We start from the raw sequence: 144,179 nt of genomic DNA on the forward strand, positions 1-144,179 counted from the left end.
TTTAAAGAGCTTTCCCACGGGCGGCACAGAAATATCAGGAAAGGAGAAGGCCATTCAACCCATTTAGTGACCCCCAATCTAGTTCATGGCTGAACATACACAGGCCTCCTTCCTGATATCTGAGAGCTTGTGGGAACATTTAAAGAGCTTTCCCATGGGCGGTACAGAAATATCAGGAAAGGAGAAGGCCATTCAACCCATTTAGTGTCCCCCAATCTAGTTCATGGCTGAACATACACAGGCCTCCTTCCTGATATCTGAGAGCTTGTGGGAACATTGAAAGAGCTTTCCCACGGGCGGTACAGAAATATCAGGAAAGGAGAAGGCCATTCAACCCATTTAGTGTCCCCCAATCCACTTCATGGCTGAACATCTCTTCAATGCACTTCTCTCACATAGTGCACATAGCCCTTACAGTGATTAATCATTGGGGAAACAATATTAATTAGGAACTGTAGTAATTCCTTCGGTCGATTGATTTTCCTCCACCACTCAACATAATGACGCTGATACTCTTTCTCATACTTCTGTTCTCTGCCATTTAGTGTCTAGAAATCCATATTTATATTCAGTGCCTGGCTTCTACAGCCTTGTGTGGCAGAGTGTTCCCAAAGTTCACCAGTCTCTTTATGTAGACATTAATGCTTATCTTGTTGTACAGTGGCCTGCCTGTACCTAATACTGTGGCCCCTTATGTTAGACGTCCTAGCCAAGGGCATTATTCTCCCTGCTTCCAAACTGTCTCACTCTGAGAGAACTTAATGCATTACACTGAGATCTTCAGTCATTTCCCTAAACCTCATGGAATTTCGGCTGATTTGACTCGAACTCAGCTCAAACAATGAGCCTGTCATCCCATTGATCATAGAACATAGAACATAGAACAGTACAGCACAGAACAGGCCCTTCAGCCCACAATGTTGTGCCGACCATTGATCCTCATGTATGCACCCTCAAATTTCTGTGACCATATACATGTCCAGCAGTCTCTTAAATGACCCCAATGACCTTGCTTCCACAACTGCTGCTGGCAACGCATTCCATGCTCTCACAACTCTCTGCGTAAAGAACATGCCTCTAACATCCCCTCTATACTTTCCACCAACCAGCTTAAAACTATGACCCCTCGTGCTACCCATTTCTGCCCTGGGAAATAGTCTCTGGCTATCAACTCTATCTATGCCTCTCATTTTCTTGTATACCTCAATTAGGTCCCCTCTCCTCCTCCTTTTCTCCAATGAAAAGAGACCGAGCTCAGTCAACCTCTCCTCATAAGATAAGCCCTCCAGTCCAGGCAGCATCCTGGTAAACCTCCTCTGAACCCTCTCCAAAGCATCCACATCTTTCCTATAATAGGGTGCCCAGAACTGGACGCAGTATTCCAAGTGCGGTCTAACCAAAGTTTTATAGAGCTGCAACAAGATCTCACGACTCTTAAACTCAATCCCCCTGTTAATGAAAGCCAAAACACCATCAGTCTGGTCATCCTTCGCTGTGCTCCCTCAATATAAGGTTTATCCTTAATGAGGCAAGGAGACCAAAACTGCATACAATACTGCACAATGTTCAAGATATGGCTCATCAAGGACCTGGTCTCTAGTAATATAAATAGCCTTCTCACACCATCCCCTGACTCCTGCCATTAAGACAATTTTGAATGTGACTTGCCAAATTACCATTGATACCATTGCGTTTTACTTTCTTTATCAGTTTCCCATGTGGGGCTTTGTCAAAAGGCCTTGCTGAAAAACCATATAAGTGATCATCTTGAAAGAAATCAATGAAATTTGTTAGGCATGACTTCCCGCTAATAAAGTCGTCCTGACTATCCCTGATCAAACCTTGTCTCTCTAAATGCAGAACATTTTTTTTTTGCTTTCCTATTTTCTCCCACTGTTTCCCTAACACTGATCTGATACTCACTGGTCTATTATTGCCCAGTCTATCTCTGCACACCTTCCTGTAAAGAGGTACTACACTAACTGTTCTCCAATCCTCTGATGCCTCCCTGCGGCGATTCTTATAAATCTGGATCGGGGTTTCCCTCTCCTGTCTCCGACAGCTTCCTCTGTTGCAAATCAGCCAGGTTCGGGGATTTGTACAATTTTGTACCTGCCAAAACCATCAATCACTGCTTGCATCATATATCCATCTGCTAAAGGGCTTCACAGTTCATCTTCTTGAATTCTGTCCCCGAATCCTCCTTCTCCCAATTAAAACAGGCATGAAATACTCATCTATCATGGTTCTCCAGCTTCACACACACATTGTCCCTTTGTTTCTGGTGGGCCCTATTTGTTCCCTGATTATTCCATTCCACTTGATGTACATGTGGAATATTTTCGGATTCTCCCTCATCTCACCTGCTTGCTGTTCTCCATGTCCCTGTGTTAGTCAGTCCCGTCTGTGTGAATTTTCTCAGTTTCACTGTGATCACTCTCACTCTTTTAAACTTGGAGAACGCAGAATGAGTTTTCTGATCAGACAATTTTGCCATCTGTGGGAGTAATCTCGAGAATACCCACTGCATTTCCTCATTGTTCAGTATATTCTTTCTCAGCAAACTGGACACAATACTTCAAGTACCGTCTCACCGACATTCTATGGAACTGCTGCAAGACATCATTATTGCTGTATTCCAATACCCTGCAAATGAAGGGAAACCTAACTTTCACTTTTCAGTTTGCATATGTTCCTCCCTACACCCTTTGCTTCAATTTCCTAACTCACTGTGCGATCTCTTGGAAAATCCTTCTGAATATCCATATGTACCACATCCACTAGTTCTCCATTACCTATGCCTATCAGAGAAATATCTTCAAACAGTTTGAAATGGAAAGCTCATCAATTGTAATTTTCATTTCATAACTGTCTAATATTGCTGCCTGCGACTTCTTAGTGCTTGCATTAAATTTACAGCTGGAATTTTTGGCTTCCCATTCAAATTAGGTTTAAATGTATTTTTAAAGAACTGATCATATTGATTTTGAAAATTTCCTATTTCCAGTTTCCCCTCTCTTACAAACTGCAAGAGTTCCCCTCCTGTGATTACATCAATTCCGGCTTTGGAACATTGACAGGCAAAAAACAGTTTGAACTGCATTGCAACTTCGAAATGCAGGCATTAAACTAGCTCTGACATACGACCGTAGGTCAATTTCCAAGGATTAACTAGTTGCATTGTACACAAAGTCACTGAGAAACTTTACATTTTCACAAGTTCGTGATTAATCCCAAAGTGCACAATCCCTTCAAGTTTAAGATGATTTGTTTTATTGTTGTGCCTTTAGCTACTTACATTGTCGATCAGAAAGTGAAACCATGGTGGTAGTGTCCTTAATTCTGAGCCTGGAGTGCTGCTTTCAAACTCCACCTGCTCCAGAACTGTGTTATGATTTCCCTGAACATTTTAGTTAGGTTTATCAAGAAGTAAGTGGATATCAATATGGTGTCGGAAAAGGACTGAGGTTTGATTCCGGCCTCAGGTGACTGTGTGAAGTTTGCACATTCTTCTCCTGTCTGTGTGGGTTTCCTCTGGGTGCTCCAGTTTCCTCCAAAGATATGCAAGTTAGGTGGTGTGGACATGGGCAATGCAGGTGGTTCAGGGATCTTCAGAATGTCGGTGTACAGTCGATGGGCCGAATAGCCTACTTCCATACTGTATTGAGTTACCTGGTTCACTTGAAGCTTTCTCTGACCAGCCAACACTACAGACCATTAACTGTTTCATTCTGCCAAATTTTCATTGCAAGACTTTACCCGTACAATATTTTAATAGTCTGATGTCAATTTTTATGAGGTGGTGCCATTCCCAAAGGGATTGAAACAGGCTGGGGTTGTTGAACTGGAAAGTTGGAGAGTTGTGGCTTTCCTAGTGGCTGTAAGTGTGATTCCATTTGTATCAGCATCAAATAGGCAGAACACTGATCTTCTTAGGACTGGCTCTGGTATATGGCATCGAAAGGTTGCATAAAACCAACACAGATTTACTTACATCTGTCACAAAGAGCCACAGTGTAGTATATCCACACAGCCATTTGAAGTTGGATTACTTTTATATTAATGCTTCTAAGTGAAGTTGAGAAGGGAATCTGAATGGGATTTGGACAGTTTATGTGACTTGGTAAGGACACGGCAATTGGAATGTAATGTGAAATTTTCCACTTTAGAATGAGGGAAAATGAAAGACAGAGCCTTTCTTAAATAGTGAAAGGTTGAGAAGTGTTGCTGTCTGTAAGGACCTGGCTATCTTGAGCCTTCCAGTGAGCAGCAGGTACAGCAAGCTGTTGGGAAGATAAACCATTGGCCCTTATCACAATGGGATTTAAGCACAGGACTTGAGGCATCTTGCTGCAACTGTTTTGGGCATTGGTGAGACTGTACTGTGCACAGTTTTGGGCTCCTTCTCCAACAAAGGATAAGTAGAGACAGTGCAATGAAGGATCAGCAGACTAATTCTCGTGATGGTGTGTGTGTCTTATGAGGATAGATTGAGGAAGCTGACCTCCCTGGGGGAGGTGAAGGCCTAGTGGGTATTATTGCTGAACTATTAACCAACAGTCCCAGGTAATGTTCTGGGGAGCCCAGTTCAAATCCTACCATGCGCATGGCAGATGGTGGAACTTGATTTCGATAAAAATCTTGAATTGAGGATCTAATGATGTCTACGAATCCATTGTTAATTGTTGGGAAAATGATTCTGGCTCACTAATGTTCTTTGGGGAAGGAAACTGCCATCCTTACCTGGTCTGGCCTTCACGTGACTCCAGACCCACAGCAATGTGGTTGACTCTTTATTGTCCTCTGGGCAATTTGGGATGGGCAATAAATGCTGGTCTCACCAGCGATGCCCTCATCCCATGAATGACTCAAAATAAATATTCTCTCGTGTTTCGATGAATGCTTGGAGATCTTATTGAAACGAATACAAATCTCATGGAGATTGTCAGCATGCATGCAGATAAAATGTTTCTTCCAGCTGGCAAGGCTAAAGGCAGAGGATATAATCTCAGAATAAGAGATGGGCCATTTAAGACCAAGGTATGAAGAATTTCTTCACTCAAAGCTTGCTGAATTTTTAGAATTCTATACCACAGTGTGTTACGGAAGCTCAGACATTAAGCACACTCAAGACAAAAATGGAAAGATGTTTGTACACTGATGGCATCAAGGGATAATGGAGCTTTATTGTAGATGATGAAACATGTTCTAATTGAATGACAGAGCAGGCTGAGGGGTCTGACTAGCTCACTCGTGTTCCTACATTCTGTTAGAAACTGAAAAGATGTATTTTCCAGTTCTCAGTCTAGTTGACAGTACCACAATTCCCACAGGACCAATTTGGGATTCTAAAGGTAAACATCAGGAGGTCATCCAGGAAACTAAACTGTTTAGAACATGCTGCAGACTCCTGGACTATTAGTCTTTTTTTCCATGCAGTATATTTCAATAGCAACTAACTGTGGACAGGACAGAGACAAACATCGAGGGCCGAAGGGCCTGTACTGTGCTGTAATGTTCCATGTTCTATGTAAACCATGTGGAGCCTGACTTAGCTGCATTGAATCCTATTTACGTTTCAAGCCTTCATCAGAAAATATGTTGTTTGCTGCTCCAACTGTTTTAGCTATCTCTGCGGAAATGTACAATATGTGCTGCTACAATGCAATCCTCTTCCAAATTACTTTTGGTTTTCAATTCTTCATTCACTACACATAATCACTGTAGGGGCCAAACCAACCCTGTGTGAAGAACTGAATATTCTGCTTGTTGTGAATTGCATATTCCAACAGAAATTTAACAGGGATGAAGAATGGCTGTTTCAATAGTTAAGGGTCTGCTGTTGAAAGACTAATGTTTTCCAACCTGTTTGATCCTACTGGGACAGTATTTTTGTTAATATGTAACAGTTAATCATGTATTTCACAGGCTAACTCAACCTAAATGAAATTAAAGCAAAATACTACAGAAGCAGGAAATCAGAATGTGGGGAAATTGGGGAAAACAGAAAGTGCTGGAAATACTCAGGCAACATCTGTGAAGCGACAAAACTAACATTTCAGCAAACATTTCAGCTAACATTTCCTTCGCCCTGCTTTGGTCCTAGATGCATTTTCCGATAAAACAGCCTCACCACCTCAGAGCTCAGTCACTGCAAAAATAAACATGCAGCTTTCCTTTTTAGAAAAGGGAAAAAGCAATGAGCATCAAACAACATTTTGATAAAAATCTTGTGAGCAAAGCATCATGACCAGGGATTTAGCTAATGCTCTAAACAGAGGTCAGTATGCAGAAGTTATAAGATGCGGAATTCCACCACTAACCTTGAAGAATAATTTCCACTTTATATAAAATATTAAAGTTCTACGGACAGGGAGCCTTGCTGAGCAATTCAGTAATGAGCAGAAACTGGTTGAGTAGCATTATCAAACATATTGTGATCATCTGATTTGATAAATACCACAATTTACGTTAATGAAACTGCCATTTGTGTTCTGAAACTATGCTGATGACTGCCAAGCGTGATGCAGCTGAGATTATATAAATACCCTCATGTTGGAACTATTGAGAAAATCCCCCATATCAGCTGCCATGGGTCACCTTCACAACGTAAGCCATTACCTGGTTTCCCTGCAGAACAGGACACATCACATTTGCCACTGCAGTCAAGTTAAATCTTTTGGTGGGCATGTCTGAGCTCAGATTTTTGCAAACATCTACATCAGGCCATGGGAAACATACATTACTGAAAGCAAGTTTGCTTTTAATATTTTCACTTCAGGATTGCACGAAAATCTACTAGTTCCAATAATGAAACGTAGTAATATAAACATTCAACTTAGAGCATTTATTAGAGTCACAGAGTTATACAGCACAGAAATAGACCCTTCAGTCCAACTTGTCCGTGCCGACCAAGTTTCCCAAACTGTACTAACCTCATTTGCCTTTATCCCCCTCTGAAGCTTTCCTCTTTGGGTAACTGTCCAAATGTCTTATAAATGTAGAAGCAGAATTCAGCTGTAGTTGTCTGTACCACTTCCTCTGGCAGTTCATTCCACATGCAATCCACCCTCTGTGTGAAAATATTGCCCCTCAGGTCCCTGCTGCTTCCCTCATGCAAGTAATATGTTTAGACTTTCAGAAAGCATCAGTAAGATTTTATAAAAAGGATTAAATAGGTTAATACTCAAAATTAGACCTCCGGATTGGGGTTAAATATTGGCACATATTGGGAATTTATTAAAGGGCTTAAATTTGACAGCAGGATTAAACAGTTTTGTTAGTGGACAATACGAGGGACTTAAGGGGAGGAAAGAGAGGAGGGGGAATGGTGATTTTGGTTTGGGATAACATTATGGCTGTACTTAGCGAGTACTTAGGGAGGATTTCTGGGAGTTTGCCCAAGGAAATTATTTGGGTTGAACTATGAAATAAGAAAGGGGTGACCATCTTGTTGGGATTGTACAAAAGTCACCCCCAGTCGTCAACGGGAAATTGAGAAGAAAATATCGAAGGAATTCTCAGATATCTGTGAGAATAATAGGTTTCTAATGGTTGGGGATTTTAACTTTCCAAACATAGACTGGGCCTGGCACAGTGTTAAGAGGTGGGATGGGAAGGAATTTATTGCATGTGTGAAAGAAAACTTTCTTATTCAGTATGTGGATGTATGTACAAGAGAAGGAGAAAAACTTGACCTATTGGGAATAAGGCAGGTGAAATGATTGAGGTCACAGTAAGGGAGTACTTTGGGAAAGTGATCATAATTCTATAGTTTTAAAATAGTTCTGGAAAAGGACAGATTGATCAAAAAATTAAATTGGAAAAAGCCCTATCTTGATGGAATTAGGCAGGAACTTTCAAAAGTTATGAAAACAGAAATCGCTGGTAAAGTTCAGCAGGTGTTGCAGCATCTGTTGAGAGAAATCAGAGTTAACGTTTCAGGTCGAGTGACCCTTCCTAGATTCTGAAGGAGTGTCACTCGATCCGAAACGCAAACACTGATTTCTCTCCACAGATTCTGTCAGACTTTTCCAGCAATTTCAGCTTTTGTTTCCAATTTAAGCATCCGCAGTTTCTTCAGGGTTTTTACTTTCAAAATTTGACTGGGAGAGATTATTTGCAGGTAAAGATTGGGAATCAGGACTCCTTTAAAAAATAGTTAAGGAGAGTCCAGAGACAGTTTGTTGACGATAATGTGAAGGGTAGGGCTGGGAGGTGCCAGGAATGCCGGATGAATAGAGAAATTGAGGGTCCGGTTAAGAAAAATGAGCCATATATTGGGTTTGGACAGCTGGGATTGAGTGACTCCCTGAACAAGTATAGGGGCAATAAGTATATATTTAGGAGGGAAACCACGAGTGCAAAAAAGGGACATGGAATGGCTTTGGCAAGTGCAGTTAAAGAGCATCCAAAGAGATTCTATAACAATAATAAGGGCAAAACAGTAACAAGGGAGATAGTAGAGCCCTTTAAAGATCAAAAAGGCCGTCTGTGTGTGAAACCGCAGGAGGTGGGTGAGATACTAAATGAATATTTCACATCAGTATTTCCCCTGGAGAAGGACGTGGAAGCTAGGGAACCTGGGGAAATAAACAGTGATGTCCTGAAAACAGTCCATATTACAGAGGAAGTGCCGGAGGTTTTAAAATGTATAAAGGTGGATAAGTCCCTGGGACCTATCAAGTGTAACCCAGAGCATTGTGGGAAGCTCGGGTAAATTACTGGGCCCTTTGCTGAGGTATTCATATCATCAAAAACCATGTGCGAGTTGCCAGCAGACTGGAGGTTGGCTAACGCAGTGCCATTATTTCAGACAGGTGGTAAGAAAAAGCCAGGGAACTATAGACCGGTGAGCCTGACTCCAGTGGTGGAAGTGGGTACAATGACAGTTAAAAGGAATGCGGATGGGTATATAAATAGGAAGGGTTTGGAGGGATATGGGCCAAATGCTGACAAATCGGACTAGATCAGTTTAGGATATTTGGTTGGCAGGGACAATTGGACCAGACGGTCTGTTTCTGTGCTATAGAGCTCAATGACTCCATGAGTACCAGAGACTCTTAAGTCTCAGAACAAATTCCTCCTCGCCTCAGTCTTAGGCTGAGGAGTAGGACCTGTCAACTCTGGCCATTTCTTTTCTGTTTTGTTTTCCCTATTTTGGCTTCTTTCTTCTCGGTGATGCCCTGAATGTCCAGCCTCAGTGTAGGCCCAGCAAGGTGATCCATTGGCTGACATGCCTTAGCATGGACTTCTGGCCTTGAGGTGATTCCAGAGCAGTCTCCCGGCCTCGAGAGGCTCAAAGTGAAGCCTGGCATGGTCAGGAGTTTAGGCTCAGACTGGAGGCTCGGTGCCAGCGTGAACTGGGTTAAAAGGACTGACATTCTGAACTTCTTACTGATATTTTAAAATTTATTCCTGTGAACTATCACGGTGAATTTCTTGCTTATTGTTCTCCCTTATTACTCTGATCAATAATCCTGAAACTTTTCTTTCTTTATTTTTCTAATTGTCAATCTGACCAAGAATTTGTACTTAAGAATCTTAACCTGGGTACCTCTGTACCTGAAATGGCCCGATCTGTGACATTTGAGTATATGTGACAATAAAGCTACTTCTCAGATTCAATTCTAACGTGGCACCTTTTATTTGGGGACTATACCTTCTGGACATATAGTCTCCCATGAAGGAAACATCCTTTCCACATTTACCCTGTCAGGCCTCTTAAGAATCCTGTACGATTCACTGAAATCACATCCTCATTTTTTAAAAAGTTCCGGACAGTAGAGTCCCAATCTGATTAGCCTTTGCTCATAAGGTCATCCCAACACATTGGAGATCATCTAGTGAACCTTCTTTGAGCTGCCTCCAGTAAAATGATATCTTTTAAATAAGGGAGGAAAAACTGCTGACATAGTCCAAATGTATCCCACCAGCACAACTCCCTCATTTTAAGTGGTTGGAATGTAAGACAAGGGCCAATATTCGATTCGTCTTCGTGTTTATCTGCTGCATCTGTGTGCCAACTTCCTGTGTTTTGTGCACAAGGACCTCAACTGCCTTTATTGCAGATTTCTGCTTTTTTTTCTCCATTTGAATAAAACAACTCTTTTGTTCTTCCTTCCAAAATTAACAACTTTGCATTTTCCCACATTATACTGCATTTGCTTTTTGTCTATTCAGATATCAATATTTCAATGTGAAATGTGTGTACATCTCTCACAACCCACTTTTCTACTTTTTTTTTACATTTTCTGCAAATTCGGCCCAGGTACTTACACTTCATTACCCCAAGTTATTTATATTTGTTGTAAACAGTTGCCGTCCCAGTACTGATCCCTGTGAAACTCCACTGGTCGCAGGTCACCAAGTTGGAAAAGAACCTCTAATCCCTGCTCACTGCTTCCTGGCTGTTAGCCAATTCTCCATCCATGTCAACTTATCACCTCCAACACCATGGTTTTTACTGTAAGGCTTAACCTTTTGTGAGGTACCTTGATGAACGCCTGCTCGAATTCCAAATATAACACATGTACTGGTTCCCCCCTAACTGCTCTGGTTCAGCATTCTTCAAAAAACTAATAGTCAGACATGATTTCTCTTTCATGGAGTCATGATGACTCTGTTTAATTAGATTATTGCTTTCCAAATGCACTGTTATTATTTCCTTAATGATTGATCCCAACACCTTTTCAACATTAAATGTTTGGCCTAAAGTTACCTGCCTTTTGCCTCCCTCTCTTTTTGAATAGGGGTGTCACATTGGCAGTTTTCCAGATACTTCCCCAGAATCCAAAGATGAGGAAAACTACAACAGTACAGCCACTATTCCTGGAGCTAACTCTTTTATCTGTCCCACCAATGCTTGTGCCAGCACGAGTTGCCCCACAGCGCTGATGTGACAGTCACTGCAAACACCATTATTCAACAGTCTTGCACAGAAATTCTTTGAAAGTGCATCAAGACCAATGTGACCTTTGCACTGAGGCTTGCATTTTACAAATGGCATGGGGTCAGTGATGCAAGTGAGTAGACGGATGTCAGAGGCCATTTTTAATGGAGGCACCTTTCCCACGTATTGCAAACAAACTGTTCCAATCCTGGCAGAGCCATTATTTGTTCAACCAGTTTGTCCATCAGCTGCCCCCCCAATAGAGATTTCCTGTGTGATGCCAAGGTACCTGCCTTGCTCTCTAGGATTATGACTATCAATTGCCCCAGATACATGGTTCGTGGAGGTGAGCTCTCAACACAAATTGCTGATAGGAGGTTATATTTAGTGAAGCAGCACTAATTAGAGATGAAGTATACTCCCTCAGCCTAGAATTTGTCTTCTACTTCAAAAGAATGAAACAAAAGATTGCAATTTAAGTTTTTTAATTTAAAACAAATGTAAGAACATTGAAAACATTTACTGAACACTATTTTTAGAAACAAACTTAGACAAAGAACTCAGATGATTTTCTCTTCTACCTGTGGCTGGTATTGTTGGCATAGCCTCGATGGTGAACCATTTTAATTTTAAAGTGGTTATGTGTAAATGTCTAATTAGTGAATCCTATGTCGAGCACCAAGCGATTTACAGGAGGAGAAGGAAATAAAATACATATGACCTCTCAAAAATCAGGGCGGTGAGCTCTCTAAAGCCCTTCCTCACCAGAGCTCATTGATTCACATTGGGAAGGAGGCTCGAACATTGCCTGTGGAAGAAAGGAATGCCAGAAATGTTAAAGTGCTTGTTGTTCCTGGTGTTAATTTATACATCGTGCAAATGTGAATTTGACAGAGACTCAAATACTGTTAAAAATTCCTGATATTTTGCTACTTTGAATGGATTTTTGTTTTGGATCCATTTGAAAAGTGAATATACATAACCAACGCTGTCCTGCACGTGAGATGTGATTGCATGAAGATGAAAAGGTCAATGAATGAGTTTCAAATTGGCTGTTAACCAATGAGACCCACTTGAAACAATGACAGGTCTGAGTAATGGAACATGAGCAGATAAACTAGGAACAACAAGTGTCTTACAGTATTCATGTCTGAGGTGATCTGGTCCCCTGTACATCTTTTAAATACCTTTTATCCCCAAAATGGTTTGCACTTTACAAATATATATTCTCTTACACACGCACGCACATCTCACAATATAACCATTCAAAATAAATTCATTATAAAGCTGAGCATTAATTAAAGTCTCAAACAAGTGCAATACCACTGGCAATAATAAACAGTGCTGTTATTTCTTGCAGTTGCAGTGAGTTAAAAAACATCAATGGGTTTTTAATGCAGAATTAGTTAAAGCCTCTGGAAACAAAAGGTTGGCTGGAGACTTTAAAGGCCGAGCCAAACAAACCAGCTGAAGTACTCATCATCCCACCTAATGGTCTGGATAAATGGTTAGTTTGTTAGTTTTTTTTTCCCCTGAGATGGCTTGCACTTTACTCTCATATATCCTCTCATACACACACTCCCTCACTCTTACACTCTGACAGTTTCATTCGCAGTCTCACACTTACACACACAATTTCTCACTCAGCCTGTTATAGTCGCTCACACACACACTCAGTCAGTCTGACTCACACTTCACGCAGCCACACTCAGTTTCACTCACAAGTATGGACTCATTCACACACATGGACTGACTCCCTTCCCTCACACTCTCAAACAGTCTCATTCACACTCAGTCTCACACAGTATCACAAGCACAATCTCAAGGGTGGCATGGTGTCTCAGTGTTTAGCACTGCAGCCTCACAGCGCCAGGGACCCGGGTTCGATTCCAGCCTCCGGTGAGTGTCTGTGTGGAGTTTGTACATTCTTCCCGTGTCTGCGTGGGTTTCCTCTGGGTGCTCCGGTTTCCTCCCACAGTCCAAAGATGTGCAGGTGAGGTGGATCGGCCACGCTAAATTGCCCGTAGTGTTTGGGAGTGTGTGGGTTGTAGGGGGATGGGTCTGGGTGGGATGCTTCAAGGGGCAGTGTGGACTTGTGGGGTCAAAGGTCCTGTTTCCACACTGTAGGGAATCCAATCTAATCTCACACGCTCTCACTCATACAGTATCACGCTGACTTTGCAGCTTCAGTCACACGCATACACAGTCTCACTCTGACTTTTTCACTCACACACATGGTCTCAGTCTCACACATACAGTCTCATTCTCACTTCACACAGTCTCACACATGTAATTTGACTCCCTCCCACACAGACACTCACATTGTGTCACATGCACAAACTCAGGCTCAATAACACACATGCCCAATTTTGACTCTCACGCACCAACTCAGTCTCACTCACACAGGCTGTCTCTGACACTCTTAGCCAGTCTCATTTGAGTGCACAGTCTCACCCACACAGAGACTCACTCACACAGAGTCTCACCTGCGCACAGTCTCACTCGCACGCAGTCTCACCCGTACATAGTCTCACACACACAGTCTCACTCATAACGCTGTCTCACTCGCATGCAGTCTCACCCGTACATAGACTCACTCGCACACAGTCTCACCCTCACACGGTCTTACCTGGAGGTTCAAACACACAGTATCACTCTGACTTCCCACGATTTCACTCTCACACACCTTGCCTCTCACACTCACACAGTCTCACTCATACACAATCTCACTCTGAGTTCACAGTCTCAATCACACATGGTCTTGTTCAAACTCACTAAATTACACATGCTCTCTCACTCATACATTCTCACACAATCTTATTCAGTCTGACTAATATTCAGTCTCACACTCAATCATACATTCTCAATTAATCTCACTGTGTCACTCAAACTCTCACTCACAGTCACACTCACATCGGATCACTCGCAGTCTCACTAACACAGTCTCACTCACACACAGTCTCTCTCAGACTCTCTCACACACACATTCTTATTCACACACATGGCCTCACTCTCACAAATGCACGGTCTCATTCACATACAAATTCCTACTCTTTCTCTCTCAGTCTCACTCTGACTCACTCACACACGGGCCCACTCACACACGGGCCCACTCACACACGGGCCCACTCAGACTCTTTCACTCACACACATGTTCTTAGTCACACACATGTTTTCACTCTCACAAATGCATGGTCTCATTCACATACAAATTCCTACTCTCTCTCTCTCAGTCTCACTCTGACTCACTGACACACAGACTCACTCACTCACCCACAGACCCACTCACACACAGTCCCACTCAGACTCTCTCACTCACACATGTTCTTAGTCACACATATGGTCTCACTCTCACAAATGCACGGTTTCATTCACATACAAATCCCTAGTCTCTCTCTCTCTCTCTCAATCTAACTCTGACTCTCTCTCTCACAGTCTCACTCGCACACATGCTCTCACTCACAGTCTCACTCTGACTTCATACAGTCCCACTCTCTCACACCCACTCACACAGAAACTCTCAGTATCACTCACACAGTCTCACACTGACTGTCATTCAGTCTCACTCACACGTACAGTCTTACTCTAACTTCACAGTCTCACTCTTACACACACTCACAGTCTCACTCACACATCGCTTACTCTGACTCTCACTCACACAGTCTCACTCATATGTCCCACTATGACACAATAATTTTATGTTAAATTGTTGTAAAATTGAACATTAAGTAAAAACAGTTAAGGTCTCAAACAAGTGCAATATGACTGGCAGTAATAAACAACTCTATTATTTCTGGTAGTTACCCTTTGTTGAAGGCATGTCAATGGCATTCTGTCCAAATTAGTTTAAACCACTGGAGAAATAAAAATATTGAAGGCAGGAATGGAGTGCTGAAGAGTTTAAAGGCCAAACCAAACACTTCAGTTGAAGTATTCATCATCCTGCCATTGGCTGAACAAATGGCTGGTTTGCTTTTTAACCAAACAACCATTGAGGAACCCAAGCAAATTCAATCACAATTGGTCAACAAGATTGATACGTAAACGATTCTTTTTCTCATCCAACCAATTGATACATGACTGTGATGTTCATAGAAGACCGGTGGCAGGGTTCAATTCTCCAGCATTCCAGAAAAAATAGCTGATGTGCAAGATGTTTGAAAAGGACAAACAAGCACTGGACTCAAAAGTTAATGTTAAGCAATTGTCTGAAGTCAAGTCACTCTCTCCAAATTGTCCAATAATTTAAAGTAGAACACTGCCAAAGTAATTTATTCATATATTGCAGGGTTTTTGGTACTGAGCAGAGATTTTAGATCCAACAGAGTCCCATGAAACATTATGTTCCTTACAGCTAAAACTTGCATAGACATGAAGATCTTCTTTCAGTGAATCTCAGGATGAAGTCATGATTCACTTTCTTGTTCATTGCATAATACAGGATGGCATCGGCCGGAAGTATGAGCACTGAAAAAGCAGAGGGAAAGCACATTATTATTCACACGTGTTTTCATCATATTAATTGTGCACAGGTCCAACTGCTTCCTGGATACGGAAATATCAATGGCTGGGAGGAACAGAACAAATGTACTGCAAGGATTCAGAACGTATTACAAAACACAAGAGAAAATCTTGGAGTTATACCAAATTAGGTAAACTCAATAACTGAAAACCATTATATCTGAGACCCATTCTCAGGATGAGCATTGTTGGTCAAGACTAAAATCCATTTCAAACCTCTCACTGTCCGATGGCACATGCCTTCTTCATGACAGTTTGTACAATTGAGTGGCTTTATTAGGCCACATATGAGGCTGTGAAGAGTCAGCATACAGTAGCCCAGGTAAAGATGTCAGATTTTCCTTACTACAGAACAACGCAAAACCCCAATTGATTCACGAATGACCCAGCAGCTACATGGTCACTTCTGCTGATACCAGCATCAAACACAAAAAGGTGCAGTGTGATCAATGCGAAAACACTGAGAAAAGCTATCCTCTCCTTCAGCATTGTGTTGGAATCATGAAACTAACACCACTGAGGGCACCTAAATCAAACACGAGTTAGTGATCCAGTGAATGGCCATTTTCTGAGGGCTATGATGGATGCAGAATAAATTCCAGCTTTGTCAGTGAGACTTACGTCCAGGGAACTGATTTTTCTTTTCTGTGAAATCTGACAGGGATAGCATGCTGCAAAGGCATTGGGACCTTTCATTTTCATAAGGCATTCTGCTTAACACAGCCTGGATGGCAAGTTTTACACCACAGCAGAATTAAACCCATGAGACCTCGTTTCTACTTTTCACCAGGAAATGGTTGGGGGAGGGTTGCGACAGATTAGCAACTTGACAGCAGTGACCCCAACCATGTTTCTGGTCTCTCAGCCACGGGCCAAAAAGAGGGGAAGAACAGATTAATTTCAGCAACAGGAAACATTTATTTTGGAATAACCAGTTAAAATAAGAATGAACAAAGCAGAACAATGTGCTAACAATGCGAATAATTCAGGATTTAATGCCACACCCAAATCCCGATGTACATCCTTCACTCAATATGGCTTTAGGTAGTTTTACAAAAGGGCTACTGGACTCTAAACACTACCCCTGACTTCTCTCTACATGTGCTGCTACTGCTGCTGTTCTTTTCCAGCAGTTTCTGATTTCCAGCATTTGTGGTTCTTTGTTCTGATTTGGCTTTAGGGCAATCTGATGAAATAATTTGCTTTTATTAGGTGCAGGTATTAGTTGTTTATTGGCTTTACATTCCTCAGAGTTGAATCCTGCTGAACATGCTTGGGTATGTTCAATGATACAAATTTAGATATCTGCAGCTTTTTGGTGAAATCAAAAGAAAATATCAATTCCCTTGCAGTTGTTATGCTGTTCAGAAATAGATTTAACTTAAATTGAAGCAATTTCCACTGCTCACCTTTATTTGATTCAATGATCTGTGCTAGATCAAATTCCTGAGGACGCTCGGGTTCAAATTTGAGCGCGGTCATGGCTTTGTTGACAACTTCAGATACACGATCTTGATTAGTCACCTAATTAAAACAACATTCACTTTTCATTAATGCATTAGACACACACACCAAATGAAATATATAATGCCTCAATTTCCAAAGGGCTTATAAATATTGCTGCTTTCACCCAGAAAACTAATTGGGACATTACACTGTAAGCTGTAAAAGTTACATTAATGAAATAATATCTGGTAGGACAGTTATTGTAAAATCTGCATTCGATGCTCCATAACACAGTTACTGTGAACAGTAAAGGTTGGAATTTGAATGGAAACAGAGCCCAGTGATCAAGTTTACCTATACACACAGTTTGAAACAAGTAACTAATGACGAAATTCATAATTTAAATAATCCACTTCCATCCCCTCCCACCCAAAACCCCCATACCATTTGACATAATGGGAACTGCAGATGCTGGAGAGTCCAAGATAACAAAATGTGGAGCTGGATGAACACAGCAGGCCAAGCAGCATCTCAGGAGCACAAAAGCTGATGTTTCGGGCACAGATCCTTCAACAGAAAAGCTTTGTTTCAAGGCTGAAGAGATTACAAGAGAGTTGCAGTGGGAGAAAGATCCACTGAGGTTTTTCCGGAGAGAGGAGGGTAACTTCTTCAGGTTAGGTATCCCTGGAAGAGGCTTCACAATGAGGTTAAAATTGTATCAGAGATAATGGGAACTGCAGATGCTGGAGAATCCAAGATAACAAAGTGTGGAGCTGGATGAACACAGCAGGTCAAGAAGCATCTTTGGAGCACAAAAGCTGATGTTTCAGGCCTAGACCCTTCATCAGAAAAGGGTCTAGGCCTGAAAGGCCAGACTGTGTGCTCCTGAGATGCTCTGCTGCTTGGCCTGCTGTGTTCATCCAGCTTCCCACTTTGTTACCCCCATACAATTTGCCTGCTTTTAACATTTATTGTCATTACAGCAAATGGCTCAATGTTGTTTGTGAAGTCTGACATTTCCTAATGTTATGCTTATTCATATAAATTATTCATAAAATTGCTTTAACAGTTTGAAACAGTTAGCAATTTGTGATTTGAAGACAGTGCAAATATTTAATCATAATGTGACTGTACAGGAATAATATTTGATAGGCAGGATATTGAGAAGACCAGTTTTTTGGGCAATTGTCTGCTTTTGTTTAATTCTCTGTTATATTTGGAGAATGCTTTTCTCAGCTCAAGTTTGAGCAATGACCTGGAAGATGAAATGCACCAGTAAATTTTCTGTTTCTTCTGGAGAACTGCAATGTTTTCTGGTTGAGTAAACTCACACTTAATTCTACTTTAATTTTGCTATAGTTCATGGCTAAAAAAACTACTTTTGCCACCCAGTCAAAAGCAAAGATCATATTAAATATATTAATGGATAGCAAATCTGAAAAATCCAAAAAATGTAGTGGAATTAAATTCCTGAGCAAGTGGCAGATGTAGACACAATTACAATGTTTAAAAGACATTTGAATAAGTACATAAATAGGAAAGGTTTGGGGGGATATTTTGTTCGGTACGTCTCGACAATTCTATAAGTGGTAGAGTCAAATATTACACAACGAGAGATTAGATGAACTACATTATCTTTCTAAGGAAGGGTCTAGGCCCGAAACGTCAGCCTTCCTGCTCCTCTGATGCTGCTTGGCCTGCTCTGTTCATCCAGCTCGACACCTTGTTATTTTACATTAACTAACATCCCCAAAAGTGATCTTTTTTGAATAACCAATACCTTTTCCACTCTGTATGCTCAGACTTTAAATGATTAATCACTAATTTTAGTGATTCATTGGTGATAAATTGGATTTTCTAAATTATGTTCGAAGAAGTGCCACACAAGTGTGCAAGCAAAATTGAAGCCTGTGGAATGAAATGGGCAGTGGCGGTATAGACTCAAAATTGGGTAAGGATTAGAACATAGAATCATGAAGAACAGTCATTTGCTCAGGCTAACTAAAGTAAATGAGGGAAACTGTTTACTGGTCCTTCTGACACTATGTACCAAGGTCAAAATCTAAGGTCATTGGTGGGGAGAAAAAGCAAAAACAAAAAAGAATCCTGCTTTTTCCAAACCACAATATCCGAATAGGTGGTTAAAGCAGATTAAATAACTTTCTAAAGACAACTGAATAATTACATGGAGCAAAATTTGCAGGGCAGGGCTAAAAAGGGCAATGGTGGTTGTGGTGGGGGAGATGGGTGGCGAATTAGGCTACTTCTCACTGAGATTTAACACAGACACAATAAGTCAAGTTTTTGTTTTGCTTTGTGATAACATTCCACGATTTTCTAGTTGGCCTCTCATGACTGTATTAGTTGGCAACAATTTGTTGCACATTCAGCAGGAGACATTTTCGTCATTTTGGTTGAGAATTTTGTTTTCTGTGTTTCATAGATGTTCAATTTAAACAAGCTGTTTGCCATTTGCTTATCCAAATTCTGCCTCAGATCTTAGGCTGGTTCTGCCCCATCTCCAACTCACTGACAAGCTAACAAATGTTCTCTTCACCAGAGTAAAGAGGCGCTGTTTGTTAACAATATTTAAACACTAGAAGCAATTTCCACACATCACACTGACCTCTGTGGAGGCACAATCAGAGTACGACTGATCCTGTCAAGGAAAATGCATGATCAAACAAAACAACCTATGTGCCTTCTAATTTGGCCAATATTCCTTCGACTTCCCTGAACTAGCCAATAGGCAATTATTCTGTTTTGGATTGCACTCTTGCTATTGGAACGCTTTGCCTGCAACGGTAGTAGATTCACCAACTTTAGGTACATTTAAGTCGTCATTGGACAAGCATATGGACGTACATGGAATAGTGTAGGTTAGATTGGCTTCAGATTGGTATGACAGGTCGGCACAACATCGAAGGCCGAAGGGCCTGTACTGTGCTGTAATGTTCTATGTTCTTCTCCAACTCATTTTTGATGTGCTTTCTTCCATGCACCAGTCTTTTAAATTTCACATGAGCCAAAGCCAGGAAAGAAATATTCAATATCTCTGTTAGTATTACTCGATTGGCTTACAGATGGACCAAAGTGCCTGTGGTCAGCTAACTGAAGATCTGGTACCTCCTTGCTGATTTATTGTACAGTTAATGGTGCGTGTTAATTTGTGATATTTCCTCTTCAATAGTTATCAGCCAGTCCCCAAAATGGGGCAACAGAGCGCTGCACCTTGCCATGTACACTTAAAGGAGAAATGCAAGGAAAATGTGTTCAGGCCTAAAACCTAAACATTGCTACTGCATTACAAAACAGGATCAAAATGATGGTCAAAGCACTCTCATAGAGCAAAAAAGGCTTCAGCAATGTGGAAAATACACACTGAATATGACTGCATCGCAACAAATAATTGGGATAAAAATTCCTCTTGCGATACTGGCAGGGAGCAATGGCAATTATTTGGACCGAGCATGACGAGAGCAACCAGTCCAGGGACTTACCAAAATAGTTTTGAATTCTTGTGCTCTGTCCTCCTCTAATCTGACACGGATGAGGCAGCTTTTCTCATTCTGGCGGTTGTCCCTCCGACGTGTTGCACACCAGCAGCTGCCCAAACCTGCACGCCTACGAGACTTGGCTTTGTCATAATTTGATTTTGCTGATGCACCACTGTTGGATAAGCCTCCAGAGGAGGCAGTATCCACGGATCTTAATGGCTGTGGAATAATTATTTTGTTTAAGAAAACGTTTGTCAATTGTTGCATATTAGATACTTCCCCCTTTCCAGTTATATTTATTATTACACAAAATATGCTGTCCTGCTGCCCACAAAGGTGAAGGCATTGTGCACAGGACAGCTTAATTGTAAGAACATGAAGTTGCACATGAATTCTTGGTCGTTGCTGTCTTGTGAAATATTTAACTTGCAGTTCTTTCCTCTACCAGTAAAGATCACTTCTGAGGAATTATACTCCCGCTTGTGTTTACTAGCTGTTCAGTCAACATCAACAATTCAGTACTTAGCATGCCCATAAATTACTAATTAGTTTCCTTCAGCATAATAACATTGTGGTCATTTCACTTGACCATGTAAACTGGTGCTTCAATTCTAAGTTTGTCAGATAAACCTTTGGGGTTTCAGTTTGCACTCAGTATGTGAACATGCTTACATAAATATTTATTTGCCCACTTCACCCTGCTACGCACAGAAATCTTGAATACAACTATACTGTTTGAAGTTAAAACACATTTATGAATTGCAGGTGACTGCGAATGGGCCAACCAGTGCATTGTGCAGGTCAGAATGTGTGCAGCACAGCACCACTGGCAGAAAGAAAGACAGACAGCAGCAGCAAACCACATACAGCAGAGAACTAAAGAAACCAGAATGAAATCATCCAAGTCACTGCAGCTCTCAGTTTATGATTAACATACAGGGAGTCACAACACTAAACAGGAGAATCCATAAAAAGGAAGAGGGTATTTTGAAACAAAGAAATACCACTCCAAAACACCTAAATGTGACCTAATAATACTTAGCCCAATTCTTAGGGGAATACATTATGAAAATATCCCTGGGACAAGTCCTAGACATATTCTGTAAACAATAACCATAACACAACTTTGATAATCTCCCAAGATACAATGGTCTTCAGCACAGAACGCACTAATCAACAGCTCAAAGCCCAAATATTGAAGAAAAACAAAACGTGCAGTCACGAGGACTCCATGCAGAGAGCTGCATTACTTTGTTGCAATTGCTGGATCAAGACCTATCCAACATACTCTAAATACTGTTTTTGTGGGCAGTGCGCTTCAAGCTGCGACAGATGTACCCCATGCACTAAAATTTACTGTGTAGAAATTAAACATGCTGTGAATAATTAAAGATGAAATATTTTGGCTATTAGTATAAAATCATATAAAATATCTAAGCAAAACAAAGCCAACAGCACAACTCAAAAAAAACAAATTAAATCAGCTCTCACTTCGTGAGCGAATAACACCTTTTCTGGAATCAAATGCTTCAGTAACCAGCACAAAGGTTGAATTTGGCTGGGAATTGCACAGCTGTCTTGCCTTCGTTCTGAAAGCAAGTAACCCAACTTTGGCAAGTGGGACTTGGGACGGAAAATTGCTGGCAGCAGCCAGGTATGAAGATGCTTGGTGGAACGGCATTCACTTTAAGGATTTCAGTCTGGCTGAAACATCAAAATGGCTATTCGGCTAATAGCTCTTAAAAGAAAGGCGAAGGAGATTGGCTAGGCAGCCATCCAGCTCCAGTGGCTGGGACGGTATCACTGAGTACCCTTGTATCCTCTTGACTGCCAAAGTGTAGTCAGGATAATAAGACGGCAGGAAGGCAGAAGAAAGGAAGGAAAGAAAGAAGAAAAAAACTGTCTGGACATTATTAGACAAACCAGAGTCTCCAAGAACAACATATTTTACGTGATGAGTGCCTCACTGTCTCACCTTTTCCGGCGCTTTTTGCGAAGTGCTCGGCTCTTCCATTTCCAAGTGGCTGGAATCTGATAAAATGCTGGCTGCGGTAATGCTGTCGTCTGAATCCTCATTCTGAAGGGATGCTCGCTGCTCAGAGCTTTTAGTTTGAGTGTTGTGTATTTTAACACCTCTCTTTGAAAACAGGCTGCACAAGGGAAAGGGGACACAACAAACATGAAAATGTCATTGCATTCTAGAGAAACTGTTAAAAAAAATTAAACTAGAATGAAGGTATATTGATGATGAGAGTACCAGGAGTTTGATGCGCGCCACATTTGACCTGTGAGAAATTAATAGTGGCACACTCATACCAAGAGCTCGCATTACTAGTATTGAACACCGTTACATTGTCTAATAGTTAGGGAGTATATGAATAGGTTACAATGTTTGCATATTCCAATGGCACAAGAATCTGGGCTTTTTGCAGTGTTTGTTCAACCTGCTATCAACTTCAATCTCATGAAAGGCAAAATGTGGATTTGAATACCCACAGGGTGGAAAATTTCCCCCAACCTGGCCACATGCTAATGTGTATGTAATTTCATCCTGAAAGCTGCAGTTTATTAAAAGTAAAACGTAAAACAAAGTAACACCATTGATAATTGATAGAAAACTGTATACAACACTTTGTAAGGTAGGACAGTGAACTCTGAATTTGGCCTTCAGTATATTGGTACTGCAAACGTTAGGATTTCTATTCAGCAATTTGCATTTATATTGCATAATTAACATCGAAAATTTTCCAAAACTCCCAAAAGAAGTACAGCAGATGCAATGACAAAAAAATTCCTACACTGAAAATCCCGATTGTTGGTATATTAGGCATTAAATAGTGCAGGGAGCAAGAGCAGATGGCTGCTGAAATGTGAGATTGCACACTAATGCTGCAACGTTGATTGCCTGCACTTCGAGAATCACAATTAAGCCACGGAAGCCTAAATCACATCCATGTAACATCCACACTCATGTAAAGAGAAGATATCCTAGGAAGTGAATAAGTGTTTCCCTTCTCTTTCTTGGTTTCTATATAACAATAGTCACATGTCACAGTCCAGATCACTGCAAGGCACAACACAGCAACAAGGCATGGTTTTGCTTCTCTGAAACTCTACACGGGTAGGTGGTGGAAAATCTGACTTTGCTGAGTTCTGGTCAGTCCTTACCTATTGAACAGAAATATAAAATAATATCCCCAACTCAGGAAAATTATCAAAAACAATAACTTTGGAGTCTTTACACATGTATGCACAACAACACAAACACATACTTTCATGTCACCTACATGGAAAGAGATTTGAGTTTTATAGACAATAGACAATAGGTGCTGGAGTAGGCCATTCGGCCCTTCGAGCCAGCACCACCATTCATTATGATCATGGCTGATCATCCACAATCAGTATCCTGTTCCTGCCTTATCCCCATAACCCTTGATTCCACTATCTTTAACAGCTCTGTTTATCTCTTTCTTGAAAGCATCCAGAGAGTTGGCCTCCACTGCCTTCTGGGGAAGAGCATTCCATATATCCACCACTCTCTGGGTGAAGACATTTTTCCTCAACTCTGTTCTAAATGGCCTTCCCCTCATTTTTAAACTGTGTCGTCTGGTCCTGGACTCACCCATCAGCGGAAACATGCTTCCTGCCTCCACAGTGTCCAATCCCTTAATAATCTTATACGTCTCAATCAGATCCCCTCTCATCCTTCTAAACTCAAGTCTCCAAGTCCAGTCGCTCCAATCTTTCAACATCTGATAGTCCCGCCATTCTGGGAATTGACCTTGAGAACCTACGCTGCACTCCCTCAATAGCAAGGATGTCCTTCCTCAAATTGGGAGACCAAAACTGCACACAATACTCCAGATGCAGTCTCACCAGGACCCTGTACAGCTGCAGAAGGACCTCTTTGCTCCTATACTCAATTCCTCTTGTTATGAAGGCCAGCATGCTATTAGCTTTCTTCACTACCTGCTGTACCTGCACGCTTGCTTTCATTGACTGATGTACAAGAACGCCTAGATCTCGTGTGCTTCTCCTTGACCGAACTTGACTCCATTGAGACAGTAATTTTGAGGTGGAGCTTCAAATGTGAGAAGCATGTCTGATAATTTTTCAACAGAAGATATTTCTGCTGCCTGCTGACCCACAAAGTAGAACACAAATCTGATTTTTCACTCAAAATTGTTAAACATTGCTAGTTTTCATTATACAGGCCCACAAATATGCAAATTTAATTCACTGTAACACTTTTTTTGCTTACTTGTCTCTCATAAACAAATTTATTCCGGTGAAATTTAGCCATGGTGCAGAAACTTCTCTGGACAAATGAGAATCGCTAGGCAATACCAAGCTCATCACAGGTCCACATTCTACACTCATGGTCATAGCAAAGAATCTCTATCAATCAGTCTACACGAGACACATGCACGAGGTGAGAATAACAGCACCACTCCTTGCATCATCTCAAATTACTCGAACAGTTACTAAAAATCTCACTCCAATGAAGCAATAATGACCACACATCAAATGTCTCTATTTGTCAAGGAACAGATGTAATTACCTTTCTGTCCATTCATCCCAATAATAAAGGAAATAATGAGATATTTGCGGTGCTTAACATGGGATACTTACCAGCTGAGGCGTTTAAACACACTCTTTTTGGGCTTTGGCGGTTTCTCGAGTTCAGAGGAGCTGCAGGGTGGCAAATAAACATTTTCAGACAAGATTCATTTAAAAAGAATCAGATGCTTTTGTTCAATATTCTTATTATTTATGGCAAAATCAATCATTTACATAGATTTGAAATTGCAGAATGATAATTTTGTTTGCAAAAGGCACGTGTTTTCAGGCAGGAGAACACTGAACATTACTTTGAGTAATGAGCGACAAAAGTTCTCACTGTAGGCACATCGATCTTTTCTGCTTTATGAACAGCAGATCAAGACAATAAGAGTTCTGAAGAAATGTCACCAGACCCGAAGGATAACTCTGCTTTCTTTCCACAGATGCTGCCAGACCTGCTGAATGTTTTCAGCAATTTCTCTTTGTGTTTTTGATTCCCAGCATCTGCGGTTCCTTTGCTTAATTTTTTACCAAGACGATAACCCCCTCAGTCTTTTTGCAGAACACGTGGAATTGAACAAAATGCTCGAACTTCTACAGCAGGTACAGAAAAAATTAACAAGGACTGGGCTTGAAAAAAGTTAACTGGAAAACATGAGAATCAAACTTCCAGTGCCGAAGGTGATACAATAGGTTGTAAAGTTATACAGGAGTTTCTCTGGGCCTCATCCACACTGTCATGTGAATGTACAGACAATGTCAAGCAATGAAAGGTAGTCATGAATCAGTCACTTCAGGTGACTAAAACACCACATGCCACATCTCGGAGGTAGTAAAATGAGGAGTATATCTCTTGACCAGACTTTCTGTTGCTGATATTTTCAGACAAACCGTCCGAAAATCAACCAAACTATCCGAGAGGTCCAAAAGAACTTTAAATATAACTTATGATCCATGCAAAGTGAATTTCGGTAACATTTTGTAATTACTGTTATAAATAAATACCATGTTTGAAGTTGGCCCAATACTGACTGTGCCACTGATGGAACTGACGATAATGCCAGGTGCTTGCTGCACATGGTCATCCATAGCCTGAGGATGGGCTTAATAGTGAGCTTTGATTTTCAAAGCAGGAATGTAAATTGCTACATCAGGTACATTTTAAATAAGAACTTCTGCCCATCAATTTATGAAGAAGCAAACTGTTTTCAAACAATGTAATTATTACAAAGCCTGCTCTGTCAAAACTAAAAAATAGTTTCAGTGATCTATAATCTGGTTCCTTAATCAACTCTGGTCCAGGAATGGCAAAGTGTTTTGTTTTTCAGTTGGAGATTATTTTTGGTTGCATTATTAAAAATATACTGTGGCTATTTCGAGATGAGGGAATGATGTTTTTAGGCAACCATTGAAAGATACTTTAAAATGCTGACCAATTGTGTAGGGTTATTGTTAATTTTATGTTAGTAATAGGATTATGTGTTTGAAAAGAAATTGGAAGGAAAAGAAACATTTCTCAAAACTGGTACAATTTACATCTGGATTTGTAGGTGCACCCACAATAGGAGCTCTTGGACATGTTGCTAAAATTGGTCACTCATCAAGTTTTTTGCATTTTCCTGCAATCATTGGCTTAGTGATAGTATACTCTGCACTATTATATACCAATGAAACGCATTTTGATGCAACACAACAGAATTGATTCATTGAGCAACTGGCTTTATCCTCATCGGTCAGAATTCATTGTCAAAACTTTGAAACCAAGGAAAAGGAAGACAGTAAACAATCTGGCAGCTCACTAGCATTAAACAGCAATTATAACGAGAGAAGATTTCACACACAACCCTTAACTGTTTTACCTGCACACTCCTACAATACCAGTTACGTACTCGCTATCCTCACTTAAGTATTGTTGCATAAAGAACAAGTCTAGAAAATTCTCGTTTGGACGAAGGGTGTAAGATGAGCAAGCAAACTGCAGGGATTTGATACCCAAAATTATTTCATATTCCTGAAAGAACACAAATAAATAATGAGCTGTTAAGGCAAGTTTAAACTGCTATAATTGCTCCTGCTAAATCCTAGTCTGTGGTATTTTGAACAGCATCGATAACTTTATTCAAAGTGCACAGTACATCATGTCACAAAAATATTTCTGCTTTGGAAATAAATGACACAAATGTGACTTTTCAAGGATAAATTTCTGTACAGATTATCCAGGATGGTTTCAGGACACTAATTCCCAAAACAGTGCTTCAAAGATGGATTATTTTAAAAAATGATTCACTTAAGAACCATAAGCTGATTTAGGGTGAAGACAAGAAATGTTATGAAAGATCATTCATCCAAGCAAAAGGAAGTCTGCCAAGTACAAAATAAGTGGCTGATCTATAGTAACTGATACCAAGACAGACGGTGAAAATGTTGAGTTAATTTTTCAAGGTTGCACCACCATGAAATTGAATGGACCATGAGCAGCTCGAAGTTACTGGACTATTTTCTTTCAACCACAGTGGCTTCTTGGTTGAATCTTGTCACAATTTGACATGTAAAAAGGGGCAGACCTTTCTAAGTCAAACTCTGACAACATGTTACTGCCAAGTTGTAAAGTGCCAGCCAGTTTTCAACAGGTCAGTGAAAAGAAACACTTCACTACATCCACATCAGCCACGACAAATGGCGGGCCATTTGACAGATTACATTCCGAGCTGGTGAATTGGAGTCACATAGCGTTGGATGCCTATTTTGCCACCCAGCTGATTTTACATCACATGGCCCAGTTTGGCAAATTCAGCATCAGCTGCTTCTGATCGGAACCTATTCTATTCATAGGGACCTCAAGTTACAGCTCTGTAAGCAAGAATTCATTGTTTGCCATAAGGTCAAATTCCTCTCAAATTCATATTCTCAGGTTGCCTGCTGAATGTTGCAGTACAAGATGAAAATACAATCTGAGTGGGTTATCTCTGGGTACTCTGGTTTCCTCCCAAGGTCCAAAGATGTGCATGTTAGGTGGATTGCCCACGCTAAATTGCCCGTAGTGCCCAGGGATATTTAGCTTCAGTGAGTTAGACATGGGGAATGGGTCTGGGTGGGACCCTCTTCAGAGTGGCCCTATGAACTTGTTGGGCTGCATGGCCTGTTTCCACACTATAGGGATTTGATGATACCCTCAACAGTAGCCATGACAACAGGGATGTTTGAGAATTTGGTATTACCAAATTCAGAAATATGGAGTAAAACATACTGCCCAGTCAGTGAGAATCCAAACAGGTGCACTCCCTCAATTTCTGACATCCCATGACGAAATGATGTCTCTCATCTAAAGGAAAATACTAATATGGAGAGATTGTTTATCCAGTGTCTTCAATAATGAAATAGCTTCCATGACACTGAGATTAATTGAACAACATCTTCACTCACATAACGCCTAGCATATCCTGTGCGTGGCTGTGACTGTTCAAAGGTAAATTGTAGCACATTAGCAGCGCAAAAGCAGGCTATTTGACTGAACTGCTCCATGCTGATCTATACACCTCTCCCACCTTGCTTCAAACTCTAAATATGCCGCTGTGTCCTTTCTGACATCTAACTTTCTCTCAAATACATCTGTGCTCATCCTCTCAACGAGTCCTGGTAGCAGCAGCTTCTGCATTCTGGCTGCTCTGAGTAACAAAGCATCTCCTTAATTCTTTATTGGATTTATTAGTGACCATATACATTTAGGATGCTGTTGGGGACTCCCCCTACACCCCCATCAAGCAAATAAAGCAGCACAAGATTGAAAAGCATGCTTTTCCCCTTTCATACAATTCCAAACATTTTGTACAGTGCAATTTTCAGTACTAACTTTTTGTCTCTTGTCAAAGTTGATCAAGCCATTCTGTAAGAGATAGACAAGGACAAAGAAAATTAATTCAAATGTACAAAGGTCAAACAGTACAACAAGATCATGAAATTTAAAAGATCAGAAGTGAAATACAAGCTCTGTAAACTTGGTTCCATTTTAGTATATCGTCAAAGGCCAATCACAAATGATCTGTCATACCACCAGGTCATATCTTGGACACTACATAGAGCCCTTTGCTCCAGTCAAGTAGGTCAGTACCAAGCTGAAGACATTCTCAGCTGTTCAACTGCTCAATACGCAGTGACATCCAGGTAACCAATTTACCTGTACAGAATAAAAATGATGTGCAATTTATCCAACCTTTTGAAAAACTAAACCCATATTCAATTAACTGCAAAGTGATTTGCATGTTCCTTTGTTTACAAATTGTTTGATTCACTGCACAAAGCATCAAATTATTCTGATTGGGATTATTAATCAAACTCATTCATTTTTTTTATTGCTTTGATTCTCATCTACAAGCAGCTTGCAATGAAACCATAATAATAGCGCTCATCAGCAAATAAGGAATCCAAATCTTGTAAGAGAGACTTACTGAATGGTAATTCGGGAAAGCCGAATCCAGTGCTGAAAATTCTGTTAAGAAAGTTCCCAGGTACGGCACAATTCCCTGAACGATATCCTAGAAAAAGAGAGGTGAATTTGTTTAATCCATTGTGAACTCATTGTCCTATTTCTCAAAATTACTACTCCATGTCTTATTTATTCCCTTGATCATACAACTAAATCTATTTAGAATCAAAATTTAGGACTCAAAATTTTAGACAGTTATACAGTGGAATGCAACGTTAGATCTATAAAGGCCAGGCAAGTTCAACGTTTGATCCCTCATCTGTGAACTGGAAACCAAACTCAATATTTGTGTAACCTCATCATTTGGAGATTGGAAATTTTCTATGTAACGTGCAATTTCGCTTGAAGATAAAAACAATTTACCTCACCAGATCTCCAAAACTTTGTCTCAACAAGTTTAAACGTCATTTTTTTCTAAACTCAAGAATACAATTCTTCTCAAGGTCTTTTCATTAGACACCTCTCTTACCCGAAGAAATAATTTAATGGTCTCAGATGGTGGGTTGGTTCAGAACCTAAGAGCCTAGGAGATACATCGAATTGGCAAATTGGAGCCAAAATTGGGTTTGCGGCAGGAAGTAAATGTGATTTTTGAAGGGCTTTTCAGCAACTTGATGCTTTCATCCAGCAGCATACCACAGGGTACAGTAATAGTTCTTACTGTGCGTACATTAATGTTGAAGACACGAAAGCTCCAAGTATGAACAGCCGATTCACAGATGACACAAGAATTGGACGGTTGTGAACAGCAAAAAGCCTTAGTCTCTCGGGTTACGCATATGGGCTGGTTAGAAGGCCTGAACAGAGGCAAATAGAATTCAATCCAGAAAAGTGTGAGGTGAAGCATTTTGGGGGTCTAATAGGTCAGGAGAATATATGTTCAATGAGATAATAAGGTGTGGAGCTGGATGAACACAGCAGGCCAGGCAGCTTCAGAGGAGCAGGAAAGTTGATGTTTTGGGTCTGGATGACAGAGGATCAAAAGGACTTTGGTGTGTGCATAAACATATTCTTGAAGGCAGGAGGACCTGTGGATAAGTTGGTAAAATATTGGATACTTGCCTGAATATAACAGCAAAGGGGTAATGATGGAACTGTAAATAACATTAGTTGAGCCACAGCTGGAACAATGTGTGCCTCAAAACTAAGGCATTTTGCTACTGACTACCGCTCCAATTCTTGTGTCATCTGTGAACCTGCTGTTCACACTTGGAGCTTTTGTGTCTTGAACATTAATGTACACACAGCAAGAACTATTGCGGTGCCCTGCACCACTGCCAAAGCACATTTGTGTAAGATGCTGAAAGATTAGCAAACCATGCACTGTAATTCACTGCATAATCTGGGAGAAAGCTTTATGGAAGTTATACAACTGTCCAATCATGAACTCACATTTTCCCCTGTATACTTACAGAATTTTGCACCACAAAAACAATCATCATGCAGAGCACACATTTTTGATTATAAAAGCAAACCTACTTTTAGATTCAATCTAGATCAGAAAAATATGTTGAAATTCTGTACAGTGCACCAATCACAACACACAATAAACAAAGTGTGACAGCAGGGCAGTAGAAATTCTGGGGCAAACATCTGGAAAGCAATGTAAAAAGATAGTTCACTGCAACTAGAACATTGAGCAGTTTGAAAAATGGAGTGTCTGTCAAACTGACAACATGCTAGCATGATTACTGCATTTCTCCCTCTTCAAATACCAGCTTGAAAGTGTTTCAATTCCAACTAAGAATGATTTAGAGAATAAGAAAACGTTGACTATTTTCTGAGCTGGACAACTAGTTTGGTAAAGTGGCACCAAAATATTTATATCTGACCAATTATTCTGTTATTTTGTCAAATTCAGGAGCAAAATGAGTGGACAAAGAGCATGATAAAAGGAGTGAGGAGGAATGGCTAGAAACTTGTCAGTTTTCGTCCAAGCTAGTTGAAACTAGATAGTTGATGTCTGAAATACTGAACAAAGAGATATGAATATCTCTCCATTCCTACGCAGCAAATAGTTCTGACTGCAGAGAACAAGAAAAGGAAGACATGGTAATTGAGTAAAAACACTTATGAGAACCAGTTAAATCTCTTAATGTTTTGCCTTGGCTTTTATTAATTACAAGGCCCTTGAGGTGTACAAAGCAAAAGAAAAAGAAATTGGCACATATCGCACTTTAGACATTGCTTCAGTTCAAATTTCCAAGATAATGAACACTGAGAAAGATAATCTATGAAGGCTGCATCACTGCATCATAGACATTGCTTCAGTTCAAATTTCCAAGATCATGAACACTGAGAAAGGTAATCTATGAAGGCTGCATCACTGCATCATATACATTGCTTCAGTTCAAATTTCCAAGATAATGAACACTGAGAAAGATAATCTATGAAGGCTGCATTACTGCATCATAGACATTGCTTCAGTTCAAATTTCCAAGATAATGAACGCTGAGAAAGATAATCTATGAAGGCTGCATCACTGCAGTATAACCAAATTAGATGTCGATTAAAATGTTAACTGCAATATCATCAGCAATTATAAGAATCATGACAAAACAATCTTGGAAGACTTGAGCCAAGCCAGACCACCTGGACTGCAATACATATACTCCTGTTGCAGTATTGATTGACAGAATCTGTATGCATTCAGTCACCAACTGAGTTCATTGCAGATATTTTACTAGAAACTATTGATCATGCCCTGAATATAGTCACACTGGGCCAAGTGCAACACCTTACCTCCATTAGCAGCTCTCTACTTGCTACAAAGTTATCTTCTTCATTGTTTGAAAGGTCTTCAAATGTTATCTTACTGCTCCTAGTCAAGAGAATGAGACAAATTACTCTTGACAGAATAGAGTCAAGATAACAAACAGCTGATACGGAATCTGACAAATAAGCAAGTAATACAGAGAGTGAACGGCAGTGAAGCATTTTTACAATAAGTATAGTTATTTTAACCCAATTGTTCAGAAATGTTTTGGCAATCTCTGGGGCAGGTAGAACTTGAACCCTGATTGTTGAAACCCAGGGATGGGGATACTGCCATTGTGCTGCAAAAGCTCTTGAGTGCAGTCGTTTTGGTGAATCTCATTGCAGCAAGAGAGATTTCATTCCCAAGCTGCCTACAAAAACACAACCATGATCAAATGGTCTGAGGCACACGAACATAAACTACAGGTGTGCACTTCAAAGTGTTATAGAGTGCTTTCTTGGGAGATTAAAATAATTGTTGTCTTTGTATTTTAGCATCCCACACAAACCTCCGGCTTATATCACCCCATCACAGCATATCCACAGGAAACTGTGTTACGTTACATCCAACAGCAGATCAGTTTTGGAACACGATAGTTAAATATTTCAAGTTGCCAAACAGTTTTCTTTTTCCACTTAAACAAATTAACTCTTCGCTCCTTTGTGAAAGGATGAAAGATTCTGCCAATTAACCAATTGTTAGGATTGCACTGTAGTGCCTCTGGTAATCCTGTTAATGCACCGAGCGTGTGAAGATCACTTGTGCAAGTAAACCTGGAGGTCAAACCTGCAATTTCCTACCTCATACTTATTAAATAAAAATTACATGGCTCTTTCTGAACAATGACTTACTTTGACACGGCTGCCCAAGTCTTCTTCAAATTGAACACACTATTTGATTGCAATGCAGTGGTAATAGCATGCACTGACGAGAAATTCTGCAAAATCCTACATTCCTGTCAGAGAAAAAAAGCCGTGAGTTCTGTGGAAAAAGCAGTGACTCCCCATTACCCAACACCTCAGACTTTTTAAAAAGGTTCTATCAGAAAAATGTTAGCTGAGAAAATAACAGCATTAACAAACAAACTTTTTGAGGGAAAGAATTCCATGATTCTTGGCAACTCAAACCTTGATATTCGTTTTGTATCCCTCTGAGACAACCTCTTCAGTTCCCTTGCTGCCAGCCTGTGACTGGTTAGATATGATTACTGACACCAAAGGAGAGCTTAAAATGAGTAGGATTGAGACATGGACATCTGAGTGGTAGAAGTCGCGAAGGTAGGGGGTGGAGGCGGGGTAATCATCTTTGTTATATCCATCACATTTAGCTCATAAATGAATGATAGGTTGTATTATCTGACAGAATAGGAGGGCAGGACCAGTCACGTGAGATACTCATTCGAGGGAAAACAGACAAATCAGGAAATTGGGTCTACTTTTATGAATCACTACGTTATTGATACTGAGTTAACTAACCTTACCTAGATTAGCAGCTGAATGTCCTTCATCTGTTTCCACCACCCCCCCAACCTGTTGGAGGTAGGGAGAAAACTGGATCAAATCAAACCTCCCAAATGTGTACTTTGGGGTGTGGTGGAGATGAGGAGGAAGCCTGCGAGTGTTTGTTATCAGGTCTCAAAGCCACTTCTGCTTGGGGAGGGAGGCCAGGGAGGGGCAGGGTGATCACACCATTTGGGATTTCTTTAGAGGTGCGTCAATTGGCATAATCATAAGAGCCTTATCTGATTAAGGCCAGCAGGTAGGTTCTCCAGCCCATAGTCTTCCGGCTTCAGGGAAATAAAGCTGCTGCAGTAAAATGGAAGTAATGGAGGGCACTTCAACATGGAAGCCACTCCTTGTCAACTATTGTAAAAACTCAAAATCAGAACTAGAAAAGTCAGCCAAGTGATCAAAGTAAGGTGGTGATTCCTCTTCAGAATAGCCTTTGATAGCACCAGTGTATATGTCAGCAACTCCTTCATCCATGTCTACTACTGGGAGTCAGCCTACATTCGGTTGAACTGCTCCATGTTGTGAAACTGGAGACAGACTTTCAAATCCCCATCAAGGTCCCATTAATGCCTCAAGACTCTTAACGAGTCAAAACTGATGCAGGCAGTGTTGCCAAGACCCAAACCAGACTTCTCTAAATTAGCTGGCAACAGAATTATTGTGAACTTTCATTCCAAACCTTACGAATGAATGAATATTTTGTTGTCACGTGTATACGGGAAAATACATTGAAAGTACAGTTTTGTTGCAAAATCCAGTGCAATTTTGGATTATAAAATCAGTAAGAATCAATTACTTCCTTTACTTAATTAGTTAATTACTCGGTTCCTATCCTGATCCTTTCCAAATGTACGAGTGGGCATGCCACATGTTGGCGACAAGTACAAACCTGGTATCAGATCTGACAGCCCTTCCTCACTCTTTTCCCGATTGCTGACTAACATGCTGAGACAAATTCCTTTGGCAAACACATAGGAAACAGACAACCAGGCAAGTTACTGAAGTGCCGTCATGTAGGCATACAGAATGCAGAACATTGGGAATAAAATGTACACTGTTTCATAAACTGATTACGGCTTGAAAGGGAGGCAAATAACACTATGTAATGCCCAATAACTAACTTCATTTTTGAAGGGCCAGTAAAAATCTGAAATCAGTTTGCCTTTTTTATCCACATAAATATTTTTGATTAGAAAAAAATACATTAATATTTCAATGCAACTGTAAACTGAGGCAAGAGCTATTAGCAGCCAGCACTACAGAAATTATGAATGCTAGGATTTTCCATGAAGCATTCAACTCTTATTCAGAAAAGTATTCTGCTCACCAATTCAAGAGGCTTTCAAACCTTGGACATATCAACACATAGTGTTAATGGCTTGCTCTCTTCCACCATGGTTGTTTCATGCACTGTGGACTTTAACATGTCACAAAGGCTAAAAACCAATAAAGAATAGTGTACCTGGGCAACATCAATCCATTTCTCAATGATTTTAGCCGTCTGCCATGGTTTCAACTGTTGACGTCTTAATATGGTGCTGGTGACACATTTTGTAACATTATTGAACTGTGTCATGGTGGCCTGGACGGTTGATACCAGATGCTGTTTTTCTTCCTTCCCTCGTTGAGACCAGATGGACCCTAAACATTGGCTGGGCACAAGTTTCCGAAAAAGATCCTGATCAAAAATAAAAAGGAAACAAAGGTTAAAGGTGTCAGTCGTGCCATGTTTTAAGCAATGAACGACAAACAAGATTTGTCCATCCATGGGTACATTCGTCCTGCTAGTTTGCAATTGTACATTAAAACTGCATGCTATATTGTCAACGACTGGCTAGAAAATACTCACATTGATGCACAAGGGCACATTGGCTATTCAGACAGATCAAAACCCTCGAATTTTCAGTCATCTGCTTCCTATTTGTAGGTTAGATTTAAAATCACTGGTTATCTCCACCCAACTCCGACTGTTGGCTCCACGCACACCATCAATGCATGGCTCTGCTGGCAATAGTCACTGCTACAGATGCTCAGCCCTGGTGGCCCACAGGCTAGACAGGCTGGGCATCAGTATAGCGGCCCTGCATCATGTCTACTTCTCGCACCAAGGCAGGTTGACAGAACACAATGGCAGCCTGGCCCTCTGTTGGTTCAACAGGCCTCAATGTCAACACTTCACCACTGTTGGTTTCATGCTGAACACAAATATTGCCAAACGTCCAAGCTTGTCAACTGGTCATTCAGATTACATTGTGTCCTTCTGTCTCCCTCTTCAAGATGAGCAACTCCCATCAACAATTATGCTCCGACAGTGAAAGTTAACACAACCGGCAAATAGCTCCTTCGGATCCCCGTAAACTCATTCAGAATGGAGAAATTTGTCAGTCTCGTCACTTTCAAAGCCAGAGTTGGCTGTGACAGGCTGCAGTAGAAAGGAGTGCTCAGAAACCATCGAGTGGGAAACTGTTGCATGTTTATGCAAGCATGGTGGGCTCTCACTTTTAACAGTCTGATCACGTCACAATGATGTCAGCGATCATTTCCGGCAAGGAATAGCTTAGGCTAACCCTGCTGCCTCGACAGTAAACTACATAATAAAACTCCTGCTGTTTAACATTTCAGCCCCCTGGCTCTGCATGGTAAAGAAAAAAACTAGCGATGAGGATCAAAAAAACCGCTTTAATATTCACCAGGTCAAACCACTGATTTGACAAAGACTCACAACCCTCACTGCAGATCTCGATGGTTCAACAAAAGAAAAGCAGCTACATTCCTCAACAGACACCCAGCTAGGTTGCTTCCCACCAAAAATGGCTGTTGTCATCATTATGTCACATGATTAGACTCTAAGTGCCAGTCGGTATATACATACACATATGCAACAGAGACTGCAGTCAAAACAGACAGTTACCTTTGGAACTCTGTGCAGAAAAGCAGCTGCCCCTTAACAAACTGAGATAACAAAGTGTGGAGCTGGAGGAACACAGCAGGCCAAGCAGCATCTTCGGAGCAACTGTGCTCACCCAGCTCTGCACTTTGTTATCTCGGGTTCTTCTGCATCTGCAGTTCCCATTATCTCTTATCCCATAACCAAAACCTACTTTTGACAAACTGGTCACTTCCAGATGAGATTGCTGCACCCCTGTTCTGAACATGAACATATGCTTAGGATTTTTGAGACCTAGAGGACTACTTACATTCTAGAGTCACACCCAATGCTGTCATACAGACCACTGAACTTCCACTTCAAGCCTAAGCCTATGACCAGACTTTGACATAACTCAAATTTTGATTCAGCAACCACGAGTCTCATTTTGTAGAGGTAGGCATCAAGCCACCTTGGAGACTAGACTGGAATACCTCGTGGCTGATCCCACTCCAGAAGATTCTGGGAAAACAACAAAATTGCCATCCTGGATACTACAAACAAAATCAGTGGACTCTTGAAGAAACAGTGACTGTTATGATGAAACAATTAAACTTTTACCCTGAAATACTATTCATTTTGTAAAGTTTCAACACTAAGTTACAAAGGATTTTCAGTGCTCTCTCGGGTCACTTATTTCACATGGCGTTCATTCAAAACAAATGACAAGTGCTGAAGTTTTAGTTGGCAGGTATTTCAAGCGAGATACTGAAGTCACACGTCAAACAACACATTTTAACATCTTGGAAGACTGCATTTTGAAGGGAATTCAGTTATAATGACTGGTGGAGCAGTAATAGCATTAAACAATACAGAGAGATTCAGATGCCTACTGCTGACTGAAACATCTTATTCAGAATGACTGGCCGCCAGACTCCTGTTCACTCACAGCATCCATAAAAGTCAGCTGCTCTGCAATGAAGCGTGATGGGTAGGACAGGAGCTTTTCGTCAACTTGTTCGATGGTTTGGTCGTGTTCTTCTCCCACATAGAATCTGACTCTTCTACGGTAGCCTTCTGTGCAAGTGAAGAAAGACATGTATTTTGTGCCCAAAGTTCACATTGCTCTAAAATATCTCACGAACTTGTGACTAGAAATTGTGCATTGGTTTCCAATAGTTATCTAATATTCATACTTCTAAATCTAGATTTGGTGAAAGTAATATGATATTGCACTGAAATCCTCTTGTTGGGAGCATCTCAATTGCAAAAGAACTTGTATTTAATGACAGATTCCCATCCCAATTTCTGGCTTTAGGAAATATTCTGAATCACAATCTATTGTTTCACAATAACTTGCAAAATTATTACATCAGATTATAAAATAAAATGTCATTGATGAAAACATTTCAAAAGGAAATTGTCCAGAAAGTCGCATTACATGCTGCTGGGTCTTATCGGACCATATGAGAGTATCAATTCTATGCAGAATTTGGTCTTGTACATCATGCAATTAGTACAGGGGTAAGCACTCAGCAATAATTTTAATTAACTTCGTTTATCCAAAAATTTGGAAGTAATTTTGAAGCTTGTCAAAGGAAACCAAAATGAACTAAATCCTGAGACAGAGGGGCAAGCCGCACACAAACTTGTAGGGAGGCACCCTGAATTAAAACCACATTTTTGCAACATAATTGTAAATCTTACTGAACATCTCTTTCTCCGCTGTTTCCTCCGCCAAAAACCGACTCACGAGTTTCTGGGCCCGATGTTCAGCATCTGACCCTGGCACTGTTTGGTTCAAGTAGGAAAGTACCTTCCGGAGACAAGAGTAAGTTGGAACTTGACGAAAGTCTTCGGCAGATTCCTCCAGCCAGATTTCGAGAATTTCAGGAATAGCACTGGAAATAAAGTCAGAGTTAACAACTGTTCATCGGGGAAGCAAAACATGTGGGGAAAAAAAAGCTTCTAATTCTACAAATGTCAATGCAATAGATTAAAGTTGGAATATGGGGTCATCGTGCTCACACAGGAGATGAGCTGCCATCTTGAACTGCTGCAGTGCACATGGCAATGGTGATCCTGCTGTGCCATCAGAGGGGGGCTGTGTGGCACTTTGACCCAATGATGAAGAAATGACTGTCCAAGTTAGAATTACGCTGGCCATGGATGGAAACTGCAAGTTGGCCATGTTTCCAAGTTTTTTTCTTTGTAGATTGCACAGGTAAGCTTAAGGCTCACGTATAAAGTGATTTCACATGTGTCTGAGGTTACTTATTACACCAGCAGGACCTCTTCGTGTTTAGAGTTTACTAGTAAAGAGAAAGTGAGCTTTAACAAAAAATCTTCTTTATAAAAGTCAAATGGGACAAATCAGATGAACAAAGAAAAACACAAGGATAATGATGATTTGTTTGCGTTTGTTCTGGGAGTTGCATTGCCAGTACTTGGATACCTCGGTAACATGGATAAATTGGGTCTAGTTGCAGGTGAATAATGAAATACTCCAACATAGTCAGCTTTCAATTCACTTATTTTAACTGCCTGGCTAATACTGAGAGGCCACGTAGCATTATTTCACAGGTAAATCAATGGTTACTTTTTTGCAACAAGACATCAGCTGCACAGAGAAGTCATCACACCACTGAAATCGAACGCTTTGCACAGAAAAACTCCCCAGGGCACTTCACAGCAGATTAACCATTCAAAAACTGACAAAGGAGGAGATATTCAAACAGATGTCCAAACATTTGGTCACAGTGACTCTTCATGAGTTTCTTAAAGGCGAGAGATGGTGATGTCTCGAGGAAGGAACTACACATCTGCAGGAAGTAGCACTAACGGTGGTGGGCTGATGAAAAAAATCAAGTAGTACACACCACACTGGACGTGGCAGAACAGAAAAGTTCCAGGCAAAGTTTGGGACCTAAAATAATTCCAGACTAAAGCAAAATAAGAACATGAAAGGATGTGAACACAAGAATTGAAAGTTTTTTCGAAAAAAAATCTAAAGTTCAGACATTGGTCAACCAAGAGACAACGTGGGCCAGCAAACATCAGAATGATGAGTCTTGTTGTGAATTGGGAGATGGACTGAGTTGCAGCTATGGTCTATGATGCAGTAGGTCGGAGAAACCTTTGACTTTCCAAAGACTCCAAAAAGTAAACATTTGTTTGATTAGCATCGCCAATTTACATGGAACATTTTACGCTGAAAGTGCTGTTCTAGTTTTTAATTTGGAATTTCTTTATCTGCAGCCCTACACTGAAACCGATGATCACCTATTTGAGCCCGTTCATAATAGATCATGACAGCACAGAAATTACATGGTGTGAAACATTACACACAGACATTGGGGCTTGATTCAGACTTCATCAGCTCCATTCCTGTTAAACAGTGGTTGGTGTAGGAAGTGCTAGGCAGCCACAGTGCCATATGCAGCAATAGCCTCTTGTTGTTTGAGAAAGATATACGACTTAGAAATAGTTCACACTGGAGGGGCTATTTTGACTTCATCTGCTTTCAGATCAGTTGGCATAGGTTGTACTCTTTTGCAATGATTCAAAAACACAGCTGGCCCATACTGGTAAGGTGCTGTATGATATTAACTAGTGAACATGGCAAATTATGAAATGAAGTGACTCATTTTGGAAATGTCAAGAGATTGTTTTTCAGTGAGGTCAGAAGAATCATGAAAAGCTTGATAAAAGGTGAAGTTTTTAATCAGCTTTTTACAAAATGGAGAAAAGCATACTGTGCATTTCAGATTTTCGAGTCTCAACAGCTGAAACCATGGCTGGTAACAACAGGACAAACATAATCTGGGATAGGCAAAAAAGTGAAACTGGACAGGAAAAAAGAGAAACGTCCGAAGTGGACTCAAGGAAATTGCAGAGATGGAGGGACAAGGCTGTGGAAATGTTATTTGTTATGTTACCTCTCGGAAACAGTGACTAACTGAAACACACTGGAAACATGACCTAAGGAAGTTGCCTGGGCTCATTTGGTCCTGAATCATTCAGAAATGCCTAGGTCACATTACAAACACTCGAACAGTAACCCTCCAAAAATATATATAAAGAAAAATCAATTCAAAAGATCACAAAACCAAAAAATTCCATTTCCTACTGAAAGCCTTCATGGCTGGGAAATAAGTTGCTGAGCTAAAGAGCCTCTACCCTGCTGACAATATGGTAGAACTTAATTAGTACTGTGCTGAGTCCAAAATTTGACCCAAAACACTTTTCTGTCGTCCCACTAGAATTAAAGTCTCTGTTTCCAATAGATTCATTAACAAGTTACTACATCCCCACCGAGTAATCTGAAACCTTTAATCAGCTGCAGTGTACAACATCATTTCATTTAATTACTCATTATCATCCTTCCACCACCTAAAAGGATCATTTCCTAAAGCGAGCACAACATAATCTTAGATTGCAATGGCACTGGAGAGAAGCGTATTCTTAAAGTATTAGAGCGTTCCAGAATTGAAATAATTATGTACGGGTGCACTTTTGTCTTTCTTTTCAATTCTGGCCACTTGCGCATCTGAGATTAATTGTTTCACCGATGACAACTTCACTGGATAGATTCCTGCCTCTTCTGCCCTCACTCAAGCTGTTCCTTTAAAACCATGCTTTTACTCAACCCCTAAATATCTGTGTTTTCTTCAATGTCAAACTGACAGGTTGTAAGCTACTATTCTGTAGAAAAAGAACTCAACCCAAAAAACTTGAATTTAAAAGGAGATTAACATACCAAAACACATACCAAACGAGCACATTACTTTCATGAGGATTACACTGTCCTCAATCGGGAATCAGGATAATTTAGGTTCCTTTATACACTTCATCCCTATATGTCTCTTGAGACATTGGCACAGGAATATTGTGAAATTAATCAGGACCAATTTGGTATCCACAATTAGCTGTGTTCATCCAGACATGAATAGCTAGGTGTTGGAGAAAAATGTCCGGATAACCACCAAGCCCTATGGCTTAGATTTCTAAAACTTTGTTTCATTTACCCAAAAAGACAACTGGGGTGGGTTAGAGTGAATAGCAATGCACAAGGCATCCCAACTGTGTTCTGAGTTAATAGGTACTGCTGATGCTGCAGTCTGAGATAACAAGGTGTGGAGCTGGATGAACACAGCAGGCTAGCAGACTAGGGGCTCAGGAAAGCTGGCATTTCAGGTCTGGACCGATCTTCAGAAAATTTCTGGTGGAGGGCCCAGACCCGAAATATCAGTTTTTCTGCTCCTCTGATGCTGCCTGGCCAACTGTGTCCTATTTGTTTGATTAACAAGAGGGATTTTTCCTTTGCTGCATTTTTCATAAATTGTTTGAGCTTTATTTCGAACTTCAGTGCAGCCCAGTTGTGAACGCTTGCTATTGCATCTGAAGTAAAAATATTCCATGAAAATCCTCACTCCCTCAAATTGACCATTTTTCTCAATGCAATACTGCAAAAATTTGCCTTTGTATTTGCTCACAAGTAATTTTTCTGTGCTTGGCCCTTCAGGCATTGGCTTTCTTGATTGTAAAAACGACAAACAATATCAACTCAAGAAAACAAAATAAATGAGTAAGCAAACCATGTACAAAAGAAAATAAATCACTGTATATATAAAGGTAAGAATCTCAAACTTTAAAGTCCCCAAGTCCAGTCCAGCACTCAAATCTATTGGATAAATGTTCTTTTGTCTTAATCAAAAAGCACAGAGTTTAATCGAATGGCCAGACAAAGAAGAATAATCCCATCTTTAACCCCATGCAGCCAAAGTGTCATGCAGGGCAGCATGGTGGCTCAGCGGTTAGCACTGCCACCTCACAGCTCCAGGGTCCCGGGTTTGATTCCAGCCTTGGGTGACTGTCTGTGAGGAGTTTGCACATTCTCCCCATGTCTGAGTGAGTTTCCTCCAAGTGATCCAGTTTCCTCCCACAGTCCAAAGATGTGCAGGCTGGGCGGATCAGCCGTGTGCTAAATTGCCCTTCGTGTTCGGGGAATGGATCTGAGTGGGATGCTTCAAGGGACAGTGTGGACCTGTTGGGCCGAAGGGCCTGTTTACACACTGTAGGTAATCTAATCTTATTCAGAGCAGTAAAACAACCTCAGCAATCTGGTACAGCTCAAAAATAACTAGAATTCCAGCTAGAGATGCATTTGTGCGATGCTTTCTACAGTCAAATATCTTTGAAAGCACTTAGTTTACAAACTTCAAACATGAAAAATCATTTCACAAGATCATTTGGATTTCATAGATTCAGGAAGTATTAATTCAAGATCGATTATGTGCAAAATGTACAACAGCAGCACGGAGTGGGAGGGCTACCAAAGTCAGGACACCACAAACAAACCACTTGCCAAGTATCTGACTGCTCTAGATAGCGGTATCATTCGGTTTCAACTATTCACAGGAAGTTTGCAGGATAACTTCTAATAAAGTGGTGTGAAGAGGAAAACCATTCCTGCAATAATGCATCATTATCACAAACTAGACTAATGACAATCTGAGATAAACAACCCCAAAAGCGTGATCATGTAGGACAAACAATTCCAAAAGACAAAGAATTTTGGATGATTTACACTGAAAAATATAAACAAGCCAATCTCTAGGAATAATGCAATCATTGGACATGCAAGACAAGCAGCTTCTTTAATGCAAAAACAGAGTTAACATTTTGGGTCCAGCGACCCTCCCTCAGAACTGGAAGGGTCACCCGGACCTGAAACATTAACTCCATTCTTACCTTCACAGACGTTTCCAGAAATGCTGAGCTTTTCCAACAACTTTGTTTTTGTCCCTGAATTGCAGTGTCCGTGATTCTTTCAGTTATTATTTAGCTTCTTGAATGTGATTGTTATGGGTTGGAGTGCTGTTTGCCATCCTGTTTTGGGTGTCTTATATATTCATGACAAAGGCTCTACATTATTTTACAGGTCTTTCTGGCTCTCCAGCAATTCTTCTCACATTCTTAAATTTCACACTGAAAATACAATTTCACTACATGTCAAATCAAACTTACATTTTCATTAGTGTTTCCTTTTCTGCAGGACTGAAATTATATTCTCCTAGAAAGCTTGATCTGTTGAAGTCTATGCTTCTGCAATTGATCATAAACCACAAAAGAAAAAGCAAATTAAAATGGTGTTTGGGTCTACAATTGCTTGCCAGCCGTAAAATAAGAAATGAAGTCTCAAAATTCAGCATCCTAAGCCGTGATCAGCTAACTTTATGAAACAAGGTCACACTCTAAATGTAAAACTGCATAAAATAGTGAATACCTTCTTTAAATTTCCTCAGGAAGTTTACCAGAAATGCCCTTGAGGGCCAAAGCAGCTCACCAGCAGTGGTGGTGGCTGGTGGTAACAGGGGAAAGGAGCAGGTGCAAAGAGTGAAGCCACTTCTTCAATAGCTTACAATTGCTATTAGTCCAGAAATTTCAGTCTGAGATAAACTCAACACCTTCACACGCAACTGCTGCTTGTGCTTTGTATTGCTTGTTCCTCAGAATTAGGGAGAGAATATGCAAAGAACTCAGAAGCTGTTTCTTCATCAATGTGCCATGATCTGGAATGATATCCGTGTTTTTGTTTCTGTGGTATGTCTGACAGAGTCATACAGCATGGAAACATCTCTGCCTTCATGAAGAGATTTCTGATTATCCAACCTATGGCCACCAGATCTCCAGCCATTCCCTTTACACACTACTGTATTGCAAATGAAGCATAATATGGTCACATTTTGCATCAAACTCACTTCTTAACTGTCGCTCCCTTCTCCGGTGAACTTAAATTCTGAATTTCATCAGAATTCGGACAGTGTTTGGATTCAACACTTTCACAGCTGCAATTGAACATCAAGAACAATTTAAAACACCTCAAGCAAACCCTTTCATCTTCAGTTAAATCCATTAAAATACCCATGAAAATTGAAGATTCAGAATGACAAGCCTCCATCAGATGGTTTTATTAAACAGGTTACACACCAGATGGTGAAGATTTCTGAGTCAGCATAAAATGTTAGCCCATATGCTCCCCAAGTATTCTTGCTTGAGACTGGGATTACAGTTCCTGTGATGCTGTCCCGCCAATAAGATGAATCTAGTTGCTGGATTTATCCACACACTTTTGAACATAAACATAGTACATGTTGTAATCCTCCAGTCCTCTGATACCACCCCTGTATTCAAACAGGATGAGGTTGTTGTGCAAAGTGCCACTGCAGCCTCAAGCTATTTTTTTTCTTTCTCAGTATCCTCAGTTGTCTACAATTCACTTCCTTCTGAGTTACCAACACCAGGGACAACCAGCCGTTCTAATCAAAGCAGAAATTGCTGTAAAAGCTCAGTGGCTCAAATTACTCAAAAATATTAACTCTGCCTTCTCGCCACAGATGCTGCCAGGCCTGCTTAGCTTTTCCAGCAATTTCAATTTTCGTTTCAGTTTTCCAGCATCTGCAGTTGTTTAATGTTCACATTTCTAAAATGCTGTCCAACCTCAGCTCATCCTTGTCTCAACTATTTACTTTTCATCGTGAATTGGGCATCAACTTCTTCTGAATAGTATCGCAGCCAGGCCCTTACCTCTGTGAAGATTAAACAGTGATTTATGACCATTAGCCCCACTTTCGCTACCCTTTCACTGCTCACAATGGAGGATGACATTCGGATTCCCTTTTAACATTAGCTGCCAGCATCATTTAGTTCAACACTTCCCTTCTGAACTACTTATAATTAACTCGGTACACATTGGGGTCATCAATAATCCTCATCATTTGTACCATTTGCCACTCTCTCCTGCTTGTGGGAACATTCTGACACTGTCACTAAACAACCTCCTTCTGTAAGACAGACTGCTGTTTCATTGCAGTTTTCCCTGAACTTGTGTTCAACCTTACTTGCTGCAAACGCCTTCTTGCTCCTTTTGAAGTTGGACCTCCTCCAAATCAAAATTATTCTGGATTGTTCCTTCCTCTCTTCTGGAGCCAAAATAAATATCTTATGATATGGTGCTTCCTGAAATGATCCATGTCTGATATTTGATCGATAGTGTGTGTGTATGTGTGTGCACAATAATTATAGAAGTGGTAGTGCAGGTTGAAGATATCATCAGGATTCTGAACTTTAAAAATTGGAGCATTGTATGAAAAACAAATATGTTCTGACTAATCATGATTAAACAAAAACCTCCTGATTTCCCCTCAACTCTGGTATTTACCAACCACACTTCAGGAAGGGATTTGAGAGGGTGCACAAAACAGTCACAAAAAATATTACCAGAGATGACAAACTAGACAGCCCTGTGGAGAGGCTGAAGGAGCTTGGGCTGCTCTTGGAGAAGACTAAGAAGTGATTTTAAAAGTGTTCAAAATTATAAGGGATTTGGTTGGAATGGATAAGAACAATCGGTTCCTTGTGACAGAAGGCTTAAGAAGAAAAGGACACTGATTTAAGATGATCAGCAAAAAGAACCAATGGTGACAAGGATTTTGTTTTTAAATAGCATCATTAGAAACTGGAAAGCTCTGCCTCATTGTGTGGTGGATGCAGCTTCAATTGAGGTCTTCAAAAGTGAGCTACAATTTTCGAAAGGAGAGGTTTCGCAGTATTACACAGTAAAAGGACTTCGGAGTGAACGTAGGCAAGTCCCTCTTTGAGAGCTGGTACAAACATTATTAAATCATTGTCTCTGGGCTATTACCATTCGATGGCTATACAACATTGCACAAACTGCTAGCTCCCCAGCTATATCCTACCGCTTTGTCATATTCTGAATAATGATTCATTTTGTCATGCATGCAATTAAACTTACTCAGCAATTATTTCGCTGGATCCTGAAGAAACACAACTTCCACTTTCCTCACCATTTGCACTGTCAACATTTCCAGAACTGCAATTGATCAAAGAGGACAAATTAAGTCATTTAGAACAGGCAAACTCGTCCAGAATTAAATCCAACCCAATTCAACAACAAAAAATCACAGCCTTGAGAGATGGATTGTTTTGACTTCCACAGGATGCCCACAGGCCTTCATATTGAGGCACTGCTGGGGTGTGGGTTGGAAGAGACAGAGCAGGGCAATAAGGAGAGAAAACCAATTCTTCAGTATTTCACCCTTGTTGAAAGCCGTTTCTGGGCCATGCAAGAACTTGATACTGAAAGACAAGCAAAATTTAATCTACCATTGAAAAGCTTTGAAAGCTTTATGCTAATTCAACATTATTCCATCTCTCAAAATAAGCCAAACATTGCAGAAGCAGTGAAGCAGTTGCTTCATGTGATTGCTTTTGTCTGGATTGGTGCTCACTGCACTGCCAATTGGGGTATCTTCCTGAGGCAACCCTGACATAATCCTACAGCAAATCCCAACAGTTTCCTTTCACAGTATTAGATCCTAAATACCATACAACAGGTTTAATCTGTCGTCACATCAAATTTACTTGTCAATTACTCCTTCAGTTTCTGACAAACTTAGGTTTCCACCCACCACACAGTGTGACATGTCAATATTTTCACAGCTGCAACTGGTCACAAAACACCAAATAAATCATTTTACTTGTGCATATGATCACATTTTTAATTTCTGGCACTCTTATCAACATTGGGATTTGTGGCTGTGAGGGGGAGCCAGTGGGTAGATGAGGTGTAAAGATGTCAAATAAAGAACCTCTGCACTGGGACAGACAACAAACATCCCAAAAGAGAGGATTTAAGTTTAACTTCCTCATATCTGAAAAAGAAACTCAAGCTCTTCACAGACTATTGACAATTCAACCCTCACAAGCACAGCTTGTAACTCAAAGTTTGATTCAGAGCACTGATGTAGGAATTTGTCTTTGCTCAAATTCACTGAAGCTTAAGGTCAGATTAGTCACCATTGGCTGTTTTGCTGAAAAAAAAATCATTTTTCTATCCTGCTCCTTTCACAGTTCTGAGTTTCGTTAAAGATCTGGACAGAATAAGGTCAGGATTAAATCAAGGTCTCTGACTTGTGAAAGTGCCTGACTCCATGAATACACATGGCAAATGACCAAATTAGATAATTCAAAATGCAAATTATTCAATGGCAATATTGTATGGGAGAAATACCAAGGCTCGGACATGGGGAGCAGGTCACATTCTTAATTGAAGACATATTTCTTCAAATGTTACGGACATTTGGAGGACACTTCAATGAACTTGGAAGAAGTTTGTAGGGAGGGTGCAGCTGAGCTGGAAGGAGGAACACAGAGAAGTGCTGAGGTGGGGTAGAGGAGATTAACTCATTTCTTTAGCAATTTTACCAGAGCCACATTGTCCAGAAATATAACCTCAATATTGATCTGAGAACAATTTCCCATCTAAGTGTTTTGGATGCTTCAATGGTGATGCTATTATTTCAGACAACTGTCTCTGTTATAAATTTTCGAGGGAGGCAGCCCAGCAGACACTTTAATGTGACTGCTATAGTCTGGAGTGGCACTCATTACATTGCAACAAAAATTTTGAAGAAATCAATGGTTCTCCATCATTCCCTTTTCACACTGCTGCATTCCAAATGAAGCAGAATTAAAACATATCAAAATTATTTCCGATCAACCTTGCTTCCTCATGGTTACACAGATGCCTGGCAAACTTTGATTCCTACCCACCCGACAATCTATACGGCCAAAATATCTGCAGCTGTCAGTGCACATGAAGCACAAATTAAGAAAAGGATTTGCATCTACAACTGACTTGTAAACATTGAAAATAAATGCTGAATCCCAAAATGCTCAGTATTTCAAGTCCCCATTAGGTCAAAGTCCACATGAATGACTACACTAGATGGTTTGCTTTCCAAATTTTCAGAGAAAATATGTAGGACACTCCAGTTACATCGGCTGGTGCATTTGAGGGGAGGTGGGAGGTTTCGCAGTTTAGCATTGTTGCAAGTTAGACCACCAAGGTCTGGATGTTGAGGGCCAATCAAATTTTCACTGAACATTTTAAAATGTTTTCTATCGATCAAAGGCTGAAATGTGTCATTGATTTAATTACTGGCAATGGCCTCGGAGGGAATAAAGCTGTTTCTTTAATGTGATTTTTATCGTCTCGAATGGTGACATAATCTTTCAAGAGCTACTATATTCACAGCAATTTCTTTTCATGGTATGTATTATGAATGAAGCACAGAAGGATGAAACTTACTTTGAAATGTCTGCAGTCGCTTTTGGTGAACTTGGTTCTTCATCTTTCTCAGAGTTTGGGCTGTCAAAGGTTTTAGACCTGCAATTCATTAAGACCATAAGACCATAAGACAGAGGAGCAGAAATTAGGCCATTTGGCCCATTGAGTCAGTTCTGCCATTCAGTCAGGATGATAAGTTCCTCAATACCATTCTTCTGCTTTCTCCCCATAACCCTTAATCCCCTTGATAATCTGTCTCAGTTTTAAATGTACTCAATGACCTGGCCCCTACAGCCTTCTGTGGCAGTGAATTTCACAGATTCAACACTCTCTGGCTGAAGAAGTTTCTCCAAATCTCCAATTGAAAAGATCTCCTCTTTATTCTAAAAGTGGGCCCTCGGGTCCTAGTCTCTCCTACCAATGAAAGCATCTTCCCAACATCCACTCTGTCCAGGCCATTCAGTATTCTAAAAGTTTCAATTAGATCACCCCTCATCCATCTAATCTCCAATGAGTATAGTCTCAGAGTCCTCAAACGTTCCTCATATTTTAAGCTTTCCATTCCCTGGACCATTCTCATGAACCTCCTCTGAACCCGTTCCAGGGACAGTGCATACACAACCTCAGTGACAATCAGCATTAACAGTTGGGCTGAGAAGGATGCTGATCTGCCATCCCTTTCACTGGACCAGCAGCTGTCAAAACTGATCCAAACCGTCAACTGGTGAGTAACGCCGGCAGCAATCTCTGTATTGGTCACCGCTGGAATCGGCCAAGGCCTCCAGGTTTCAGATCCAGCAGAAGGCCTGCAGCATGAACCACAAACTTCCATCTAAAATTTCTTTTTACAACACTAAGAACAGAGCAAATATTAGAACAACAGCCAACTGTTTCTTTAATGTAAAAACAAACAAACTATGGACACCGGCAATCTGAAAGAAAGGCAGATGTTTCTGGAGAAACTCTACAGGTTTTGCAGCATCTGCAGACAGAAAACAGAGTTCAAGTGAAGCCAGGTGACACTTCTTCAGAGGTGTGAAGTTCTGAACAGGGGAACCTTAACTCAAAGCGCCCACTCTGCTTTCTCTCCACAGATGCTGCTAAGTTTCGGGAGATAGCCTCTATGTAATGCTCCTGAAAATGTCAGACCTCCAGCAGCTGCCCTTCATATTTTTGTATTCCGATTAAAGCATCATTTCCTCACATATTGGATCAATACTTACTTTCTGATCTCAGCAACTGTCTTTGGAGGAATTGGATTTTCAAGCTCCTCACAGCTCAGAATGTTATCATTGTTCCCGATGCTGAAATTAGTTGTGAAGAATGTCATTTTAAATAAATACTTGCACCCAGTAATTCTTAGCTCATCGGCAGTTTCCTTTGTATTCCTTGTACTCTGAATAAAGCAAAACCTTAACCACTTATTGTATTCAAACTTGCTCTTTCATGACAGATTTTAGAGTGCAAGGTTTCCCATCTACCTCGTAGTTTGCACTTTCAGGTGATCTGCAAATGGTCCTAAAAGTGTTGTCAAGTAAATTTGAGCAAACATCCACATCCACAAGAAAATTATCTCCATACACCTGAAAGACATTGAGTCGGCATTTTGTGCCATTGACAGCTAATTTTCTAACAACGGGTCAAGACGCAACTACAGAATATGGTCATTGGTCTCCCCGAAACCCCCAACGGTAGTTTGCAAGATAAGACCATGAGACTGGAGTGTGGAAGTAAAGAGAGAGAGAGAGAGAGGGAGAAGGATGCAACAAATCCATTTCTTCAACATTTTATATTTGTTGCAAAGTCTAAAAATATCTCAAACAAAGAGCTCCAGGCCCAAATATAGAAAGGCAACCAACTTTCCAGTGAAGAACTTCAGATAGCGTCTCTACATTCAGGGCTGAATGTCCCAAGTCAACTGGCCTTGGCCTGAGACATGAAATTCTTGGCAAAGTGGAGGGGAGTTCAGGAGGAAAGCTGAACTCTCTTCTGCACCATTATACTGTATTGTCAGAGGTGGGCAAAGTAGGTGGTTTAATGACTCACTGGGCATGAATCACGTCACCAGCTGACAGCCACTTGTGTCTGTCTGTCTCTCTGGTAAATATTAGAGTTCCTCAACTCCCGCAGTGGACATTGGCCTGCAAATCTCTTTTCTATAAGCTCGGCAATGACAATTGTAAAGATTGCAGCTCTGCCCCTATTTCGTCCTTTTGTCAACTGTTTTTATGAAAAAAGATCACCCTCCAGATTTAGTGTGTTCATGGACAGCAGCAGGTTTTTCTTCAAAACCTTCACAGGAGATTTGAAAGACACCACAGGCAGACTGAGGGTAGGGGATGAGGTAGGAACCTCAATTCTTCGACATGTGGTATCCTTAATTCAGAGCTCAGCTATCTAAATGTTTGGCGACAAATGAAGATCTGAATAGTGAATGGATGAGCAATTTTTTTCACTGAACACTTTTGGATCTTTTCTGTTATTACAGCTTTTCTTTTTAAACAAACAAAATCTGTGTAGATTTTTGATACAATCAAGCAACTTTGATAATGTGACTGCTGCTGTCTAGTGTTTGCTGCATTGCTGTGGGAGGAAGGCCCTCCACAGATCTTACAGGAAGTGCCAGCAGGTTTTTTAACATTGTTGTATTTTGGATGAAACTTAATTAAGTCACACATTAGACTAAAGCTTACTTTGTGTTCACTGAATCGATTACTGGAATCTCTTCTGCCTCTGAGGTGTCAAAGCTTCCATATCTGCAATTGGTCAGACTGCACAAACTAAGTGATTTTAAACAAGCTTGAATCTACAATTTGCATTCAGCCACTGAAAAACATCTGAAGGTTCGGGATTTCGGCATTTGAAGCCTTGATTACCGAGTTTGTTAAAACATTACACTGAAACTCCAATTTGGCATTTTACAGCATACCTGCCACATCCCATACAACAGAGAAGAGTAAAACATTCAATGTGGTTCTGTCTCATCTGATCGTAACTTCAAATCTACATTCCTGCCTATCTGAGTGACCTTTCACTCCCTTGCTCTCAACAAGTATCTATTTATCTTTCCATTTACAGTATTCCAGCGCTCTGCTTTTACCATCTTTTCAGGAAGAAAACTTAAAAGAATACCCACATTTTGAGATATTTAAAAAACCACTGTTTTAAGTTGACAACCACTGAATTTCAGACACTCGCCCTTCATTCTAGTCTCTTCTGTAAGAGGAAACACCGTCTGCATATCTACCCTGTACAAATGCTCAGGTTTTTTTCTTTCAATCACATTGCGCCTTCCGCCCTAAACACCGACTGATGCAAGCCTTGTCTGTACAAATTTTCCTTGTGAGGCAAGTCACTTAGGCTCGGTATTATTCTGGTAAACCTGTTCTGAACTGCCTCTCATATATTTAGTTCCATCCTTAAATAAGGCTGACCACCACAAAGAAAAACATTCAAGATATGGGCTCACCAGTGATCCCTAATTTTGTGTTTAAGTTCCTTCATGATAAAATGAAAACATTTATTTGCTTTCCTAATTACTTAATGTATCTGTACATAAGCAATTTGTGATTCATGCACGAGGATACCCAGAATCCACTGTATCTCAGAGCTATGCAATCTCCTTCAACAAAAAAAAACTGCTATGCTTCCTGCCAAAATGGACTTCAAATTTACCCATGTACAACTGTCTTTGTCAGATCTTTGACGACTTGCTCAACCTCTCTTTCTCTGCAGTATTCCAATGTCCTCTGAGGTTAATTTTTAATGCATTTTTGTCTCTTCAGCACATCTGTCAGCCATAAATTCATTCCTTCCTAAGTCATCGACTGTTCGTCAATACTTTGAAAACTTGGCCAGAAACAGATTATTAAAATTATATTGGAATTATGTGATCCGAACAATTTTGAGCTCCAGTTAATTCTCTGTCTCAAATAAACACCTAAGTAAATGAGAACACGCATGCAAAAAGGGATGAATTCCTTGGATCTAATTACAGAAGACCAAAATAACTGTAGCATCTAGTCAGCCTGTTTCTCCCTTTCACTATGGATATAGGAAAATCTTGAAATGTAGGATGTGTGTAAGGTGAATGGATACTATTAGCATCCATTGAATTATGATGATCTTTTAGCTGAATTCAAATGGTTGACTCAAACACGAATCTTAAACACAACATCTGTCCAATTAGTAAAATGGATTTGAACTTTCGAATGGCATGGAAGCCATTTTAGAACATAGAACATAGAACATAGAACAGTACAGCACAGAACAGGCCCTTCAGCCCACAATGTTGTGCCGACCATTGATCCTCATGGATGCACCCTCAAATTTCTGTGACCATATGCATGTCCAGCAGTCTCTTAAATGACCCCAATGACCTTGCTTCCACAACTGCTGCTGGCAACGCATTCCATGCTCTCACAACTCTCTGCGTAAAGAACCTGCCTCTGACATCCCCTCTATACTTTCCACCAACCAGCTTAAAACTATGACCCCTCGTGCTAGCCATTTCTGCCCTGGGAAATAGTCTCTGGCTATCGACTCTATCTATGCCTCTCATTATCTTGTATACCTCAATTAGGTCCCCTCTCCTCCTCCTTTTCTCCAATGAAAAGAGACCGAGCTCAGTCAACCTCTCTTCATAAGATAAGCCCTCCAGTCCAGGCAGCATCCTGGTAAACCTCCTCTGAACCCTCTCCAAAGCATCCACATCTTTCCTATAATAGGGCGCCCAGAACTGGACGCAGTATTCCAAGTGCGGCCTAACCAAAGTTTTATAGAGCTGCAACAAGATCTCACGACTCTTAAACTCAATCCCCCTGTTAATGAAAGCCAAAACACCATATGCTTTCTTAACAACCCTGTCCACTTGGGTGGCCATTTTAAGGGATCTATGTATCTGCACACCAAGATCCCTCTGTTCCTCCACGCTGCCAAGAATCCTATCCTTAATCCTGTACTCAGCTTTCAAATTCGACCTTCCAAAATGCATCACCTCGCATTTATCCAGGTTGAACTCCATCTGCCACCTCTCAGCCCATCTCTGCATCCTGTCAATGTCCCGCTGCAGCCTACAACAGCCCTCTACACTGTCAACGACACCTCCGACCTTTGTGTCGTCTGCAAACTTGCTGACCCATCCTTCAATTCCCTCGTCCAAGTCATTAATAAAAATTACAAACAGTAGAGGCCCAAGGCCCTGTGGAACCCCACTCACCACTGACTTCCAGGCAGAATATTTTCCTTCTACTACCACTCGCTGTCTTCTGTTGGCCAGCCAATTCTGTATCCAAGCAGCTAAGTTCCCCTGTATCCCATTCCTCCTGACCTTCTGAATGAGCCTTCCATGGGGAACCTTATCAAATGCCTTACTGAAGTCCATATACACCACATCCACAGCTTGACCCTCATCAACCTTACTAGTCACATCCTCAAAAAACTCGATAAGGTTTGTAAGGCATGACCTACCCCTCACAACTTTTTAAAACCTCGCAAGGATCTCCCTGCAAATGGAAACATTCACCAAAAGACAATAGACAAGTCAGTGATCTAAGCAGCCAATGTAATAAACAGTTACACTGTGAAAGGAGGAGATAGTAAATATAACAGATGATTGTCTTAACCAGAACGATCTCAGAGCTTAATGAGAACCAACATCCTCAAATTTCAACATCCACATTTTGCTGAGATTCCTTCGTTTTACAAATTTTTCGCTTGACCTTTAAAAGAATACCATCATCTAAGATGACTACAGGCACAATACAAAAGCAAATAAGAAAGTAATAACCTGCGAAGAATCTTTATGCACTATTGAACCTCTGAGAGATAATGTGAGACACATGAGTGAGCTGTCATGTTTAAAATTCGAGGGCAAGTATAGGTCATCTTTTTCTTTAAAACTCAAAAGCTTATTGCTGGAATTATTCTGCTGGAACATTTATTTACTTGGGCAAAGAAAGAGAATATTTTGGCCACAGGAAAAAAGAGAAACCCAAATTCCCTTTTGAAAGGACCAGCTGGATCATTTCTGCAATCCATTGGGTTCATGAAAGCCAGCTCATTAGCTTACTGCTTTGAAGAAAAATCTAATCACCTCTGGTTATTTGCTGATCTTCTCAAATTTTATAAGCATAGCACATTTGTGAAACTTTTCATCCCCGGGGTGTCCCTATAATGTCAGAGGCACATCAATTGAAGGTCAGCAGTGGTGAGAATCGCTTTGTCTCTGAACTGAGTTTTGATCAGTTACCCCAAAAAACCATTTGTGAATTGCATAAACTGTTAAATACTCACCGACATTCAGAAAACTAATGTATTAAAAAAAACTGAGGTGACAAGAGAAACCATCACTGATGTCATTTGAAAAATATGCAACCCATTATGGCAGAATTGCGGTACTCCTGCATATTTCAGTGGTAAACAGACATTCATTTGACCAACATTTCAGTTTTGCAAAAAGGCTCCTCATACTGCATTCAGCTTCCAAACTTTTATTGTTATGCCCAACACAGACTTACAGAAATTGATAGATTTTGTTCAATTAAAATAGCACTCTTCCATTCACTACATGCAGAAACTTAGACATCCCAAACATTGTTTCAGGAAGCTCCAAACTACATAAAAAGCATTGAAGGAAGTCAATGTTACATTTTATCCTTAATCTCAAGGTCTAGTCATTGTCCTAACACATTCACCGCACTTATTAAACTTTGTGTTGTACTGGGTCAAAATCACTTCATTATTGCGAAAAATTAATCAAAAATACTTTGCCACCTGTCTCTGTATTATGTTTTGTGAGTATGTTTTATTCACTTTTGTCCCAAACCACTAGCGGGGCGCTTAATCATGATTTGTGCCACCATTTGGGATCAAGGATATTGGAAGGGGATAGGGGCACAGAACAGGAGAACTGAAGGACTGCTTTGCCTTGTTGTAAACAAACAAGTTCATCACAGGATGTTGTCAAGGATTCCTGCAGGAAATAGGAGAGCCCAAAATAGTCACAAGTTCATCTTCGAGAAAAGAAAATCTAATGTAAATGTCGGGGAAGCAGAATGAACGTCACACACTGGATTTCCACATCTCTTTTCTTTTCATTTTGAAAATTAGAACATGTGTGTATTGCCCGTGAAATCATTCTGACTGCATTAATATGGCACAATATTTTGTGGGTCCTTTAAATCTCTTATGCATGCAAATCCACATTTAGCAAGAGATGACTGAATGCTGCAAGGCACCTGAAAATGTTTGCCAGTCTCCTTTCCTTCTACACTTCCCTTCTGAAGTACCTATATTTCACTCTGTACACATTGGGGTCATCAATAATCCTCATCATTTGTACCATTTGCCACTCTCTCCTGCTTGTGGGAACACTCTGAGATTGTCACGAAACAACCTCCTGCTGTAAGACAGACTGCTGTTTCATTGCAGTTTTGCCTAAACTTGTGTTGAAATTTACTTGCTGCAAACGCCTTCTTGCTCCTTTTGAAGTTGGACCTCCTCCAAATCAAAATTATTCTGGATTGTTCCTTCTTTTCTTCTGGAGCCAAAATAAATACCTTATGATATGGTGCTTCCTGAAATGATCCATGTCTGATATTCGATATATCGTGTGTGTGTATGTGTGTGCACAATAATTATAGAAGTGGTAGTGCAGGTTGAAGATATCATCAGGATTCTGAACTTTAAAAATTGGAGCATTGTATGAAAAACAAATATGTTCTGACTAATCATTATAAAAAAAAACTCCTGATATGCCCTCAACTCTGGTATTTACCAACCACACTTCAGGAAGGGATTTGACAGGGTGCACAAAACATTCCCAAAAAATATTACCAGAGATGACAAACTAGACAGCCCTGTGGAGAGCCTGAAGAAGCTCAGGCTGCTCTTGGAGAAAACTAAGAAGTGATTTTAAAAGTGTTCAAAATCATAAGGGATTTGTTTAGAATGGATAAGAACAATCGGTGCCTTGTGACAGAAGGCTTAAGGAGAAAAGGACACTGATTTGAGATGATCAGCAAAAAGAACCAATGGTGACAAGGAATTTTTTTTTTCAATAGCCTATTCAGGAACTGGAAAGCTCTGCCGAATAGTGTGGTGGATGCAGCTTCAATTGCGGTCTTCAAAAGTGAACTACAATTTTCGAAAGGAGAGGTTTCGCAGTATTACACAGTAAAAGGACTTAGGAGCGAACGTAGGCAAGTCCCTCTTTGAGAGCTGGTACAAACATCAAATCATTGTCTCTGGGCTATTACCATTTGATGGCTGTATAACATTGCACAAACTGCTAGCTCCCCAGCTATTTCCTACCGCTTTGTCATATTCTGAATAATGATTCACTTTGTCATGCATGCAATTAAACTGACTCAGCAATTATTTCGCTGGATCCTGAAGAAACACAACTTCCATTTTCCTCACCATTTGCACTGTCAACATTTCCAGAACTGCAATTGATCGAAGAGAACAAATTAAGTCATTTAGAACAGGCAAACACGTCCAGAATTAAATCCAACCCAATTCAACAACAAAAAATCACAGTGTTGAGAGAGGGGTCCTTTTGACTTCCACAGGATGCCCACAGGCCTTCATACTGAGGCAGTGCTGGGGTGTGGGTTGGAAGAGACAGAGCAGGGCAATAAGGAGAGAAAACCATTTCTTCAGTATTTCACCCTTGTTGAAAGCCGTTCCTGCGCTGTGCAAGAACTTGATACTGAAAGACAAGCAAATTTCAGTCTACCATTGAAAAGCTTTGAATGCTTTATGCTAATTCAACATTATTCCATCTCTTAAAATAAGCCAAACATTGCAGAAGCAGTGAAGCAGTTGCTTCATGTGATTGCTGTTGTCTGGATTGGTGCTCACTGCACTGCCAATTGGGGTATCTTCCTGAGGCAACCCTGACATAATCTTACAGCAAATCCCAACAGTTTCCTTTCACAGTATTAGATCCCAAATACCATACAACAGGTTTAATCTGTCGTCACATCAAATTTACTTGTCAATTACTCCTTCAGTTTCTGACAAACTTAGGTTTCCACCCACTACACAGTGTGACATGTCAACATTTTCACAGCTGCAACTGGTCACAAAACACCAAATAAATCATTTTACTTGTGCACATGATCACATTTTTAATTTCTGGCACTCTTATCTTATTTTGGCTGTGAGGGGGAGCCAGTGGGTAGATGAGGAGTAAAGAGGTCAAATAAAGAACCTCTACACTGGGACAGACAATAAACATCCCAAAAGAGAGGATTTAAGTTTAACTTCCTCATCTCTGGCAAAGAAACTCAAGCTCTTTACAGACTATTGACAATTCAACCCTCACAAGCACAGCTTGTAACTCAAAGTTTGATTCGGAGCACTGATGTAGGAATTTGTCATTGCTCAAATTCACTGAAGCTTAAGGTCAGATTAGTCACCAGTGGCTGTTTTGCTGAAAAAAAATCATTTTTCTTTCCTGCTCTTTTAACAGTTCTGAGTTTCCTTAAAGACCTGGACAGAATAAGCTCAGGATTAATTCCAGGTCTCTGCCTGACTCCATGGATACACATGGCAAATGGCCAATTTAGATAATTCAAAATGCAAATTATTCAATGGCAATATTGTATGGGAGAAATACCAAGGCTCGGACACGGGGAGCAGGTCACATTCTTAATTGATAACATATTTCTTCAAATGTCACAGACGTTTGGAGGACACTTCAATGAACTTGGAGGAAGTTTGTGGGGAGGGTGCAGCTGAAGTAGGAAGGAGGAACACAGAGAAGTGCTGAGGTGGGGTAGAGGAGATTAACCCATTGCTTTAGTATTTTTACCAGAGCCACATTGTCCAGAAATATAACCTCAATATTGATCTGAAAACAATTTCCCATCTCAGTGTTTTGGATGCTTCAATGGTGATGCTATCATTTAAGGTAAATATCTCTACCATGAATTTTCTAGGAAAGCAGTCCAGCAGACACTTTAATGTGACTGCCATAGTCTGGAGTGGCATTCATTACATTGCACAAAAAGTTTTGAAATCAATGATACTCCATCATTCCCTTTTCACACTGCTGCATTCCAAATTGCAGAATTAAAACACATCAAAAGTACTTCTGATCAAACTTGCTTCCTCATGGTTACACAGATGCCTGGCAAACTTTGATTCCCACCCACCCGACAATCTCTCCGGCCAAAATATCTGCAGCTGCAAGTGCTCATGAAGCACAAATTAAGGAAAGGATTTGCATCTACAAATGACTTGTAAACATTGAAAATAAATTTTGAATCCCAAAATGCTCTGTATTTCAAGTCCTCATTTGGTCAAAGTCCAGATGAATGACTACACTAGATGGTTTGCTTTCCAAATTTTCAGAGAAAATATGTAGGACACTCCAGTTACATCGGCTGGTGCATTTGAGGGGGGGTGGGAGGTTTCGCAGTTTAGCATTGTTGCAAGTTAGATCACAAGGTCTGGATGTTGAGGGCCAATCAAATTTTCACTGAACATTTTTGAATGTTTTCTATCGATCAAAGGCTGAAATGTGTCATTGATTTAATTACTGGCAATGGCCTCGGAGGGATTAAAGCTGTTTCTTTAATGTGATTTTTATTGTCTCGAATGGCGATATAATCTTTCAAGAGCTACTATATTCACAGCAATTTCTTTTCATGGTATGTATTATGAATGAAGCACAGAAGGATGAAACTTACTTTGAAATTGTTGCTGTCTCTTTTGGTGAACCTGGTTCTTCATCTTTCTCAGAGTTTGGGCTGTCAAAGGTTTTAGACCTGCAATTATTTAAGACCACAAAACCGTAAGACATAGGTGCAGAAATTAGGCTATTCGGCCCATTGAGTCTGTTCTGCCATTTAGTCATGGCTGATAAGTTCCTCAACCCCATTCTCCTGCTTTCTCCCCATAGCCCTTGATCCCCTTGATAATCAGGCACCTATCTGTCTCAGTTTTAAATTTCCTGGCCTCCACAGCATTCTGTGGCAGTGAATTTCACAGATTTAAAACTCTCTGGCTGAAGAAGTTTCTGCAAATCTCCAATTTAAAAGGTCTTGTCTTCATTCTAAGGCTGTGCCCTCGGGGCCTCGTCTCTCCTACCAATGGAAGCATCTTCCCAACAACCATTCTGTCGAGGCCATTCAGTGTTCTGAAAGTTTCAATTCGATCACCCCTCATCCTTCTAAACTCCAAATGAGTATAGTCTCAGAGTCATCAACCGTTCCTCATATTTTAAGGTTTCCATTCCCTGGACCATTCTCGTGAACCTCCTCTGAACATGTTCCAGGGACAGGACATCCTTCCTGAGATATGGGCCCAAGTCTGCACGCAGTACTCCAAGTACGGCCAGACCAGAGCCTTATAAAGCCTCAGAGGTACAGCCCTGTTTTTAGATTCATATCTTTTCACAATAAATGCCAACATTGCATTTGCCTTCCTGACTATATAAGGCAAAAATTAAAGACATTTCAAACAAGCACTTGCACCCAGAAGTGGCTTCATCACAAAAGGACCATTGAAATATTTAGTGTCAAATCCATAAGACCATAAGATATAGGGGCAGAATTAGCTCATTCGACCTCCTCAGTCTGCTTTGCCATTCAATTCTGGCTGTGATGTTTCTGAAGCCCAATCGCCAGCCTTCTTCTGAAACCCTTGATCCCCTTATTAATCAAGAACCCATTTCTCTCTCTATCTTAAATAGTCCGAATGACGTCGGCTTCCTGCAATGTTTTCCTCAGATTAACCACTCCCTGTCTGAAGAAATTCTTTCTTACCTTAGTTCTAAAGGTTGGCCTCTTCACTCCGCGACTGTGCCCGCATGTCCTAATCTCTCCTCCTAGTGGAAACATCTTCTCTGTTCCATGTACAATCCTTCCAGGCCTCTCAGTATTCTGTAAGTGCCAATAAAATTCCCTCCCATCCTTCTAAACTCCATCCTAAACTGAACCAAAACCCTCAACCACTCTTCAGATGACAAGCCCTCTCAAGTTTTCAAGTCCTATTCAACTGGATTTGTTAAACAGGCAACATTTCTGATGTATGTAACTACAATAGATCGAGATTTGTTTTTCCCTTCCAAGCTCTAACAGGTGGTTTGCAAGTGACAGGAGTTGAGTCTGGAAGAGGAGCTGGGGGAGTTGCAAGGAAGAAGGGATTTCAACTTTCACACAAGTTCTCAAAGCACAATGGTCTGGATTTTTTTGGGCGATGCGGGGAGGTGGGACATGCAATAACACTGCAAACAGAGTTAGAGAGTCAAGTTTTTCAATATATTTACCGGCAGTGCACAGTCCAATGTTTGGAAAAGAAATATTCCATTAAAGACTGTGTGTTAATGCATGGCCAATCATTCGCTGACAATTAAATTGGAGGTTGGAGTATTAGGAAAATGGCAGGGAGGGAGTTTACCACCTACACATTGCAAAGCTATGTGACATGGGCCAGTTCTCTTTTTCACCTGGGCTCTCCCTGACATCTAAGGACTGCCTCCCTCACTTTCCTGATGGCGCCCACTTACACAACCTCAGTGACAATCAGCATTAACAGTAGGGCTGAGAAAGGTGCTGATCTGCCATCCCTTTCACTGGACTAGCAGCTGTCAAAACTGAGCCAAACCGTCAACTGGTGAGTAACCCGGCAATGATCTCTTTGTTGGTCACCGCTGGAATCGGCCAAGGCCTCCAGGTTGCAGTTCCAGCAGGAGGCCTGCAGCATGAACCACAATCTTCCATCTAAAATTTCTTTTTACAACACTAAGAACAGAGCAAATATTAGAACAACAGCCAACTGTTTCTTTAATGTAAAAGAACAAACTACAGAAGCCGACAAGCTGAAAGAAAAGCAGACATTGCTGGAGAAACTCAACAGGTTTTGCAGCATCTACAGACAGAAAACAGAGTTCAAGTTGAGCCAAGCGACACGTCTTCAGAGATGCGAAGTTCTGAACATGGGAACCTCAACTCAAAATGCCCACTCTGCTTTCTCACCACAGATGCTGCTAAGTTTCAGGAGAAAGTCTCTAAATAATGTTCCTGAAAATGGCGGCCTCCAGAGTTTGCCCTTCACATAGTTGTATTCTGATTCAAGCATCATTTCCTCACGCATTGGATCAATACTTACTTTCTGATCTCAGCAACTGTCTCTAGAGGAATTGGATTTTCAAGCTCCTCACAGCTCGGAATGTTAGCATTGTTTCCGCTGCTGAAATTAGTTGTGAAGAATGTCATTTTAAACAAACACTTGTACCCAGTAATTCTTAGCTCATCGGTAGTTTCCTTTGTATTCCTTGTGCTCTGAATAAAGCAAACCTTAACCACATATTGTATTCAAATTTACTCTTTCATGACAGATTTTAGAGAGCATGGTTTCCCATCTACCTTGTAGTTTGCACCGTCAGGTGATCTGCAAATGGTCCTAAAAGTGTTATCAAGTAAATTTGAGGAAACATCCACATCCACAAGAAAATTATCTCCATACACCTGAAAGACATTGAGTCGGCATTTCATGCCATTGAGAGCTAATTTTCTAACAACGGGTCAAGACGCAACTACAGAATATGGTCATTGGTCTCCCCAAAACCCTGAACGATAGTTTACAGGATAAGACCGTGAGACTGGAGTGTGGTTGTAAAGACAGAGAGAGGGACAGAAGGATGTAACAGATTCATATCTTCAACATTTTATATTTGTTGTAAAGTCTAAAAATATCTCAAACAAAGAGCTCCTGGCCCAAATATAGAAGGGCAACCAACTTTCCAATGAAGAACTTCAGATACTGTCTGTACATACAGGGCTGAATGTCCCAAGTCAACTGGCCTTGGCCTGAGACATGACATTCCTGGTAAAGTGGAGGGGAGTTCAGGAGGAAAGCTGAACTCTCTTCTGCACCATTATACTGTATTGTCAGCGGTGGGCAAAGTAGCCGGCTTAACGACGCACTGGGCATGAATTAAGTCACCAGCTCAGAGCTGCACATGTCTGTCTCTCTGGCAAATATTGGAGCTCCTCAACTCCTACAGTGGACATTGGCCTGCAGATCTCTTTTGTCTCAGCTCAGCAATACCAACCGTAATGACAGCAAAGAAAAGATTGCAGCTCTGCCTCGATTTCATTCTTGGTCAACTGTTTTTATAAAATAGATCACCCTCCAGATGTACTGCGAGTAGGTTTTTCTTCAAAACCTTCACAGGAGATTTGAAAGACACCACAGGCAGACTGAGGGGAGGGGAGAAGGTAGGAACCTCAATTCTTCAACATGTTGTATCCTTAATTCAGAGCTCAGCTATCTAAATGTTTGGTGACAAATGGAGATCTGAATAGTGAATGGATGAGCAATTTTTCACTGAACACTTTTGGATCTTTTCTGTTGATACAACTTTTCTTTTTAAACAAACAAAATCTGTGTAGATTTTTGATACAATCAAGCAACTTTGTTAATGTGACTGCTGCTGTCCAGTGTTTGCTGCATTGCTGTGGGAGGAAGGCCCTCCATAGATCTTACAGGAAGTGCCAGCAGGTTTTTTAACATTGTTGTATTTTGGATGAAACTTAATTAAGTCACACATTAGACTGAAGCTTACTTTGTGCTCACTGAATCGATTACTGGAATCTCTTCTGCCTCTGAGGTGTCAAAGCTTCCATATCTGCAATTGGTCAGACAGCACAAACTAAGTGATTTTAAACAAGCTTGAATCTACAATTTGCATTCAGCCACTGAAAAACATCTGAAGGTTCAGGATTTCGGCATTTGAAGCCTTGATTACCGAGTTTGTTAATACTTTGCATTGAAACTCCAATTTGGCATTTTACAGCATACCTGCCACTTCCCATACAAGGAGGGAAGAGTAAAGCATTCAATGTGGTTCTGTCTCATCTGATCGTAACTTCAAATCTACATTCCTGCCTCTCCTAATGACCTTTCACCTCCTCTCCCTCAACAAGTATCTGTTTATCTTTGCATTTACAATATTCCAGAGCTCTGCTCTGCATTTAATTGCTTTCCAAATTACTTAACATGTCTGTACACGATCATTTTGTGATTCATGCACGAGGATACCCAGATTCCACTGTATCTCAGAGCAATGCAATCTCCCTCAATAAAAACAAAACTGCTATTCTTTCTGCCAAAATGGACTTCAAATTTACCATATACAACTCTATTTGTCAGATCATTGACGACTTGCTAAACCTATATTTCTCTGCAGTATTCTGAAGTCCTCTAAGGTTAATTTTTGAGCGCATCTTTGTCACGTCACCAAATCTGTCAGTCATAAATTCATTCCTTCAGAAGTCATGGACTGATCGTCAACACTTGGAAAACTTGGGCAGGAACAGATTTTTAAAATTATACTCATACTATACGATCCTAACCATTTTGAACTCAAGTTAATTCTCTGTCTCAAATAAAAACCTCAGTAAATGAGAACACTCAAGTAAAAAGAGATGAATTCCCTGGATCTAATTACAGAACACCAAAATAACTGTAGCATCTAGTCAGACGGTTTCTCCCTTTCACCACGGATAAAGGAAAATTTTGAAATGTAGGGTGCGTGTAAGGTGAACGGATGCTATAAACATCCGTTGAATTATGATGATCTTTTAGCCGAATTAAAATGGTTGGCTCAAACACTAATCTTAAACACAAAATCTGTCCAATTGGTAAAATGGGTTTGAACTTTTGAATGGCATGGAAGCCATTTTGTTGGTGACTTTTTAAAAACTCCAAGAATCTCCCTGCAGATGGAGACTTTCACCAAAAGACAATGGACAAGTTAGAGATCTAAGCAGCCAAAGTAATAAACAGCTACATTGTGAAAGGAGGAGACAGTAAATATAACAGATGATTGTCTTAACCATAGCTACCTTAGAGTTTAATGAGAACCAAACTCCTCAAATTTCAACAAACCACAGTTTGCTGAGATTCCTTGGTTTTACGAAATTTTCGCTTTACCTTTAAAAGAATACCATCATCTAAGATGACCACCAGCCTAACACAAAAGCAAATAAGAAAGTAATAACCTGCGAAGAATCGTTGTCCACTATCTCACCTCTGAGAGATAACATGAGACACATGAGTGAGCTGTGATGTTTCAAATTCTACGGCAAGTATGGGTCATCTTTTTTTAAAAACTCAGAAGCTTATTGCTGGAATTATTCTGCTGGAACATTTATTTAGTTGGGCAAAGAAAGAGAATATTTTGGCAACAGGCATAAAGAAAAACCCAAATTCACTTTTGAAAGGTCCAGCTGGATCGATTTCTGCAACCCATTGGGTTCATGAAAGCCAGCTCATCAGCTTACTGCTTTGAAGAAAAATCTAATCATCTCTGGTTATTTGCTGATTTTCTCAAATTTTATAACCATAGCACATTTGGGAAAATTTTCCTACCCAGGGATATCCCTCTAATGTCAGAGATACATCAATTGAAGGTCAGCAGTGGTGAGAATCGCTTTGTTCCCGAACTGAGTTTTGATAAATTACCCCAAAACATCATTTGTGAAGTACATAAACTGTTCAATCCTCACCCAACATGCAAAAAACTAATGTATAAAAACTGAGGTGACAAGAGAAACCATCACTGATGTCATTTGAAAAACATTTCACCCATTATTACAAAATTGTGGTATTCCTGCATATTTCAGTTGGAAGCAGACATTCATTTGACCAACATTTCAGTTTTGCAATGAAGGTTCCTCACCCTGAACTCAGCTTCCAAACTTTGATTGTTATGCCCAACACAGACTTACAGACAATTGATCAGAGATAATGGGAACTGCAGATGCTGGAGAATCGAATTAACAAAGTGTGGAGCTGGATGAACACAGCAGGCCAAGCAGCATCGTCAGAGCACAAAAGCTGGGTCTAGGCCTGACACGTCAGTGTGTGTGCTCCTAAGATGCTGCTTAGCCTGCTGTGTTCATCCAGCTCCACACTTTGTTACTACAGACAATTGATAGGCTTCTTTCAATTAAAATAACATTTTTCCATTCACTACATGCAGAAACTTAAACATTCCAAACATAGTTGTAGGAAGCTCCAAACTACATAAAAAGCATTGAAGGAAGTCAACGTCACTGTTTATCTTTAATACCAAGGTCTAGACATTGTCCTAATACATTCACCACACTTTTTAATCGTTGTATTGTACTGGTTCTCGATCGCTTCATTATTGCGAAAAAATAATCAAAAATACATTGCCACCTGTCTCAGCATTATGTTTTGTGAGTATGTTTTATTCACTTCTGTCCCAAATCACTAGCGGGTTGCTTAAACATGATTTGTGCCACCATTTGGGATCAGGGATATTGGAAAGCGATGGGGGCACAAAACAGGAGAGCTGAAGGACTGCTTTGCCTTGTTGCAAACAAACAAGCTCATCAGTCCCACTGCAGTCTCTCTTTATGAAGGACTTCAAGTCTAATTACTTTTAATCAAGTTATTCAAACTTATTATGACACATGACATAGGAGATAGAATTTGAATCTGGACCTTTTAGGCAGAAGGTGGAGGATAAAACCATCTGTGTGGAGGATAAAATCCTCCAGAATACTTTAAAAAATGTGGACTTTTCTGATGAAACTGGATGAAAGTTAAAGCCCAAATTTGCAGAGCTTAACGTCCAAGGGATTGGGGTGCAGGTAAGTTCGTGTCTTCAATGAACAAAAAATCGTCTCCCTTACTGAGGGTTGGATGGAGATTCTCAGTTTACTGAGAGTTTGTTTCCATCCGGCTAGTTTCAGCGATTCATTGCCAGAAGGATTAATAACAAAAATTACTCGACAGAACATCCTTTTCTATCATTACCATTAAACAAAGGAGATGCTCATAAGATTTATGCTCACTTGTCCAGGAGGATGTACAACACACTTTCAGCAGTGGTATATGCTTTGTATGTCGAAAAGAATGTGCGGATGTAGAAACGCTCCTTGTTCATGAGAGCGATTACAAAATTTTCGACGAGTCTTTTTGAGGTCTCAGAGTTAAGAATTTGAACGTTGGGGGTATCGACAGTGAGATGGGATGGAAGCTCATCTCCTGATGCCTACAGAGAATACAAATTTAAAAAGTAAATGTGATGCAGGAACAATGTTTATTTGTATAGATCTCTGACATGGTAGAAATATTTCAAAATGCTTCACATTTACATAATCATTTAAAAATCGCTCCAAGATTCATGAAGCTAAAACTAGGGCAGGTCACCAAAAGCTTGGTCAGAAAGATTGGTTTTGAGGACAAAGAGGAGATGTTTTGGAACAGTGTCCCAGAACTGGGTAGCTGAACACACCAATGACAGAATAAAGAAGATCAAGCATGCAGGCAAGATCAAAGTGGCCGGAATTAGAAGTGCAAAGATATGAGCATTGAAGGGTTGGAGGGGAATACCATTGATGAGGAGATACAATATGTTCAATCCAATGATAAAGCAGCTGGTCACTTCATGTATTGCTTGAACCATTCAAAAAAAACACAAAGTTAAAGTCAAAACATCACAGAAACATGGCCAGCTAGATTCATGCAAAACAGAAATTTGAGCCTTGGAGTTATTTTGTATCGATCTCAAGAATATTAAACCATCATTTTAAGTAAATAAACATTTAATATTAAATCCCTCCAGCTGACTACCCACTATTTCTCAATTTCTACTTTAATCCAGTCATCAGACGGGCCAGAAAGTTTCCACAACAGAGAAAATGTGGAATTATGTGCAGCAACTTCTGTCTACAGCTCGAGGCCACAGCAAGCAACAGGAAACATGACAGTCTGGCTTCAATCCTGTTTGAATTCTCTGCTAACAATATCACTGACTTCACATTTCTGAACAATATTGTTTTGAGGAATCTAATTACTCTTGAAAGCAAGCTTACATAACTGGAAGGAAAGCAGAGAGGCGTAAAATGTTTGCTGACTTGGCGGAAAATAGAAGGAGGGAGAAACTGAAGAAAAAGGAAACCTCTGTTTTTTTTTGTTCCACAACTCATGCCATGCAAGGTTTCTTCCAATGTGCTGCCTAAGGGTTATCATACTTGATGCTGTGGAGTGTGCAAAAGAAATTAAGAACTCTCACAAAGAACTTCATAGTTCAAATCACATCAAGCACCCCTATATCAAATTCAGTTTCCTTCATGTCAGCAGATGAATATACCTTTGGGATTGGGCAGGGGTCAGGGTGGAGCATGTCAGCAAAGGAGGGAATTGGAGCACTCTTGAAGAAGCCTGATTTGAAATTTGAAATCCAATGTGAACCTCTCAACTTTGCCAGAGTAGCTGGCCGGTTCTGTCAGAATTATGAATCGTCTGTATTCACAGGAAATGTATTTCCAAGACTTGTTCCAAGTCATAGAAAATTGTACAAAATGTGTTTCAATTAAATGAAGTTGCCGTTTTAAGAACTTTACCCCACACAAGTATAAAAATGCATGACTGCAGAAAAGCATAACCTTCAAACAAAGATAACAAAGTGTGGAGCTGGATGAACACAGCAGGCCAGGCAGCATCTTTGGAGCACAAAAGCCGACGTTTCGGGCCTAGACCCTCCATCAGAAAAGGGGGAGGGGGAGAGGGTTCTGAAATAAATGGGGAGAGAGGGGGAGGCGGATCGAAGATGGGTAGAGGAGAATATAGGTGGAGAGGAGACAGACAAGTTTCGAGGCAGGAATGGAGCCAGTAGAGGTGATTGTAGGTGGGGAGGTAGGGAGGGGATAGGTCAGGCTGGGGAGGTCGAATAGGTCAAGGGGGTGGGATGAGGTTAGACAGAAGAAAATGGGTGTGTTGCTTGGGGTGGGAGGAGGGGATAGGTGAGAGGAAGAACAGGTTAGGGAGGCGGGGACCAGGTGGGCTGGTATTGATATGCGGTAGGGGAGATTTTGAAGCTCAAATTGTTTATGTGTCATCATATTTTGATCCAGTTAGACAAATAACATTAAAAATAAATTGATGTTTTATGACCATGATGACAATCTCAGTAAGAGAAATTATGTAATGTCCATCTTTAAATATTAAAAGAGCAAAACTATTGAATGTTTGCAATACATTACTAAAATAAAGGCTACCAGCTGTCAATACATTGCCTTCAACATTTTTAATGGTGAAATTTCTGTTCCTTTCTCTCACCCGACTACTCATTCCTTCCATCTGTTCTGCTGTTGTGGTAAGAGGCTATCAGCTCCCCTACTCAAATTTACTTCATAATCATTCATCCCGCTCCTTTCCTTCCCATTCATTGCACGGTGTAACAGAAGAAAGGGCAGGATATCTATGGAAGGATGTGCCCTCCAGTGTTCTAAGTTTTCACAATGCCAGCAAAAAGGAAACAAAAATACTATCGAGCGCAGTAAATCACGGTCCCTCAACGCACAGTTTTTGCGGCGATAAATCAAAACTGGTGTGTTTTCTCAGTATATTGTACACATGCAGTCAGCAAGCAATCAACAGGCATGGAGGAAATCTCTCAAGCAGATATTAATATGTCAATAAAAGCAGGATGGAAGAGTTGAAGTTAATTATGCAGCGGAGAGAATCAACTGAAATGTGCACATTCAGGTTTCAAATATTAAGTGGAGTTCCACATGAACATTGTTTTATTTTCCTCTCGTAGTCAAAATGCCACAACACACTAGCTTGCCTGACAGATGACATGTTCTTTTCTTGTTTCGAATTCAGGAATTGGTTTGCAAATCTGGTTCAAATTTGGACTTTGTTCACTGAAGGTTGCCAGGCACAGCATGTGGCAGAGCAGTGGAAAGTGGCCAGTGATTGAAACACCATCTAATGCCCACTCTTAACCCCTATTAACACACTCCAGTTTGTGGCTTAAGTTAGTTCTAGTCATGATGATTGTCAAAAATTTATGAAAAACATGACAGTTATTTTCACCACCCCCACTACACTACATCAAGGGACACAATTCCTCTTCATGATTATATCGTTGCTCTATGTTCATCATGAATGTAAATTGGGTGACTATTCTATCTCAGTCTAAAATTGAAAAGAAGAATTTGCACATGTCGCTTACTTAATTAATGCCAATTAGAAAAGTTTGAACAGATCTCTATCCTAGTACATAGCGGACTTTTGTTACTCCATTTGTCTTACAGTTTGCTTGCTGAATATCTCAGAACTTAAACTATATTTTTTGAATTCATAGGAATAAGGTCTCTTGAGCTTGCTCCATTGTATCACATCATGATGTATTTCTCTCTTAACTCCATTTATCCATTTACTGTGAATACACTAGCATAACATAAATGGCAGTCTTGAAGTTCTGAATGAACCCAACAGACTCCAACTTCAGAACCTCCAATGGACAACATTTTTTGGAAAAACGTCTGTCGCCAGATTTCACACCCATCGGACGTAGCTCGGATTTGAAAAGTGCAGCAATAGATATTTCCTGACATAAACAGTCAGTGATTATCACAAAAAAACCCAGCTTGTCTGTTCCAAAGTGACCCACCTTCGAAAAAAAAGTCACCATTACCACACCACATCATTGGGCTGTGCTCACATGAGCAAGAGAGAGACAGACAGCTGGTGATTGTTTAACCAGCATGTCAGGCACGGGGAGAAGTTGATAAGGGCAAACCCTCATGGTGAACACAAATGTTTATTTACTCTTTCAATATCACCTTGCTCTTCCTTAGAACAACTGAAACTTTAAAAGGCCAAGTGAGCAGATGAGAGCATCAGCCTTCAAACATTTCAGCTCCCTCAAAATGAAACGGGACAAATCTGTGACCAAATATATAAAACATCTTGCACATCGTGGAAGAATGTGCGAGTGAGTGAGTGTTGGATGGTATATAGGAATATGAAGAATAAGTAATCAGGGGATTGGAATTTGTTGTGTGTGAAAAAGCAAGGGCAGTACAGACCATTTTTATTCTGAGTAGTATGACGGAAATCTGACTGCTTCGGCAAGCTGACTGACCGGAAACAACAGTCAAATCTATAAGATAAATGAAAACATCATGAGAGACAAAACCAAATTCAACATGTAAAGAGAAAGACTGCCATAAAAAAATTAAATACTGGACCAAAAAAGATAAAATGCTGACTTCAGTGTAGTTACATGTGTCCATGATCTGTTTGATCTTCTGATATCATGTTGCTCTTGCTCAGAAAACACAACTTTAAAATCCTAACTGAGCCAACATGGACGTCAGGATTCAGACTTTTTCGGCCACTCAAAATAAAAATCAACAAAGCTTTCACATCAATATATGAATAAAAATCACTCTACACACCCTGGAAGCACTGTCTCAGAATCTAAAGGGAGTAACCCAGAGTCAAAGCAAGGGAGGCTGCCTTCATGCAGGATAGGTTCACCAAGAGCAGTCTCTGGCATTAATACAGGGTAATGGGCTCTGCCAGATGGACACCCAAGGCAGTCAGCTTCTCAGAGTCCACACTTCTGCAGTCCAGTGAGTGGGACACAGTCAGCCCAGTGGGAGACCGAACCCGGTGTGGGGAGTGGGGAGAAAACAGCTGGGAAACTGTAGAGACATCAGTTAGATGTCGGGTCACCTATTGCTCAGTCTGTCAAGGTCGCAAAAGGGGGCTGCCACATCAGTCCTCATTGTGCTCAGTGATATTACACTGAGAACTGTCTGACTCCAGGGTCAGGCTGCTGTCATTGATGCAAGGCTGACAACTACTACTTTTCACAGGTGTCATGGACCGCTGCTGTTTTAATCTCGTCGGATACGGGAGGCACGGTGGCTCAGTGATTAGCACTGCAGCCTCACAGTGCCAGGAACCCGGGCTCGATTCCAGGCTCAGGCTGACTGTGTGGAGTTTGCATATTCTCCCCGTGTCTGCATGGGTTTCCCCTGGGTGCTCCCACAGTCCAAAGATGTGTCGGCTAGGTGGATTGGCCATGCTAATTTGCCCGTAGTGTTGAGGGGTGTGTGGGTGAAAGGAAGATGGGTCTGGGTGGGATGCTTCAAGGGGCGGTTTGGACTTGTTGGGCTGAAGGGCCTGTTTCCACACCGCAGGGAATCTAATCTAATTTAATATGTCACAGATGAGTATGAGAAAATGGAACAAAGGAGCAGGAATATTTCCAAGAAAACAAAGTGTGGGGCTGGATGAACACAGCAGGCCAAGCAGCTGCAGTTCCCTGCTGTGTTCATCCAGCTCCACACTTTGTTATCTTGGATTCTCCAGCATCTGCAGTTCCCATTGTCTCGAAAGGCAAATTTCCATGTGAGGTCTGGAATAAGTGAGTCGATGCCTGACTGAACACAGGGAGACAAGGAACTGGATTGAAGCTTGTGCTTTGTGAAAAATTAATGATAACTCATACCTTTCAGAATCAAAGTGGGTTGGAGTCTGAGGAATGAGAAAGGTGAAGTATCGTCAAACCTAAAAGACAAATGAAAACACCATAAAAGTAAAAACCAAATTCAACATGAAAAGAGAAAGAGTACGATCACACTTAAATACTAGACCAAAAAATATGCTGACTTCAGCCTCATTACATATGTCAAATATTCATTTGCGCCTTCACTGTCTACTTGGTCTTCCTTCAACAATTTAACATTTTAACTTGTCTGCTGAGCAGCCAGGACATCACCCTTCAGATACTTCAGTTCAAAATGAAACTCAACAAAGCTTTGCTCTAATCCAACACCTTGAACATCTGGAATGATTTCCCAAAGGGCCTTTTTCATCTAAATACTATTTTTTGGCTGCTGTAATGTCGGAAAGGCACTGGTTAATGTGCAGAAAGCACGTTTTCATCAATAACAATTGGTAATGATTAGCTTTTCCATTGAAACAACATTCACTGAGGGATAAGTAGTAGATGATTTATACGGGAGAATTCCATTCTTGTTTTTTTTTGCGAATTGTTGTGATAATGGGATCTTGTGGTCATCGAGATGAACATTTTTCCTGCTAATATCACCTTCAGCAAAGACCAGAAGAAACATTTTGCTCCATCAAAGAGCGGACACAAAAATGTGGCCAATATAATTTTGGTTTTGGCAAGTACTGGAACCATTGCGACCCACAACATACACACATTAATTCAATCGGGTTACCCCAAATTCACATCATTTTTCCAGTTTTCCCGTCTTTGAAATTCGTACTAAAATCCAATTTCTTTACAAATAGTGTCCAGTATATATTGAATTCAAATTACCTCAAAACTCTTCTCACAACCAAGAGTGATACCACGAAGGTATTGCTCCTTTCCCTCCGCTTCAATTCGTGTTAGTTCTAATTACACTGATGAGGGAGAGAAAAGAAATAAGCGATTCGCACTTGAAACTGCAGAGCTACAAGTCTGCAATGTTCACCTCACGTTGTCTCAACATGAAGTGAAGACACACAGCAGTTATTGTTTATTCTTGTTTGTGTTTATGACATCACAGGCAAACCATTGTGACGTCACTGGGCTTATTCTTTTTTGAAAGAAAACCTTCCTGAGAAAGAACACAAAACCTGTTCGAGCAGTTACCTGCTGTTTTCCACTTCATCTCCGTGTACGCGGTTGTCATGTGGGGAGGGCTTGTTTGTAAACGTGGGCATCATGTCATGGATGCAGTTTCCCATCTTCACCATCTTCCCTGAACAGCCTTCCTGGTATATTGCCCATGGAGGTGAAGGCACCAGGAGGCCTGCCCACATGTGACCAATACATCTATTAATTTATTTGGTGGCCAGACTGGCTGGTCAGCTGTCAAGAGGATGGATGGTCTCATCTGTCCTGAAAGTCCCTTAAAAACATCCCTGAAGTTAATTTAACCTTTATATTCACCTTCGAATCCTTTGCACTCCTCTCATCACAGTCACAACAACACTTCCTGTTATGTCCTGCATGTTCACCAACTCTCTATTCATGCTCATACATTACCTTCAGTTCCAGAGCCCTTCTCTTATCTATTAGCCACCAGTGTGACACCCTACAAAATGCCTCTTGGGAATCCAGGTGTTATGCAGCTGTTGGTTTCCTCTTTGCGACCTCACTTGTTTGACTATCAAAAAGGAATGAAATTGTCAAACATGCCTGGCCCCAGGGTGACCTTGAACTTACCTGCAACTGCCCTGTCTCCATCATGGAATGTCTTCTTCTGGATTGACCACGTTGATTTAATCAGATGATACGATTTTTGTTTTAAGTGCATTGCTGAAACATACTTAATGAAGAGACATTATTAAGCACTTTCCCAACTGATTGAAATCATGTTAACTGGCTTTATTCCTTATTTTTGCTCCTCCTTCTTTCTTACATAGCAGTGTTACAACTGCTAATTTCTACTGAACTCAGATTTTTCCAGAATCCAGGATGTTTTGGTAAATCAGAAACCAAAATATCTACAATGTCTGAAGCTGGGCTCCAGGCATATTCAGTTTCTTGGAAGGACTGACAAGAAGGAGGAGGTAGGTTAGCATTACTGGCTACGGAATAAAATTAATATGGTAATGACAATGGATATTAGTTCTGGTGAAATGGAGTCTGGGTACAGTTTAGAAACATCAAGGGACAGAAATTGACAGTGGTCGATGTATATACACCCCAGTTAACTCGTGTGGTAATTTTAGCAGAAGGCACTAAAAAGGAAATTGAAGACACCAGCAGAAAGGGAGAGCTCTAATTATGATAAAAGGTCACTGACTTCAAGAGTCCAGTGACTTCAGTCTGCATAAAGATTGGGCAAAGCAAATCAGTTATCATTGCATACAGGAGGAATTCCTGACGTACTTTTTAAATTCATTCACGGGATGAGGGCATCACTGGCTAGGGTAACATTTATTACACATTCCTAAATGTCCAGAGAGCAGTTAAGAGTCAACCACATTGCTGTGGGTCAGGAGTTACATGTAAGCAAGAATGCCAATTTACTTCCCTTAAAGGACAACAGATTCATGCTCATCATTAGACGCTTAATTCCAGGTTTGTATTGAATTCAAATTCCGCCGTCTGCTGCAACTGGATTCAAACACAAGTCCCCAAAGTACTATCTGGGTCTCTGGATTAACTGTCCAGTGATAACAACCTCAGGCCATTGTCTCCCCAATGAAGTGTGTGCTGTGCGGGTTTCTGGGTCAACACTTTGAGGAATCAACAAGCAAAACTGAAGTTTGAGGTGTGAAGACTGTGCTCATGCCCCCTCGGGGAAGTGAACCTCATTTTCACCCACAGAAGGAAACTAACAAGGACACCTTCCACCGAGAGTGCCAGAGGCTTTCGGAGAGAGCAACCCCCAGAAAGCAGAACTTCACTCACTTGGCTCTATTGTCCCACTCCAGACTCCAAAACTAGAACCTATTTACAGCAACAAATGGAAGTATTTGATGGATGCCCTGGGTTTGTGCTCCTCCCCCATTGCTCACCTACAGTTTTCCTGCTTCACCTTGTACTTCCAGCCAAACATCACTGATGCCAGCTGCTTCCTGCCATTCCAAATGCTCCTCCTCAAGTGGAAGGACAAACAGCAATGTGGAAATTCACACATATTTCTGGTCTGTGGAGGAAATGATACTGTTATAATTTCAGATAATTTTTAAAGGGCTCTTTTTGCCCTTTGAAGCAGGGGATGCACAAACACTATCACAGGCTCGAACTCACAACCACTTGTTTCTGAGAACAGTGCTCTGACCACTGAGCTGTGCAGCCAGGCACAAGACATGGAAAGAGGGTCTCATGTATTGGAAATAACAAAAGAATAGATAACTGGAGACTATTATATATCAAGACGTAACAAAACCGCAACAGAGCAGAGGGGCATCATGTGCAGAAGGTTGGGAGAATGCAAGGCCGAATCAGACAGTGTCCTGAGTGCCATAAACTGATCTTTCCTGCTGGTCCAGAGATTACGATTCAGTGCCTTCACTGTCGTAGCCTGTTCATGGTTATCATTTAAAGTAATAAATCTGAAATATTGACTGATCTTGAGAAGCAGAATTATGTCATTGATCAGTCAAAATCAATTCACTCCATGTTACAGTTCCACAGCAGCAATGCCAGCTGAAACTGCCTGAAGTGCAATCAGTTTAAAACAAGAATAGAGGGGAGGTCAGGAAAAGTGAAGGGCAATGGTAGTTTGTGAGAGGTGACTGGAGGCCAAGTGGAGCCAGGTTCAATGTGGGTGTTGAAGACCAGTCTTCACTGTTACCCTGGCATACAGATCACATTGGATCAATCACACAAGGATCCTCCTTTGTGTGTTGTCCTTTGCACATCACAACTCGGGTCAGTGCCTTGAGGGGCTCGGATATTTTTAATTTGGCAACTAACTCAGGTCAGTGGAACACAAACTAAGCTGTGTTGGGACACTATTTAAATGGGTCACCACTCATTGCAATGACCCAGAACTATGCAGAAAGAGGAAGAACACCAATACAAAATCTTCGCTTTGAATGGCTATCCCTGCAATTTCATCCACAGGTACTGACTAAACAGCAACACGAAGAGGACACATTATGCCCGAACACACTGGACACACTGCCACACATCAAGAACATATCAGAACTGACAACTCCTATGACCACTAGGAATTACGGTAGCACACAAGCCCAAAGCCATGCTACGACAAACATTCTCAAGGATTAAAGACACCATACCCACGACATGCAGAACTGACAGTGTTTACAAAATACTGTGCAACGATTGCCACAAACATTATATCAGACAGACAGGAAGGAAACTAGCCGTCAGTGTACATGAACATCAGCCGGCAGCAAAATGACATGACAAACTTTCCCTAATATCAGTACACCCGGATAATGAAGGCCATCAGTTTAACTGGGACAACATAACCGTAGTAGTGCAATCCAAACATAGCCACACATGGGAATTCCTAGAGGCATGGTTCTCAATCCATAATGCAGTCGGCAAACATAAAGAATTGGACCCCATATACAACCCATACAGAACAGAATGCGAAATGACAGAAGTTGCCAGAACAGACCGGGCAGGATAAATTTCAAGTGGAGGAGAACAACATCGCTTCTTCGGAAGTCTCACTCATGACGTTACCTTGCGTGGTGACGAAAAGTCTGAACGAAAACAAGCCAGCTGGGCGAGCAAGTTTCCAACTTTACTTGTTATCTTTACCGTTTAATGTGTGGCTCAGTGTCAGTCTTATACACACAGTGTTCTACCCGCTTCTCCTGCTGTACACAAGGTTTCCCAGCAAAAGGCAGCTTTGTGTGGAACACATGCAGTTTCTCCTGACAATGGGTACTGTTGCCATGAGGTGGGATATGAAATATACAATGAGCTGAAGTAGCCCCACACTCAAGTTACTCATTTACCTTTTAATTTCAATTTTCAATTTCCAAAACCCAGCAATCCATTCACTTAAGCTGCTGGGAACCTGACAAAAACAGCGTTGGCCAGACATTCCTCTTCGGGAGTGTCTGTCAATTTGCAAGGGTAGAAAAGCTGTCAACTTCACTCGAGTGAGAGAGGATACAATATTCCAAACTTCCAATTCAAAATCAGATGCCGTATCAATTACACCACTGGCTCCACACGTCTTGCTGCAGCTTTCATCCTGTCGATTGCGATGTAATCAGGGATACTGGCGGAAAAACCATTTGCAAGGTGAATATCCTGCAAAATAATCACCGTCGCTGCTGTACTTCAACGTTCTCCACTTTGTGAAGCGGTGAATGTCACTTGCAAACGAAACACATTAGCCCTCACATGCCTGGCTGTCACCTGTTTCTTTGCCACCTGTTTCTCTGCTGGAACTTGCCATTGCTTTGTTCACAGTCACTGCAAAGTTCTGCCTTGCATTTTTTTTTATTAAATTATCTCCTCCCAACTTAAAAACATTCCCTAGTCTTGAAATCTCCCATCCTTGGGAAATGACGACCACAATTCATACTATCTACATGTCTCATTATTTTATGAACTTCTAACAGGCCGCCTCTCAACCTCCTAAGCACCAGCAAGAAAAGTCAAAGTCTATCCAACCTTTCTTTATAAATCAAAGCTTCCATACCAGGCAACATCCTGGTAAACCTCTTCTTAACGCTCGCCAGCTTCATGATATGCCTCCTGTAATTGTGTGACAGAAACCGCACATTGTATTCCAGAAGAGGTCTCATCAACATCCTGTGCAACCTCAATATGACTTCCCAACTCCGAAACTGAAACAATTGAGCAATGAAGGCTGCCGTGCCAAAAGACTGTTTAACCACTGTTTAAATGGGATGGAAACTTCAAATAATCATGTACCTGGATCCCCTAAGTCCATGAGTAGGCACCTTAACAGTGAGAGAAAGTCTGTGGGAGGATGAGGAATAGTTTTGAATTTCTTTGACCTCACATCTGAAGAAATTTATTGGACACATGCAGCTGAATAAGTTCAACAATTCATACTCCGTGAAGAACTATAAATGAACCTGAAGATTTTTCAATTAAAAAGTAAAGTTAGACCCTCTCGAGTCAGAAGGAAGCCATCGCTGTTCTGTTTCTGAACTTCTCCTACCCAACAGGTTCTGCAACATGTCCATATGAAGATGGATAAGGGAGAACCAGTGGATGTAGTGTACCTGGACTTTCAGAAAGCCTTTGATAAAGTCCCACATAGGAGATTGGTGAATAAAATTAGGGCACATGGTACTGGGGGCAAAATGCTGAGTTGGATTGAAAATTGGCTGGCTGACAGGAAGCAAAATGTAGTGATAAACGGGTCCCTTTCAGAATGGCAGGCAGTGGCCAGTGGGGTACCACAAGGTTCAGTGCTGGGACCGCAGCTGTTTACGATATATATTAATGATATAGACGAAGGCATTAGAAGTAATATTAGCAAATTTGCTGATGACACAAAATTGGGTGGCAGTGTGAAATGTGAGGAGGATGTTATGAGAATACAGGGTGAGTTGGACAAGCTAGGTGAGTGGACGGATACGTGGCAGATGCAGTTTAATGTGGATAAATGTGTGGTTATACACTTTGGTGGCAAGAACAGGAAGGCAGATTACTATCTCAATGCAGTCAAGTTCGGTAAAAGGGAAGTACAACGAGATCTAGGTGTTCTTGTACATCAGTCAATGAAAGCAAGCATGCACGTACAGCAAGCAGTGAAGAAAGCTAATAGCATGCTGGCCTCATAACAAGAGGAATTGAGTACAGGAGCAAAGAGGACCTTCTGCAGCTGTACAGGGCCCTGGTGAGACCGCACCTGGAGTATTGTGTGCTGCTTTGGTCTCCAAATTTGAGGAAGGACATTCTGGCTATTCAGGGAGTGCAGCGTAGGTTCACGAGCTCAATTCCTGGAATGGCGTCCGGGACTATCATATGTTGAAAGATTGGAGCGACTGGGCTTGTATACACTTGAGTTTACAAGGATGAGAGGGGATCTGATTGAGGCGTATAAGATTATTAAGGGATTGGACACTCTGGAGGCAGGAAGCATGTTTCCGCTGATGGGTGAGTCCAGAACAGAAGACACAGTTTAAAAATAAGGGGTAGGCCATTTAGAGCAGAGTCGAGGAAAAACTTCTTCACCCAGAGAGCGATGGATATATGGAATGCACTGCCCCAGAAGGCAGTGGAGGCCAACTCTCTGGATACTTTCAAGAAAGAGATAGATAGAGCACTTAAAGATAGTGGAATCAAGGGTTATGAGAATAAGGCAGGAACAGGATACTGATTGTGGATGATCAGCCATGATCGTAATGAATGGTGGTGCTGGCTCGAAGGGTCGAACGGCCTACTCCAGCACCTATTGTCTATTCATTCACCATATCCAGATACATGAACGTTGGATCACTCTCCAAAGGTATCAGTAACTATTGCCAATCCTCAGTTACATCTGGAGAACTTGATGTTTGACCTTTCTGAACCAGTGCAGGTCATGTGGTGAAGTCGCACTTGCAATGATATTAGGTAACGAGTTCCCAAATGATCGTGAAGGATTAGTGATGTTTTCCAAAAGAACAATTTAAATGTTTTCACATTTTTGATTCAATCCAATGATCTGACATATTACACAAGGTTGTCACAAAACAATATTTGATACCAGGTACTTATTAGGACAAGTGACCCAAAACTGGCCAAAGAAGTAGGTTTCAAGGAATATCCTGAACAAACAAGGGGACTTTGAAAACCACGGATGTTTAGGGAGTAAATTCAAGAGCTTATGGCCTTAGGAACTGAAAACATGAAAAAGGTGGGAGTTAAAACCAGAAATCCACAGGAGGTTGGAAGTCAGGGAGAACAAATGTCTTGAAGGAAAAAGCAAAATGACAGTAGATGCTTGAAAGTTGTAACACAAGCAGAAATTGATGTAAAACTCAGCTTATCTGGCAGTGCTTGTGGAGAGAGAGAGCAGCATTACTGTTTTGTGTCCAGTGACCCTTCTTCAGATAAATCTCAGAGGGGTTTGCAGCTGGAGGGACTATCAAACGAAAGTGGTGTGATGCCAAAATTTCAAAATAAGGATATGAATTTCAAAACCTTGGTGCTTTGCCACTGAGAAAATGTTTATGTTAGTGAGCACAGAATGACAAAACTTGAAGATGTTAAAATCGGTGAGAATAAACACATGGGCAGCAGATTTTTGGATCAGTTCAAGATTTCAGGGAAGTAGTATTAAGAAGCCGGCCGGGAGTGTGTTTGGGGAGTTAAGTCGAGAGGTAGCAAAGGAATGGATGAGAGTTTCAGCAGCAGATGACCTGAGATGCTGTTGAGGTTGAAATTGTATGTGGTCTTTGTGATAATGAGTGTGGGGGTGAGTAATGTGGTTAGAAGCTCATCTTGGGGTGAAATATTGCACCCTGACTGTGACCAGTGTGTTACCTGCCAGTTACCTGGGGCAGGGATGGAGTCAGTGGCGAGGGAGTAGAATTTTGCTCCCAGCCTGGATTGACATTTTTCATTGTCTATTTAAATGTGATCTATACCCCTTTTCAAACAAGAACGGACTTGGCAGCAGAACTAATTGGTGAACCAACTGTCAGCTTTATTGAGACAAAGTGTGGAGTTTATCTGTTATGAAGTAAACTACAGTGACAAACTCAGACAGCTACTTAGAGTTGAATGTGGATTATACTGCTTAAGTCAATAACTAGGCAGTAGAGCAGTGAAACAACTTATTGGAGTTTCTGCAGCCACGGTCTTCAAACTTTTTCTTGTGTTGGGCTTTTATCTTCTGATTCTCGTTGCTTTCCATTGCACAGACCTTTCTTGAGAATCTCTTTTCTGCTTGTTCTTTTTTGATTAACCTCCCTCTCTGCCCAATCACAGTTCATATGAACAACACTCACCTCACTTCACCACGTGATGTTCTTCATATTCATAATTATTCCCTTTACATCTTACCTGAGGACTGCTAGACCTGTATTTATTACCCTTATTTCACCGCTATTTCTCTATTGGCTGACAGAGCGGTATCAAGAGTACCTTTAGCTTTGAGCTGCAGGAAGCCTTTTCAATCGCGACTTATTAAAAAATAACAAAAGAACTGGGATGTTGTCAATCAGGAACAAAAACAAAGTTGCTGGAAAAGCTCAGCAGGTCTGGCAGCATCTGTGAAGGTAAAAAGACAGATCCGGTTTTCAGTCTCATTCGTCTCAAAATGCAACATTGCGACGACGTTCATTTGCTTCCAACAATAACACAAAGCACTGCGCATGCTAAAGCTCACGGTGAAGTCTGGCTGATTGATGTCAGTGCGCGACCAATAGGAGCACAGGTGTGCCGTGCATGACCGGACGGATATCGCCCAATCGGAATGAAGGGAGGGCGGGATCAGTGAAAACCACGTGATCATCCACGAGTGCGGTGCAGAGTCGCTGAGATAACCGGAACTGCAGATGCTGGAGAATCCGAGATAACACGGTGTGCAGCTGGATGTGCACAGCAGGTCAAGCAGCATCAGAGGAGCAGGAAAGCTGACGTTTCGGGCCTAGATCCTTCGCTGAGACCAAGATTTGTGCAATTGAGGTAAGAGCAGGCCACAGTAAAGAAAGCAAAACGGTAGAAAGCTGGAGGGAAGTGATATTCGTATGGGTTTGGAAGTTTTACAAACAGTTAGTGCACGTCGGAAAACACACCCATTTGAAACTCCCAGACTCACGTTTGCAGAAAACAAATCAACGCCTCAGATGGCGATCGGCCCGTGTGACCGTCACCATCTTTATTGGGGGCAGTGATCCGCGGGGCGCATGCGCGACAGCTTTGAAACTTTAAAAGGGCCGGGGGTGAAGCTGGAGGAACACAACAGGACAGGCAGCATCAGAGAAACAGGAAAACTGACGTATTCGGGCCCACACCCTTCAGAAATGGGGGAGGGGAAGGGGATGCTGAAACAAACAGGGAGAGAGTGGGAGACAAGTGGAGAGGAGACAGACAAGTTAAAGAGGTGGGGATGGAGCAGGTAAAGGTGAGTGTAGGTGGGGAGGGGATGGGTCAGTCTATGGAGGACCAACAAGTCAAAGGGGTGGGATGAGGTTAGCAAGTAGGAAATGGGGGTGTGGCTTGAGATGGGAGGAGGGGATAGGTGAGAGGAAGAGTAGGTTAGGGAGGTGGGGATGAGCAATTGTTTATTGCGAACTGAGTGTAGGTGTTCTGTAAAGTGGTCCCCAAGCCTCTGCTTGGTTTCCCTGATATAGAGGAGGCCAGAACGGGTGCAGCGGTGCAGTATACCACATTAGCACCTGCATACCCCATACAGATGGCCTCAAAGCCCTACGCTATTTCCTGTCCTGCAGGTCTGACCAGTTCCCCTCCACTGACCCCATTATGTGCTTCGGTGAACTCGTCCCACTGCCTACAGACAAAGGGGGTGGCCATGGGTACCTGCATGGGCCCAAGCTTTGCCTGTCTCTTTGTTGGAACAATCCCTCTTCCGTACCTCTTCCTCCAGTACATGGATGACTGTATCGGCGCTGCCTCGTGCTCCTATGAGGAGCTCGAACAGTTTGCCCACTTCACCAACACCTTCCACCCCAACCTTAAGTTCACCTGGACCATCTCTAACCACCTCTCTCACCTTCCTGGTCCTCTATTTCCATCTTGGGGAACAATCTCAAAACCGATATATATTTCAAGCCCACTGACTCCCACAGCTACCTAGAATACACCTCCTCCCACCTGTCAAGTTTGTTTTCGGAGACCCTCACGGACGTGCTGCAATAACAAGACACTGACCTGTTTAGAAAAACACAAATCATTTTCTTACCAAGCAAGTACAAGCTGTGAAGAATCACTGTACTCAACCCGGCACACAGTGCAAAGTCTCACAAGGAGTTCTCCCCGGACAGTCCCTGCTTTTTATACTTTACAAAAGACATGATACAGAAAACTATTTCACAACCTCCAATGACATGATACATAAAACAATTACTACAACAGACAAAAACAGGATACCAAGCAATTATTACATGGACAACATAAAAGACCAGGATATAGTATCGATTGCTTGTGAAGTAGCTGCTCATGGCAGGAGGTGATTTTGAGTTGTTGTCCGGGACAGATTGTGATTTCAAGTTGCCAGTGTGTCTGGCTAGGACAAAGTCAGTGCCCTGGCCCCTTAGTCAGCGACAGAAGTTACATGCTTTAGAGGTTTCACACCTTTACAAAATTTCCCCACCTAACCCTATTTGATACAGATTGATTCTAATTTCAGTTCAGTCAGGAAACGTAAGACAGTGTCTGCATGCCGATGTGTGAGAAGATGAGTTACAAAAGCTTTACACTGAATTCCTAGCTGGGCAGGAAGCTTCAGGGCAGTGTCTGCATACCGATGTGAGTAGATAAAAGACTTTACTTCTATAAGTCAAAGTCTCTGTATAGGAATCAAATGCAGATGAAAGACTTTGATTTCTATACTTCTTTAAATTAATGGGATGTTATCACATTAACATCTCACACCCACCCACCGTCCTGCAAAAGTGCCATCTCCTATTCCCAATTGCTTCACCTCTGCCGCATCTGCTCCCAGGATTCCACTCCCGTACATCTATGATGTCCTTGTTTTTCAAGGACCGCAACTCCACTCCCCACCTCCCCACCGGAGTGGTCAAGAACACCCTTGACCGTGTCTCCTGCATTTTTCTACAACTCCTCCCTCGCACCCTATCCCTGCAATAACAACTGAAAAAGAATCCCCCTCATCCTCACATACCACTCCACCAATCTCCGGATCGAACACGTCATCCTCTGACACTTCCGCCATCAGCAATCCGACCTCACCATCAAAGACATTTTTCCCTCCCCACCCTTGCTTGCCTGCCGGAGAGACCAGTCTCTCCGTGACTCCCTTGTCCGCTCCACGCTGCCCTCCAACCCCACTACTCCCAGCACCTTCCCCTGCAACCAAAGGAAGTGCTACACTTGCCTCCACACCTCCTCCCTCTTCTCTTTTCCCCCCCCCCATCCCAGGCCCCAAGAAGACTTTCTACATCGAGCAGATGTTCACCTGCACATCTGCCAATGTGGTATACTGCATCCCCTGTACCCGTTGTGGCCTCCTCTACATTGCGGAAACCAAGCGGAGGCTTGGGGACTGCTTTGCAGAACACCTACGCTCAGTTCGCAAGAAACAACTGCACCTCCCAGTTGCGAACCATTTCAACTCCCCATCCCATTCCTCAGATGACATGTCCATCCTGGGCCACCTGCAGTGCCACAATGATGCCACCCAAGGGTTGCAGGAATAGCAACACATATTCTGCCTGGGAACCCTGCAGCCCAATGGTGTCCATGTGGATTTCAGAAGCCTCAAAATCTCCCCTCCCCCAACTGCCTCCCAAAACTAGCCCAGCTTGTCCCTGCCTCCCTAACCTGTTCTTCCTCTCTCCTATCGCCTCCTCCCACCTCAAGCTGCACCCCTATTTCCTGCTTACTAACTTCATCCCACCCCCTTGACCTGTCTGTCCTCCCTGGACTGACCTATCACCTCCCTACCTCCCCACCTCTCCTCATCTTTACCTGCTCCATGCCCGCCTCTTTAACTTGTCTGTCTCCTCTCCAAATATCTTTTCTCTCCATCTTTGATCTGTCTCCCCCCTCTCCCTATTTCGTTCAGAATCCTCTTCCCCTCCCCCATTTCTGAAGTGGTGTCCAGGCCCAAAACGTCAGCTTTCCTGCTCCGAAGATGCTCCTTGGCCTGCTGTGTTCATCCAGCTCCACACCTTGTTATCTTGGATTCTCCAGCATCTGCAGTTCCTATTATCTCTTATCCAAGAGAAATGTTTGTTTCTTATGGATTTTTTTTCCCAGACTGTTGGATCATAGCAGCTCACACTGCTCTTGCTCACTTCTGTGCTCCCTGATCACCTTTGTCGGTGTCTAATCTCTTCAGTCTCTAATGATGGATAGATTTGATCTCTGTAGTATTTTACTGTAATTTCCTTGTACCTTTTTTGTAAATAAATTTTCCACTGCTGCCCACCCCCTGACCATGTGCTGCTCTCTTACCAGATTAATTTTTGAATGGTATCTTTCACAGTCAGGAAATATTTTCCCAGAAAGAGAGTGTATTTTTCTTCCATTTCAGACCACCAAATTCTACAGCGTTTTTATCTGTCATTCATTTTGCACTTCTGCAACATTTACTGTGTGTTTCTCCTTCCACAGATACCAGCGATCGTTGCCAAAGCCCTGTTCCCTGTGGAGAAGGTGATGTTTAACTTTCGTGTGCTGCTTCAGTTTGTATGATAAAGGTGCTCTCACAATGCTCCATTTGAGAAGTTACAGATCATTCATCTAGCGATACTGAAGAGCTAATGGTGTGTGTCCAAATCAACAAACTATTTGTATTTTTATCATGTTTTATAATTTCACAAAAATATTATCAACAAACTTTTGACGTAAGGCCATATTAGGTCAGGTGACCAAAAAGTTACCATATCTACAGGTTTTCCTGACTCTCTCAAGGAAAGCAAACCTAAGAGGTTTATCAGGGGAATTCCAGATCACGTTTTCTGGCAACTGTAGAAACAGCCTCCAATAGTGAAGGGATGATTAAACACATTGTTGGAGTCTGGAACTAAATGAGTTATCGAACTCTTGAAGGTTGTGTGTGCAGGGAGATAGGGCTCGTCACAGCCAGGAATTAAATCACGGGTGAGAATTTTAAATTAGTATCAGAGATAATGGGAACTGCAGATGCTGGAGATTCCAAGATAATAAAATGTGAGGCTGGATGAACACAGCAGGCCAAGCAGCATCTCAGGAGCACAAAAGCTCACAGCAGGCCAAGCAGCATCTCAGGAGCACAAAAGCTCACAGCAGGCCAAGCAGCATCTCAGGAGCACAAAAGCTCACAGCAGGCCAAGCAGCATCTCAGGAGCACAAAAGCTCACAGCAGGCCAAGCAGCATCTCAGGAGCACAAAAGCTCACAGCAGGCCAAGCAGCATCTCAGGAGCACAAAAGCTCACAGCAGGCCAAGCAGCATCTCAGGAGCACAAAAGCTCACAGCAGGCCAAGCAGCATCTCAGGAGCACAAAAGCTCACAGCAGGCCAAGCAGCATCTCAGGAGCACAAAAGCTCACAGCAGGCCAAGCAGCATCTCAGGAGCACAAAAGCTTCACAGCAGGCCAATGTGCTCCTGAGATGCTGCTTGGCCTGCTGTGTTCATCCAGCCTCACATTTTATTATCTGAGAATTTTAAATTGTTGCTTATAAACAGGAGCCTTTGTGGGTCAGGGAGCACAGCAGTGATGGGTGAACAGGTCTTGGTACAAATGTACTTGTGTGCAGCAGAACTTTAGGTATTCTTGAGGTTACAGGGACATTGAATGTGGGAGGCCGACTGGCAGTGAGTTTGGATAGTTAAGCCTAGAGGTAACACAGGAATAGATGAGAGGTTCAGCAGATGAGCTGAAACTAAGGTGTCACTGTCAGTCATTGTCACTGAAGTGGAAGTACGTGGTTTTTGTGCAGGGCTCTGCTGTTTACCCTCACCTCACCTCAGGAATTCAGCTGTTTGTGAATTTGCGGATCAAGTCTGTAATAAGATCAGGAACTGAGTGCCCACCATGGCCCATGCTGGGTGTCACTGAGCAGGTTACTGCTGAGTAAGTGCTGTTTAATACTGCTGTTGACAACACCTTCCAGTACTTTACTGATGATAGAGAGTAGATTGCTTGAGGGGAAATTGGTCGGGTTGGATTTTCAATGTTTTTGTGCTGAACAGACCTGGGCAGTTTTCCAAATTGTTAGGAGATGCCAGCGCCGTAGCAGGACTGAAATAGTTTGGCTTGGATGCTAGCAAGCTCTAGAGCACTAGTCATCGCTACTATTGTCAGAGTGTTGCCAGGGCCCATAACCTTTGCACTGTTCATTCATTTCTTTAATATTATGTGAAATGAATCAAATTGGATGAAAACTCACATCTCTGATGTTGGGGACCTCTGGAGAAGGCTGAGATGGATCATCCAGTTGGCACTTCTGGCTGAAGATTGCTGCAGACTTGTCTTTTGCAAGGAGAGGTTGGGCTCCTGTGTCGGGTAAAGATGGGGATTTTTGGCATTCTTCCTCCAGTGAGTTGTTTAATTGTCCATCACTGTTCACGACTGGGTGTGGTAGAACTGCAGAGCTTGCATCTGATCTATTGGTTATGGGGTGGCTGAGCTCTAACTCTTGCTGCTTATGCTATTTTGCATGCAGATAGTCCTGTTTGGTGGTTTTACCAGGTTGGCACCTTATTTTTAGGTATGCCTGGTGCTGCCCTTGGCATGCCCTCCAATACTCTCCGTTCAAGCAGTGTTGGTCCCCTGGATCAATGGCAATGGGTGTCTCTAGGATATGCTGGGCCATGAGGTTACAGATTGTGCTGGAGAAGGTCTGCTACTGTTGCAGTCTCTCTCAAAGCCTCATAGATATCTGGTTTTGAGCTCCTGTGTCTGTTCCAAGTCTGTCCCTTTTAGCCGAAGTTAGTGCCACCCAATGCAATGGGGGGTATTCTCAAGTTTAAGATGAGGCTTTGTCTCCACAGGACTGTGCGGTGGTTGCTGTTAACAATCCTGTCATGGACAGATGCCTCTGCAGCTGGGAAATTGGTGATGATGAGATCAGCTATATTTTCCCCCTTTGGTGCGTCAGCACCTGCTGCAGTCCCAGCCAAGCAGCTTTGTCCTTCAGGACCCGACCAGCCTGATTGGTAATCCTCCTGCAAACTACTCCTGATGTGGACATTGAGTACATTTAGTGCTATTCACACTCGCAGTGCTTCCTCCAAGTGCTGTTCAACATGATGGAGTTTTTTGTTTCTTAAAATTCCCTCTTGGGATGTGGAAATCGCTGGCTGGACCAGCGTTTATTACCTGGAAGGCAGTTAAGAGTCAAGCACATCACTATGGGTTTGGAGTCACATGTCATCCAGACCAGGTAAGGATGGCACATTTCCGGAAAGGGCATAAGTGAACCAGATGGGTCTTTCCTGATAATTGGCAATGGTTTCATGGTCATCATGAGAATCTTAGTTCCAGATCATTATTTAATTCATGTTTCACCATCTGCCATGGCAGGATGCGAACCCAGGTCCCCAGAATGTTATCTGGGTCTCTGGATTAATAATCTAGCGATAATACTACTGCTGATTTATCAACCAAGGGAGGATGGTACATGGTAATCAGCAGGAGCCATGAGACTTCCAGGCGTCAGAGTCAATGTTGAGTACTCCCAGGTCAAATAATCTGGTCAGAATAGCACTGTGCTGTCACGTCTGCTGGGACAGGGCTTCACTAAGGACAATGATAGTGGTGTGTGTCATTGTTTGCCAGGTATGTTTCCATGAGTCTGACACTGTTCCTTGACTCGTCTTTGAAGCGGCTCTCCAAATTTTGCCACTAGCCCCCAGATATTATTAAGCAGGAGTTTGGGGGGCCGATAGGGCTGATTCTGCAGTTGTCTTTCCTAGTTCCCTGGTGGATGCCAAATGGGCCACCCAGCTTCATTCCTTTGTTGAAACTTTGCAGTGATTTGCAACTGAGTGGCTTGCTGAGGTTGGCAAATTTCTTTCCCCGAAGGACATTAGATTTTTTTTTCACTCTGTCATCAGCAATTGTTGCCATGGCAACCAGTTGATTCCTCCAGTTTTTTTTTATTGAATTCAAATTCCACCATCTGCTGAGATAGGATTTGAACCTGGACTTCTGTTGTACATTTTAACATTCTGGATAAAAGTTAGTCATCAGGTTTGTTCACTCATTTTTAAATATCACTAACACAGGCATTGTTTCTTTGCAAAACACTGTCCATCATCCTGTCTCCTCCATCCTCCGCTCCAACAGCAAGTGAAGGAGACACATGCAGTTTCTATGTCACTAAGATTGAGACAATCCAATCAGCTGCCTCTGCTGCTTCCCTCTCTTCCACAAGCCCACCAAACCAAATTGCTTAGCATGTTGCTCCTCGTTTTAGGCTTAAACTTGCATCTTTGTCCAGTTTCATGTCAAGCCTTATCAGAGCTCATCTTAACACTTTGCCCTATTCTCACTAAACTACAAATATTCCAACTCTTATTTCTCCTCCTCCTCCTCCTCCCTGCCTCTTCCCCCATGCCAATTCACAGATATTGTTACTTGTTCTGTCTGTTTCTCTTTTCCGGTTATGTCCTTCTCACCCATTCTGTTTAAAACCAATGTTCGACCTCACCGTCATTGGAAAATCCCACTCCATCTCTCTTTCCTGTCTGAAATCCATGTCGTAAATGTCCCTCCAGGATCTATCCTTGGCCCATGCTGTTTCTCACCAACATACTTCCAGGAGGTGAGATCTTCCACAAGCACTGTGTTAACTTTCACATGTATTCTACAATGTTCAGATCGAACTCGTCTCCATCACTTTGCTCCACTGTTACTCAGTTATAAAACTGCTTATCATGCTTCCACTACTTGATTAGTTGAAATTTCCTCCAATAACACTTTGTGATAGTAAAACACATTGCCTTCAGTTATTATTACAAATTATTTTTCCTTACTATTGTACTGAATCCATCCCTCTCATTGGGAACTGTCTGAGGCTGAACTGCACCCTTCTCAATAATGCTGTCATATCTGGTCTCAAGATGAACATCTTACCGTACATTTCAATCACAAATGCCAGAAATTTCAATCTCTAAAATGCTCCTTCTCTCCACCTCACTCCAGCTCATTCGCGACTGAAACCCCTTACCCATGTCTGTGTTGCCTTAAGCTTGACAATTCCAAAAGAGAACCCTCTCTTCTCTGCCTTATTGAGAATCTGCTCCCACGATGAGAAATATTTCCTCAGCATTTATCCTGTCAACTCCCTTGAGAATCCTCTATTTTTAATTAGAACATCTCTCATTCTTCAAAAAAATCTAGTTAGTATATTCCAGACCTGTTTCGTCTTAGCTTAAAACATAATCCCTCCAAACCAATGATCATCTTAGTTCATCTTCTTTGAAATGCCTCCAGTGAAGTTATATACTTGCTCAAATAAGTGGACCAAAAAAGCTGCTCACATTCTTCCAGATGTGGTCTTGCCAGCAAGTTGTACATTTGTCCTAAGACATGTATTCCAAACTCTTCTACTGCAAACACCTTGACATAAGGATAACATCCCATGACCCTTCCCGATTACCTGTTGCAACTGTATGCTCGCTTCATGCTTCCTGCACAATTATTCCTGAATCCCTTTTGTGTTGCAGTTTTCCACAGTTTTTACATTTTTAAATAACACTGTTCTTTGGTCATCTCCTCAAAAATTAGCAACTTCACGTTTTCCCAAATTATACTCCATTTGCCGACTTGTCGCCCATTTATCAATATCTCTCCATAAACTCTAACCCTCATGGAACTTGACTGTTATCCCTTTTTATGAGATCCTTCCTCATTCTTCTCATCTTTTTGTTGGGAGCACTGGGCAACATGACACATACGTAATTGCTGCCTTTTTAAGGGGTGTTTTTTCAAATGACTGGGAGAAGCTTACTGCCCATTTCTCAGAATCGAGACAACTTGTTCATCAAGTTGCATTGGGCCGGAAAAGCTGATGTCTCATTGTGGCAGTGCAGCAGCACAGAAGGAAAGAAAAGGAAGCAAATCCTGCTGCCTGCATCTCACTAAATCTTGGCCATTCTTTGCCTTGTGTCAAACACCTGTTGTTCTGTTCAGTGACATGAAGCCCCAATGTGGAAATTCCTAGAAACCCAAATAGAAATCCCTCGAATCAGCTGCTGACTCCCACAAGGAATAATGTGCAGCAGGAACAATGCACAGTTACCCTCGGCCAGGAGGAGGGGATGTTGTGGATTCCTACTCTGACAGTGATGGATTTTATGAATTTGTGTTACAGGATATTACAAGTGGACTTTCAGGTAGGAAGCTCAATAATTGTAACACCAAACTCTGACAGAATTACTCAATTCAATCAGGACCTGGATATTCGCATTGTGTGTGAGTATTGTGTTCCTGCTCATTCCCATTTGCCATGTAAAATTTCTTTCTTATTACCCCATTCTCTCAATAGATCTTTCCTACGACTTTTAATATATGTCCTGTAGCCCTTTTTTATGGCCAGTTGAGTGTACATTTTGCCGTCCTAATGTTTATCTTTTGTAAACACCTCCTATCAAAGGTCCCCTCAAAATCCTTTGTTACAAGGAGATCAATCTTAGTTTCCCCAAGCACCTGATTACCCAATGACAGTTTGTTTCCTGTGTGTAAGGCACTCATCCGGATTGTGTTGGAACATTTTCCACTTCCCTGCATGAGTACAGCCCCAACAATATTAAAGAAAGGTAACATCCTCCAGATGAAGCAGTGTCAGAGTGGTGTCCCATCCACCACATGCAACATTCCCCTCTACACCACCGAGGCACAGTGGCATCACTATGCCTAAGGTAAAGTCACCATTGTCCTACCTGACCATAGGGCTGGTTTAACCTGAAGATTACTGCACCCCAGGCGAGGAGAGAGATTGAGAGGAAGTCCATCTATTGTAGATGGATATTCTCAATATGTACCAGAAATGTCTAAGTCACACAAAATTATAATAAAAACAGCCCTAACCATGCAACTAAAAACCCTCTCCCTACAAACCATTCTGTTAAATCTCCTCTGCCTCCGATCAGGCACCCTCCCGTCTTTCACAGTGTGTGGGGGATCTTTGGTTTGCACAGACTCAGCTCGTCTCTTTTCCTGTCTGTAATGTCATCATGCTGTGACAATGGCACTGAACCTCACTGTCTGTGAGGGTGGTAGGCACAGAGATCCTCATAGCGTTTAAGATATATATAGATGCACACTTGTGATGCCAATGCAGAGTCTATGGGCCAAGTTCTGGAAAATTAGATTAGAATAGTTAGGTGGTGGTTTTTAACTGGCACAGGCTGGATGGGCCACAAAGACTTTTTCTGTGCTGTAGACCTCCGAGACTCTTCACATAGGAGGATACCCAGCAATATGTCAAGTCATTTCAGAATATGAGATATTAGAACAAATGACTCATGATTGGTCAGTATTTTCGGGAGAAAAGTGAGGTATAGACGTAATGCGGTTTACCTCGAAATTCAGGGGCCTGAAGCCCAGGAAATTGAAAGTACCGCCATCAAGTGGATGTATAAAAATAAGGATTGTATTAGAGGAAAGAAATATCATTCTTGTATCATCCATTTGTGAGGCTGGACGATATTAGAGACAGGAAGGGTTCTGAGACCGGAGAAGATTCCAAAAATAGGGAAAAGTGAGCTTGGATGAGATTACAGAAATGGGGAAGATTGTGAGGCTGGAGGAGACCTCAGACAAAGGGAGGTTTGTGAGGCTGAAGACAATTATAGAGCTAAAGAAGTTTGTGGGCTGGAGGAGATTAGAGATGAGGTGGTTTGTGAGACTGGAGGAATCTGAATAGATGGTGTGAGTTATGTGGCTAGTGGGGGATTCCAACGATAGGCAGGTAGTGAGGCTGGAGAGGGATTCCAGAGATGTGAAGCGTGTTGAGGCTCGATGGTAATGCCTGCAGTAATGCAGGTAGTGAGGCTCGAGGGCATGATCAGGTGGGTAGTGAAGTTTGAGGTATGATTCCTGCAATCGGGAGGGTAGTGAGGCTCCAGGGTGGATTATCATCATAACAACACAGTGGTGTACTTACAGCACATGGAGTGCAGCAGTCATAGAAAGTACCACTTTCTCCAAATCCAATAAAAATGGGCAATCAATATTAGTTTGTGCAGGAAAGACCACATCCCATAAGTCAATTAAAATTATGGTGGGTCTCTGGCTTGGAGAGAGCTAACAGAAGCCGAGATAATTCTCCATTGTAGCAATGTTTGGTAACCGTAGAATACAACATTCAGCTAATTGGCAAATAATGCAGGGTGAAAATGTGAAGATTGTTTGTTTGACTCAGCAAGTTCCCAGGATCTGGAACAGTCTGAATGGTAGCTGGATGCAGATTTAGCAGTTATTCTCAGAAGAGAGTTGGGATTTAACTTTTCAAGGAATGATGGACAAATAGCGGGGGAATTGGGTCAGATTTGCAGCACCTCCCAGAGTGAGAGTGAAGCCTTTGACCGGGTTCCACGTGGTAGACTAATGAGTAAAGTTAGATCACACGTGATTCAGGAAGAGCTCGCTTATTGGAAGCGGAATTGGCTTAGTTGTCGGAGAGAATGTGGTGTTGGGGATTTTTCAGAGTGGAGTTCTGTGACCAGTGTGTTCCACAGCAATCTGTGCAGGGGCCACTTTTGTTTCTCATTTATATTAATGATTTGGATGCGAATTTAAGGGACAAGATTAGTAAGTTTGCAGACGATACGAGAATTAGTGGTTAGTGAAGGTTATCTAAGATGACAGTGAGATCTTGATCAATTATGTCAATGGGTTGAGAAGTGGAGGATGAAGTTCAATTTGAATAAATGTGAGATATTGTATTTTGGTAAAATGAACAGGGTAGGACCAACAATTGATGGTTGCACCCAGGGTAGAGTTGTGAAACAGAGAAATGCTGAGATTCAGGTACATAATTCTTTGAAGTTTATGTAGACAAGTAGTCAGGGTGGTTAATATGTTGTTTAGCACACTTGCTTTCATTGCTCAGACCTCTGAGTCTCAGAGTTGGGATGTTATGTTGAGGTTGTATAGGACATTGAGGCTTCATTTGAGGTATTGTGTGCAGCTCTGGTTGCCCTGTTACAGGAAGGACATTATTATTGAACTGGAGACAGTTCAGAACAGACTTGCTGGGATGTTGCCAGGATTGGAGAGCTTGATTATCAAATAGACAGACAAAGCTAGGACTTTTCTCACTGGAGTATAATGGGTTAAGGAGTGACCTTAGAGGTTGATAAAATCATGAGGGCACAGATTATGCGAATAGCAAGGGTTTATTCCCAAGGTTGGGTGATTTCAAGACAAGGGGACATGTATGTAAGGTGAGAGGAGAAATACATATTTAAAAAGACATGGATTTTTTTATTTTTACGAACTTGTCCACGTGTGGAACAAACTCAGAGGAAGTGGCAGATACAGGTACAGTCACATTGTTTAAAAGACACTTGAATAGGGACATAGATAAGAGAGCTTTAGAGGAGTATATGCCAGATGCAGGCAGATGTGATCAGTTTACATATAAAACTTATACATTTCAAAATTCTAAATATGCATTAAATTGAAGTAAGGCCAACTTTGACATTATTGGGCAAGAACTTCCAAAAGATGATCGGGAGAGGTAATATGTAGGTCAAGGAATGCTTGGAAAGTGGGAGGCCCTCAAAACTAAAATAAGGAGAGCCAGGCACATGTTCCTGTTCACGTGAAGGGCAAGGCTGGTAAATGTAGGGGATACTGGCTGACTGGAGAAATTGAGGCTCTGGTCAAGAAAAAGAAGGCAGCACATGTTGGGTACTGACATCAGGATTTGGGTCAATCCTTCAAAGTATAGGGGCAGTAGGAGTATACTTGAGGGAAATCAGGACGGCAAAAAGGAGACATGAGCTATCTTTGGCAAATTGAGTTAAGGGGAATCCCAAGAGATTCTGAAACTTCATTTGGGACATAAAAACAACAAGGGAAAAAATAGGGGCCCCTTTAAAGATCAACAAGGCTGTCTGTGTGGAACTGCAGGCTGAGATAGTGAATGAGTATTCGCATTAGTATTTACTGCAGAGAAGGATATGGCAGTGAGAGAGCTTGGAATCATAAATAATGAGTCGTGAGAAGTGTCTATATTACAGAGATCTAGGTGCTGGATGTCTTAAAATGCATAAAGGTGGATAGGTTCCTGGCACCTGATCAGGTGTTACCCACAAACTCTGGGAGAAGCTGGGGAAGTAATTGCTGGCCCCTTGCTGAGGTATTTGTATCACTGACACTAGTGAAGTGCCAGAAGGCCGGGTGGCTAATGTGGTGCCATTCTTTAAGGAAAAGCCAGAGGACCATCGACCGTTGAGCCTGATGTCAGTGGTGGGTAAATTGCTGGAGGGGATTCTGAGGGACAGGATTTGCATGTGGTTAGAGAAGCAAAGACTGATTAGGGATGGTAGACATGGCTTTGTGAGTAGGAAATCTTGTCTCACTAACTTGATTGAGTTTTTTGAAGAAGTGACAAAGAAGATTGAAGAAGGCAAAGCAGTGGACACTGTCTATTATGGACTTCAGCAAGGCATTCACCAAAGCTCCACATGACAGACTGGTTAGCAAGATTAGATCAAATGGAACCCAGGGAGAGTTAGCTATTTGAAACAAAATTGGCTTGAAGGTAGGAAACAGGATCATGGTGGGGGGCGGGGAGCGGGTTCAGTCTGGAAGACTATGAACAGCAGTGTGCTGCAAGGATTGGTGCTGGGTCCACTGCTTTTTTTATCATTGATGCAAATCATGTGGAATGAATATTGGAGGAATGGTTAGTAAGTTTGCAGATGACACTAAAATTATTGTTGTTGTAGTAGACAGCAAAGGAGTTTACTTCCCAAGTACAATGGGAACGTAATCAATGGGTTGATGGGCCAAGGAGTGATAGAAATACACTTAGTTCAGATAAATGTGAGCGATTTGCATTATGGCAATGACAAATCAGGGCAGGACTTAAACAGTTACTGATGAGGCCCTCGGGGCTGTTATGCAACAGAGACTCCTTGGGGTGCAGGTGCACAGTTCCTTGAAGGTGGATTGCAGGTACAGAAGGTAGTGAAGATGATATTTGCTGTGCTGGCATTTATTGGTCAGTGCATTGAGTGTAGGAGTTGGGAGGTCATGTTATAGGCTGAACAAGACATTGATTATGCTGCTTTTGGAATATTGTGTTCAGTTCTGGTCTCCCTGCTATAGGAATGATGCTGTTAAACTTGGCAGGGTGCAGAAAAGATTTATAAGGATGTTGCAGGAGGTGGAAGTTTTGAGATGTAGGGAGAGGTTGAATATGCTGGGGCTATTTTACCTGGAGCATTGAAGGCTGAGGGGTGACCTTATAGAGGTTAATAAAATTATGGTGGGTGTAGGGTGAATGGCCAAGATTGTTTTCCCAGGTTAGGGAAGAACTAACCTGAATTAGAGACTAGAACTAATAACATTGGCTTAAGCTGAGAGGGAAAGTCTTTAAAAGGGAGCCAAAAGAACTGCAGATGCTGTAAATCTGAAAAGAAAACAAAGTTGCTGGAAAAGCTCAGCAGGTTTGGCAGCATCTGTGGAGGAGAGAAGAGTTTCGGGTTCTGAGGAAGGGTCACCGGTCCCGAAATGTTAACTTTTTTCCCCCTCCTCCACAGATGCCACCAGGCCTGCTGAGCTTTTCCAGCAAATTTCCTTTTTTTAAAGGGAAAGTGGGTGGTGCCTGTGCAGAATGAGGTGCCAGAGGAAGCTGGTACAGTTACAACATTTAAAAGGTATGTGAATAGGAAGCGTGTAGCAGAATATAGGTCAAATGCTTGCAAATGGGATTAGATTAATTTGGGATATCTGGTCAGCGTGGACAACTGGGACCAAAGGGATTGTTTTGTGCTGTACAACGCTGACGAAGCATTTTTTGTTTTCATTTCAGATTTCCACAATTTTACTTCTGCACTGCTCTTACTCTTTCAGAGGGATTGAAAGGTGGAGTTACAGATCTATACAATGACTGTCCTTCCTCGCTGGCTCTCCCAATTCTCTCTTTTGGTAGTTTGATGCAAACACTGACTGGATCCCTTACCTGGAGGATATTTATGAATGAATTTGTTCTAATGGTGATCCAGCATATTCCCCAAGTGTTGCTGTACACATGTCCAGAGAATTTCTCAGTTTCACAATCTGTGTCCTTCTGGTTTCTTACTTACTTTCTCTTTGAAAGTATAGTCTGCAGTTGGAGAATTTAAACAGGCCCACATCCAGGTCTGACGGTCACTTTGTTTATCACAACCCAATTTTCTCAGGATTTTGAACATTGAAGGAAAAAGCAGCACTCACATTGGGGAGAAATGCACATGGTGTGTGTGTTGAAGAGTCTGTGAAGATTCATCTGAAATGTCCAAACACCAGTGCAGTGACACTGGGAGACAGTGTGGAAATGTGCAGATTGCAGGAAGGAATTTCTTCATCCATCCCAGCTAGAAACTGACCACCAGAGTCACACTGGAGAGAGACCATTGACCTGTTCTGCGTGAGGGAAAGGCTTTGCTGACTCGAATTCCCCGCTGATACACCAGCGAGTTCACTCTGGGGAGAGACCTTTCATGAGCTCTGTGTGGGAAGGGATTCATTGTCATCCAAACTGTTAACACACCAGCGAGTTCGCAGACAACCACAGTTGAAGAACATTGCTGTCACTCTCACTATCAAATAAACCATGGTGTTGGGCTGTTTGTACAGATGTTACCGATACCTGCTCAATTAAAGGTGCTGGTATTGTGAATAAAATGTCACACTAACAGTTGTGTAAGGTAGAGCTTGGAAATAGTCACGTTGTCACAACACATCGACACATTCACACTGACTAAAGCCTATCCACCTGCATGATATGTGAAAAGGGATTTCCTGGTACGTTCCTGGTTCCTGGTTAACGACCAGCAAATTTCTGAATAAGTTGATTGGTTTGAATATAGCTAACAGTAGAATCAAAAATAGTATCAGTGATAATGGGAACTGCAGATGCTGGAGAATCCAAGATAACAAAAAGTGTGGAGCTGGATGAACATAGCAGGCCAAGCAGCATCTCAGGAGCACAAAAGCTGACTTTTCGGGCCTAGAGAAGGGTCAAGGCCTGAAACGTCAGCTTTTGTGCTCCTGAGATGCTGCTTGGCCTGCTGTGTTCATCCAGCTCCACACTTTGTTATAGTCGATTCAAAAACCATGTGTTTTGGGCTTGTTTCTGGAGATCATAGAATCCCTCCACTGTGGGAGCAGACCACTTAGCCCATCAAGTCCGCACTGACCTGACGAAGATTGTCTTACCCAGACACTGTCTGCGTGAGTTTCCTCCAGATGCTCTGGTTTCCTCCCACAGTCCAAAAATGTGCAAATTATGTAGATTCACTATGCTAAATTGCCCATAGTATCTTGTGTGCAAAATGCAGGGATAGGGTAGGGTGTGAGACTGGTTGGGATGCTCTTTGCAGGGTTGATATTGACTGAATGGCCATCTTCCACACTGTAGGAATTCTGTGATGATCTCGATGGCCCTTTATTTGTTAGATAGGTCTGCACACCTTTACAATGACAGATTCTGTTGCTCTCCCACAGACATTTGTTTATTGGAAACAATGTAATCTTTCAGTTTGTGGATAAAAATCAAAGGAATGTTTTAAATCCAAACATAGGATTGGGTTGAGTCATGTCCTATAATCCCTGATTTGCATTTTCCCCGTCGGCTATGAAACCTGGTGACCGCTGTGACTCTGCCTGGGAGCATTGCAGTCTCGTCAGCTCTTTACCTGGTGTCCATAGCAGTGATGGATCTCATGACGGAAACATAAACCAAAACATTGTGTGATTTCTAGTACATATTTTCTATTTAGTCTTCTGTCCATCACTTCCCTAGAGGCTGAGATACTGGTCTGGGGACCTAGGTGTGAATCCATCTGGAAATAAGAATGTGATGATGACTGTCAATCCATTGCCTTTGTTGGAAAAACCCATCTGTTCACCGATGGCCTACAGGGAAGGAAACTGCCATTCTTATCCAGTGATGTGATCATCCCATGAATGAATTTTTTAAAAAAATTAAAAACTCCTGCAAATACGTTAAACTGTCTTAATTTATTTGACAGCTGACAGTTCAAACTGCTTGATGGTCACTTTCTCTTTTGATCAAGTTGTGGCCATTTCATAGTTGAAACCATAGTTATTCTCGTACAAACAGTGCATGCTCTGACATGCCACTTATGAACCAGACATCCACGTTGACCATATCCTGATGCTGTGTACCACGAAAGCAAAATTCTTCACCATCTTATCTACTTGTGTTGCAATTTCAGAGAGCTATGGACTTGAACCTCCCAAACTCCCGAACACTTTTTGAGAATTTCATCAAACTGACCTCCAATGGCAGGAATGGACAGGGTCAGCTTGGATTGATGATCATAATTCAGGCTCAACAAATCTACTGGAGCATTTTGAAGATGTAACTGGTGACCATCTGCTGACTCGCCCTTGACTGACTGCTGGTAATAACAGTGATAAGCTGCATGGCTTATGCCTGCAGTAAACAGCCAGGCAAGACAGGAGCACTGTGAGACATTAGGTTCTAGTTGAGACATCAAAGTGCTAAAATGCCAGGGAAAGGCAGAGATATTGTGGCAGGCCCTAAGCAGAACATGCCTCAGGTGCTGAAAAGCATGTAGAGTTCTGACAGCAAGAATGTACTTTGTGGACAGGCAATTCTGCATCTTGATGTAACATTTTTATTTCACTCTGGCTCATTTTGCTAGATCTGCAAATATCTATTGGTCTGGCTAATTTGAGAATTGGCTTTCGGTGTAATGTGCTGATTCATTTCTGGAGAAACTCAGCAGGTCTAGATGCATCTTTGGAGACAGAGAAACAGAGTTAAGGCTTTAAGTCCAGCGAGGCCCTTCTTCAGAACTGAACAGGTTCAGAAAATGGCCTTTTTAATACCTTACCAGAGGTGGAGGAGGGCTAACAGAAAACAGAGGGTGTTGGGATGCGGTGCAAAATACAAATGGGCTTTTAATTGTGTTGAAAGAGAAGCAGATGTACAATGAGAGTAAATAAAGTTGTGAATGGGGGAGATGGGTTCCCTCCACTGAATGCAATGTTAACAAGACACAAACAAGACAAGGTCACATCGTCTGTGCCATATTGTGTTCATCATATCTCCAATAATAACCCTGAATGTGTTGAGCATATGTGAACAATCTTATATGTCTACACACATACGCTGATTAAACAGTGTATATAAAATCATTTCTCCTCCGTTCCGTTGCAACCTATCGTGTTTTTTTCACCTGTCAGTCGCCATTCCTTCAGCCAAATTTATTCTGTCTCTTTCTCTGCATTTTATTTTATTCCATCTATGAAGAAGAAATTGCCTAATGGGCGATATCATGTTAGTCCTGTCCAGTCTGCACAGCCACTGTCCCCTCTTCCTTACTGTTCCTTAATCACTCACATAGATATTGTCTCTGACCCTTTACTCCCAATAAGCAAAGCAATTGGAAATGTAATGTTTAGTTTTGGGCTCAGGCTAAAAAATTGGTCAGGAAAGGCTGTATAAACTGCAAAAAATTTGTTTGCAACTTTAGAAGCAAATTATTGAAAATATTGTGTTAAGGATAAAATGTTCATTTATTAGTGCAGTGAGAGGAAAGTTCAGCAAAACCCACATTTCCTGCCTTTCTCCAGGCAGTTGTGGCCAGAGATGTGTTTGGATTGGCAGTTGTTGTGGTGGAGGAGACTTCGGTGAAATAACAACCTCTCATTTGGCTCTGAGGAAAATGGTTACATACGTCATCACATGTGGATAACACAGCAGAATCATCGAGCCTGTGCAGAGAAAGTATCAACTTTCTCCTCTGTCTCTATCATTGTGAGATGAATTGGAGATGGGCATTGAGACCAATAGCAGGCAATGTCACCCAAACCAGGTATTGTTGTTACATTAAAAGTGTCAGAGTGGAAGGGGTTAACTGGAGCTGTTTGTTCAGTGACTCGAATTAATGTCAGTCTCCATGGATACTAACTGTGTCACTGGAGGGTTTCCCTCTTCTATTAATAAGGGGTTTCTCCCAATGCGTTATCCCACAGTATCTGTGGCTGTGGCATATTCAACACAATTGGGATCAGCAGCTCCAGAGATGTGGAGAGATCAGAATCTGTGACCAGCAGATTGGGATGTTCCAAATGATGGATCAGAATCTCAGAACCACAGCCGGGAATGTGACAACAATGTATAAGAAACTGAGAGGAATAGATTGGAATGTTCCAACAATGGACAGGAGTTTATCCTCTGGCCTTTACTATCTTTCTATCAATTGGTTACCATTAACATTGTGGATACAAGCTGTACTGATGGTTATTCAGGCGGGTTACTATCCCATCCTCGCTATTGTTGGTGTTCCCGGTAAGTCTCTCTATCTCTGCCCATTCATTTATTCTGTGACCAGCGACTCAATTTCTAAGCTCTGTATTTGGCAACGAAGGAAACTATTGTATTCACTTTCAGTGACAAACTCAACTCTTATTCCAGGGTTTTTTTCACCTTCACTTACAAACACCCGAGGAGGAAGAAAAGTGTTCATAACCACCATTGGCCCATTTTGTCCTGATCTGATTTATATCACAATATTCCCTTTATCACTAATAATATCCTCAGTTTTCACTTCCGCTTCAGTGCTGTTTCTGATTAAATCATAATCTGCTCCTTTCCAGTTGCAGCTCTCTTCTGGCCACACTTGCAGTTACTAATATTTTGATTGTATTCTTATTTTTATCTCTACCTCGACCTATGCCAGTTGCAAAGTGTGAAGCCAGTTTGATTCTAAAATGAGGAGGTTACAGCTTTGTGTCAGTGGTTTCAGCATAACCCGTCGATGGCCATCAAATGACAGTTCATTGAACTGTTTAGATTCTAGAACTTTCCAAGTAGCAGTGGTGCCATGTCCATTATCTCCTAAGTGCAGTGTTCCGATGTGTTCACTTGTTGACAGAGGCCGTGTCTCTTCACCCCAACCCCCACTGACCCACTGCTGAGTGGGATACATTACTCTGTCTCCACAGAATAAGATATAGGAAATCTTCCAGAAATTCTACAGGACTGTGACTGTGAAAATGAGAAACTGTGGGAGATTAGAATTAATAAAGCGGAACTGCTCAAAACTAATTGAACTGAAGTTTGGTACTTTGCTCTGGTATGTCCCAGAGATTACATGGAGGTGGGAATAGAGCTTGTGAAAGAGTTACAGGGTCAGACAGCTCTTCAGTCCAACCAGTCCATGTCAAACATAATCCCAAACTATCCTAGTCCCACCTGCCTGGGCTTGGCCCATATCTCTCCAACTGTTTCCTGTTCATGAACTTGTCCAAATGTCATTTAAAACTTGTAACTACGAGAAAGAATTATTGATTACCATTCAGAATTCTTCAGATTCAGGAATTGCCAGTTCCTGCAGAATGGAAGTAGCTGTTGTAACGCACATTAAAAAAAAACTGGAGTGAGAGGGAAATCAAAATAAAAATAAATTTTGGACAACTTGATATCTGTTATGAGAAAAATATGGAACCTTTTTTGAGGGCTGTAAAAACTAGACACTTGGGAAATCATGATATGACTTGGCAGAGTCAACTTCGATTCAGGAAAGGGAAGTTATCTTTGGTAAACCTGTGCAGTTTATGTTAATTGAAACATCCAAAAATTTCAGATGTGTGTCCAAATTATCCCCAGAAATGTCTTCCATTGCTACTCCACCATCTTCCCTAAGATTCTATTCCTAATAACTCCAGCCCGTTCCTTCCTCATGATGTTTTTTTAGTTTCATCACTCAGTTGTAATTGTGTCACATCCAAATGCAAACAATACATTTAAACTGAAAGAGGGAGCTTTGAGAGATAAAACATGGAGAAAGATTGGAGTATTCATTAACTTGATTTATGTCATGTATGTATGAGATAGAGAGAGAGAGAATATGGGTGATGAGATGTGAAAATAGAGAAAACTGCATTATCGACTGAAGTTGATGTACTTTCCAACTTGTTTTGGCAATTCCTGTGTGTTGTGATCCTTTGCCCAGTGCATGTACGACTGAGTAATATGTATATAATAGTTGAAGTATCCACACATGAGAACCAGTGAGAGCGGTGTATTTGAATTTACAGAGTACTTTTGATATGGTTGCACACAGGTGAGTGAATAAAATTAGAGTTGAGAGGTAAGGTGGAATATACTACATGGATTGAGAATTGTTTAGTTGACGCAATACAGAGAGTGGAGCCCTTTTCCAGGCTGAATGCTGCTCGTTATGGGGTATCACATGAATCAGTGTTTGGACCACAGTAATTTAAAAGGCATACAAACTATTTGGATGTGGCCAGCAACAGCATACATCTCATTTTGTAATGATTAAATGATGTGAGGTTGGGAAGTGTTGTGGTCACAAAAGGGCCTGCATGTCCTTGATCATAGGTCACCAAAATTAGTACATGCAGCGCTATCAGTCATGTGGGAAGTAAATGGTATGTTGTCCTTCATTGTAAGATGATTCATGTACATGAATAAAACCATATGTCTGCACATGTACAGCCTTGATGAAAGACTATTTATGGGCACTGTGCATAGGCTTGATCCCTTTTGTAATGAAAGAACTCCTTGCCACAGACACGGTACAAATGGTCATCACCAGTCTAATCCCTGAGATGATGGTACCATGAGGAGCGAGTGAAGAAAGTGAGTGTTTAATATGTTGTGCTGTGAGAGAATCAGAGATTACTGCATTAAAATTACAAAGTTGGTGATGAACTCTTTTATCCACAAAAGAAATTGATAGGGTGAGAAATCCCATACGTGACCCATGTAAATACATGTGGATTTTACATATAAAATGACATAGAGCCCCACAGTGATTCAGAGAGAAGCACAGGCTCTGAATGAACTCTCCCCACATTAATCTGTGACCTTACACTGAACCCGATGTTGTTCACAATCCTGACAGCAGCCCAAATACCCTCTTTGTGACATTAGCCAGACCAACCAGATTCTGATCTCCATAGAGAACGGAAGCATGTATTTTCAGAGGATGCCACTTGTGATTTTGCACAAAACATTAGTCTTCCCACCACACTACTGTAAAACTGCATTAAAGTACTGCATGTGTACCATGAACAATGGAGGCATGTTGACCAGCGTGAAGCAGACTATCTGTACAGCCTAGCTCCATTTGCTTGTCATGTTACCTAAGTCTGTTTACATGTAAGTGACTGTAGGGTCTCAATGGCCTTCTCCTTTTCATATGTAGGGACGCAAGGGGCTGTACAGCAGGGCCAAATGCTGAATTGATCCACCCTGGGCTCCTGAGGAACAGTTCGATGTGTTCATGTGACATTGCTGTAACTGTAAGATATTATTTTATTTTGGTTTCTTTTAAGAGAAGGATTGAACGAGAGGCACAAAGCTGTCTAGTTAAGACCATTGAGTAAACAGTCTTGAGAGGGTTCGGGTTTTTTTTAAATGCAGCCTGAATGAGTGCGACGAGCTCTCACAGATCAGAATTTCTGAGTTTTGCTTTTCTGTTGCATCAGAAGCTATTGGTGTCTCAATGGAGTTGGAAGCTTCAGTGAATGTCTCCTGACTGCAGAATTTTCTTTGGATGATTATTTTCTCCTCCTGAATTGGAGAACCGCATGTGAGAACCTTCTCTGAATTTTATTTCTGACCAAAGTGTCTGTTTATGGGCTGCTACTATGCTGGAACAGTTAATTAGTAATATTTGCTATAGCTATTATACTATAAGTTTATCCACCAGAGCGAGGTTATTCTAAATTCCTTTTTTTTGGTTCTACTTTGACTACAGTGTTTAAATAAATTGTGTTTTGTTTAACATCTGTCAACTATTTCATTAATGTATCTCTGAATAAATGTCAACACAAAGGCAGCACAGACCTCTAGGGAAGAGAATTCCCACTCCAAATGCCCTTTTCAAATTTCTTCTCATCTACCTGATGGAATCAGAAAGTCACACAACGCAGAAACAGATTATTTGCCCCCACTGACTTGATATGTAATCTGATCTATTCCCATTTGCCAATATTTGGTCCATATCCCCCTCAACTTTTCCTATTCTTGTACCAATCCAGATACTTTTTTAGCTGTGTAATTGCACACACCTTCACCACTTCTGACAGCACTTTCTGATCACACACCTCTCTCTGCGTGAAAATGTTGCCCGAAGTTTCCTTCTAAGTCGCTCCCCTCTCACCTTCAACATCAGCACTTTACTTTTGGCCTCCCCTCTCCTGGGAAACCGACCTTGGCTATTCAGGCTATTCATGCCCCTCATGATCTTATAAACATCTGTCATGTCACCCCTCAGCCTCCACACTCCGGGGAAAACACTTCAAATTGTTCAGCCTCTCCCTACAGTTCAGACCCTCCTGTCCTTGAACATCCTTGTAAATCTGTTTTTTTCTGCACCTCTCAAGGTTAACAACATCTTTCCTTTAGCAGAGCCAACCGATGTGTGCGCAGTATTCTTAAAGTGGCCTCATCAATGTCCTGTACAGAAGCAACATGCCATCCCAACCCCTATACCCAATGCTCTGACTGATTAGGGCAACCATGACAAATGTGAGACATTTTTCCATCCCCATCCCTGTCTGCTTTCCGGAGAGACCACTCTCTCTGTGACTCCCTTGTTTGCTCCACACTGCCCTCCAACCCCACAACACCCAGCACCTTCCCCTTAAACAGCAGGAAATGCTACACTTGCCCCCACACCTCCTCCCTCACCCCTATCCGAGGCCCCAGGATGACTTTCCATACTAAGCAGAGGTTCACCTGCACATGTGCCAATGTGGTATACTGCATCCACTGTACCCGGTGTGGCTTCCTCTACATTGGGGAAACCAAGCGGAGGCTTGGGGACCGCTTTGCAGAACACCTCCAATCGGTTTGCAACAAACAACTGCACCTCCCACTCGCGAACCATTTCCACTCCCCCTCCCATTCTTTAGATGACATGTCCATCATGGGCCTCCTGCAGTGCCACAATGATGCCACCCGAAGATTGCAGGAACAGCAACGCATATTCCGCTTGGGAACCCTGCAGCGCAATGGTATCAATGTGGACTTGACCAGCTTCAAAATCTCCTCTTCCCCCACCGCATCCCAAAACCAGCCCAGTTCGTCCCCTCCCCACACTGCACCACACAACCAGCCCAGCTCTTCCCCTCCACCCACTGCATCCCAAAACCAGTCCAACCTGTCTCTGCCTCCCTAACCTGTTCTTCCTCTCACCCATCCCTTCCTCCCACCCCAAGCCGCACCCCCATCTCCTACCTACTAACCTCATCCCACCTCCTTGACCTGTCCGTCTTCCCTGGACTGACCTATCCCCTCCCTACCTCCACACCTATACTCTCCTCTCCACCTATCTTCTTTACTCTCCATCTTTGGTCCGCCTCCCCCCTCTCCCTATTTATTCCAGAACCCTCACCCCATCCCCCTCTCTGATGAAGGGTCTAGGCCCGAAACGTCAGCTATTGTGCTCCTGAGATGCTGCTGGGCCTGCTGTGGTCGTCCAGCCTCACATTTTATTATCTTGGATTCTCCAGCATCTGCAGTTCCCACTATCACTGTCCTTCCCTACCCTGTCTCACATGCTACTCCACCTTCAAGGAACTATGTGTGTGCACTAAAGGTCTCTTTATTCAGTAACAGTCCCCAGGGCTGTCTAAGTCCTGCCCAGCATCACCTTACCAAATGCAAAGCCTCTCATTTATCTAAATTAAACTCCATCCGCCATTCCTTGGCCCATTGGCCCATTTGATCAATGTCCCATTGCACTCTGAGATAATCTTCACCACTGTCCACTGCATCACATTTTAATATCATCTGTAAACTTACTAACCATGCCTCTGATATTCACACCCAAACCCTTTATATTAATGATGGACAGCAGTGAACTCAGCACTGATACTTGCAGCACGCCGCTGGTCACTGGTCTCCAGTCTGTAAAACAATCCTCTGCCTTCAAGCCAATTTTGAATTCAATTGGCTATCTCCCCCCGGATCCCATGTGATTACCCATTACTAATCTGCCTACCATTCGGAACGTTACCGAACACCTTCCTGAAGCCCATATAGAAAATGTCTGCCACACTGCCTTCATCAAACTTCTTTATCACCTCTTCAAAATAATCAAGTTAGTGAGACACGATTTTCACTGCGCAAAGCAATGTTTACTATCCCGAATCAATACTTGCCTTTCCAAATGCATGTAAATCCTATCCCTCAGAATCCCCTCCAACAACTTACCCAGCTCTCATGTCAGCCTCACTGGTCTATGGTTCACTGGCTTGGCTGATCATTGTTTCCTTTTCGAGTCCCACTCCTCCACTGGTCACAGCAAATTTTAAATGCAACCAGGTTGGTGATGTGGCCGATGATATAGGGCTCAGACTGTGTCAGCATCAGTGTAAGGAGCAAGTCAGGCAGTTTACTTTGATCTGCGAAAACAACATGTTTATGATCAAAACAAATTTACTCAAACTATGATGGAATGAAGAATGACACATGCAGTTCACAAACACACACACACGCACACACAAAGAAATGTGATCAATTCTCACAAATGTTATTCTGGTGCAAAATTTATTCTGTTCGCACAAGTTGTTGGCAATGGGATTACTTCCTGCAGCCCTTAGATTTGGCTGAATTCCCTTTGCTACAGCTGGTGGGAGATTACAATTAATCCTCATCATGAATCCTCCATGAGTGGTAAAGATGATTGGTGCATTTTCAGCTCTCATACATTGATGTGATGAGGAACAAGGAAATAGAGACGGAGCAACAGGCTGTTGCTTTCGAGGCAGGTTACTTTTTTTTCCTCTGAGTTGAATCGCACAATAACACTATCCAACCCACAAACTGGAACATGTGAGGTCTCCTTGAACATTGTCTCCATTATATGCGTACATCACATTCCCTGCTCCACGTAGATGTATCATTGCTGCTGTAATACACAGAGCCACATATGACCGCACTCGTTATAAAGGTATGTTTATATGTGCCTGCATAATATAAAAATAACATGTTTAATATATGTTTAATACATATATAATCTGTGTTAACAAGAATGTGTCTTATTCCTAAAGAAATACAAAAATTACTGGAAAAGCTCAGCAGCCTGGCGGCATCCATGAAGAGAAATGAGAATTAATGTTTCAGGTTCAGTGATCCTTCCTCAGAAACTGTTTTATTTTTAAAATTATTTCCCCAGTTTTATTCTCCCATACAAGAGGAAATATCAGTCAGGTCTTCACCATTAACACTCACCTCAAGCTCTTACATAGTCAAGAACATTTCTCGTTCTCAGGCCTAAACTGTTAATCCTCCAGGAACTGAATGCCTTCATCACAGGACGGTATATACAAGTTAGCAAGGAAGGAGCTGAAGGAAGGGCTTAGGAGAGCTATAAAGGGGCATGAGAAACCCTTGGTGGATAGCATCAAGGAAAACCCCAAGGCTTTTTGCACGTATGTGCAGAACAAGAGAATGAACAGAGGAATGGTAGGGCCGATCAAGAATTGTAAAGGGAATTTGTGCACAGAGCCGAAAGAGATAGGAGGGGTCCTTAATGAATACTTTTCTTCAGTATTCACAACTGAGAGGGACCTCATTGTAGAGGAGGACATTGTGAAACAGGTAGGCTAGAGGACGTGGATGTTCGTAAAGAAGATGTACTATGAATTCTGAGGAAGTTGAAGGTAGATATGTCATGCAGCCCTGATGGGATTTATCCAAGGATTCTGTGGGAAGTGAAGGACAAGATCACAGGGCCTGTGGCAATGATCTTTTCATCCTCACTGTCCATGGTTATATTGCTGGAAGATTGGAAAGAGGCAAACATCATTCCCTTGTTCATAAAAGGGAACAGGGATAACCCCAGAAATTACAGAACACTTAGTCTTACTTCAGTGCTGGGCAAGTTATTGGAAAGGGCTCTGAGAGATAGAGTTTATGATCACTTGGACAGGCACAGTTTGATTCGTGATATGCAGCATGGACTTGTAAGGGTTAGATCATGCCTCACAAACCTTACTGAATTCTTTGAAGTGGTGACCAAACACATGGATGAAGGTGGAGCAGTGGATGTGGTATCTGCGGATTTGACCCAGGCCTTTGATAAGGTTCCCCAGGGTAGGCTTATGCAGAAGGTAAGGAGACATGGGATATGGGGAAATGTGGCAGATTGGCTGACCCTTATAGGACAAAGGGTGGTAATGGATGGGAAATATTCAACATGGTGCTCTGTCACAAGTGGTGTACTACAAGGATCTGTTCTGGGTGTTCTTCTGTTTGTGACGTTTGTAAATGATTTGGATGAAGGGGTGGAATGATGGATTAGTAAGTTTGTGGATGATATAAAGGTGGGTAACTGTGGACAGTGTGGACGGCTGCTGTAGGTTACAAAGCGACATTGATAGGATGCAGAGCTGGGCTGAGAAGTGGCAAATGGATTATAACCCTGAAAAGTGTGACGTGATTCATTTCTGAAGGACAAATTTGAAAGCAGAATACAGGGTTAACGGAAAGATTCTTGGCAGTGTGGAGGAGTAGGGGGATCTTGGGCTTCATGTCCACAGTTCCCTGAAAGATGCCACCCAGGTGGATAGAGTTGTTAAGAAGGCACATGGTGTGTTAGCTTTCATTAATAGAGGGATTATGTTCAAGTGCCATGAAGTTTATGCTCCAGCTGTACAAAAGCTTGGTTCTGCCACATCTGGAGTAATGTGTTCAGTTCTGATCACCTCATTACAGGGAAGATCTGGAAGCATTGTAAAAAGGTGCAGAGGAGATTTTCCAGGATGTCGCCTGGAATGGAGGGAAGGTCTTCTGAGGAACGGTTGAGAGAGCTAGGGCTTTCCTCCCTAGAATGACAAAGGATGAGAGGTGACTTGATAGAAGTGTACAAAATGATCGGAGGTGTAGATAGAGTGGAGAGCCAGAGACTTTTCCTAGGGTGGAGGTAGCTTTTATGAGGGGACATAGTTTTAATGTGAGTGGAAGTAGATATAGTGGAGACGTCAGAGGTAGGTTCTTTACTCAGAGAGTGGTAGGGGCTTGGAATGCATTGCCAGAGAGGGTAGTGGAGTCAGCCTCATTAGGGGCATTTAAGTGGCTATTAGACATGTAAAAATGTGATAGTATAAGGTGGGGGTGGAGGTTAGATAGACCTTAGGTTTAGGGTAAAGGTCTGGCACAACATTGTGGGCCGAAAACCCTACACTGTGCTGCACTGTTCTGTTCTATATAGAGACCCTTCTTTGAAAAGTTTCAAAGGCCATCATTTTTTATTAGTTTAGGGCATGATACCTACAGACAGTGCATTGGGTAGAATCTCAGCAATGTCCTGTAGAAATGCAGGGAAATATGCCTAAGATCATACCCAGCACCCTTTGCAGGAAACAGCACCATTCCATTTCCTTTCCAAATCACTTGTGACATCTTCAGATTAACTTTATCTGATTTATGTACCAGGACCCACAACTCCCTCTTTCGCACGCAAACTCTGTGTTCTCCCTCCAGTTAAATAATTTACTGCCGTTTTACCCTTTCCCCAAAACACAAACTTCCCATAACCCACACTGTACTGTTTTATTTGCAATGCTGAAAGTTCGCTCATTATCATCCCCTGTCTACAGCCCGTTATAGATGCTCCGCCTCCACTTGACATCTTATTGAATGACTGTACTGGTGTACTAGCAAATTGAGCTCCAATCTTGTCAGACCTTCGTCCAAATCGTTAATCTAGATTGTGAACTGTTGATGACCTCGCACTCATCCCCAAGGAATTCCAGTCGCTGCAGCTTTTCAAACTGAAAATAAATAATTATCTCTACTCTGCATTTCCTGTTAGCGAACCAGGGCTTGCTGTGTAGCAGCCAAGAAAGGTTGCAGGGCCTCTACTGCAGTGTGTAACTCGTAGACGAGGTGTATTTGAGCTCAGCAACACACCATTAGGGCTATTTGTTGTCAGATCATCAGGTAGAGGTTGTATTGTCAATGATTCCGATCCTTGAGCATTTAAAAAATCAAGCATAGAATATAGACTGACATTTGAGTAGAATGCTGTACGGTCAAAAATGCTGTCTTTTAGATGCAGCAATAAATCTAGTCTACCCTCTCAATCAGGTGCTCAATTTTCCCTGGACACATATTGAGGAGGAGCGGAGATTTCCTATCAGCCTGGTTAACATTCGCCCCTTTACAAACACCACAAATACAGATAATCTTCTTAATTAATTTCATTTCTGGCTGTAGGTGCTGTGTGGAAAATTTCCCATAACAAAATAGAACAAAGTCTTTGACGAGTGACCTTGCAGACGTTTGCAAAGTCATAAGGGGCACAGATGTGCAAAGAGCCAAGGTCTTTTCCCTGGGGTGGGGGAGTACAAACCGAGAGGGCACAGCTTTAAGGAGAGAGGGGAAAGGTTTAAAAGGGACTTAAGGGACAACATTTTCATGCAGAGGGTGATGTGTTTATGGAATGAGCTGCCAGAGGAAGTGGTGGAGGCTGGTCCAATTACAACATTTAAAATTATCAGGATGAGTATATGTTTCGGAACAGTTTAAAGATGTATGAACCAAGTGCTGCCAAATGGGCCTAGATTTATTTGGGATATCTGTATGGCATGGACGAGTTGGACCGAAGGGTCTGTTTGGATGCTGTCTATCTCGATGTCTCTCTGAATCCATGTTTGACTGCTCCATTTGTGTAACTCCTGAGAGGGGAAGAATGATCCCCTATCTCATTATAACTTCCTTTCCCTTTGTAACAGCTTTGAGGGGTGGAGTGAGAGAACAACACACAGGATAGGAACTGCAGTTGGCCATTCAGACCCTCGAGCCTGCTGCTCAACTTAGAAAGATCATGGCTGATCTGTTTGTGGCTGAACACCCGTTTCCTGTTTATTCCCAATAATGGACTCTCTTGTCCATTAAAGGTCAGTTGATCTCTGCATTGAATATCTTCACTAACCCAGTCTTCACTGTTCCCTGCGGATGAAAACACCACAGACAGCACAATATTAAAGAGAAAGATAAATTCTTATCTCAATCTTAATTGGGCAACTCCTTAAAGTGGGTTACCCTCACAGCAAGTTACCTCCTCTTTAAAGAGCACAACAAATAGGAGCAGATGTAGGCCATTCATTCCCTCAAACCTATTCCATATTCCGATTGGCTCTGTTCAGTAAAGTATTTATCAATCTCAGCCATCACTGCTCTCTTGGGAAAACATTCCCGATACCTTCAGACCAGACAGCAGAAGAAGTTCGAGCAGAATTAGCCATTTGGCCCGTCAGGTCTGCTCTACTGTTCGATCCTGCTTGCCAAGTTTCTCAAAATAATTCTCTTGCCTTCTCACCATAACCCTCAATCTGCTCATTGATCAAAACGTATCTATCTTTATCTTAAAGACGCGAGTGTGTCTGTGTCTCTGTGTGTGTGTGTGTGTGTGTGTGTGTGTGTGTGTGTGTGTGTGTGTGTGTCTGTCTGTGTGTCTGTGTATTTCTGCTTTATGGCAGGAAATATCATGGTCATGTGGGATTGTCCATCAGACTGGAAGCCTGTGATTCGCTGTGATCCACAGGGATTGGTGCTGGATTTATTTTTGGTTGTCATTTCAATAAATGATTTAGATGAAAATGATAGAAGGCATGGGTAGCAAGTTTACATATAACACTGAGATTATTTCAACTGTCAACAGGGAAGGCTTTCCAAGATTACAAAGTGAACTTGATTAATTGAATGAATGAATCATAAAGATGTACAGTATGGGAACAAATCCTTTGGCCCAACATGTCCATGCTGACCAGGTATCTGAAATTAATCTAGTCCCATTTTCCAGTGTTTGGCCTATATTCCTCTGAACCATTCCAATTCATATACCTATCCAGATACCTTTAAAATGGTGTTTCAACAAGCCTCTAGCATGTCATCTGGCAGTTCAATCAAATGTTTTTAAAATCTTTCCCCTCGCACCTTAAACCTGTGCCTTCTAATGTTTGACTCCCCATACTCTGGGAAAAAGACCCTGACTATTCACCCTATCCATGCCCTTCATGATTTTATAAACATATATAAGGTGCACATTTTACTCCAGTCCACACGAATGGCTGTGCTTTCTGTTATCCCGGGCCTGAATGCTGAAATTCAACACTGATCCTTCTCAATCAAGTCACAATTCTGGAAAAAAGTTGAACCAATTTGTTCAGACATTTTATGAAACACTGCTGTGGGAATTGAACCCAGACCTTTGGGCCCAAAGGTGGAGACACTGCCACCACACTGCAAAGGCCCCTGAATCTGCAACATTACTCTCCTGTAAATTTGCTCATCAGCCTGTTCTGACAGGCTGTGACACACCTCTGTGACTGGCAGCACTTGAATCCAGAACTTTTGCTCCGGGGCTAGTGACATTGCCACAGGTTCAAGGACGGAAATCGAATCCAGAGCTGTAGCACAGAGGCATTGGCACTACCCATTACACAAGGCCTAAGTCATGTTCAGATTTTGAGTCACATTTTGCCTGCCAGCTGTCAACTGAGTTTTGGTTTATCAAATCCTGGTTAACTTTTCTGAAGTACACAGGGAAGATTTTTCAGTGTTGACCAAATGCAAGGTACTTGCCTCAACTATTAGCATGTTGAGTGCATTTCTGTGCCATTGAGATCAACTAATAACATCTTGAATTGCTTGGCTATGATTTCCAACTTTCATGGTTATTATCTGAAACCCTCCCTCCACTGACCCCTTCTCTCTCTCCTCCTGGACACCACCCCAAGGCCTCTTACTCTCCCTTGACCTCTTCATTTCCAACTGCCATTGAGACATCAAACACCTCAACCTCTCCAGCCTCTCACCCACTCCAACGTCTCCCCCACAGAGCATTCAGCCCTTTGCACCCTCCGCTCCAATCCTAACCTCAGTATAAAACCCACGGACAAGGGAGGTGCCGTTGTAATATGGCGCACTGACCTCTCCATCACCGAGGCCAGGACCAGCTCTCTGAAATCTCCTCCTACCGCCCCCTGGATCATGACGCCACCCCCGACCACCAAAACATCATCCCCCAGACCATCCACAACCTCATCGCTTCAGGTGGCCTCCCACCCACAGCCTCCAACTTCATGGTTCCCCAACCCCGCACCACCCGCTTCTATCTCCTTCCCAAAATCCACAAACCGGACTGACCTAGTCGACCAATTGTCTCTGCCTGCTCCAGCCCCACCGACGTTGTCTCCACCCTTGTAGACTCAACTTTCTCCCCCTTGGTCTGGGAACTCCCTACCAACGTCTGTGACACCACCCACGCCTTCCACTGCCTCCAAAACTTCCAACTCCCTGGTCCCCAACACCTCATCTTCAGAATGGACGCCCGATTCCTACATACTTGCAGTCCCCATGCAGACGGCCTGCAGACCCTCTGCTCCTTCATGTCCCGCAGGCCCGACCAGTCCCCCTCCACTGACAGCCTTGTCTGTTTAGCTGAACTCATCCTCAACCTTAACAACTTCTCTTTCAATTTCTCCCACTTCCTACAGACAAAGGGGGTGGCCATGGGTAGCCGCATGGGCCCCAGCTATGCCTGCCTCTGTGTAGGGTACGTGGAACAGTCCCTCTTCTGAAGCTACACCGGCCCTATCCCCCACCTCTTCCTCCGGTACATTGATGACTGTATCGGTGCCGCCTCATGCTCCCACGAGGAACTCGAACAGTTCATCCACTTCAACAACTCCTTCCACTCCAACCTTAAAATTATCTGGACCACCTCTGACACCTCTCTCTCCATCCAGGACCTCTCTGTTTCCATCTCTGGCAACCACCTGGAAACCAATATCCATTTCAAGCCTACTGACTCCCACAGCTACCTAGAATACACCTCCTCCCACCCACCTTCCTTGCAAAAATGCCATCCCCTATTCCCAATTCCTTCGCCTCCGCCGCATCTGCTCCCGAGATGAGGCATTCCACTCCCGTACATCTCAGATGTCCTCGTTTTTCAAGGGCTGCAACTTCCCCTCCAAGTGGTCAAAAACCCTGTCGACCGGACCTCCTGTGTTTCCCACAACTCATCCCTCACACCCCCTCCACGCAATAACAACAAAAACAGAATCCCTCTTCTCCTCACGTACCACACCACGAACATCCGGACCCATTGCATCATCCTCCGGCACTTCCGCCACCTGCAATCGGACCCCACTACCAAATCTGCTTTCCAGAGGGACCACTCTTCCCCCTGACTCCCTTGTCCGCTCCACACTCCCCACCAGCCCCACCATCCCCGGCACTTTTCCCTGCAACCGCAAGAAGTGCAACAGCTGCCCCCACACCTCCTCCCTCACCCCCATCCCAGGCCTCATGGAAACCTTCCACATCAAATAGATGATCACCTGCACATCTGCTAATGTGGTATATTGTATCCCCTGTTCCTGATGGGGCATCCTCTACGTTGGGAAACCAAGCGGAGGCTTGGAGACCACTTTGTGGATCACCTACGCTTGGTCTGCAACAAACAATTACACCTCCCAGTTGCAAACCACTTCAACTTACCCTCCCACTCTTTGGACGACATGTCCATCATGGGCCTCCTCCAGTGCCACACGATGCCATCTGAAGGCTGCAGGAACAGCACCTCATATTTCGCTTGGGAACCCTGCAGCCTAATGGCATCAATGTGGACTTCACAAGCTTCAAAATCTCCCCTCACGCTACTGCATCCCAAAACCAGCCCAGCTTGTCCCTGCCCCTGTAACCTGTCTGCTCTTTCTCCCACCCATCCACTCCTCCCACCTCAACTCCTACCCCCACCTCATACCTACCGGCCTCATCACTGTCTCCTTGAGCTGTCCTTCTCCTCTGCATCTATCTGATCCTTTATCCATCTTCCATGTGACTTCCCCTCTCTCTCTATTTATTCTAGAATCCCGTTCCCCTCTCCCATTTCTGAAGAAGGGCCCAGACCTGAAACGTCAGCTTTCCTGCTCCTCTGATGCTGCTTGGCCTGCTGTGTCCATCCGGCTCTAAACCTTATTATCTCCGATTCTCCAGCATTGGCAGTTCCGACTCTGTCTGTAAACTTCAATGTTAGCGAAACAAACTCTGCAGACATATTCTGCACTATAGAGAATCTCGATTAGACATTACTGAACACCAGACATGACCAAAGAGCATAATTTCCAACCCCGAAAGAGCATATTGCAGATCACGATTTCCTGTCTCTAATGTGTGGCTGCCCTACCCTAAAACCATTAAATGTTACAAGGCAACAAACTATATTCGAGGAACAAAAGCAAAGTTGCTGGAAAAGCTCAGCAGGTCTGGCAGCATCTGTGAAGGCCAAAGAAAACAGAGCTAATGTTTGGGGTCCAGTGACCCTTCCCCAGAAGTTATGGCTGCTGGGAAAATGTCAGTTTGTCTGCCGAAAATAGGGAGGTGGGTCGGGTAGGGAGTAAACAATAGGATAGGGCGCAAAGAGCGAGAAAGAAGTTGGACAGACAAAGGAGTTAATAACGATCAGGCTGGGAGGGTGAGTAGTTGCTAATAGGGACTGTTAGTGACTGACAACAGGGAGTGTGTAATGGCAGGGTATGTGGTAACAAGGCCTGGTGTGTGCAGTGGGGTGTGGGACATGGGAGAGTTTAGGCCCTAAAATTATTGAACTCAATACTGAGTCCGGAGGGCTGCAGGGTCCCCAAGTGGAAAATGAGGTGTTGTTCCTCCAGCTTGCATTGGACTTTGCTGGAACAGTGCAGCAAGCCAGAGACAGAGATGTTGGCCAGGGAGCTGGATGGTGCATTGATGTGGCAGGCAACAGGTAATTCAGGGATAATAAAATGTGAGGCTGGATGAACACAGCAGGCCAAGCAGCATCTCAGGAGCACAAAAGCTGACGTTTCGGGCCTAGACCCTTCATCAGAGATCTCTGATGAAGGGTCTAGGCCCGAAACGTCAGCTTTTGTGCTCCTGAGATGCTGCTTGGCCTGCTGTGTTCACCCAGCCTCACATTTTATTATCTTGGAATTCTCCAGCATCTGCAGTTCCCATTATCTCAGGTAATTCAGGGACTTTTCTTGGGAGCAAAATGTAGATGTTCTACAAAGCAGTCTCCAAGTCTACACTTTGTTTCCCCAGTGTAGAGGAGACCACATTGTGAGCAGCAAATGCAGTAGACACGATTCTGGGAAGTGCAAGTGAAGTGTTGCTTCACCTGGAAGGTATGTTTGTGTCCTTGGATACTGGGGAGGGAGGGGGTAAATGGGCAGGTGTTGCACCTTCACCGGTTACAGCGGAAGGTGCCGTAGGGCTGTGGGGAGGTTGGCGGTTTGGACCAGGGTGTCCCAGAGGGAATGGCCCTGTAGAAGGCAGACAAGGAAAGGGAGGGGGATCTGAGTTTGATGCTGGCAGCTCGCAGAAAGTGGCGGAAATGGTTTCTGACGATCTTCTGGATGTGGATGCTGGTGGGATGGTCGTTGAGAATAAGGGAAACTCTATCGCTGTTGCGGGAGGGAAGAGAAGGGATGAGGGCAGAAGTGTGGGAGATGGGTCAGACCTGGCTGAGGGCCCTGTCGACAACGGAGCTGGGGAATCCTCGATTGAGGAAGGAGGTGGACATGTCAGACGATCCCTTTTTGAAGTTGGCTTCATCTGAACATATGCGACCGAGACGGGGGCACTGACAGCATGGGATGGAGTCTTTACAGGAAGTGGGATTGAGGAGGTATGGTCCAGGTAGCTGTGGGAGTCTGTGGGTTTGTAATGGACGTTAGTGGCCAATCTCTCCCCAGGAATGGAAACAGAAATGTTAAAGAAGGGAAAGGAGGGGTCAGAGATAGACCAGGTGAAAGTGAGGGCAGGGTGGAAATTGGAAGCAAAATATCTGAAGTTTTCTAATTCCAGATGAGAGAGAGAAGCAGTACCGATGATATCATTGATGCATTGGAGAAAGATTAGTGGGTGGAGGCTAGAATAGGACTGGAAAACGGAATGTTCCACGTACCCCATGAAGAGACAGGCAAAACTTGGGCCCATCCAGGTACCCATGGCAACCCCTCTTTCCTGAAGAAAATTAGTCTCCTCATTTGGTCAGCAATCCACCCTCCACCCATCTCCTCCTGCCCACACAAGGCAAACCAAGCTCAGGGTCTTTGGGAAAATGCAGACTGGAGTTTGTAGAGATTCTGGAGATGGGAGGGTCTTTCAAAACATGTCAGTGTTGTGTGGGGGTGGTGGTGGGAATATCACTCACTGGGCTTTGGTGGGGCAGATTGTGTTTAATTTGCATAAATGCGAGACATTGTTTTTGGTGAAACAAACAAGGGCAGGACTGATACAATTTAAATTAGGGCCTTTGGTAGTGTTGCAGAACAGAGACTAGACTGTCAGGTATAATTCTGTGAAGTCTTTGTCACATATAGACAGGCTGGTTAAGAAGGTGCTCAGTTTACTGTCTTCATCGCTCAGGCCTTTGAGTTTGGGAGTTGGGATGCCATTTTCAGATTGTACAGTACGTTGGTGAGGCATCTTCTGAAGAACTGTGTCCACTTCTGGTCGCACTGTTATAGGAAGGATAGTATTAATCTGGAGAGAGAACAGCAGAGATTTACCAGGATGTCGGTGGGAATTGATGGTTTGAGTTATAAAGAGAGGCTGGACAGGCTGGGACTTTTCTCAGTTGTGCTTTGGAGATTGCGGAGAGACCTGATTGAGGTTTACAAAGCTTGAGGGGCACAGATAAGTTGAAAGTTAGTCATCTTTTCTTGGGGGTGGAGGATTTCAAGATGATGGGGATATTTAATTTTTTGAGGAACAAATATCTGAAAAGACATGAGGAACAATTATTTTACAGAGTTGTTCGTGTATGGAACAAACTTCCAGACAAAATGGTGAAAGTGCCGACAGTTACCATGTTTAAAAGACATTTAGATAAGTACATGAGGAAGAAATCAGTTTGGATGGTGTTGTGAGCTGCTGCCTTCCCAGGCCCTCTCTGAATAAATCCCAGATGGTCCTCATCCTCTGCTGCTGCCTGTGCAGTGGCGTGTGGAGACCAGCAGAGGGTGGCATTGCATCACACCAAACAGCACAGAGACTGTCAGACCTGACCCACACAGAGACACACAGATACGTACACAAATACACCGATACTTACACAAATAAGGGGAGACTATCAGAATTTCTCTGGCTCTGTGGTTTGTCAATATTTCATTCATTCCATCTGGTGTGTGTCAGGATTCCTGTTATTCCGTGGACAGCATTTCATTATTTGAGTCACTCCATGAGAGTACATCAGTATTTGCTCTCTCCAGTGAGTGTGACAGTCTTTCAGTTGTTCCATGGGGACTGTGACTCTGTGAGATTTTCAATGCTTGATTATTGAAGATGTAGGGACAAGTTGGGAGACTAGTAAATATTACAGGTTAGATTCAGTATCTGACCTGTCTGAAGGAGGAGGTGTAGGAGGGAGACTCCGTGCTCCCTTCCTGGGAGCTGGTGGAGACGATGTGTTGTGAGCCCACCCTCCTGCCCACCGAGACCGTGGGGATTCCATTTATACCGGCTCGATATAAAAGGGAGATGGCATCAGGGACACAGTTTCTAAGCTGTGCCAGGTGGAAATGGAACTGACAGTGGGGTTAAAGTGAGAATTACCCTTCACTGAACATTGCTGCTTACTCGGTCGGTGGGACATGTATATTTTGGAATCTCCACACGGGTCGTCCTGGTTCTCTCCAGCTCATTCCAGGGTCCACCCCATGCGGCGGGGGAAGGTGGGTGAGGGAACTGATGTGGGGAACACCACCGCCCTGCTTGGCCTTTTCTGTCCTATCCCAGGCTGTTCCTCCTGGAATGAGGGAAAGGGAGGGTTGGAATGAAGGTGAATGTGCATGGCCCTGCTGTTAGTGATGGTGTAGGTGAGGGGGAATTGGTGAGGTGTCCGGATTGAATCAGTTGACAATGTTGATTCCATGCAATGTTTTCAGTGTAGGGGAGTAGCGGAGGTGGTGTGTGTGTGTGTGAGAGAGACAGAGAGAGAGAGTGAGAGAGACACAGAGGCAGAGAGAGAGAGAGAAGGAGAGATGGAGCAGTGAGAATACAGTGTTGTTTATCCTGACGGAGCGGGGAAGGCTATTGTTGCCCTGTGTTGCTGGACATTTCTTCAGACTGCAGGTACTGCACTGGGCTGTGTGGTGAGCTCAGGCCATACTCGGTGGGTCTGGTGGTGTGGTTTCCTCTGCTAAAAGAATGGTCCTCCTTTGTACTCGCCCATGCACCAGGATCTCCGTGTCCCTTTCGATCAATCTTGGTGCAATTGCTCCTGATCTGCCAGGCTCGGGGTAAACCGTGTAGGCTGGCACCAAACTAAGAAAGTTCTAATGTGTGCCCATTGGCCTTTTAAAGAATGGCACCTGCACCAGGGATGGAATACCTGGGCCATCCAGGCGATGGGAACTATTACCAGCCATGATGGGTGGGAGAGTCAGGCTGGCATTGAATGAGAGGAATGGCATGTGCTGGGTGAGGGAGAAAATGAGGGGAGTTTGATAACATAGCATCAAAAAACTAGCTCGGCCTCCTGCAGACTATCCTTCTGTCAAACTCAATTGAAATGTCACTGAGACAAATTATTGTTAGATTCAGCCCAATGAGTCAAAAACTGTGCTCACCACACTGTCTGTCACAAATGCAGAACAAATGCTCATTCAAAACTCTCCATCATCTGAACTCACAGCAATATCCTATTCACACATCATTCCTGAAACACTGACCCATGTTGCAAGATGCTATCAAAATGTCTACATGTCAGTATTCTAAAACTTGTGAGCACATCCTTCCATGACACAGTCTCTCAATCTCCCCGTCTCTGTCTAGAAATCCAATCCATCCCATTTGTTCGTATTTAAACTGATTCCCCACCATCTCTCTCTGGCAGTGATTTTCACACCCATGGCACCCCTTGTCATGGCACATTGGAGATATGGAGCTGTAAATGGATGGGAGCAGCACATCCTGTCACTTCCAGCATGGGCTGCAAGTTTCCCCAAACTGGGCAGCGATTTAACGCAGCGTTAACCGAGCACCGCACTGGAGTGGTCTGTACAGATCTACACGCTGGGAGGGTAACTGCTCCGGGTTTAGAGATCAGTTCAGTGGTGTTCACTTCACAGCCCCCCGTGCTGGAGAGGTACCTGATCCAGGGTTATAGATCGATGCACTGGTGTGGTCTGCACAGCTCCCCGTGCTGGACTGATATCTATGTGACTGGTGAGGCCTGCACAGTGTCCCACTCTGGGCAAATTGCCGGGTTGCATTGAGCAGGACACTAGCCTGGTCTGCACAGTGCTCCATGCTGAACAGATATTCCATCTGGGTTTGTGGTGTCTGGGCTGGTTCCGTGAGGTGAATTGAGAATGTGAGATAACTGACCACTTCAGCTGATCTGGCAATGCCTTCAGTTTGTGTTTGCCAGTTGTGTTGAGTTTGGGGAGAGATTTCCACCGCGAGGCTGTGTTTCTCAACAAAACTGATGGACAGAAGGGCCTTTGTGATGTGGATCTTTATGACTCCATCACATTCTGTAACCGACATTCCCCGGAACATTCTGTCACCGACTTTCCCCGGAACATTCTGTAACCGAATTTATTTGTGAATGTTTGGATGTCAGTTAATTGAACAAAAGATAAGATCCTGAGGGAAATGATCCCTTTCCAGGGAGAAGGAGATACTGTTTCAAAATTTCCTCAGGGAGTTAAAGGGGTGAATACATTTTCCCTGTGTTCATGTTTCTTCACATCTGAAAATTGACCACAATTTAGACAAACAGACAGAATTTTTTATACTCTGTTTGTCTTCAAGGAACTGGGAAAGAATCCTTCAGGAATGCAATGTCTTCACCCTCTGTATCAGGAACTGTGAAGAAGTGACCTGTGACTGCGCAGGTGGGAATGTTCCAGAAAACATCCGTTCTTATGGATGTGTGTCTGTGTGTTTCGGGTGGGAGTGCTTCTTGTGTTTCATGTTGCGTTTTTCACAAACAAAATTGAGAAATTACTATTTGTTATATCAGCTTTTTTTCCCCGCAATAAATCAGCGACACATTTGAAAATGTCACTCGGTCCTCAATCAAACTGGTAACTTTGCTTCCAGGCTGGTTTATGATTTGTTTGTTTTCCTTCCTCACAGTTAACGTAGTGACAATCGACGTCCTGCTTTATAAAGATTGTGGATTGTCTCCATGTGTCAGACGTTACCTGGGGGCAATGGCAGTGGCGGATCTACTGGTCATTATCCTCGACCTGATATTGAGACATATTCCCATCGTTTTTGAGGAACAGTTTTATTTCCTGTTCTACATCCCCGTCTGTAATATCCACGCCGTCCTGCTTTATGCAGCCACTGACTGTTCTGTCTGGTTCACCGTCACTTTCACCTTTGATCGATTTGTGGCCATTTGTTGCCAGAAGCTGAAAAGTAAATATTGCAGTGAGAAAACGGCGGCTGTGGTTCTGGGAACAGTGACTGTGCTGAGCTGTTTAAAGAACATTTTCTGGTATTTTATGCTCACAGCTCGCTATTCGCTGGGGAACGACCCCTGGTTTTGTGTGGGAACAATGACTGTTTATGCCTCTCGTGCCTGGGTCACAATCGAGTTCCTCCACCACATTCTAACCCCGACTCTCCCATTTCTCCTGATTCTGCTGTTCAATGTTTTCACCGTCAGACACATTTTAGTGACCAGCAGAGCCCGCAGGAGACTCCGGGCTCACACCAATGGGGACGGTCAGTGTGACACAGAAATGAGAAATCGAAAAAAATCCAACATTTTACTGTTTGTGATCTCAGCCAATTTCATCCTGTTATGGTCAATCTTAATGGTGTATTCTATATGGTCCCGGATGTGGTTGATTGGGTATGAATCTGTGTATCTAGATCGCTTTGTGCGGGAACTGGGCTTCATGCTGCAGCTCCTCAGTTGCTGCACAAACACCGCGATTTATGCCGTGACCCAGACTAAGTTCAGGCAGCAGCTGAAGAATGTGCTGAAATATCCCTTTACCCAAATTCATCAATCAATCAAATTCACTCATTAATCAATCCATCCAGGATTTTCTCATTTCAGTTCAATGTTTCAGCAATGAAGCAGCCTGTCGCTATGGTAACAGACTGGAGGTAGCGCTGGTCCAAACTCATCTTGCAGGGGGTTACAGGGAAACATTTCGATGATTGTCTCAATTCAGTGGGCCAGTGAGAAAAGGCACCATTCCACTGACTGTACCTATCACTTCAATTTGTAATTGATAAATATGTACATTAAAGAGAGCCAAGCAGCAGAGAGAACTGTATTATTGTTGCTGTTCCTCCAGTTTCCAGGTGCCATCAATGTGACACTGGAGGAGGCTCAGGATGGGCATGTCGTTCAAGGAGTGGGAGGGAATGTTGAACTCGTTCGCTACTGGGACGTGCAGTCGTTTGTCACAAACCGAGCGTGGGTGTTTCACAAAAAGCGTTCTCTGGGCCTCCGTTTGGTTTCCCTGACATTGAGGAGCAAACATTGGGAACAGCGGATAAAATCGACCACATTTGGGGATGTGCAGGTGAACATCTGTTTAACGTGGACGGTATTTTGGGGCCTGGGATGGGGGTGAGGAGGGAGGTGCAGGGGCAGATTTAGCACCTCCTGCGGTTGCAGGGAAAGATGCCGGAGTTGGTGGGGTTAGTGGGGGGTGTGGAGTGCACGAAGGAATCGCGGAGACAGCAGTTCCTCAAAAGGCAGATGGGGTGGAGAGGGAAGTATAACCCTCATATCCTCCACACTCCTCACCAGATCTCATCCCAAGACCAGCATCAACCCCCAATCCCTGTCTCCTTGACCGGTCCATCTTCCCTCCCACATATCCGCTCCTCCCACCTACCCGCTCCTCACAGCTATCCACTCCCTCCACCTCACTGACCATCCCCACCAACCACACTCACCTCCCCGGCTTCATCCACGCCTCTTTGACCTGTCCGTCTTCTCTCCCACCGTATCCCTCCACTATGTACCTTCTATCACCGCCGCCCCTCTATTTATTTTTCAGCCTAATTCCCCCTCCCCCATTTCTGGAGAAGGCTCCTGACCCGAAGCATCAGCTTTCCTGCTCCTCTGATGCTGCCGGCCAGCTGTGTCCCTCTTGCTCCACACTGTGTTATCTCAGACTCCAGCATCAGCAGTTCCTACTGCCTCTGAGTGAGTTATCTTCAATGTTCAGTGAAGTGATGGAAGGGAAGCGGACAGGGCTCTCAGGCATCACATTCTCAACAATAAGCTGCTCACAGACACTCAATATCTTCTAATGTTCGCTGTCTTAGTTTGTCCATCGTCCCATTTTGCTTCTCACATGAGATTTATCACCTTCCTTCCGTTCACTCACCATCACATCAAACATGAGCTTTCCTCATGGTGGGCCAAACTCGAAGGATCAGACAGAGAGAGAGAGAGGCAGAGAGAAAGGGAGGGAGGAGAGAGATGGAGTGAGAGAGCAGGAGAGGCAGAGAGAGGGGGGGCAAAGACAGAATGAGGTGGGGGATATATATATATATATAGAGAGAGAGAGAGGGGGATCTATGTCTCACTCCCGATTGCTCCAGAATCTGCAGTTCCCATGATCTCTGATACAATGTTAACCTCACTGTGAAGCCTTTTCTAACCTGAAGAAGTTACCCTCCTCCCTCCGGACCAACCTCAGGTGATCTCTCTCCCACTGCAAACCATCTTCGGTCCGCCTCCCCCCTCTCCCTATTTATTCCAGAACCCTCTCCCCATCCCACTTTTCTGATGAAGGGTCTAGGCCCGAAACGTCAGCTTTTGTGCTCCTGAGATGCTGCTTGTCCTGCTGTGTCCATCCAGCTCCACACTTTGTTATCTCCGATCCCGATTGCTCCCTTGTGTTTAAAGTGAAACAATATCCCCCTCTGCTGGCCTCCTCACGCCACTGCACAAGGATGATCGATGGTGAAAGCCAGCAGGGGCTCAGTCAAAGAGAGAGAGAGCAGCACACAGCAGCGTCAATACACACAGGCACAGACACACACACACACACACACACACACACACACACACACAGAGACACAAACACACACACATATAGGCACAGACATGGAGACACACAGATACATTTTTACACACATATGTACATGCAGACCCAGTCATGCAAAGACAGAAGCACACAGATAGACACAGCCACACACAAACGCAGAAGCACACACCACAAACACACAGAAACACAGACACAAAGAAACAAAATGACACATACAGATTCCATGTGCAGTCGCAGGCACAGCCCTGACATTAACCAGCTTTAAGACAGTTCTTGTCAATCAGGTAATTCCCAGCTTTTACAAATGAAATGCCGATGAGAAAGTGGGACAGTGCTGTGATGCCCCTTGGCTACTGTCAGGGAGAAGGTGAATGTGTTTAAGAAACACATGATCATTTGTGCAATGTACATACGCCCAATGGTGCAACAGATCCATGGCATCACTTGATGTCCATCTGTGAAACTGATTGATGTTCATTCTCAGAAAATCATTAAAAGTAAACTCGCCAACTGTACTGGTTCAGTTCAATCCCACTCACATCTTGTGTTTGAGTGAAAGTATTGTGTTCCCCTGTGGGATAAATGTGGGTTCCCTGGCTGCAGAAAACTCTGTTCCCTTTTCAGAATGAAAGGGTGTTGTAGCTAGTTTTAAACTGCAGTTTTGTATCTGTGTGGATTTCAGGCCTGGTGTGTGTGTGTGTGTGTGTGTGTGTGTGTGTGTGTGTGTGAGAGAGAAAGAGAGAGAGAGAGAGAGAGAGTGTGAAGGAGTGTGAGAGAAAGGGAGTGACTGTTTAAGGGGGAGAAGGGAGAGACAGACAGGAGCCACTGGACAGAACTTTTGAGTTGTTGCTTTTTCTCACACCACCTCACATCCTGCTTTAATCTCACAAAGAAGCCTCTTACTCTGCTCTGTACCTGAGGGAGGTGTATGTCAGGTAGGGAGAGCTGGGAACTGACTGGAAGAACTGGGATCTGGGAGGACAGAAGGGATTGAGGCACGGGCCTGGGACAGAGACAGAGAGGGAGTAGAGAGCAAAAGAAACCAGCGAGAGAGACAAGACAAAACCCAAGGAAAGGAGCAGAGAGAGAACAATAAAGCCACGGGGTGAGAGAGAGAAGAGAGAGAAATGCCATTCAGAGCAAGGAAAAGGGCAGAGAGGTGGGAGTGGGGAATAAATCCAGCATACAGAGAGAAGGACTGACAGAGAGAGGGAGAGAAATCCCAGGGAGAGAACGAGAAAGGACAGGTACAGAGAGAAATCAAAGGAGAGGAGAGCAAATAGATACCATGGAGAGTGAGTGATGGAGATACAGAGTGGGGTGGTCACAGATAGGATGACCATCAGGCGGAGAGAAAGGTGTCGAGAGAGGTGGACTGGGAAGTTCAGAAATGGGAAAAGCTGGACGTTAAAACAGTTCCTGCAAAATCTGGGGAAAGGGGTGAGAGAGTTGCGGGAGAGACTTGAGGTGGGGTATTGGTGAACGGGGAGATGTGAAGGATGTGGGGGAGACAGAGATTTATAGAAAGCAGTGGGAGGTACAGGAAGCTGAGATTTGGAGGCAGAGAGAGAGGGAGGCAGTGAAATCTGTGGGATCAGACTGTGCAGCAGCCCCACATCATCTGGGGTTTCAGCTCCCAAGTCAAATCTCCTCGGGGGCAGGTGTGGAAAGACAGAGAAATGAAAATTGAATAAATAAATTATAGCATCTAAAGCACAGCAAGATCCCATTGCTGCTTGGACTTCACAACCTGACAGCTTCCCATTCCCCCAGCAGAGCCCCTGATGTTAAACTGAGAGAACGCCAAACAGGAAGGTGTCTCAACCTGTCTCAGGCCTGTCCCAGTGTTTCTGTTTGAGGGGAGGGGGGCAGGAGAAATGTTTACTCCAGAGGCTGGGATTCACACACCCATCCCCACTCCCAGACTCTGTTTGTCTCCCTCTGTCTGTGCCCAAGTTTCAGTCTCTCAGAAATCCCCCAGGGAGAGAGAGAGATGGAAATTGATCACATCAAAGCCAATATATTTTGAAACAAAATAACGAGGATCAAAACGAGGTCCCATCACTGACTGACTTCCAAAATCAACCCAATTTCTCAGCACTTTCCCCTGACTTTTAAATCCAGAGAATGGGAACAGATTTCATCTGGATTCGAGGGGCAAATGCTTTCTGACTGCCCCCAGGGTTTATTTTCTGAGAGGCTGGGCAATGACTCAGTGGTAGGAGTGACACCACAGGGCCTGTGTCTCTCCCTCCCTCCGTGTTTAACCTGCCCCCTCAAGCTGGTTCTCTGACATTATGGGGTGGGGGATGTTGAAAAACAAAACCAGTGCCCTCCTCCCCCCGGTCCACTCCCATTCACCGGGCTCAGCCCCCGTGTCCATTCTGTCTGGGATTGGTTCTGATTCTACATTAAATATTAGACGTGGATCTTCCACTGGTGCAGTCACCTCTCTCTCTCTTTCTTTCCTTTCCACCCCTTCCCCTTTCTCCCTCTCTCTCTGTCCCTATCAAAGTCTTCATCTCTGTTGAGCTTTCTCTTGCCCGATAATGGCTCAATGCCTCACTCTCTCTCTCTCTTCCCTCTCCATTTGACAGCAGTGCCCTCTCCTGCCTCACATTTGCCACGTGTTCCCTTCTCCCCACTGTGTCTGGGAGGCATGACACTGTCACATTTTGGTGGGTGAGGGGGTGACGAGAGGTGGTGGAGAGGGGCGTGTCTGACTGGGGTGGGGGGGCGCACAGCAAAAGGGAGGGATTTTACACCCCACCCACTATCAGACTGTCAGAAAACTCAGCCTGGGTCCCTTCAGACAGCCTGAGGGTGACATGCTGCCAAAGGGGATACACAGCGAGATCCCACAGACTACAGTATGCAGGACCTCCAATGGATTCCCTTAACGACCTGTTGGAGCCCATCCTCCCACCCCCACAGCGCCCCCACAAGGAGAGGAGCTGACATAGGAATGAAGGACATTCTGCACAGCAGGATCCCACCTGCTGTCCCCTGCAATGCCCTTACCCCACACTGAAGAAGCCTGAACGTTTCTGCATCATTTCCACCCACTTTCGGAAGCCCTCCCTCCTCACCCGCCCCACCACATCTGAATTTGGAAAGTGTAGCCTCGCTACTGTAAAGGGAACGGCTACAGGCTGTCCCCACACAGCAAGATCCCACAGGCTGCAAATTGCAAAAAGGGCCTCCCCCACCAGCAAACACTGAACTCTCCCATTTCAACTTGGAGCTGGGCTCGGCCTGAACACTGGAGTAACCTCCTCTCCCCTATCCCCCCCACCCCAGATCCTGTACCTATCACGCCCCCCCCACCACACCCACCTCTCCCTCTTTCAGCTGTCTCCCTTTTTCCCTCCTGCATCACCATCCACCCCTTACCCTACTCAGCTCGGTGAGATCCCACAAGTAGCTCCCATCACATATACATAGAACATAGCACAGTCCAGGCCCTTCGGCCCATGATGTTGTGCCAAACGTTTACCCTAAATCCAAGGCCTATCTAACCTCCACCCCCACCTGAGATTGTCATCCACATGCCGATCTAATAGCCACTCAAATGCCCCTAATGAGGCCGACTCCACTATCTGCTCCAGCAATGCATTCCACTCCCCAACCACTCTCTGAGTAAAGAACCTACCTCTGACGTCTCCCCTATATCTACTGCCACTCACTTTAAAACTATGCCCCGTCATAATAGCTACCTCCTCCCTAGGAACAAGTCTCTGGCTGTCCACTCTATCTATATCGCTCATCATTTTGTACACCTCTATCAAGTCACCTCTCATTCTCCTTCGTTCTAAAGAGAAAAGCCCTGGCTCTCTCAACCTTTGCTCGCAAGACCTTCCTTCTGTTCCAGGCAACATCCTGGTAAATCTCCTCTAAATCTTTTCCAATGATTCCACATCTTTCCTGTAATGAGGCAAGCAAAACTGGACACAATACTCCAGATGTGGCCGAACCATGCTTTTGTACAGCTGGAGCATAAATTCACAGCTCTTGAACGCAATCCCTCTATTAATGAAAGCTAACACACCAAGTGCCTTCTTAACAACTCTATCCACCTGGGTGGCAGCTCTCAGGGAACTGTGGACATGCACCCCAAGATCCCTCTGCTCCTCCACACTGCCAAGTATCTTTCCGTTAACCCTGTACTCTGCTTTCAAATTTGTCCTTCCAAAATAAATCACCTCACACTTTTCAGGATTATACTCCATCTGCCATTTCTCTGCCCAGCTCTGCATCCCTTTGTAACCTAGAACAGCCCTCCACACTATCCACAACTCGACCCACCTTCATATCGCCTGCGAACTTAATAATCCACCCTTCCACTCCTTCATCCAAACCATTCACAACAATCACAAATAGAAGAGGACCCAGAACAGATCCTTGAGGTACACCACTTGTAACTGAGCACCATGTTGAATATTTTCCATCCACTACCACCCTTTGTCTTCTAAGAGTCAGCCAATTCTGAATCCAATCTGCAACATTTCCCCCCATCCCATGTCCCCTTACTTTCGGCATGAGACTACCATGGGGAACCTTATCAAATGCCTTCCTTAAATGTATGCTTCCCAATGTGCTCCCCTGAAATGACCCCTGCCAAAATGAGCCCTAGAATTTTGTGGCATGCAATTTTGAGCCATTTTCTGCCTCCTGCCCAAATCTTCTGTCCAGCATGTTTCACTGTCTCCACGTTTTGCCCCTTTTTACCTCCCCAGAAATGTGTCCTCCACTTTTTCCCGACCATCACAATATTGTACCCCATCTCCAAATCCTGTGCCTCCCCAAAACAATATTGCACCCCCCCATAAGTAATTTGACCCTCCCTGTCAAATATTTTTCCCTTATATTGCTGCTTCCCCAATTTCAGTTACTCTCCACAATATTGCCCCCAAAGCTTGCCCTCCTTCCCCATTTTGGGACTCCCCCACTTTGCATTTCCCCTGATATTGCCCCCTCAATAAATGTTTGCAACACCTTTCAAAATTCCCCAACTTGAGTTTTACCACACAAATATTTTGTCCCTCACAAAAAGTTTCAACTCTCAGTTTATAATTACCACCCCCCCCACATAGAGCTCCTCTCCCCTCCCAGTTCCTCCGTGACCGCAACTCCACTGTATATAAATGGCCCTCTGCATTTCCTTCTGTGGACAATCCCCCCTCCACCTCACCAAGTCATTGCCTCACCCTGGGGGCAGAGGTCACAGGGCATAGGGCGAGAGACTCAGAGGCCTTTTCACTGACTGCCTGACATAACAGCAAGACCCTGGTCCCCAGGCAGACCCTGCCCCCCTCAATGAGACAGGTAACCCCCCACCCCCCTTTCAGTTTAGAGAGAGCAGGCAAGGGTGAAACTCAGGTGGGGCAGGGGCTCAGGGAGGGTGAGGCAAGCAATGGGGAGAGAGAGTCATAGACAGAGAGGGAGGGAGAGAACCCACGAGGAGAAAAGAGGCACAGACATGCCAAGGGATAGACAAGCTATGGGGAGTAAGAAGTGGAAACACACAGAAGGAGGGAGAGGGGTGAGAGAGAGAGAGAAAGAAAATCCAACAGGAGAAAAGAGGTATAGAGAGACAGAAGAATAGTGAAGTGATGTGGAGAGGGGAACAGATAAAGAGAGAGGGACAGACAAAGAAAGAGAGGGAGAGAAGAAAACAGGGGCGATCTCACTCCAATAAATATACACCCCTCTCCACTCTGGCACAAAGCCCAAACCCACTCTAGGGAGAGAGACAGAGAGATACAGGCAGACAGAGTGACACAGCCCCAGGGAGGGAGAGAGAGCAATGGGCAGGCAGGCAGATAATCCCAGGGAGGGAGGGAAAGTGAGAGGGGGGAGAGGGGGAAGGAGAGAGAGACAGAGAAAGATCCCAGGGAGTGAAAAGGTGTAGGACAGAGACAGAGGGAGATGAAAAGATAGGGAGAGAGAAACAGAGGGTCAGATAGAAAGGGACAGAAAGACCCCAGAGAGCGATAGAAGGATAGACAAGCGAGAGAGACACACGGACCGAGAGAGTGTGAAACTTGAGGCTGGAAAACAGACGATAGACAGAGAAAGATTGAGGAGAGAGACAGAGAAACAGAAAGGGAGAGAGGCAGAGGGAGGGGAGAGAGAATGATCTCAGCAAGAGAGACATAATGAGGAAACCCAGGGGCAGAGGCGGAGCAAAAGAGTACCACTGGGAGAGTCAGAAGGGCAGACAGACAGGGCAGAGAGAAATCCCATTGAGAACAAGAAAAAGGGCAGATAGAAAGAGTGGGAAAGAGGGGGAAAATAAACTGAGGTTAATGTAAACTCAGCAGGACATAACACCAGCGCTTCGTCGGAGGCTCACTGATGGTGTTACCTAGAATGGTGATGAAACGTCTGAAAATGAACCTTCCAGCTCAGCGAGCAAACTTACATCCAGAAACTCAACCTGAGCTACAAATTTTCTCAAAACCCGCTATAAACTCAGGTAGAGAAACAGAAAGCAACTTAGAGTGAGAGCAAACCCAGGGATAGAATGGAAAAGGACAGGTAGAGAGGGAGAAATCCGAGGGAGAGAACACGAAAGGACAGAGAGAGAGAGAGAGAGAGAAATCCCAGGGAGAAAATAGGAAAGGATAGAGAGAGAGAGAGACAGAGAGAAATCGAGTGAAAGAAGAGCAGACAGAGAGATACCATCGAGAGTAGGGAATAGGGAGACAGTGAGGGAGCATGCAGATAGAATGACTGTCAGGCAGGAACAGCAAGATCCCACAGGACAGTGAGAGAGTGAAAGTGCAGAGAGAGGTGAATGGGGAAGGCCAGATTTCAGAAAGATTGTACGCTGGAACAGTTCCTGAAAATCCCAGGAAGGGAGCCAAGTGATTCGAAGGAAGGATATCAGAGGATCAGGGGAGAGTGGATGGGGGAGATTTGGGGATGTGGGGGAGATGGAGACTTATGGAAAGCTGTGAGAGAGACAAGAAGCTGGGAATATGGAGTCAGAGGAAGGCAGTGAAATCTGTGGGATCAGACTGTGCAGCAGCCCCATTTTTCCCCTTCGTCTCCCCCAAGCCCCAGCCCAGGTCTCACGCCCTTGTGGTCCAAACTCCAGAGACTGCCTGAGCCCCATAATTCATTTTTCCTGTGAGCATGTGAGTGTGGAATTGAACGACAAGGACACTGGATGGTTTATTGTGATTCTCTCTGTCTCGCTCTCTCTGGTCCCAGCTCCTGTCTGACGATTCCTCACTGCAGAATGATTTGATTCTCTCTGACTCTGCATCATCCCGAGTTTCAGCTCCCGAATAAAATCTCCTTGGGGGTGGAGGTAAGACAGAGAGAAATGAAAATGGATTTTTTTTTTAAAAAGCACCGAAAGCTCAGCAAAATCTCACCGCTTGCTGCCTTCAGCAATCTGAGACATTCCCCACCCAGCACAGCAAGATCCCACTGCTGAACATGCCTGAGTATCCACAATCTCACACTCTCCTCACCCCACCCCACCCCGCCCTCCACCCAAACACCAGCACAGCTCCTGATTTTAAACACAGAGAGTGGGGAACAGGAAGATATCTCAAACTGCCTCACTGTCCCAGTGTTTCTGTTTGAGGGGAAGGGCAGGAGAGATATTTACTCCAGAGCTGGGATTCACACCCCCCTCACACATCCCACACCCCCACTCCCAGAATCTGTGTGTCTCACTGTCTACAAGCTTCAGTGTCAGATATCTCCCCCCCTGCCCCAGCACAGAGAGAGAGAGACAGAGAATGAGATGGTGGGGTGAGGGGTGAGCGGGGGAAACAGAGAGAGAGAGAGAGAGAGAAAGAGAGAGAAAATAAACAGACAGAAATTGACCAAATCAAAGCCAGGATATTTTGAAGAAAAAATAAACAGAAACAAAGGCAATCCTGCCACTGACTGACCTCCAACATTTCCCCATTTTATCAGCACTTTCCCCTGGTTTTGAACCCAGAGAAATGGAAGAGATTTCAACAGGGATCAAGGGGCAGATGCTTTCTGACTGTCCCCAGGGTTTAGAACATAGAACATAGAACAGTACAGCACAGAACAGGCCCTTCAGCGCACAATGTTGTGCCGACCATTGATCCTCATGTATGCACCCTCAAATTTCTGTGACCATATACATGTCCAGCAGTCTCTTAAATGACCCCAATGACCTTGCTTCCACAACTGCTGCTGGCAATGCATTCCATGCTCTCACAACTCTCTGCGTAAAGAACCTGCCTCTGACATCCCCTCTATACTTTCCACCAACGAGCTTAAAACTATGACCCCTCGTGCTAGCCATTTCTGCCCTGGGAAATAGTCTCTGGCTATCAACTCTATCTATGCCTCTCATTATCTTGTATACCTCAATTAGGTCCCCTCTCCTCCTCCTTTTCTACAATGAAAAGAGACCAAGCTCAGTCAACCTCTCTTCATAAGATAAGCCCTCCAGTCCAGGCAGCATCCTGGTAAACCTCCTCTGAACTCTCTCCAAAGCATCCACATCTTTCCTATAATAGGGCGCCCAGAACTGGACGCAGTATTCCAAGTGCGGTCTAACCAAAGTTTTATAGAGCTGCAACAAGATCTCACAACTCTTCAACTCAATCCCCCTGTTAATGAAAGCCAAAACACCATATGCTTTCTTAACAACCCTGTCCACTTGGGTGGCCATTTTAAGGGATCTATGTATCTGCACACCAAGATCCCTCTGTTCCTCCACGCTGCCAAGAATCTTATCCTTAATCCTGTACTCAGCTTTCAAATTCGACCTTCCAAAATGCATCACCTCGCATTTATCCAGGTTGAACTCCATCTGCCACCTCTCAGCCCATCTCTGCATCCTGTCAATGTCCCGCTGCAGCCTACAACAGCCCTCTACACTGTCAACGACACCTCCGACCTTTGTGTCGTCTGCAAACTTGCTGACCCATCCTTCAATCCCCTCGTCCAAGTCATTAATAAAAATTACAAACAGTAGAGGCCCAAGGACAGAGCCCTGTGGAACTCCACTCACCACTGACTTCCAGGCAGAATATTTTCCTTCTACTACCACTCGCTGTCTTCTGTTGGCCAGCCAATTCTGTATCCAAGCAGCTAAGTTCCCCTGTATCCCATTCCTCCTGACCTTCTGAATGAGCCTACCATGGGGAACCTTATCAAATGCCTTACTGAAGTCCATATACACCACATCCACAGCTCGACCCTCATCAACTTTTCTAGTCACATCCTCAAAAAACTCGATAAGGTTTGTAAGGCATGACCTACCCCTCACAAAGCCGTGTTGACTGTATTTGATCAAGCCATGCTCTTCCAGATGGTCATAAATCTTATCCCTCAGAATCCCTTCTAACACCTTGCAGACGACAGACGTGAGACTTACCGGTCTATAATTGCCAGGGATTTCCCTATTTCCTTTCTTGAAGAGAGGAATTACATTTGCCTCTCTCCAGTCCTCAAGTACGACTCCAGTGGAGAGCGAGGATGCAAAGATCTTCGCAAGTGGCGAAGCAATTGCATTTCTCGCTTCCCAAAGCAGCCGAGGACAAATCTGATCCGGGCCTGGCGACTTGTCAATCTTAATGTTTGACAAAATTTTCAGCACATCAGCTTCGTCTATCTCTATCCATTCCAGCATGCACACCTGCTCTTCAAAGGTTTCATTCACTACAAAGTTGGTTTCTTTCGTAAAGACAGAAGCAAAAAACTCATTTAGGGCTTCCCCTACCTCCTCAGGCTCCACACACAAGTTCCCTATGCTATCCCTGATCGGCCCTACTCTTTCTTTGACCATTCTCTTATTCCTCACGTAAGTGTAAAATGCCTTTGCGTTTTCCCCGATTCCTTCTGCCAAGCCTTTCTCGTGCCCCCTCCTGGCTCTCCTCAGACCATTTTTGAGCTCCTTCCTTGCCTGCATGTAATCCTCTCTAGCTGAACTTGACCCTAGCTTCCTCCACCTTATGTAAGCTACCTTCTTCCTTTTCACAAGAAGCTCCACCGCTCTCGTCATCCAAGGTTCCTTAATCTTATCCCTTCTTGCCTGTCTCAGAGGGACATATTTACTCATCACTCCCAACAACTGTTCCTTAAACCGTCTCCACATGTCTATAGTTCCCTTACCATGGAACAACTGCTCCCAGTCCATGCTTCCTAACTCATGTCTAATCGCATCATAGTTTCCTCTTCCCCAATTAAATATCCTCCCATATTGCCTAATCCTCTCCTTCTCCATAGCTATGTGGAATGTGAGGCAGTTATGGTCACTATCACCAAAATGCTCTCCCACCACAAGATCTGATACCTGCCCCGGCTCGTTTCCGAGCACCAAGTCAAGAATGGCCTCTCCCTTCGTCGGCCTGTCAATGTACTGCGTTAGGAAACCCTCCTGAACACACCTTACAAAAACAGCTGCATTCAAATCTTCTGCTCGAAGGAGGTTCCAATCAATATTAGGAAAGTTAAAGTCACCCATTACAACAACCCTACTGCGTGCACACTTTTCCAAAATCTGTCGACCTATGCTTTCTTCAATCTCCCTGCTGCTATTGGGGGGCCTGTAGTAAACCCCTAACGAGGTGACTACTCCCTTGCTGTTCCTAATTCCCACCCATACTGACTCGGTAGGCGGATCTTCCTCGACAATGGAAGCTTCTGTAGCTGTGATACTCTCTCTGATTAGTAGTGCTACACCCCCTCCTCTTTTTCCCCTTCCCTATTCTTTTTAAATGTTCTAAACCCTGGAACATCCAGCAACCATTCCTGCCCCTGAGAAACCCATGTCTCTGTTATGGCCACAACATCATAGCACCAGGTACTGATCCATGCTCGAAGTTCATCACTTTTATTCCTGATACTCCTTGCATTAAAGCAAACACACTTTAACCGATCCCTTGGTTCCTTCCCAGGAAAATCCTTCCCACTAGCTGGTCTACCTCTTGCTACTGCCTCACCTGCATCAACGCTCACCTCTGGTATACAGCTCAGGTTCGCACCCCCCTGCCATACTAGTTTAAACCCTCTCGAACTACTCGAGCAAACCTTCTACCCAGGACATTGGACCCCTTCCAGTTCAGATGCAACCCGTCCTTCTTGTACAGGTCCCACCTTCCCCAGAAGGCATCCCAATTATCAACATATCTGAAGCCCTCCCTCCTACACCAGCTGCGTAGCCACGTGTTCAGCTGCGCCCGCTCCCTGTTCCTCACCTCGCTATCTCGTGGCACCGGTAGTAAACCAGAGAACACTACTCTGTTCGTCCTGCTCTGCAGCTTCCATCCTAACTCCCTGAAATCACTTTTTATACCCTCAAACCTATTTCTGGCTATATCATTTGTGCCAATATGTAACACGATTTCTGGCTGGTCGCCCTCCCCTTTTAGCACTTTATACACCCGATCGGAGACGTCCCGGACCCTGGCACCAGGGAGGCAACTTACCTTCCGGGAATCCCGATCTTGCCCACAAAATCTCCTGTCGATTCCCCTAACTATCGAGTCCCCTACCACGAGTACTTTTCTATTCTGCCCCCTTCCCTTCTTTGCCACAGTGTCAGGCTCAGTGCCAGAGAACTGACTACTATGGCTTTCCTCTGGTAGGTCATCCCCCCCAGCAGTATCCAAAACAGTATACTTATTGCTGAGGGGAATGCCCACAGGGGATCTCTGCACTGTCTGTCTGTCCCCTTTCCTCCCCCTAACTGTAACCCATCTATCCTCGCCCTGAGCCTTAGGAGTGACCAACTCCCGATAACTCCTCTCAATTACCCCCTCTGCCTCCCGAATGATCCGTAGTTCATCCAGCTCCAGCTCCATTTCCCTAACACGGTTTTCAAGGAGCTGTAGCTGGGTGCACTTCCCGCAGATGTAGCCAGTGGAGACGTGTGCCACATCTCCCAACTGCCACATTCTGCAGGAGGAACAAGCAACTGCCCTAGCGTCCATACCCCACTTATCTGAACACCCACTCAATACTAAAGTAGAAAGCTTACGTCAAATAATAATAACAAATTAATAACAAACTTATATTCAATAGAGAAAGTTTAGAATGAACCTTACCTTACTAACTAGGTTAGAGGAGGAGGGCGGGTGGGAGACTCTACAGTTGTAGAGTCTCGGGTTTAGCCGCCTTGCTGATATATATGGTCACTGCTTTCCTTCCCGGCTGCCCCTCTGGTCCTCGTCACTTCCTCCGCTGCTCCCGCTCCTTCTCTGAAAGAGGAAAAACACTGCTGCCCGCTACCGGTAAGTAATTTTAAAAATAAACTGCTTTACCTTAGCTGCAGTCTTCCGGGTCCGTCTTGCCTCCGCTGCTGCTCGCACTCAAAATGGCCGTTGGCGTCGAAGGGTGAGTATTTATACTCACTGCTTTCCTTCCCGGCTGCCCCTCTGGTCCTCGTCACTTCCTCCGCTGCTCCCGCTCCTTCTCTGAAAGAGGAAAAACACCGCTGCCCGCTACTGGTAAGTAATTTTAAAAATAAACTGCTTTACCTTAGCTGCGGTCTTCCGGGTCCGTCTTGCCTCCGCTGCTGCTCGCACTCAAAAAAGGTTTATTTCCTGAGAGGCTGGGCAGTGACTCAGTGGTGGAGAGTCACCCAACAGGGCCTGTGTCTCTGTCCCTCTCCATCTCCCCACTCAGTGTTTAACCTGTCCCCCCCACAGCTTGTTCTCTGTCACTCTGGCGATGCGGTTAAAAAAACACAAAGAAATGACCAATGTTCCCCTCTGCCCACTCCCATTCACCAGGCACAAACCTCTTGCCCACTCCACCTGGGATTGGTGCTGTTTCTACATGAAATATTAATGATGAACCTTTCAAAGTGTCCAGTCGCCTGTCTCTCTCCCTCCCCATCTCTGTCTCTGCCCCTATCCATGGATCGATCTCTGTTGACTTTCTCCTGCTCGAGAATCGATCAATGTCCCTCACTCTCTCCATTTCCTTCAAGTTTCAATAGCAATGCCCTCTTCTGCCTCACGTTTGCCATGTGTTCCCATCTCCCCGCTGTGTCTCGTGGACATTTGCAACATCATTGTCGCATTTTGGAGGTTGCAGGGGTGAGGGAATGTGGGGTGGTTCTGGGCTGCGGTAGGGTTGGGGAAAGAAGGGGTGACATACAACTCAGTGCACGCACTATCAGGCCATCAGCAGTCTCAGCCCAGGGCCCTGCAGACAGCCTCATGTCGACGTGAGGGTGACCTGCAGGCTGCATTGGTGCACAGTAAGATCCCACCGGCAGCTGTGTGCGGTACTGCTGAGGGATTCCCTCAACACCTTGTCGGAGCCTGGCCCACCCCCTCTACAGGCTGCAATGTGAAAACAGGCCTCTCCCCCACTGAACCCGCCTGCAAATATTACACTCCCCCATTTCAACTTTTGAGCAGAGTCGGACTGAACACGTGAGTTAGCCTCTCACCACCACCTCCCAAGATTCTGTACCTAGCCTCGCTAAACGTGTCCACCTCTACCTGTTTCAGCTGTATTCCTTTTCCCCCCAACACTCCCATCTTCACCCCAACCCCACCTCCACTCTCCGCGCTGTGTGTGGTTGCATAAACAGCAAAATGTGAAAATGGCCACACGTTGATGGAGAATCTTAACTCATCCTGAACACTGGCGTAGAGGGAGTGGGGGGTGGGTGTGATGTCAGTCCCTGCAGTTTCTGCCCCTTTGTAATACTGAGCCCCTCCCCGTTCCAGATCCTGCACTGACACCCCCACTCCCTCACCCACAGCCCTCCCAGAGATCAGAATAAGGTCCCAGTCAATGGGAACAATTCCCTCCATTCACCCCAAAACCTCACAGACAGGCCAAGAGGGGCCAAGAGGTGGCATTGGGACATGGGGTGGTGGGGGGAGGAGGAGGGATTGTAGTCTTCCTTTCCCAGATCCTGGCAACCCATCCTACCCACCTACCTCTCCATTAAAATGACAATAAGTCCCAGCGGAATTTCTCCCAGATATTCCAAGATGAAATGCAGGAGAGAAAACAGTTTGATGGATCGACAGGAGTATCCAGCTCACCCCTCCCTTCCAATCTCCTATGGCCTTCAGCTCGCCAATACACTTCATTCGGGTGGTGCCTGTGAGATGTTATTGGGATAACATCCCATTGATGTCTATACTTCTATAAATTAAAGTCTTTTATTTACCTACACATCGGTATGCAGGCACTACCCTGAAGCTTCCTGCCCAGCTAGGAATTCAGTGTAAAACTTTTGTAACTCCTTATCTTCCCACTCATCATTATGCAAACACTGTCTTCAGCTTCCTGACTGAATAAAACAAGAATCAAACTGTTTCAAATAAGGTTAAGTAAGGAACATTTGTAAAGGTGTGAGACCTCTGAAGCATGTAACTTCTGTCGCTGACAAAGGGGCCAGGGCACTGACTTTGTTCCAGCCAGAAACACTGGCAACTTGAAATCAGAATCTGTCCTGGACAACAACTCGAAATCGCCTCCTGCCATTAGCAGCTACTTCACTGGCAATCGATACTATATCCTGGTCTTTTATGTTGTTGATGTAATCATTGTTTGGTATCCTGTTTTTGTCTGTTGTAGTAATTGTTTCATGCATCATGTCATTGTAAAATGTGAAACTGTTTTATGTATCAGGGTAACAAAGTGTGAAGCTGGATGAACACAGCAGGCCAAGCAGCTCCCATTACATCTGTTTTATGTATCATGTCTTTGTAAAGTATAAAAAGCGGGGACTGTCCACTGCTCGGGGAGAATTACTTGTGAGACTCTGCGCTCTGTGCCGTGTTGAGTACAATAATTCTCCACAGCTTGTACTTGCTTGGTTATAAAAGGATTTGTGTTTTTCTAAACAGGTCAGTGTCTTGTTATTGCAGCAAGTCCATGAGGGTCTCCGAAAACGAACCTGACACCTGCATCTTCCATTGATTGCTTGCTGCCATGTGGCCCCATCTGAAACACAGATATGACTTCCAAAGCTTCACATATGGTTAGGATTCCTGATCTCCCCCAACTCTCCCCTCTCCCCGTCCCATATACAACACCCAGAAGGGGCTAAATTTTGAATAAACAAACAACTGCACAGCAAGATCCCAATGACTACTGATCCCCCACCACAGCCCTTGTATCTATTCCCCGCCTCCCATACATCCCCACCTCCCCACTCCCACAGCCCTCCGATCTCACTCCCATCCCCGCCTTTCTAAGCTTTTCCTCTCTGTCTCCATCTCCCTTTCCCCCCAACACTGTCTCTGAATTATACCTCTGTGACTGAAATGTTGTCACCCCTGCCATTTAGTAACCCTGACCTGTCACACTGCGGCATTGACTGTCTAAAACGGTGGGACGGTCTGGAGAGAGTGGTGGGAGTGGGGAAGGCCTAAACTGAGGAATGGCAATGGAGAGAGGGAAATGGGGAAGAGATAAAGTAAGAGAGAAAGAAAGAGCCAGAGTATGGTCAGAGAGAAAGTGAGGAAGATCCCAGTCTGAGGAAGGTGCGTGGAGAAGGAGATGGACAGAGTGAGACAGAGAGACAAAGAAAATGTAATATCAAAGGCTCTGTAAACAACATTTGGACACTGGGCATCTTGTTGCAATGTAGGCCACACTGCAGGTAATTTGACACACAGCAAGATCCCACAAGCAACAGTGTGACTGCAGATAGATTGTGGGTTTCACTGATGCTGGTTAAGGGCTCAATTCTGGCTCCAGGCTGACAGAGAGGGACCAATCCTGCTGCTTGCGAAATTCAAAATACTTCCTTCTCTCCCCTTCACCTCTGATATGTCACTCTCTCTTTTCCAGGCTCTCTCTCTTTCCCTTCTAAATCTCTAATCTTTCGATCTTTCTTCCTCTCTCACTTGTTCCCTCCCCACCTCCCCATTTCTGATTTTTTTTCTCTCTCTCTCCCAGATTAAATCCTGTGCATTGTAATCGTTATCATTTAAAAAGACTGTGACATTGATGTTGGAGGATATTCTGTTTGATAAGCCAGGGCACTGTTTCCCAGCATTCTGTGCCAGTAATGCTGCAGGTCATTGATACACATTGCGATCCTACAGGTCGCCCCTTCCTGCTCCAAAATGTGTTGAAATCACAATTTCCATTCAGGGAAGAGGCTATCAGTTTCTTTGGGACAAAAAACACCCCCTCCATCCCAGGATTTGAGTTGGTGGGTGGCACTTTCTAGAACAAAGTGATTGGAGTTGGGCAGTGAAGAGATATTGGAGACCCCAGTTCTCTCACCAACAATATGCCACCTCCCCCAGATCCTGTCTCCCTTTCCCAGCACAGATACAAAGACATATCTTGTCCCTTTATCCCTCACACCCTCCCACTCACACTTTTTGTCTACATCTGTTTTTTTTTGGTAAAAAAACTTTGTATTGCAAACTATTTCTAACTCCCCCTCTGTTTCTGTTTGAAAAAAAAAGTGAAAGGAAGCTGGAGAGGGTTCAGGAGAGGAGACAGAGTGAGAAAGACAGAGATGCCCTCGCAGTTACTCAGGGGATTGAAGTAAAATGGCCAAAAAATATTTTATTTATGTGATTATCAATTTTTTTTCATCCTGGCCTGCACATGTCACACATTACACTGAAGTGAGAATGAGTCTTTGAAGAGAGTTTCACATTTATGGTTTTAATTTCCTCCGTGGGGAGTCCTGTCTGTCAGACACTCACTGGGAGGAGAATTAACATGTTTGTGTCAAATCCCAAAGCCCTGGTTACTTTAACCCCAGACTTCAAACCTGTTCTTAAAAGTTACCTGGAGGCTCCTAAAAGAAAACCAGGGTACACCAGAGGAATTCAAATCTTGAGGTAATAATCAAATACAACTGACATGGGCCCCGCAGTCTGCAGCCTTTTGAACAGGCCTCAGGCCAATGCCTGAACCCCACCCCTCCTCGCTCTGAAGGAAACTTGTGTCCAAGGGAAGGATTTCTTATCCCCTTGTAGTTTCAAAATAAATAGACAGAGAAAGGGAGGAAAGTTATTGGAACTGGAAAGGAAGGACATTGTTAAAGAAATCGCCCAGCAAGAGGCTAGGGTTTGATGTCTCCCCTTCACACAAGCCATCCCTCATCAATGCCAGGCTCTGATTGAATTGGGGAAAACTTTGGGAAATTTCAATCCCAGACCCATCAGGCAAGGTTAAAAGGAGGAGATTATCGAGACAGTCGCATTGCTGCAGGACAATGAGGCACAGCAAGATCCCACTGCCAGCAATGTGTCAGGAACAAGATAAACCCAATGTTGGTTAAATGGTAAATATTTTCTGTATTCCCCAGGCACTATCGTGACAGGTACTTAAGAATCTCAAATGCCTCTCACTCCGTCCCTCTCCATTTTCTTCTGCCTCTCTCCATGTTGCAAGTCTGTCTCTCAATCCCAATGTCGACTTCACATTCTCACATTATTACTCTGACTTCAGAACATGTCTTTTGTGAGATTTCACATTTACAATTTTGATTTCCTCCTTGGGGAGTCCTGACACATGTTTGTGCCAAATCCCATGGCCCCGATTACTTTAACCCCAAGCTTCAAACCCTGGGGTGCAGCCTGTCCAATAAGTCTCAGGATGATATCCCCCTTCGGAGAAAGCCGTTGTTCTATGCGTTGTGGGCCCCAAAAACCTCCCCTTTGGTTCTTCAAAAAATAACTGATCCCTTTGGAGAAAAAAAAGAGACAGCATTAGTTGAAAGGCAAAGCAGAGACAGTGCAGCAAGATCCTGGGATTTCCTCTCTGTCACATGGACAATCTCTTGGCAACATCTGAACACAAACATATCGGGTGGTGCGTTTAGTTTCCATGCCAGTCCCTTCGTAAAGCTTTGAAATGATGGGTGAGCTGATTAAAACAGTCACAGCCTGTAACAATGGCACTGGGACAATTAATACACAGCAAGATCCCACATGCAGCAGTGTCCCAGCAGCCAGATAATCTGATTTTTTTCCCCATCTGTGATGCTGGCTCAGTTTAATTATTTCCTGTGACCCCAGAATCTGACATTACAGTTAATTCACAATCTCAAATACTCTCTCTGGCTCTCCTGTTTGTCCTGCTCTCTCAGTTCTTCAAATCTTTCTCTCACTGTCACATCTAATCACACTGCCCTCCTCCATAACCCATATAAACTTCAGGGTCAGAAAGAGAGAGGACTCATATGGGCCCCTCATGGTATGCAGTGGGAACAGGCATCAGGCCAATATTGTCCCCCTCTGGAAGTTTTTTTTTCAAACCTTTCCTGGCCCCAGACATTTTGGATCTTCACATTGTCACTTTCCAAACCAGAAATTTCAGGGGATAAAACAGAAAAGATTACTTGAAAGGGGGAGCTACAGCATTTTGCAGCAAAATTACACAACAAGAGGTCAGTCTTATGTGCACTACACCACCTCCACAGCATTACAAAACATCATAGCAACATCAAACTACCAAATAAATCATAAGCTGGCAATATAACAGAGGTTTAAAATAATAATAAACACACATACTCACACACCATCTCAATCAAACAGGGAGAGCTGCTCACTACGCATTATGTCAGGATAAATCTGACACATTTCTCAGTGAGTGGTTTGCAGACTCCACCTCTGACACATTGCAATGTCCCTCAGTCTGCTCATTAAGGAGGCCTCTGTGTGATAGAGATGGTAATTCCCAGGATTGGAGTCCTTTGTTGGATTTTCCTGGCCATTGAAATGTTAATTCTCTCGCAGCAAAGATTTACCATTCCTTGTTCTTTGAAACCTTTTTAAAGCCATGTTATCTCTGTCAGTGCAGCTTGAAAATATTTAACATTGGTCTCATAATAGCACCTAAGAGCCGGACTGCAGATGCCCCAAGAGACAGGAATAGAAAGATAATGGGGATATTTGCTGAGGATCTGTCGGGATTTTCCTGCTGTCAGTGTGGCTCCCAGAATCAAACTCCTGAGATGCTGCTTGGCCTGCTGTGCTCATCCAGCTTCACACTTTGTTATCTCTTTCTCACTCTCTCTCTCTCTCTCTTCTGCCCCTGTCTCTACCTGGTCTGCACAACATACAGCCATTTCAAACTTGACATTCAAAACTTTGTTTCTTCTCCTCCTCCTGAAAATGTCAGTAGAGTTTGAGAATTTAAAGCATTGATCATATCACTGCCCCTCAAACACCCACATTTCCCCATCTCCGCTCCCACTTTGCTCCCAGCACAGGACTGTGGAGAACATGGGAGCACTTTATACAGGTTTTATCAGGGGCTGTAATCAGTGAGGCTCTGAGCTCAAGGGGTCAGCGTGTGTGTGTGTGTGTGTGTATGTGTGTGTGTGTGTGTGTGTGTGTGTGTGTGTGTATGTGTGTGTGAGCATGCAAGTATGTGCATGTACGTG

At 43.1% G+C, this 144,179-nt stretch overlaps 1 protein-coding gene and 2 long non-coding RNA genes across 8 annotated transcripts in view; 2 read left to right on the forward strand and 1 right to left on the reverse strand.

Moving 5' to 3' along the window:
- Nucleotides 1–22,450: 22,450 nt before the first annotated feature.
- Nucleotides 22,451–81,807, reverse strand: LOC132208913 (ral guanine nucleotide dissociation stimulator-like 1). Of its 2 annotated transcripts, XM_059644206.1 has the most exons (21): nucleotides 76,676–81,807; nucleotides 73,154–75,161; nucleotides 72,836–72,921; nucleotides 71,996–72,054; nucleotides 70,563–70,636; nucleotides 66,534–66,733; nucleotides 59,391–59,468; nucleotides 57,060–57,137; nucleotides 48,712–48,789; nucleotides 46,354–46,431; nucleotides 44,300–44,386; nucleotides 43,566–43,643; nucleotides 38,244–38,437; nucleotides 37,486–37,613; nucleotides 35,133–35,348; nucleotides 33,011–33,114; nucleotides 32,144–32,222; nucleotides 29,364–29,450; nucleotides 28,769–28,801; nucleotides 24,988–25,047; nucleotides 22,451–22,505 (listed from the first exon to the last, which is right to left on the reverse strand). In XM_059644206.1, the coding sequence occupies exons 5-20, from the start codon at nucleotides 70,563–70,565 to the stop codon at nucleotides 25,039–25,041; spliced, it is 1,530 nt and encodes a 509-aa protein (XP_059500189.1). In that variant the 5' UTR covers nucleotides 70,566–70,636; nucleotides 71,996–72,054; nucleotides 72,836–72,921; nucleotides 73,154–75,161; nucleotides 76,676–81,807; the 3' UTR covers nucleotides 22,451–22,505; nucleotides 24,988–25,038. The 2 variants fall into 2 exon arrangements, with proteins under 2 accessions (XP_059500189.1, XP_059500190.1); XM_059644207.1 differs by lacking the exons at nucleotides 57,060–57,137; nucleotides 70,563–70,636; nucleotides 71,996–72,054; ... (1 more) ...; nucleotides 73,154–75,161; nucleotides 76,676–81,807 and having other exon boundaries at nucleotides 59,391–63,334; nucleotides 66,534–66,645.
- Nucleotides 81,394–104,551, forward strand: LOC132208914 (uncharacterized). Of its 5 annotated transcripts, none has more exons than XR_009445029.1 (5): nucleotides 81,394–81,598; nucleotides 85,235–85,276; nucleotides 90,924–91,024; nucleotides 96,600–104,098; nucleotides 104,285–104,551. It is a non-coding gene; the product is annotated as an uncharacterized LOC132208914 (long non-coding RNA). The 5 variants fall into 5 exon arrangements; XR_009445030.1 differs by having other exon boundaries at nucleotides 81,396–81,598; nucleotides 96,600–101,114; XR_009445031.1 differs by lacking the exon at nucleotides 104,285–104,551 and having other exon boundaries at nucleotides 85,235–85,320; nucleotides 96,600–98,781.
- An 18,657-nt stretch (nucleotides 104,552–123,208) lies between these two features.
- Nucleotides 123,209–144,179, forward strand: part of LOC132208915 (uncharacterized) — a 31,354-nt gene continuing 10,383 nt past the window's right edge. The window contains exons 1-2 of the long non-coding RNA XR_009445033.1: nucleotides 123,209–123,361; nucleotides 137,115–137,295. This is a non-coding gene — a long non-coding RNA (uncharacterized LOC132208915). The remainder of the gene's footprint in view (nucleotides 123,362–137,114; nucleotides 137,296–144,179) is intronic.

The sequence above is a fragment of the Stegostoma tigrinum genome, unplaced genomic scaffold (genome assembly GCF_030684315.1).
Source record: "Stegostoma tigrinum isolate sSteTig4 unplaced genomic scaffold, sSteTig4.hap1 scaffold_57, whole genome shotgun sequence".
In the NCBI taxonomy this organism is placed as follows: Eukaryota; Metazoa; Chordata; class Chondrichthyes; order Orectolobiformes; family Stegostomatidae; genus Stegostoma; species Stegostoma tigrinum.

Bases quoted from the DNA above. Each gene is read 5' to 3' on its own strand.
- LOC132208913 (XM_059644206.1), bottom strand. The intron at 57,138-59,390 runs GTAAGTTTCATC...GATCAATTGCAG, and splicing joins GAGACAGCAACAATTTCAAA to TTCTGGAAATGTTGACAGTG. The intron at 48,790-57,059 runs GTCAGTTTAATT...AATGAATTGCAG, and splicing joins TCCAGCGAAATAATTGCTGA to GTCTAAAACCTTTGACAGCC.